Source organism: Mobula birostris, chromosome 12 (genome assembly GCF_030028105.1).
Source record: "Mobula birostris isolate sMobBir1 chromosome 12, sMobBir1.hap1, whole genome shotgun sequence".
Lineage (NCBI taxonomy): Eukaryota > Metazoa > Chordata > Chondrichthyes > Myliobatiformes > Myliobatidae > Mobula > Mobula birostris.
The window spans coordinates 55,367,005-55,470,295 of NC_092381.1; the positions used below are offsets into that span (position 1 = coordinate 55,367,005).

The following is a 103,291-nucleotide window of genomic DNA, read 5'->3' on the forward strand; positions in this document are numbered from 1 at the left end:
TGAACATGTTATTTTTACTGGAACTCAGTGGCAGTCGTCATACAATAAGAAAAATGGAAAACGATCGATTCCCCATTAAAAAAAGAGGGAAAATGTAGATTTAGGACTGTCTTATGTACAGGGTATTTTACTGAGAGGCTCCCTCATAAAGAGCTGATAATCAAGTTTGTTCAAATGATCTCCCTTAATGGTGATGGAAAGGACAGAGCCTACGGAAGTTGAGCAGGTCACTCAGTGCAACTTCAGCACTTCTGCACTGAAGTACCAAAATACATGAAAATTTGGCAGTTGTTAGTTTGTGGGAATTAATTGTAATTAGTTGAAAATACAACATAAAATAGTACAGACCTGAGCAGGCCATTTGCCCCACGATGTTGTACTGATTCATTGCGAATATTCCCTGCCTGTTTATTAGTATTACTACTGCCCCTTGTGACCTATCCCAGGCACCCAGCACCTTCTGTGTTTTAAAAAAAAAACTGATCTTTGTTGCACCTTTAAACCTCTCCTCTCTGACCTTAAAAACATGTTCTCTGCTGTTTCACATTTCAACCCTGGGGAAAAGATTCTGACTGCTTATCCCATTTATGCCTCCCATAATCTTGAAAAAACTTATCCGACCTCCCCTCAGTCTTGGACCTCTAAGGAGAACAAACCAAGTTTGTCCAAACTTTCCTGATAGCTCATACCCTCTAATCCAGTAAACATCCTCATAAACCTTTGGACCTTTTCCACAGTTTCCACGTTCCCTATAATGAGAACAACCAAAACTGTGCAGGATATGCCAAGTGTAGTCTGATTAAAATTTTATATAACTGCAGTTTGACTTCATCACCCATACCAACAAAGGCAAGCATTGTATACATCTTCCTTGGTACCTTATCCACTTGTGTAGCCACTTCCAGTGAACTATGGATCTGGACTCCAAGATCCGCGCCCCCCCAGCCTCAACAACATTAAGGAGTCTACTATTAACTGTGTACTTTCTCCTCCTACAATGCAATACCTCACACTTGCCTAGATTAAATCCATCTGCCAGTCTGTGTCCTTAATTGTAACGGATCGATATCCCACTTCAACCTCTGGTAATTTTCTACACAACTCCAAATACAAACATGCAATTTACACTAGATTCCATACATCTTTATCTTCTGAATGAAGCTACTATAAGGGACCTTGTTAAATGCCTAACTAAATAATGTAATGCCTACTGCCTTAACCTCATCAAGTTCCTTTGTTAATTCCTCAATAAAGTTTATAAAGCATGCCCTGACCGATACAAACCTTATTGTGCTTTTGCTGACTGCTGCTAAGTAGGCCATGCCTTTCCAAATGTGCATAAATCCTGTCAGTTAGTATCTTCTCCAATAGCTTCCCCACAACTAATTTGATGCTTAGTGGCCTATAATTACCTAAAATTTGCCTATTTCCCTTCTAGAAGAAAAACACAACATTTGCTACTCCCCAGCCCTCCAGGACCTCACCTGTTGCTAGAGAGGGCAAGAAAGGTCCTTGTCAAAGCCCCAGAAATTTCTTCACTCGCTTCTTTCAAAAGTATGTCATTATATGCTATCAGGACCTGGGGACTTATCCACCTTAAGGTTTTTTCAGAAGACTCAGCACTGCCTCTTCCTTAATCTCAAAATGGGCCTCAGTACCTCCTTCTACAGCTGGATTTGCACTGACTGTGATGACATCCTCATCACACTCAGTGCAAATTGGAAATAACATCTCCTCCTCACTGACGATCAACACCAGCGCACCTCAAACGTGTATGCTTAGCCCACTCCATACTCGCTCTAATATCTTCTATTTATGAGTGTTTGTTTTTTCAAATTTCTATTATTCAAACTCACAGTAAAGACTATTTCTTCATGTTTCAGATGTGGCTGTTGACGGCAAGTGGAGCTGCTGGTCTCCATGGTCTCAATGTGTAAACAGAGAAAGAAAGAGGACCCGGCAGTGTAATAATCCTCCCCCAGAAAATGGTGGCCAAATGTGTGTAGGGGACAATCAGCACATAACACCATGTTACTAAAGAAATGCCCGTCTCTTTCGGCCTGGTTTTGAACTTCAAATCTGAGTTCAAAAATTAATTCCACTGATCTATAATTTTGCATGAAGGGATATCTTAATTCAATATTAACAGAACCTGTAAAATTACATATAAAGCTGGTTAATTGTAATGGCCTTTACAAGACAGTTAAACAGAATTAGTTAATTTCTGAAAAATACTTTATACTTATACTTTATACTTTATTGTCGCCAAACAATTGATACTACAACGTACAATGATCGTAGCGATATTTGAATAATAAATGGCTTTCTTCCTCTTTCATGAATATTTATATTTCCATACACTAGCTCATTAAGCCATGATTTCAAGTGAATTCAAGTCAAGGGCTTTTGAGGTGTGTTCTCTATTCAACTGGAATATTCTGCCAAGTAACGACCATGCATTAGATAGGTATACACAGGAGCAACAGCCAGTAACATAAGAAAAAACAATAAAATTATGTAGACTTTGTGTGTGATGATGATGATCCTGTTACTACTTTGAAGAAATTTTAATAAGGCAACTTGCAGATAAATAAATGTATGGAAGCAGTTTTTTAGGCAGTTGCTTGAGACCGAGAATGACTTTTAGTTGGTACTGAGATGGCTAATGAGGCAAGTACAGGAACATCAGCTGATGTGTTTTCATCAACCTCTCAAAACACTTCAGCACTGTGGATATAAGTGCTAGTGGGCAATACTCATTGAGGCAGGTCACCATGCTGTTCTTGGGCACCAGTATAATTGAAGCCTGCTTGAAGCAGGTGGGTACCTCACACTGCTGAAGTGAGAGGTTAAATATCTCAGTGAACACACCAGCCAGCTAATCAGCACAGGTCTTTAGTGTGTGGCCAGGTACTCTGTCTGGTCCGAAAGTTTTTGTCAAATCACCTTCAGAGTCAGAGTGAGACATAACACTTGGTGGTTACGACCATTTTATTAAGTGTAACAAGAATGAAGAATGAACAAGGAAAAGTACAAAGAAGTTTTGGTCATTTCAGACTAAAGATAAACAAAATTCCAGTGATAACAATTAATTTACTAAATAGACAGATTCAAGTGGCATTTCACTTGCAAGACCATAATCTGTGCAGATTGGTAATAAAACCACTGACAATCAACACTGATGCACCTCAGTGATGTGTACTTAGCCCATGCTCTACCTCTCCATACCAATCTCTTTCTGGCTAAGTACAGTTCAAATGCCACCTTTAAATTTGCTGATGATACAACCATTGTTGGCAGAATCTCAGATGGAGATGAGAAAGCATACAGGAGCAAGCTTTACCAGCTAGTGGAGTGGTGTCGCAGCAACAACCTGGCACTCAACGTCAGTAAGACCATAGAGCTGATTGTGGACTTCAGGAAGGGTAAGAAGAGGGAACACGAACCAGTCCTCACAGAGGGATCAGAAGTGGAGAGAGAAAGCTATTTTCAAGTTCCTGGGTGTCACTATCTCTGAGGATCTAACCTGGTCCCAATGTATGCAGTCTTAAAGAAGCCAAGACAGTGGCTATGTTTCATTAGGAGTTTGAGGAGATTTGGTTTGTCACCTAAAACATTTGAAAACTACAGATGTACCATAGAGAGCATTCTGACAGGCTGCATCACCGCTTGGTATGGAGTGGAGGTGGGGGGGGGGGTGCGGGTGGCTTTTGCACAGAATCAAAAGAAGCTACAGAAAGTTGTAAAATTAGTCAGCTCCATCATGGGTTACTAGCCTCCGTAGTGTCCAAGATATTTTCAAGGAGCAGTGTCTCAGAAAAGCGGCGTCCATTACTAAGGACCTCCATCACTCAGGACATATACTCTTCTCATTGTTACTGTCAGGCAGGAGGTAGAGAAGCCCGAAGACACACACTCAGTGGTTCAGGAGCAGCTTCTTCCTCTCTGCTATATGATTTCTGAATGAATATTGAACCCATGAACACTACCTCACTTTTTTAAAATTATTTCTGTTCTTGCACTATTTTTAATGTAACTGCTTAATATACATATAATATACTTACTGTAATTCTTTTTTTTCTATACCTATTATGTATTGCATTGTACTGCTGTCACTAACTTAACAAATTTCACGACATATGCCGGAGATATTAAACCTGATTCTGATTCAAATGCAGAAAAACTGGAAAACCTCTAAAATTAGCTATTCTACAATTTCTGGAAGATTCACCGAACAATTACATGTATATTGATTTATTTATTTTATTTTATTTAGAGATATAACACAAAAGCGGCCTTTCCAGACCAACAAGCTGTCCCTCCCAACAACACACGTATTTAACCTTACTGCAATCAAAGGACAATTTACAAGCCCAATTAACCTACTAAACAATATGCCTTTGGTCTGTGGGAGGAAGCAGGAGCACCCGGAGAAAACCCATACATTAACGGGAAGAACAGATGGAACCAGAATTGAACGTGATGCTGTCAAAGCTTGGGGCGTCAGAGTTCCGTGTTCAATTCTGGCATCCTCTGTAGGAACATTTGTACATTCTTCCCGTGTGCGCATGGGTTTCCTCCAGATGCTCTGGTTTCCTCCCACAGTCCAAAGATGTACAGGTTAGTAGGTTAATTGGTCATTGTAAATTGTTCCGTGATTAGGCTAGTGCTATTAGTCTGTGAGCCAGTAGGGTTGGTCGGTACCATCTGAGGAGAATAATGATTTTTGGCAAGGTATACATCTCTAGACTTAGAAAATATGTGATAGCATTGCACCAGTGGTAGCTTTATTACTTCAAATAAGTAATCACTTTTTGTATATATTCCATATTAACATCAATACAGCAGAAAATGTTACCCCGACCCCCAAAAGGTAAAAAACCTCATTTGGAGAGATTTCTGGAATCTTATCAATGTCATGATATTTTCCATGTTGTTGTATCAGATCAAAACAATCTTAAGCTTTTGTCATAGCATATAGAATTACAGTGCAATAATTCAAATGTGGGGTTCTGCACAGCCATAACTTAGGCCCCATTTGGTTGTAAAATAAATATATTTAATCAAAGACTAATTTCCATACTTTCATAAAATATTAATAATCATAATAATTTTCCAAGTCTTGCACGTCTTCCACATCTTCATCTGAACTTTCCACACTCTCTGAGGTGGATGCCTGGTTCTCACAGTCTGCCAGTCTACACATGTCAGTACACCTAAGGCCATTTACAACACACATACATCTTGAGAGTGAACATTTTTTTGGACAGTTACAGGCCAGTGGATCCAGGATGGTATCGGGTGCTGGCTGGCCTTCCATCCAGTGCACCACTAACTGTTCAGCTTCCTCTTCTCTCTCCATCTTCCATCCTCTGCCAACAGGGCTTGGCACTTGTGGGTCCTTCTCTGAACATCTTCTCCATATACCAGCCTGGTAGTTGGCTCACTGTGCATGTTTTGTTAAGCAGTCCTTGCAATGGTGAAAGTTGATGACTTTCGATTTCACCTTTTTTGGCACAGAAAAGGTGATACCTGAGCTCATTGACCTTGGTGGTTGATGTTTTTCGGGCATACAGGAGACATGTAAATGCCTCCAGTTTGTCCATCAGTTCTGGGGAGAGGTCCCATTCCTGACCCAACTCTAAGAATGTGTCCTGAGTTTCCCTGTTGCTGGTCAGAAGTTTTAGGGCACTTGTCTTCCCTTTACCTGCAAAAGCGCCTACAGTGTCATATGCTGTATACGTGTGCAACCCGATGACAGCCCTACAAACCTCTATGTCAACAGTGGCAGCAACCTTCCTACATAGACATAGAATAGTACAGCACAGTACAGGCCCTTCGGCCCACAATGTTGTGCCAACCCTCAAACCCTGCCTCCCATATAAGCCCCCACCTTAGATTCCTCCATATACCTGTCTAGTAGTCCCTTAAATTTCACTAGTGTATCTGCCTCCACCACTGACTCAGGCAGTGCATTCCACGCACCAACCACTCTCTGAGTACAAAACCTTACTCTAATATCCCCCTTGAACTTCCCACCCCTTACCTTAAAGCCATGTCCTCTTGTATTGAGCAGTGGTGCCCTGGGGAAGAGGCGCTGGCTATCCACTCTATCTATTCCTCTTATTATCTTGTATACCTCTATCATGTCTCCTCTCATCCTCCTTCTCTCCAAAGAGTAAAGCCCTAGCTCCCTTAATCTCTGATCATAATGCATACTTTCTAAACCAGGCAGCATCCTAGTAAATCTCCTCTGTACCCTTTCCAATGCTTCCACATCCTTCCTATAGTGAGGTGACCAGAACTGGACACAATACTCCAAGTGTGGCCTAAGCAGAGTTTTATAGAGCTGCATCATTACATCGCGACTCTTAAATTCTATCCCTCGACTTATGAAAGCTAACACCCCATAAGCTTTCTTAACTACCCTATCCACCTGAGAGGCAGCTTTCAGGGATCTGTGGACATGTACCCCGAGATCCCTCTGCTCCTCCACACCGCCAAGTATCCTGACATTTACTTTGTACTCTGCCTTGGAGTTTGTCCTTCCAAAATGTACCACCTCACACTTCTCCGGGTTGAACTCCAGCTGCCACTTCTCAGCCCACTTCTGCATCCTATCAATGTCTCTCTGCAATCTTTGACAATCCTCTACACTATCTACAACCACCAACCTTTGTGTTGTCTGCAAACTTGCCAACCCACCCTTCTACCCCAACATCCAGGTCGTTAATAAAAAATCACGAAAAGTAGTGGTCCCAGAACAGATCCTTGTGGGACACCAGTAGTCACAATCCTCCAATCTGAATGTACTCCCTCCACCACCACCCTCTGCCTTCTGCAGGCAAGCCAATTCTGAATCCACCTGGCCAAACTTCCCTGGATCCCATGCCTTCTAACTTTCTGAATAAGCCTACCGTGTGGAACCTTGTCAAATGCCTTACTAAAATCCATATAGATCACATCTACTACACTACCCTCATCTATATGCCTGGTCACCTCCTCAAAGAACTCTATCAGGCTTGTTAGACACGATCTGCCCTTCACAAAGCCATGCTGACTGTCCCTGATCAAACCATGATTCTCTAAATGCCTATAGATCCTATCTCTAAGAATCTTTTCCAACAGCTTTCCCACCACAGACGTAAGGCTCACTGGTCTATAATTACCCGGACTATCCCTACTACCTTTTTTGAACAAGGGAACAACATTCGCCTCCCTTCAATCCTCCGGTACCATTCCCATGGACAATGAGGACATAAAGATCCTAGCCAGAGGCTCAGCAATCTCTTCTCTCGCCTCGTGGAGCAGCCTGGAGAATATTCCGTCAGGCCCCGGGGACTTATCTGTCCTAATGTATTTTAACAACTCCAACACCTCCTCTCCCTTAATATCAGCATGCTCCAGAACATCAACCTCACTCATATTGTCCTCACCATCATCAAGTTCCCTCTCATTGGTGAATACCGAAAAGAAGTATTCATTGTGGACCTCACTCACTTCCACAGCCTCCAGGCACAACTTCCCACCTTTATCTCTAATCGGTCCTACCTTCACTCCTGTCATCCTTTTTCTCTTCACATAATTGAAGAATGCCTTGGGGTTTTCCTTTACCCTACTCGCCAAGACCTTCTCATGCCCCCTCCTTGATCTTCTCAGCCCCTTCTTAAGCTCCTTTCTTGCTTCCCTATATTCCTCAATAGACCCATCTGATCCTTGCTTCCTAAACCTCATGTATGCTGCCTTCTTCCTCCTGACTAGATTTTCCACCTCACTTGTCACCCATGGTTCCTTCACCCTACCATTCTTTATCTTCCTCACCGGGACAAATTTATCCCTTACATCCCGCAAGAGATCTCTAAACATCAACCACATGTCCATAGTACATTTCCCTGCAAAAACATCATCCCAATTCACACCCGCAAGTTCTAGCCTTATAGCCTCATAATTTGCCTTTCCCCAATTAAAAATTTTCCTGTCCTCTTTGATTCTATCCTTTTCCATGATAATTATAAAGGCCAGGGAGTGGTGGTCACTGTCCCCTAGATGCTCACCCACTGAGAGGTCTGTGACCTGACCTGGTTCATTACCTAGTACTAGATCTAGTATGGCGTTTCCCCTGGTCGGCCTATCCACATACTGTGACAGGAATCCATCCTGGACACACTTAACAAATTCTGCCCCATCTAAACCCTTGGAACTAATCAGGTGCCAATCAATATTAGGGAAGTTAAAGTCACCCATGATAACAACCCTGTTATTTTTGCACCTTTCCAAAATCTGCCTCCCAATCTGCTCCTCCGTATCTCTGCTGCTACCAAGGGGCCTATAGAATACCCCCAGTAGAGTAACTGCTCCCTTCCTGTTCCTGACTTCCACCCATATTGACTCAAAGGAGGATCCTGCTACATTACCCACCCTTTCTGTAGCTGTAATAGTATCCCTGACCAGTAATGCCACCCCTCCTCCCCTTTTTCCACCCTCTCTATCCCTTTTAAAGCACTGAAATCCAGGAATATTGAGAATCCATTCCTGCCCTGGTGCCAGCCAAGTCTCTGTAATGGCAACTACATCATAATTCCATGTATGTATCCAAGCTCTCAGTTTATCACCTTTGTTCCTGATGCTTCTTGCATTGAGGTACACACATTTCAGCCCTTCTACCTTACTGTCTTTACACCATTTATTCTGCTTCTCCTTCCTCAAAGCCTCTCTGTATGTTAGATCTGGCTTTACTCCATTCACTTCTTTCACTGCTCTATCGCTCTGGGTCCCATCCCCCTCGCCAATTAGTTTAAACCCTCCTGAACCATGCTAGCAAACCTACCTGCAAGGATATTGCTCCCCCTCGAGTTCAGGTGCAACCCATCCAATCTGTACAGGTCCCACCTTCCCCAGAAGAGATCCCAATGATCTAAAAATCGAATACCCTGTTCCCTGCACCAACTCCTCAGCCATGCATTCAACTGCCATCTCCTCCAATTCTTACCATCTCTGTCACGTAGCACTGGCAGCAATCCTGAGAACGCCACCCTTGTGGTCCTGTTCTTCAGCCTTCTGCCTAGTTCCCGAAACTCACACTTCAGGACCTCATCCCTCTTCCTGCCTATGTCATTGGTCCCAACATGTATCACGACTTCTGGTTGCTTTCCCTCTCGTACCAGGATGTCATGCACCCAGTCAGAGACATCCCGGACCCTGACCCTGGCATGCCTACAAGCTTTGTATGGGTTCTAGTGCCACACTTCTGGAACAATGGGGCCTCAATCTTGTCACAAAATGCTAAAGACATGATAAAGACATCTGTGTCTTCTGAGCAGATCACTACAGATTGGTATCTCTTGTGGCATGGGCAGCATGGAGAAGTGGGCAGCCATCTGCTTCTTCTTGTTGACGCTGAAGAGCTGACACCTCCTCACTGTCTTGAGATGTGATTCCGTAACATTTGTCATTCACAGTTGTATACAGAATCTTCTCCTGTAGCTTTGTTCTGTACTCTGCCTTCCTCCATTCATGGACTATGCAGCGCGCGCAGCCTCTCTGGTGAAATGATATTGTATTTGTTAAATAAGGGCCGTGCACAATTCTGATTTGATGGAGACTGCCCTGAGAGCATGGAGGAACATCTGGAGTAACCTCTGAAACGCCCGGTTCGCTGCTGCTGCTACTGTGCAATCGAGAATCTCCGGAGGGAAGGCCCCAAAATCCTCGGCTTTGCCTGCTACTGGTGACCGGGGCTGGGGTCGAAGCGCTTGGCAGAGATGGTGCCTGGTGTCGGAGAGCTGGTCGGAGCTCGAAGTTTTCGGACGACTCAGAGTCGGACTGTGGTCGGGTATGGTAGGGAGAGTTTTCTTCCTTCTCCCATTAGCGTGAGATGTGGGACTTTCGAGAGACTGAACTTTTTTACAGTGCTCATGGCCTATTCATAAAGTTACGGTATTGTTTGCACTGTTGTAACTATATGTTATAAGTATGTGGTTTTTGTCAGTTTTTCAGTCTTGGTCTGTCCTTTGTTTCTGTGATATTACACCAGAGGAATATTATATCATTTCTTAATGCATGCATTACTAAATGACTATAAAAGAGGACTGCATGTCCTCATAACCTAATCTATCTATTCTAATGAGACTATTTTTGTTACTGACTTCGGTCAGGAAGCTCCTCCACTGCCTCACCATCTGTGTGCCTGTAATACCTTGCAACTCATAACCAGTTTCTTCACCCCGTAGAAATCTTTCACTATTCTTGATAGAGTTCTCCCTGTATGTGTCAAACACAACATCTATTCTGCTACTCTGACTGCCTTCCCTCAGAGCCATACCCAGCATTGTTGTGGCAACATCTCTGAAAGTAACTTGATCACCTTTTACTCTTTGGACCAAGTTCATTCCATCAACCACTGTAGCAGAGTTTCCTGGGAGTTGCTCTTCTACTGCTATATTTTTCTGCAAGGTTGTGGCTAAAGTAGCTTTATTTGTCTTTCTCAGCAATCCTTCTGGTGTGGACAGGGCTCAGGGCAATGGTCCAAGGGGATGAGAAAGGATATGCTCCATACGTAGACTGCGCCCTTGTGCCATCACTATGATGCGTCCAAACAAAGACCTGTCTCCTTTCAAGATGATCGCCCTCCCATTTGATTTCACTTCTCTCCTCTTACACATATCACTGAATGTTTTCAGCTTGTTGGTTTTCATTGTGTCATGGAATTTCTTTGCTGGTGGGTCTTCCTCTAGTCTCTCATCCTTGAAGGTTGCATAGCATTACTCACCAATCTCATATGCCTTCATCAGGTCGGAGGCAATGTCCTTGGGGGCTGCCTTTGCTGTAGAGATGTTAATGAGGTCCTGCTTCTCTGCAAATGGGTTGACCCATTCATGTATGAGGCTAACCACTGCTGAAACTGCTTCCTCATCTTTCTGGATTCTTGGCTGCTGTAGCTCCACATGACAAAGCTCTGATTTGTTGCCTTGCACCATCTCCCTTAACTGTCCCAGGAATGCACTGCGGTGCTCAGCTGTTATGTAGTAATGCTTGATAGCTCCAGCATTCAGGCTGAACCGTGATGTGCCTCCAGGAGTCTGTGTGTCTTTGTTCACTGTGGCTTCAATAGCCTGGTCCACAGGGATCTGCCCAAAGGGGTTGTTACTTGACAGCTGCACTGAGAATTGGCCGGTCTTGAAGGCCTCATACACAGAAGGATTCTTCTCTGGGAGGTTCATCATCTGAGCAAAGTAAGGGGACAGGTACCTGGCATAATTCATCTTATCATAGGCAAAGCACCATGGGATGATGGTTCTTATAGCATGGAGGTTCAACTCCCAGTCCCCCTCACGAGAGGCGCACAGAAGTCCAAGTACTACATTCTCTACCCTGTCAATGTATGATATCCAGAATGCGGATAGCTCTCCATTGTTGTGATGGAGGTGTTCCAGAAAGTCTTCCACAGGGTTAACAGCTCAGCTAAGAGTGGACTTTGCAGCAGATTGATCAACTTCTGTTGGCTCAAGTCACTGGCCATGTCGTTCACATGGTCTAAGAATGATTTGATCATCCCACACGGAACACAGAAAGCTACCACCGCTGCAATGCTGTCACATATTTTCTAGCACTAGGGGTGTATACCTTGCCAAAAATCACTATGAGAATTATTCCCCCCCCCCCCCCCGATGGAACCGGTGGCTCAAATTTGGGGTCCTGGCTCACGGACTATATGAAACCCTGCTGGCTTCCTTAGCTGCATAAATGTAGGGAATACACAATCTGGCCCAGCCAAACCCATGAGATTGAGATGGCTGTCCCACCCCAATCCCCATTTTGTGTGGATAATATGTAATTTGCTACCCTCTTACAAATTCAGTGCCAAGAAAGAACAGACAGCACACTGCATACGATTGTATTTATGAATCTTAATTTAGCTAAAGGGTTAGTAAAGAAAAAAAAGAAACATACAACAAAAGGGGCCCATTATAATTAAACAGTCAAACGTGCACAAGTTGGAGTTCAACTCTTCCAAAAGGCATTTTCACCAATCCTCAGTTGACTGCGGACCATAGCTCCATCGAATCAAGGTCTCCTACCAGGTCGAATCCTGCGATCGGTTCTCTCCAGCATCTTCCTTCTTCATCTGCTGCTGAAAAAGGACCCAGCTCACGTTCCAAAGCAGCCATTATCTCTAACCATAACCCAAACACTGCTTCTACAGAAAGACCATTACGTTAGCAGTGAAACCTTTCCCAGGGTGTTAAATAGGTGGTTTGCCGGGTGGTACAACTCAATGACTTGTTCCGCACTGTATCTCTAAATAAATAAACAAATATAAAAACTCCGATGCCCTGATCTGAAATAGCATCACGTTAACTGTAACACTGCCCTATTGTGGCACCCCACTTGAAGATTGAAATACAAGCAAGCACAGAAAAGTAAAACTACATGGAAAATACCAAAAATATAACAATTCTACACCTTAATCCAACAATTATAACAAAAAAATAATAAGCATTACCTGTGGCAATACTGTATGTTCGAAATGAATATCGGTGAGGAAGTAATATAACTGAATACTCGCAAATTTTCTAACAATGATTCAAGATTCAAGATTCAAGATTGTTCAATGTCATTTCTTGTGCACAAGTGTAAAGGGGAATGAAATAATTGTTACTCCGGATCTGATGCAGCACAAAAAAAAACACAATAGATAAAGAACATAGAAATAATAAAAAAAGAAACATAATAAATATAAATACATAAATAGCTTAAATACATAGATTGATCGTATGTCCATAAAGTGATGCTAGGCTGTAAATATGGATACTGACAGGAAATAATGAAGCAGCGGTGGAGTTAGTGGGTGGAGGTGTTGATCAGCCTTACTACTTGGGGAAAGTAACCGTTTTTGAGCCTGGTGGTCCTGGCGTGGATGCTACGTAGTCTCCCCACAATGGAAGTGGGACAAACATGATCAGGGTGGGTGGGATCCTTCGTGATGTTACTGCATTTTACAAGCCATGCTCTCTTCTCACTACTGCCGTCAGGAAGAAGGTACATGAGCCTCAGGACCTGCACGACTGGGTTCAGGAACAGTTATTACCCCTCAACCATCGGGCTCTTGAACCAGAGGAGATACCTTCACTCAACTTTACTCGCCCCATCATTGAAATGTTCCCACAGCTTATGGACTCAAGTTCAAGGACTTTTCATCTTATATTTTCAATATTTATTGCTTATTTATTTATTATCATTATAATTATTATTTATCTTTTCCTCTTTATTCTTGTATTTGCAGAGCTTGTTGTGCTTTACACATTGGTTGTTTGTCCATCCAGTTGGTTGTGATCTTTTGTTGATTCAATTGTTTTTCTTGTACTTACTGTGATTACCTACAGGAAAATGAATCTCAGGGTTGTATATGATGACATATATGTTATGTACTTTGGTAATAAATTTAATTTGGACTTTGAACTTTTCGGGCACCTTTCTGTATATATTTTCTCGAAGATGGATATGCTGGTGCTGGTGACGCATTGCACAGTTTTGACTAGAGTCTCCCTGTCCACCGCAATGCAGTTTCCATACCAAGCGGCGATGCAGTTAACAGGATGGTCTCTACTGCACATCTGTAAAATGATGTGTGTATGGATGTGCAAAGTCCTGCTCTCTCCGACCTCTTCAAAAAGTAGAGGCGTGGATGAGTTTTCTTGACAGTGTAGGATGTGCTCTGGGACCATGAAAGGCTGTGTATGATGTGCACTCCCAGGAGTCTGGAACTGCTTGCAGTTTCCTCTGCTGTGCTGACAATGTAAAGGTGGGGGTGAGTGGTGCAATTCCTCCTGAAGTTGATAACCACCTCCTTCGTCTTGTTGACATTAAGCAAGAGGTTATTATGACTTCTCCAGATGCTGGAAGTCACTGCAAAGGTCTTTGGAGTTTACTGGAGACTACTTGTTTGACAAGAAGATTAAAATTGGAAGTGGCTTGCTCCCTCCAGTTTTGCAGTGGAGGGAAAGGGTATCTGTTGGTTTGCGATATGCTTAGACTATGTGGCTTGCATTACTGAGTAGCTGCCAACATGCATAAACAGGGAGGTGCGGGTGAAAGGTTGTTAACAATGCATAATTAGGGTACAAGTCACAATGAGTGGAGATTACTGATTGGTGATGGGTTTCTTGTGAATTGATTTGTTGAGATTAAACTGCATCTGTTTGAAGATGAAGTCACCCAAGGTTATTCATGACAAACTGTTAAAATTCTTTCCTATACTGCATCCATGCCCTTGGAGAAACACTCCTGGCTTTGACCCCTGTCACTATTGTACTTGAGTAATTGGGAATAGATAGCCCATATTTTGCAGTCTTTGTCAAAGAGATGTGCCTATCCATTCATTATACTCATTTCCAATTGTCCACAGGTTTACCATGTGGAATTTTGTACTTTGATTTGTGATTATTGGTAAGCCAAAAGAACTCTGTGCCTTCTGTAGGTATCTTGGGACCTGTGTGGCAGGACAAATGATGATCTACTGCTCAAGACAATGAAGGATCTTTGTGATGTAAATTAGAGTGTTTCATTCAATGACAAAAGATATACAAAGATCTTCAATAAAAGAAGTGACAAAATCAGACCGTATCTTGAACTTCTAGCATCAGAAAAGATATTTTTAAATAATGAAGACTCATCTTGTTATTATTAATTCCGTTGTTTTAATGGGCAATTGACAATTTTTGTCAAAAGAAGGGACTGTGATGAAGGGTCTCGGCCAAAAAACATCGACTGTTTACTCTTTCCATGGATACTCCTGACCTGCAGAGTTCCTCCAGCATTTTGTGTGTGTTGAATGGACAACTTTTGGCAGTTTGTCAGAGGAAAAGTTGAGGGTAAGTCGTGCCACCTCACATTCTTCTGCCATGTGAATGATGCATCTCGCACAAGAAACTCTTAGAGTAAGGCTTTTGGAGGAGCAGGGCATCTCACAGGGCAATTTTCACGTTTCATTACACATCTGCAGAAACGGGAAGCCGCTGTCCAATTTACACTTTAATAAAGGTGAGCACCAGTAGCGTCAACCATTGTTCTTACAGTGATATCCATGCCTCTGCCTTCCATGTCATAGCTATTTTAAATTGCAACACGCTTTAATATGAATCAATTCATTCTTTGTCAGTCAGGCATGAGCTCATATGCATAAATATTTGAACATGATTACTGCATTCTGTTCTTAATAATGCAGTTCATTTCAGTTTCATAAACCACTAACACCCTCGGCCTGAATTTCATAATCAGCAATAGAGGAATGATACCAGCTGTTCATTATATTTGCACCTGCCGGAGAGTTTCTATGGCAGCTTGTACTGGGATTTACTGAGATTAAGAAACTATTTCAAGAATATTGCCTTCAAACTACTGCACAGACTAAAAGATAGGTGTAAATGGCAAAGATAAGGTGAGTCAACAGGTGCCTTGATTTCATCAAATTTCAAGTGACTGTCGCTGCTTATTTTCACATCTTTAGTCATTGGGGGGGCGGTGGCTGTGGGGATTTGAGGTGAGGGCAGTGGAGGAGTCTCCCTGGACTGGGTACAACTGCCTTTCATACCATTCCAATTCTCTCTTTTAGTAGTGTAAAGGGGAGAGGGTGAGATTGTCACCACTTGTGTAGCAAAGGAGGGAACTGGCTCGGCGGTTAAGTGAAGGGTTTAGGGTTAATCGCATATACATATTGGAATAACCAAGACCAATGTGATCCAGTTTTTAGCAAACGTCTGAATTCAGTCTGATTAATGAATCATTACTGAGATATCCAGTGTTAGAAATTCTATGGTTAGTGGAATTACATGCTAAGATGTAATGCTGAGGCTTTATAAGATATTGATCAGACTGTACATGGAGGACTGTGAGTAGTTTTTGTCCCTTTATCTAAGAAAGAATGTGCTAGCATTGGGGAGTGTTAAAAGGAGGTTCACGGGTATAATCCTGGGAATGAAAGAGTTAATGTATGAGGGGATTTGATGTCTCTGGAGTTAAGAATAGGGGTAAATCTCATTGAAACCTATTGAATATTGAAAGACCTAGATAGAGTGGATATGGAAATGATGTTTCTCATAATGGAGGAGTCAAGGACCACAGAGTACAGCCTCAGAATAGAAGTACATCTCTTTAGGACAGGTTGAGAAGGAACTTCTTTAGCCAGAAAGTGGTGAATCTGTGGAATTCATCGCTACAAATGGCTGTTTGGGTATATTTAAAGAGGAGGTTAATAAGTTCTTGTTTAGTAAGGGTACCAAAGGTTACAGGAGAAGGCAAGAATATAAGTTTGAGAGGAATATTAATCAAATAGCTGAGCAGACTTGATGGGCTGAATGGCTTAATTCTGCTCCTATGTCTTAAGGTCAATTTGAAGCTAACTCATGAAGAGTTGATTGCATTGTCTGCAATATCAACAAAAAATTATGGCATAAATATAAAAGTTGCAACCATGGATTTCCAAGAGCTGAGTGAGAAGCACAAACTGGGGGCACTGAAAAAAGAATACCTTATCCAGCAGTGACTCCCTACTCCCTGATAGCAGTGAGTCACAGAAGCTCACAACCCATATCACACCATATGATTGATGTGCCTTCAAGAGACTCCCTTTGGCATCTCCTCAGCCCCTGAACTCTTAGGTAAGGAGGAATCAAATTTTGGGGAGACTGGAAGTAGTTATCTGCCACATGCACGATGTACTCATTTTCAGAGGCTCAAGTGAGGAACATAGCAAAAGAGTGGATGCTGCCTTGGAGAAACTGAACAGGCGGGAATCTCCCTAAACAAAAATAAATTTGTGAAGTGAAGTTCTTAGCCCACCAACTGTCTTCAGAATGAGGGCAACCAGATTCAGACAAACTGGCAGGAGCTCAGAACATGAAACGACCTACAAATGTACAAGCGGTGATTGATAAGTTCGTAGCCTAAGGTAGGAGTCAATTTTAGAAGACCTAGCTCATTTATTTTTCAACATAGTCCCCTCCTACATTTACACATTTAGTCCAGCGGTCGTGGAGCATATGGATCTTGGACCTCCAGAAAGTGTCGACAGCAGGGGTGATTGATAAGTTCATGGCCTAAGGTGGAAGGATATGAGTTATACAGCTCTCGTTACATGCACATGCAGTTCAACGCTTTGAGTGATTATGCAGAAAGTTTGAAGTTAATAACATCGCCTTCTACCTTAGGCCACGAACTTATCAATCACTCCAGCTGTGAACCACTTTCTGGAGGTCCAAGATGCCGACTTCTACAAAGAAGGGATCCATATGTTCACGACCACTGGACTAAGTGTGTAAATGTAGGAGGGGACTATGTTGAAAAATAAATGTGCTAGGTTTTCTAAAATTGACTCCTTCTACCTTAGGCCACAAACTTATCAATCACCCCTCGTATATGTCAGCCTTGCCCCAGGCCCAGCATGGCATCACCAGCTGATGCAGGGCTTGCTACCGCCTGACAAGTTGGGAGACCAGGCAGCAAACTTTGAGTCTACATGCCAGTGTGTGCTAATACCTATCATATGGACAGTTATCCTTCAAAGAACCAAAACCTGCAAACCTGATGTCCTTTCAATGATGGTGCACAGTAAGGAGTTGCTCCCCGTGGCTTCGTATCAATAAGAACTCCCTGCAATTTTAATGGGAGATTTCATGATCAAAAGAGCTTCCAGTTCATCTTGTGCAAGAGATTCTGCAGATGCTGGAAATCCTGTGCAACACACACAATGCACGTTTTCTAGTTCATTTGAATGACTTTCAAAGCAGCTGATATCCTGGTATAACATGCTGTGAACCTAATATGAAATTTCGACTCTGTCCTCTAAGGTGATTCCAAGCAGAAAAAGCAAGCCCAGTAGAACCAGGTGCAACACTAAGCATGAGTGCCTTGTAAGATGAGATGTTCCGTCTTCCACAAAACTGCAGGTGTGTCCCCTCTAGCAAAATCTTATTTTCAATACTTATAAACGCAAGCATGCTGGATGCCTTCTTCTCTAGCCTGCACTTTTCCAGAGGAAGCAATATCTCATCTCACAGTGGATCTAAACTTTGCATTACACCTGGTCCAGAGTAGAAATCTTCTTGAATTTTATACTTCCTCTGAGCAACCCCATACATCGAGCCAAAGGGGAGCAAAGCTTGTGCATTCATGGAATTCAGACTTGAAAACCTTCGAATGGCTGAAGGTTTAACGGAGATGGCGAGGAAGCACCCAGGATTCAGTTATGCAGAGTATCTTGCAAAGAAGGTTCTCTAATACACACTCTACTGTGAGGGGATCCTGGAGTGCCCCTATTAACTGTTTGAAGAGAGAGAGAGAGTTATTCATCACCAATGGTTTGTTTTGAAAAGAGAGAGACGAAGATTGACGGTTGGACTGTCCCGTTAGGGCATGGGAGGTGACTTTGGATTTCTACTTTGGAGATAACACCGAGCAGCTCGAAGGTTGCTATGGTGACCGACAGCACATTATTGATGTTACCTTCAAGGACAGCTCTGCTTGTTTGCATGTTCTCACAGACAAAGGAAGGAGGGACTCTTTGAGTGACAAGTGATGCTCAGCACGGTGAGATAAATAGGAGGTCAGATGATACAGACCTCAGACACATGATCTGGACACTGAATGAGCATTGTTGTGCCCGCAGAGGAAGTGGGTTTTGGAGGATCGATCAGGTGGATCGATTCAATTGCTCTTCCAGTGAAGGAGAAGGGGTTGACTGGTGGGGAGTTGTCTACGTGTTCACCCTTGCTGGGGTGATAGCTCCACCACAGAAAACCGGTCCCCCTTGTTAAAGTCACAGTCGGTGACTGGTGAAGGATTTCGGAGGACGACGAGAAGATCGACGGCAACAGCTCATCTGAAGACTCAACTCACTCTCTCTCTTTCCATCGCTACTCAACTAAGTACCACGAACTGAATTGAAATGAACTTTACTCATTGCCGTAAGACTGTATCTTTTTACCCCTGGACTTAAAGAAGCTTGGTTTTTCATATATATATATATGTATATTCCATACTTACTTTTATCTTTTTTTTTGCAAACCTGTTTGATTTATCTTCACTTAGTTCACTGTATTGCGTAGTTACTAATAAATATTATTAGTTTATAGCAATACTAGACTCCAAAGTGTTTTTCATCTCTGCTGGTTCTTTATTCCCGTCACGGGGCTTGTGACACTACTAACAGATTTCTAACTGGATTTGTACTCTGATTATTTTGAAAGCTCTAGTGTTACCTTACCCATTTGATCAGATTGTATAAAATATATGAAACTAAAATGATTTCAAGAACTAGAACTTGAGGAAACAGCAGAATAATCTGTAACCAACAGTAAAATGAAATCATTACCTGATTACTTCATTGACAACAACTTGTACTCTGATAATTTTTAAAGCTCTAGTGTTACTTTACTCATTTGATCAGAGTGTATAAAATATTAGAAACTAAGTATATTTTAAATGTTTATTTTTGACTGAAAATAACTGTTACAGATTTTTATTTGATGCTTCATTTTCCCATTATCTATTTATGATCTGAAGATAATAGATCTGACGTTAAGAGGTCCAATAGGTATCAAAATGCTGAGTTGAATATATTGATGAATCAGCTGGCAAATGTTGCCAAAGGATTGATATGATTCCTTTGGAATGGCATATTGAGATGCCATTAATTTCCACAAATCATTTTATGAGTATTTTTCAATGAATATAAATCCCTGTTCTGTTCTCCTGTCAACTTAAATGATTCAAATTATTGGATGAAGCCTGATACTCCTTGCATTAAAAAAGGAACAGTGAACTTCAAAATAGTACCCAATTAAATCAGAGTTTGAAAACAAATAACACAGACAGCCAAAAACTGGGGACATTTTAACAGCGTTGCGCCTGTGTGTCCTTCCCAAGACACATGGCACCACCATCTTTTGGGGATGGATGGTTGCAGCTCCGTGTCCGTTTCCTCGAGCCGCTTCTGCATGCAGACCATTGAGACCAACAGTTCCAACCCCCATCTGTGGGCCCTGTGAAAATAAAGGACATCACACTAAGATATTCTTCCACTAACCTGGGCTGACATTATATTCAACTGTTACCAAAAGAGCAGTGACTGTAAGCTCATTTTCAAAATAACAGCAGAATAATTGTGTTCTGTACTCTACAAACATGAATTTGATTTGTCATAGAATGACACCTAAAATGTTATTATTTAAAATGATTTCGAGAACTAAAACTTGAGAAAGCAGCAGAATAATTTGTAACTAACTGTAGAACAAAATCAGTACCCAATTACTTCATTGACAACAACTTGACACTTAAAATTTTATATTTAACATTTTAAAAGGCCACTTTGGATGGTCTTTTTAACTGGTGCATTCAGGTGTGCCTAATATTGGTAGCCTACTGAGTTCAGAGGCAGCTGGACAAATATAAACCATAAAAGTACAATTTGTCATTCTAGTCAATTTACTTCCCCACTATGCTCAATACCAGACAGCCACTAATACAGTTACACTGAAAGCATCAAGCTGTGTTACTACAATTTCCAGTTCCAGGCCCAGATTTGCTAAAATAAAAACTTCAAAAGCAAGTAAAATCAGAATTTTTACAACTTTTTTTTACAAATACGATTTGAAGCTGCTCACTTCAAGATATTTCAGAATGTAAGTTGTTTCTCTGGTGAACAATACTACAGACATCCCACCTCTCCCGGAAGTTCAGGGAGTCTCCCGCATATTGATAGTGGCTCCCTGACGCCTGGAAATTATATACAATATCCCAGAAATAGACTTTTTTGAGAAAGAGAGGGAGAGCGAGCATCTTGATTGGTCTCTCTTCGTGCTAAGAGTGGTCCCCTTCCACCGGGCTGCAAGGAAACAATATGATTTGGCGATATGAAACGATATGAGTCATCTGCACCTTTCCGCATTCCCTGTCACGCCCACTGTTGAATTTGAACGCACACGAGGTCATTACTCGCGCGTCATCCATGTGAGCGCGGGAAGGAGATCAACTCCTCGGGCTTGCAAATGACGGCCGGCTGAAAAGTATGTTTGCCATAACATCTCTGCCGGCATTCTGGATCAAAGTCAAGGCTGAATATCCTGAGATAGCCACGGAAGCACTGAAAACGTCACTTCCATTTCCAACATATGTCTGTGAACCGGGCTTTTCTGCAATGAATGCAATGAAAACTAAATCGTGGAATGGAGTGGATATAAGGAACCCCCTTCGAGTATCGCTGTCTCCCATCACCCTTCGATGGCACCGTCTTGTTGCTGGGAAACAAGCCCAGGGCTCCCGCTGATTCAGCGATATTGGTGTGTTGCAATGATTTTATATGTTCATACGAGGAAAATACGTGCTGTGTGTTTAATATCCAAACGTTACTTAAAATGTTATGATGCTATTGACTTATAATTGACTCATCACTATATTCATGCGAGGGAAATATGCGCTGTGTGTTTACTATTAATTTCGTTAGATAAACCCTTTTAGAAGCAAAATTTTGAGTGTATTAGCCACTTATAAGTGATTTACAGTTGACTTATCACCTATATTCTGGTCGCGATTAACACCCCCCCCCCGGTCCCCCCCTCCCGTCAGCCGGTCCGCAAGAATATTGTTAATATTAAACCAGTCTGCGGTGCAAAAAAGGTTGGGGACCCCTGCTAAGTAGACCTATCAGTTTTTTTCTGTGGGCGGGCTTTACAGTCGACCTCAAAAATAATGACAGTGTTGCTCGCTGCACTGTTTGCAACAGTGACTTTTCTATTGCCCATGGTGGGTTAAAACATAAAAGACATGTTAAGGTGAGTTTAACAGGTGTCATTCGTTCATTAGCATAGCTAACGTTATTTAAACTAGCTGGCTGGCTGCTGAGGAGCTACGCTATTGATGTCCTATGTGATGAGTCCAAACTCCCTGCAGACTTGCTTAAAGTTGTAGTAGAAAAAACATTATAACACAAGTACATATTTTAATGTTGCATTTTCTGCATATACTCAACTTGGTTTAGAGATTAGAGAAAATAACTAAACAAAGTATTACATAAACCCTTGGAGGTTGACGGGGGAGGGGGGGATCGGGGGATGGGGGTGCTACCTCCCTGAAATGAGATTTTGCAGGGTGGGATGTCTGATACTATTCATGTCTTTGGCTTTGAGTGCCATTGAAGATAGCAGCAGCAAGCTCCAACCCATACATTCAATGGTGCAACACACAATGATCATATAGTGTGCTTTTAACTACAAACCACAATCTCTAGCCCTCAAAATGTTTAAAGCAAAAATTAAGTAAGCAGTACAATGCATATCAAGAAAAGATTAAATTTTTGGCAATTCCAGAAACAGAATCCAAACCAAATTTATTATCACTGACATATGTTTTGGAATTTGTGGTTTGGTGGCAGTATTTATGTATTCAATAGAAGTACGGCAGATTTTTTAAAAAAATTGTTAACTGTTACAAGAAACCTGATAACAGCATGAACAGTTTCTTACCCCTTCGATTTGTTTCTTGACATGCTGTTCCTTCAAATCCAGGTTCACATACACAGATGCACTTATTGTTTAAAAGAAATGGATTTCCATTATGATAACATGGATGGCATCTGCAGGGGTGAAATTCAGTAAAGTACTCTTCTAGTGCTCTCCTTAAATGCTGTTGCTTACTGTTAACTGACTGAAGATTACTTCTGGCCACCAACTCATAAATGGGCCTGACCTAAAGAAAACGACAAAAATTATGAGATTCAAGTTGACCCATTTGAAAACTAAGCTTCTTAATTTACTGTTGATGCAGAGGAACAGCTACGGGATTGCTTCGAGTAGGTGGACTGAGCCATGTTAAAGACTCATCTGAGGATCTGAGTGAAAACACCACGGTTGTCACGGAGTTTATAAAAATAGTTGTAGATGAGCCTGTCCACACAAAATCTTTCAGTCTTCTCCAACCAGAAGCCCTGGATGAACCATGAGATCTGCAATCTGTTGAGGGCCAGATCAGAGGGATTCAAGTCTGGTGACCAAGTTACAAGAGATCTAGGTACGATCTCCAGAAAGCCATCCCACAGGTGAAGTGGCAATTCCAGACTAAGCTTGAATCAATGAAGGATGCTTGACAGTTGTGGCAAGGTTTGAATATTATGGAGACAAAAGGGCCTCGGTTCCAGATCAGCTGAATGCCTTCTGCATTTGCATTGACCATCAATACATGGAGGAATCACCACAAAGTTCCACAGCCCCAGATGACGCTGTGATTTCAATCTCTTCAATACCTTTAACCTCTCACTTTGGCAGTTTGAAGTACCCAGCTGCTTCAAGCAGGTTTCAATTATACCTACTTGAAGCAGCTTGAAGAATGTGGTAACCTACCTCAATGTCTATGGTCCAGTAGCACTTACATGCACAGCGATGAAGTGTCTTGAAAGGTTGTGATGAATCATATCAACTTCTGCCTGAGAAATGACTTGGACCCACTCCAATTAGGTGCATACATCAGGATGCTCTTTATTAAATACAGCTCAGCATTCAATACTATCATCCCCTCAAAACTAAACAATAAACTTCAAGACCTTGGCCTTAATACCTCCTTGTGCAATTGGATCCTCAATCTCCTTACTTGCAGAGCCCAGTCAGTTCGGATTGGCAACAACATCTCCTCCACAATACAGATGCACCACAATGCTGTGTACTTAGCCTCTTGCTCTGCTCACTTTACACTTATGACTATGTGGCTAGGTATAGCTATAATGCTATATTCAAGTTTACTAATGACACCACGGTGGGAGGCCAAATCAAAGGAGGTGATCAATCAGCATATAGGAGGGAGATTGAAAATCTCACCGAGTTGTGCCATACCAACAACCTCTAATTCAAGACCAAGAGCTGATTATTGACTTCAGGAGGAGGAAACCAGGGATCCATGAGCCAGTCCTCATCGAGGGATCAGAGGAGGAGAGCAACTTTAACTTCCTCTGTATTATCATCTCAGAGGTCCTGTCCTAGGCCCAGAACAACACCACCTCTACTTCCTTAGAAGTTTGCAATGACATCTAAAACTTTAACAAACTTCTATAGATGTATGCTGGAGAGTAACATGACTGCTGCTTCATAACCCGTTATGGAAACACCATTGTCCTTGAATGGAAAACTCTGCAAAAAGTAGTGATATGACCCAGTCCATCATGGGTTAAACCCTCCTCACTACTGAGAGCATCTACATGGAGTGTTGTTGCAGGAAAGCAGCATTCATCTTCAAAGAGCCCTACCACACAGGTCATGCTCTCTTCTCACTGCTGCCATCAGGAAGAAGGTACAGGAGCCTCAGGACTCACATCATCAGGTTCAGGAACAGTTATTACCCCTCAACCATCAGACTCCTGAACCAAAGGGGATAACTTCACTCAACTTCACTCGCTCCATCATTAAAATGTTACCACAACCTATGGACACACTTTCAAGGACTCTTCACATTGTGTTCTCAATATTTATTGCTTGCTGGCTTGCTTTGTTTGTTTGTTTGTTTGTTTTGTTTGTTTATTTATTTTTTGTTTTTTTCTTTCTTTTTCTATTTGCACAGTTTGTAGTCTTTTGCACACTGCTTGTATGCCCAGTTGGTGAGATCTTTCATTGATTCTATTACAGTTATTGGATTTCTTGACTATGCCCACAAGGAAATGAATTTCAGAGTGGTGCATGGTGACAAACAATTTACTTTGAACTTTGATTTAGAAACATAGAAACATAGAAAATAGGTGCAGGAGTAGGCCATTCGGCCCTTCGAGCCTGCACCGCCATTTATTATGATCATGGCTGATCATCCAACTCAGAACACCGCCCCAGCCTTCCCTCCATACCCCCTGACCCCCGTAGCCACAAGGGCCATATCTAACTCCCTCTTAAATATAGCCAATGAACTGGCCTCAACTGTTTCCTGTGGCAGAGAATTCCACAGATTCACCACTCTCTGTGTGAAGAAGTTTTTCCTAATCTCGGTCCTAAAAGGCTTCCCCTCTATCCTCAAACTGTGACCCCTCGTTCTGGACTTCCCCAACATCGGGAACAATCTTCCTGCATCTAGCCTGTCCAATCCCTTTAGGATCTTATATGTTTCAATCAGATCCCCCCTCAATCTTCTAAATTCCAACGAGTACAAGCCCAGTTCATCCATTCTTTCTTCATATGAAAGTCCTGCCATCCCAGGAATCAATCTGGTGAACCTTCTCTGTACTCCCTCTATGGCAAGGATGTCTTTCCTCAGATTAGGGGACCAAAACTGCACACAATACTCCAGGTGCGGTCTCACCAAGGCCTTGTACAACTGCAGTAGTACCTCCCTGCTCCTGTACTCAAATCCTCTCGCTATAAATGCCAGCATACCATTCGCCTTTTTCACCGCCTGCTGTACCTGCATGCCCACTTTCAATGACTGGTGTATAATGACACCCAGGTCACGTTGCACCTCCCCTTTTCCTAATCGGCCACCATTCAGATAATAATCTGTTTTCCTATTTTTGCCACCAAAGTGGATAACTTCACATTTATCCGCATTAAATTGCATCTGCCATGAATTTGCCCACTCACCCAACCTATCCAAGTCACCCTGCATCCTCTTAGCATCCTCCTCACAGCTAACACTGCCACCCAGCTTCGTGTCATCCGCAAACTTGGAGATGCTGCATTTAATTCCCTCATCCAAGTCATTAATATATATTGTAAACAACTGGGGTCCCAGCACTGAGCCTTGCGGTACCCCACTAGTCACCGCCTGCCATTCTGAAAAGGTCCCGTTTATTCCCACTCTTTGCTTCCTGTCTGCTAACCAACTCTCCACCCACACCAATACCTTACCCCCAATACCGTGTGCTTTAAGTTTGCACACTAATCTCCTGTGTGGGACCTTGTCAAAAGCCTTCTGAAAATCCAAATATACCACATCCACTGGTTCTCCCCTATCCACTCTACTAGTTACATCCTCAAAAAATTCTATGAGATTCGTCAGAGATGATTTTCCTTTCACAAATCCATGCTGACTTTGTCCGATCATTTCACCACTTTCCAAATGTGCTGTTATCACATCCTTGATAACTGACTCCAGCAGTTTCCCCACCACCGACGTTAGGCTAACCGGTCTATAATTCCCCGGTTTCTCTCTCCCTCCTTTTTTAAAAAGGGGAGTTACATTAGCCACCCTCCAATCCTCAGGAACTAGTCCAGAATCTAACGAGTTTTGAAAAATTATCACTAATGCATCCACTATTTCTTGGGCTACTTCCTTAAGCACCCTGGGATGCAGACCATCTGGCCCTGGGGATTTATCTGCCTTCAATCCCTTCAATTTACCTAACACCACTTGCCTACTAACATGTATTTCGCTCAGTTCCTCCATCTCACCGGACCCTCTGTCCCCTACTATTTCTGGAAGATTATTTATGTCCTCCTTAGTGAAGACAGAACCAAAGTAATTATTCAATTGGTCTGCCATGTCCTTGCTCCCCATAATCAACTCACCTGTTTCTGCCTGCAGGGGACCTACATTTGTCTTTACCAGTCTTTTCCTTTTTACATACCTATAAAAGCTTTTACAGTCCGTTTTTATGTTGCCTGCCAGTTTTCTCTCATAATCTTTTTTCCCCTTCCTAATTAAGCCCTTTGTCCTCCTCTGCTGAACTCTGAATTTCTCCCAGTCCTCAGGTGAGCCACTTTCTCTGGCTAATTTGTATACTGCTTCTTTGGAATTGATACTATCCCTAATTTCTCTTGTCAGCCACGGGTGCACTACCTTCCTTGATTTATTCTTTTGCCAAACTGGGATGAACATTTGTTGCAGTTCATCCATGCAACCTTTAAATGCTTGCCATTGCATATCCACCGTCAATCCTTTAAGTGTCATTTGCCAGTCTATCTTAACTAATTCACGTCTCATACCTTCAAAGTTACCCCTCTTTAAGTTCAGAACCTTTGTTTCTGAATTAACTCTGTCACTCTCCATCTTAATGAAGAATTCCACCATATTATGGTCACTCTTACCCAAGGGGCCTCTCACGACAAGATCGCTAATTAACCCTTCCTCATTGCTCAAAACCCAGTCCAGAATAGCCTGCTCCCTAGTCGGTTCCTCGACATGTTGGTTCAAAAAACCATCCCGCATACATTCCAAGAAGTCCTCTTCCTCAGCACCTTTACCAATTTGGTTCACCCAATCTACATGTAGATTGAAGTCACCCATTATAACTGCTGTTCCTTTATTGCACACATTTCTAATTTCCTGTTTAATACCATCTCCGACCTCACTACTACTGTTAGGTGGCCTGTACACAACTCCCACCAGCGTCTTCTGCCCCTTAGTGTTACGCAGCTCTACCCATATCGATTTTGTTTAAAAATATGTTAAAAAAATTGAAAATAAGACTAGTTAGAAATGGATTTGGCTCATTTAGCCTCTATTAAAGTATTATATAAATGTAAACTTATCATAAATTTCAAACAGAATATTATCACTGTCTACATCTCTTTGAAGTTTGTTAAGCAAGTGTCTTTACAGTCTTGGTAAAGTTTATTGTATTGCAAACATTTGAAAGATCCACTGAATGACCATAGAACAATAATAATTGACAGCACCAAAACTTTCTGTCTCTGAATGGTCCTTGATAAAGGTACTTAACTGCTCTAATATCTCTGCTTTATTACTAAATTTTGTTCTTATAAATTTGTATCCACACTTTCTTTAAAAAATACACAGATCTCAAACTTAACAAATCAGAAGAAGAGGCGAGCTGTGGTGATAGGGGATTCATTAGTGAAGGGAGCAGAAAGCAGGTTCTGTGGAGGAGAATGAGATCCCTGGTTGATATGTTACCTCCCGGGTGCCAGGGATCAGGGACATCTCAGATCGAGTCCTCAGCATTCTTAAATAAGAGGGTGAGCAGCCAGAGGTCATGGTCCATTGGAATATAGAGTGATGAGGTTCTTCAAAGAGAGGTACTAATTTAAGGAGTAGGACCTCCAGGATTGTGGCCTCAGGATTGCTACTCATGCCACATGCTAGTGAGGCTAGAAATAGGAAAATCATATAGTTTAACATATGACTGAAGTAGTGGTGTAGGGGGGAAGGTTTTAGATTTTTGGATCATTGGGCTCTCTTCCAGACAAGTGGGTCCAGTCCAGAAGAGACAGTTTGCACCTAAACTAGAGGGGGACTAATAACCTAGTGGGAAGGCTTACTAGAGTTGCACAGGAGGTGGGGGGAGACACTGTAATTTAAACCTGATTTGCATTTTTACATTTGTATTTACTCAGGAGATGACAGAGTTTAAAGAAGTGAGGCAAAGCAGCAGCGATGTCACAGACCCTATACAGATTGCAGAGGAGGAGGCATTTGCTGCCTTCAGGCGAATCAGGGTGGACAGATCCCCAGGGCCTGACAAGATATTCCCTCGGACCCTGCGGAGGCAAGTGCAGAAATTGCAGGGGCCCAAGCAGAGATACTTAAAATATCCTTAGCACCAGATGAGGTACCGGAGGATTGGAGGATGTCGTCTGCAATTTAAGAAGGGCTCCAAAAACAAATGAGGAAATTATAGGCCAGTGAGCCTAACATCAGTAGTGGGAAAGTTTTTGGAAGGCATCCTAAAGGACCAGATATATGACAAACATAAACCGATTAAGGATAGTCATCACAGCTTTGTAGGTCATGTCTAACCAATTTTATAGAGTTTTTTGAGGGAGTTACAAGGAGTGTTGATGAAGGTAAGGCAGTGGATGTTCTCCACATGGACTTTAGCGAGGCATTTGACAAGGTCCCACATGGGAGGTTGGTCAAAAGGGTTCAGTTGCTTGGCATTCAAGATGAGGTAGTAAATTGAATTAGACATTAGCATTGTGGGAGAAGCCAGAGAGTGGTAGTAGGTGGTTGTCTCTCTGACTGAAAGCCTGTGACTAGTAGAGTGCCGCAGGACTCGGTGTTGGGTCCATTGTTATTCGTCACCTCTATGAACGATCTGGATGATAATGTGGTTAACTTGATCAACAAACTTGCAGATGATTCCAAGACTGTGAGTGTAGTAGACAACAAGGAAGGTGATCAGAGATTGCAGCAGGATCTGGACCAGCTAGAAAATTGGGCTGAAAAATGGGAGACCATCCTAGTGTCTCCTCTGTGGCAATAAAATCTCCTGCCTGCCACCACACCCCCCCAACACTTTTGGATTGTCCCTCTGAACCTCAGAGCCAGTCACAGTACCAGAGACCTGACTACCGCTGCTAGACTCTGAATGAACACTCCACCCCACCCCCTCAACAAAATATATCCTTGGTCCATTAATTCACTCTATTAAGAAATTTTTCCTCTCCTCTTTCCTCACTTTGAGGTAACAGTTTTAAATTAATGCCCCATCATTGCTGACTTCAAAAGCTTATTATTTATGTCTGAATTTAATGCTTTGTAAAATCTCAAGATTTGAAGGTGACTTTATAAAACCCATTTTTCTTTTTAAAGATACGGAGTCCTATTCCTTGCTGTTTGACTTAACTCAACTGTTCCCGATTTTTGTAGATGCTATTGTCCACGCACCAGTCATTTTAAGATTGGATCACAGAATTTCTATTCCCAGAGATCCTGCCCTTTATTGTGTTTCAGAATCCTGCCTCGTTTTCTCACAGAGGATCCCAGCAACATCACTGTGCTCTTGGACCCTGCGATCTTTTGAAATATTTTGAAACACACTCAGAAATTTGGACGCAGTTTGTTGTGACTGTAGATCAAAAAGCCCCCCTCACTATTCTTAAGACTCCAATGCAGTATTCCTAAATCCCAAAATTAAAATATCCATCTTCCAGTGTTTCAAAATAATGGAATGACAACTAAAGGTACTAGACCATGAGAAACAGAAGTTCCCATAACACACCCAAACCAATATTTATTTCCACAGAAGCTACAGCATATGCCTCTATTTTGACTAAAAAAGCCCCTCATTCTTGTGGTAATTCCAACTTTATACATGTCACAATATGGGAGTCTAGTCACAAGCCAAACAGTTTTTTTGTACAGAGCTTTGTCGAGAAAGTGATCGTTCACTTTGTTAGCTACCTCAGAATCAGAATCCAGTTTAATATTACTGACGTATACCATGAAATTTGTTGTTTTGCGGCAGCAGTACAATGCAATACATAACAGTAAAAATATATAAATTAAAATAAGAAATATACTGTATATTAAAACGTTAAATTAAATAAGTATTGTAGTGAAAAAAGACAGCAAAATTAAAGAAAGTAATATTGAGGTCATGTACATCGGTTCATTGTCCATTCAGAAGTCTGATGGCGGTGGGGAAGAAGCTGTTCCTGAAACGTTGAGTGTGTGTTTTCAGGCTCCGTGCCTTCTCATTGACATCAGTAATGAAAAGAAGGCATGTCTTACATGATGGAAGTCGGTAATGATGGCTTCTCCCTTTTTGAGGCATCATGTGTTGAAGATGTTCTCAGTGCTGGGGAGGCTAGTGCCCATAATGGAGCCGGCTAAGTTTATCATTTTCTGCAACTTTTCTCAATCCTGTGCAGTAGCCTTTCCATGGTACAGCTTTAGAAATTTGCAAGAGGCTCCTCACTCCTTTAGATATAGCTGCTGTTGAGCCTTCTTTGTAATTACATTAATATTTTATGCTCAGGATAGTTCTTCAGAAATGTTGACACCCAGGAACCTGAAACTTCTCACCCTTTCCACTGCTGATCCCTCAATGACGAATAGTGCGTGTTCCCTCGACTTCCCCTTCTTGAAATCCACAATCAATTCCTTGGTCTTACTAACATTAAGTACGAGGTTGTTATTGAAACACCACTCAGCCAGCTGATCTTTCTCACTCCTGTACACCTCTTCATCATCATCATAAATTCTGCCAACAATAGTTGTGTCATTGGCAAATTTACAGATGGTATTTGAGCTGGGTCCAGCCATACAGTCAGGGATGTAGAAAGAGTAGAGCAGGGGACTAAGCATGCATCCTTGAATTGCACCAGTGTTGGATGTCATCAAAGAGGAGAAGTTATTTCTGATCCATACTGATGGCGGTCTCCCAATTAGAAGTCAAGGATCCAATTGCAGAGGGAGGTACAGAGGCCCAGGTTTTGGCTGAGTAGAGTGCTAGTGAGATAACATCTGCTGTAGACCTATTATGGCAATAGGCAAATTGCAACGGGCCCAGGTCCTTGCTTAGGTAGGAGTTGATTCTGGCCATGACCAACCCCTCAATGCACCTCATCACAGTAGGTGTGAGTGCAACTGGATGATAGTCGTTGAGGCAGATTACCTTGCTCTTAGACCATTAGATAATAAGACGTATGAGCAGGATTATGCCATTCAGCCCTTTGAGTCTGTCCACCATTTGGTCATGGCTGATTCATTTCTCTCTCAACCCTGTTCTCCTGTCTTCTCCCTGTAACCTTTCACACCCTGATTTATTAAGAATCTATCAACCTCTGCCTTAAATACACTCAGTAATCTGCCTCCACAGTCACCTGTGGCAATGAATTCCTCATCTCCATTCGAAATGGACGTCCCTCTATTTTGAAGCTGTCCTTCTGATACTAAACTCCCCCACTATAGGAAACATCCTCTCCACATCTACTCTATCCAGGCCTTTCAACATTCATTGCATTTCAATGAAATCCCCTCCCTCCCACCATTCTTCTAAATTCCAGTGAGTACAGGTCCAGGGCCATCAAATGCTTCACATATGATAAACCTTTCCTTCCCAGAATCATTTCATGAACCGTCATCAAACCATCTCCAATGTCAGCACGTCCTTTCTTTGATAAGGGGCCCAAAACTGCTCATGATACTGCAAGTGAGGCCTCAGGAGTGCCTTATAATGCTTCAGCATTACATCTTTGTTTTTATATTATAATCCTCTGAAAATGAATAATAACATTGCATTTGCCTTCCTCACCATTAAATTTTAGGCAATCCAGCACAAGGACTCCCAAGTCCCTTTGCACTTCGGAGTTTTGAATTTTCTTCCTGTTTAGAAAATAGTTTCCACTTTTACTTCTTCCACCAAAGTGCACAACCATATACTTCCTGATACTGTATTTCATCCACTGCTTCTTTGTTAATTCTCCTTACAGTTTATGTCCTTGTATAGCCTCCCTGCTCTCTTGGGCATTGGATTGATTTTCACCCTTTTGAAGCAGGTGTTGATTGATATTGTCCTTGAACACTCCCACCAGATGGCTGGCACAAGGTTTCAGTGCTCTACCAAGTACATCATCAGGGCCTCATGCCTAGTATAGGTTCACCCTCTCAAAAGATGTTCTGAAATTGGTCTCCGAGACATAGATCACAGGATCATCAGATGCTGCAAGGATTTGCACAGCTGTAGCTTTATTCTCTCTTTCAAAGTGTGCATAAAAAGTGTTGAGCTCATCTTGGCGTGAAACATCACAACCATTCATGATGATAGGTTTTGCCACGTAGGAAGTAATCGCCTGTAAACCCTGCCAGAGCTGACGTACATCTGGTTACATTTCTAACTTCAATCTGAATTGTTTTTTTTTACTCTTAAAATATCCTTGCATACGTTGTAACAGGAGCTTCTTGTATAGTTCTGGGTTACTGGTCTTGAATGCCACAGGTCTAGCTGTCAGTAAACTATGAATCTCTTGGTTCATCCATGGCATTTGGTTTGGATATGTTCTCAAAGGCACACACTCATGCATACAAGATCAGAAATAATCCAGACCATAGATTAGAATTTACTTTCTGTCCCCTTAGATGCTAACTGACTTGAATGTTGAAGTCACAGAGTTAAGCAGCTTAGAGAAAGGCCCTTTGGCCCAGATTGTCCATACTACCCATCAAAATCCAACAGATAAAACATAGTCTGACATTTTCCGTAGACATTCTGAGGAGGTTGCATCAAGTACGTTGCAGTGAGCAGGCCAGTATTAAATAGTATTCACTGTGGCTTCATGTAAGGAAAAAAATCCAACTCCATTATGAAGTTTTTAGAGACGGGGCTTAATCTTATACTTGATTTTTCAAATCAGGTTGTTTAACTTGAGTCTCAACTTCAATTATTATTTCCCTTTCTCTGTCATAACCATTGTCTGGTCAGCTTTGTTAAAGGTTTTCCTATGGGTTTACTACCTTTATAAATATTTGTTTCAAGGTCATTATGACAGCTGCCTGTCTCATTGTTATAGATCAACCTTGGTTATATTTATCTTCGTTGCTGCTGGGCATGCAAAACCACCTTCTTTCTCATAGGATCTAAACAAGAGCAAGTTCTCTTAACGTGTTTCTCTGAGGAATAGTGTAAATGTAATAACTAGAATTGTGCCCTTGATCTGCCTCTCTCAAAGGCATTTCTTCATGTTCTGATTTTATTTTCAATGCTCCAGGGCTGTTTAGTGGAAAATTCTCTTCTCTTCTATTGACATCATTGTTTCAACTTTTCTCTCTTCCAGTTATCTAGAGGTGTAAGTGTTTCGGCTGCATTTAAAATAAATCCTCAGATGTGGTTCACTGATCCTCAGTACTTCAAAATGCCAACTTAACTATTCTTTTCAGTTTTTAGGCTTGGGCATGGTATATTGATTTATTTAATTGCCTGAGATTACAATTAGATATTATAATTGTCCTTAAATGCCAAATTAATTATGTGAAGTAGAACACAGATATGTACGTTGCTTCCATAACAACATTTTACCTCAAAATCAATGATTGCTGGGATATATTTCAAGGATTTACCCCAGCGTCGATACATTTTGGCATCTGGTATTTCTCCACCTAACAGTCCTGCAATTGATTTAGGGTCTCCTCCTTGTACACGTGGAATAATATCTTCTATCAATGTTCTTGAACTGCCTGAAGCTAAAATAATAATTCAAAAATTATTACCCTTTTACAGACTATATCATACATTGTACTGAATATAAGTAGCATGAAATTAATGCACCAAATGCAAATATTAATTTGAATATTATTTCAAATTAAGTCATGGAATTCTGACCATGATCAGGTAGACACTCCCTTTCACAGAGTTCAGTTTATTAGTTTTTTTCTTCCTTTGCCTTGGTCATTGTTGTACTTCAAGTTTTAAGTTCTTGAGCAAATAAATTATTGCATGATTGGAGAATAGAACAATATTCCAAATTTCAGCACTTGACATCTGGCCACATGCAATAATTGAGTCTGCACTGCAGTGTCCATTTATCTTATGTCAACAGATTGTGCTGTGTACCCTAGATTGATAAAATTGTTCGACGTGTAAGGAAATTAACAGATAAGTGCAAGCTTCTGCTGGGAAACTGAATTTTAAATGCTGTTTTGTTCTAAGTTTTCCGTGTCAGGCCCATGCTCTTGCACACCTGGTTCAGAAACCTGAAGGTCTTTAAGCTGGGGCAAATGGAAATAATTATTCTCACTATAATACTACTTAAAGTGAAGCACTTCTGACATATTTAAGGACTTAACAAGGAAGGATTCAATAATTTGAATGTAAAATAAGTTTAAGTTTCTGATCCAGATGTCAAAGAGCAGGGGCCCAACACAGAAAACTTGGGAAAAAATGCCAATAAAACTTCAGTCTTCCAGCAGAAGCATGCACTTGTAAAATATTGCCAATTGCAGAAAACATCACATTCATAATATTTGGCAATCAACAAACTATTTGAACTTCCTCAAGAGAGCCACAACCACAGTGTATGCATTTGGTGGATTAATGACAGAAAAACAATTTTGAAAGCATAATTATTATCAACAGGTATTATTAAAACATAGAGTTATAGAATCACAGAACACTACAGCAAAGAAACAGGCCTTTTGGCCCATCTAGCCCATGCCAAACTATTAATCCACTTAGTCCCATCAACCCGCACCTGGTCCATATGCCTCCCATCCACGTACCTATCCAAATTTCTCCTAAATGTTGAAATCAAGTCCATATCCACACTTCCACTGGCTGCTCATTCCACACTCTCATCACCCTCTGAGTGAAAAAGGTCCCTTTAAACATTTCACCTTTCATCCTTCACCCATGACCTCTAGTTCTAGTCTCACCCAACCTCAGTGGAAAGAGCCTGTTTGCATTTACTCTAGTGATAACCCTCATAATTTGTAAACCTCTATGAAATCTTCCCTCATACTCCTTCGCTCTAGGAATAAAGTCCTAACCTATACGTACACTGTTTTCCAGCAATTCAGATCCTCAAGTCCTGGCAAGAGCTTTGCAAATTTCTTCAGCACTCTTTCAATCTTATTGACTCCAGACTCAATAGCTTTAACATTTGTGTAACTCCATTAGTTTTACAATCACCTTTTACTGTAGGCAAGAGGAGGTAACTCTTGCAGGAAGTACTTTCTCATGGTTTTACTTTGGTGTTACTGATTCCATAGTTATTACTGTAGACATGAAGCTACCTTACAGAAATGTTGATCTCGCATCATGAATTAATTCTATGGCAAAATATACTTGAAGGAACCATTACGTAACCTAAAATAATATCTCTAAGCATTTGGTGTTATCTGTGATTCTACATTTACTAATTAGACGGTATTTCCTGACACTGGCTATATTTCCTTTGGAGGTTGAGGAGAATTGGTATGTCACCAAATACTCCAGGAAGTTTCTACAGTTGTACTGTGGAGAGCATTGTAACTGATTGCATCGCCATCTGGTATGGAGGGCGAACTGCACAGGATTGGAAAAGCTGCAGAGGGTTGCAAACTCAGCCAAGCTCCATCATGGGCATTAGCATTTCCAGTATCAAGGATATCTTCAAAAGACAATGCTCAAAAAGGTGCATGCATCATTAAAGGCGCCCATCACCCAGGACATCTCTTCTCATTGCTACCATCAAGGAGCTTGAAGACACACACTCAATGCTTTAGAAAAAGTTTCTTCTCCTCTGCCATCAAATTTCTGAAAGGACAATGAACCAAACCGAGAACACTACCTCACCTATTTTTGCTCTCTTTTTGCACTACTTCTTTAATTTAATTATATCGCCTATTGTAATTTATAGTTTATTTATTTATTGCACTGTACTGCTGACACAAAACAACAAATTTCATTACATACATCAGTGATAATAAAACTGATTCTGATTCATGTGGTGTCTCCTCTTCTATACTTCATGACTCTAAAACTATCATAACCAGAGAGAGTGCAAAGTAGGAGCTTTTCATGATAACTGCAGTAGAACTTATTGAAACCGCCACTACTTTTGTCAAAAGTTCAAATCTTAAAACCAGATTGATAACAGTGACCAGGGATAACTCAACAAGTATTTCTTGTTTCAACAGCAATTTAGTACAATATGCTCCCTAATTAAGTACAAATTCTCAATTTGTGTATTTTGCTTTGTAATTTTAATACATTTATGTATTAAATAACATAACTCCACATATATTAAAACCAGACAGCAATTATGTCTACTAAATCTAGGCTTACTTACATGCTTCATAGTTTTTTATCTTCTTACAAGCTTCAAACTTAACAGATAAAATGTCCATCACTATTCCCAGTGATCCTGAAAAACAATGTCCAACATCTTGCGCAGAAACACCTTTAAGTAAATAAGAGAACAGGTATTTAAATAGAATTTCATTCAAGTCATACTGCAAACTTATTTTCACATAGTATTCAAGAGGAAGTAAAAGTTTTAAAGAGGTCTGGAACATTTACTAAAATTATATGAAATCGTTCTTTCATATTTTACATTATACTATGCAAATACACTAGTGTATCAGGAAAGCTCTATTATAAAGTTCTCAATTTTGCTAATTTTTTGATATATCTAAATTTTGCTCCAACTCTTTGCCAATGTTTCTACCTAGCATAGTGCATTAGAAACATAGAAAACGAGTCTTCACTCAGTGACTCAAAGTAAGAATAAATAGAATAAAGAGACAAGCAGCAAAAAGAAGCTAAACTGAGACAGAGAAAGAGAGAGAGATTTTAGTGAGGGATTAAGCAAGGAGAATTAGGAAGCAGCAAGGAAGTAATTAAGAGCCAAGAAGATCTTCAGACAAATGAAAAAAAAACAGGATAGTATAATGGAAGATGAAACAAGAGAGGGGTAATAAAATGAAAGAGAGCAGTACTCTGAATAACTATTTTTTATTGATTTGCTTTCAACATACTGTTACTGGCAAGAGTATATTGATCATTCCTGATTTCTCTTGAACTGAGTGGCAGACTTATAGGGGCAATTTCCAGGGGCATCTAAAAGTGTATCATTAAGCTATGGGCTTAAATGACACTTGTACCAGATTTCCACAAAGATGGACACAAATGTTAGACCATAAGACCATAAGACAAAGGAGAAGTAGGCCATTCAGCCCATCGAGTCTGCTCCGCCTTTTTATCATGAGCTGAACCATTCTCCTATTTAGTCCCACTCCCCCGCCTTATCACAATAACCTTTGATGCCCTGGCTACTCAGATACCTATCAATCTCTGCCTTAAATACACCCAATGATGTGGCCTCCACTGCTGCCTGTGGCAACAGATTCCATAGATTCACCACCCTCTGGCTAAAAAAACTTCTTCACATTTCTGTTCTGAATGGGTGCCCTTCAATCCTTAAGTCATGCCCTCTCGTACTAGACTCCCCCATCATGGGAAACAACTTTGCCACATCCACTCTGTCCATGCCTTTTAACATTCGAAATGTTTTTATGAGGTCTCCCCTCATTCTTCTAAACTCCAAGGAACACAGTCCAAGAGCGGACAAACGTTCCTCATATGTTAACCCTCTCATTCCCGGAATCATTCTAGTGAATCTTCTCTGTACCCTCTCCAATGTCAGCACATCCTTTCTTAAATAAGGAGACCAAAACTGCCCACAGTACTCCAAGTGAGGTCTCACCAGTGCCTTATAGAGCCTTAACATCACATCCCTGCTCCTATACTCTATTCCTCTAGAAATGAATGCCAACATTGCATTCGCCTTCTTCACTACCGACTCAACCTGGAGGTTCACTTTAAGGGTATCCTGTACGAGGATTCCCAAGTCCCGTTGCATCTCAGAACTTTGAATTCTTTCTCCATTTAAATAATAGTCTGCCCGTTTATTTTTTCTGCCAAAGTGCATAACCATACACTTTCCAACATTGTATTTCATTTGCCACTTCTCTGCCCATTCTTCCAATCTATCCACGTCTCCTTGCAGACTCTCCGTTTCCTCAGCGCTACTGGCCCCTCCACCTATCTTCGTATCATCAGCAAACTTAGCCACAAAGCCATCTATTCCATAGTCCAAATCGTTGATGTACAATGTAAAAAGAAGTGGCCCCAACACTGATCCCTGTGGAACACCACTGGTAACTGGCAGCCAACCAGAATAGGATCCCTTTATTCCCACTCTCTGTTTCCTGCCAATCAGCCAACGCTTTATCCACGTATGTAACTTTCCCGTAATTCCATGGGCTCTTATCTTGTTAAGTATTCTCATGTGTGGCACCTTGTCAAAGGCCTTCTGAAAATCCAAATATACAACATCCACTGCATCTCCCTTGTCTAGCCTACTGGTAATTTCCTCAAAAAATTGTAATAGGTTTGTCAGGCAGGATTTTCCTTTAAGGAATCCATGCTGAGTTCTGCCTATCTTGTCATATGCCTCCAGGTACTCTGTAACCTCATTCTTGACAATCGACCCCAACAACTTCCCAACACCGATGTCAAGCTAACAGGTCTATAATTTCCTTTTTGCTTCCTTGCCCCCTTCTTACATAACGGAGTGACATCTGCAATCTTCCAGTCTTCTGGAACCATGCCAGAATCTATCGACTTTTGAAAGATCATCGCTAATGCCTCCGCAATCTCCACAGCTACTTCCTTCAGAACACGAGGGTGCATTCCATCTGGTCCAGGAGATTTATCTACCTTTAGCCTATTCAGCTTCCTGAGTAGCTTCTCTGTCGTAATTGTGACTGCGCACACTTCTCTTCCCTGACACCCTTGAGTGTCTGGTGTACTGCAGATGACTTCCTCAGTGAAGACTGATGCAAAATACTCGTTCAGTTCCTCTGCCATCTCCTTATCTCCCATTACAATTTCTCCAGCATCATTTTCTATCGGTCCTATATCTACTCTCACCTGTCTTTTACTCTTTATATACTTGAAAAAGCTTTTAGTATCCTCTTTGATATTATTTGCTAGCTTCCTTTCATAGTTAATCTTTTCTCTCTTAATGACCTTCTTGGTTTCCCTTTGTAAGGTTTTAAAAACTTCCCAATCCTCTGTCTTCCCACTAATTTTTGCTTCCTTGTATGTCCTCTCCTTTGCTTTAACTTTGGCTCTGACATCTCTTGTCAACTACGGTTGCATCCTTTTCCACTCGAAAATTTCTTCTTTTTTGGAATATACCTGTCTTGCACATTCCTCATTTCTCGCATAAACTCCAGCCACTGCTGCTCTGCTGTCTTTCCTGCCAGTGTCCCTTTCCAGTCAACTTTGGCCAGTTCCTCTCTCATGCCACTGTAATTTCCTTTACTCCACTGAAATACCGACACATCAGATTTCGGTTTCTCTTTTTCTAATTTCACAGTGTATTCAATCAGGTTATGATCACTGCCTCCTAAGGGTTCCTTCACCTCAATCTCTCTAATCACCTCCGGTTCATTACACAATACCCAATCCAGTACAGCCGATCCCCTAGTGAGCTCAACAACAAGCTGTTCTAAAAAGCCATCTCACAGACATTCTACAAATTCTCTCTCTTGAGATCCAGTGTTGACCTGATTTTCCCAATCTACTCGCATGTTAAAATCCCCCACAATTATCATAACACTGCGCTTCTGACAAGCCTTATCTATCTCCAGTTGTAATTTGTAGTCCACATCTCTGCAGCTGTTTGGAGGCCTATAAATAACTGCCATCAGGGTCCTTTTACCCCTGCTATTCCTTAGCTCAACCCATAAAGATTCTGCACCTTCCGATCCTATCACCTCTTTCTAATGATTTAATATCATTTCTTACCAATAAAGCCACGCCTCCCCCTCTGCCTACCTTCCTATCCTTCTGATACACCGTGTACCCTTGAACGTTCAGCTCCCAGAGACATGCATCCTTTAGCCAGGTCTTAGTGATGGCCACAATATCATACCTGCCAATCTGTAGCTGTACAACAAGATCATCCACCTTATTTCTTATGCTGCGTGCATTTAAGTACAACACCTTAAGACCAGTATTTGATACTTTTCGCTTTGATTTCACTTGCAACTTTATTGCACTGCAACTCATCCCAATGGCTACAAATTACTCACCTGCTTGTCTTTCCTGACATCTTTACTGCTCACTATCTTAGATTTACTCCTGTTTTCTGCTCTATCATTCTGGTTCCCACCCCCCTGCCAGATTAGTTTAAACCCTCCCTAACAGCTCTATTAAACTTTCCCGCCAGGATATTGGTCCCCTTCGGGTTCAGGTGTAACCTGTCCTTTTTGAACAGGTCATACTTCCCCCATGTTACTAGAATCTAAAGGGACAATGAGTGTAAGGGCACTTGATCTAAATGCCCATAGTATTCAAAAGAAGGTCAGTGAATTTGCAGTAGAAATCAGTGGAAAGGAATATGATTTAGAGGCTATTGCAGAGACGTGGTTGCTGGGTGGAGATGATTGGGAATTCAGGGTGCCATGGTAGTCTAGTGGTTAGTTCAGGGCGTCAGAAGTTCAGAGTTCAATCTCAGCAGCGTCTGTAAGGAGTCTGTATGGGTCCTCCCTGTGAAATGCATGGCACTGATTCTTCAGACTTCGGCAAAAACATGTCCCACTAAGAAAAGTGTTAATTCTGTTGAAAATGAATAACATTTTCTTATTTAAAATAAACAGGGTTGATCATCTGAGGGTCTTTTGCACAAATGCAACATTTTTTCATATCGCAAACAACAGGAATTCTGCAGATGCTGGAAATTCAAGTAACACACATCAAGGTTGCTGGTGAACGCAGCAGGCCAGGCAGCATCTCTAGGAAGAGGTACAGTCGACGTTTCAGGCCGAGACCCTTCGTCAGGACCAACTGAAGGAAGAGTGAGTAAGAGATTTGAAAGTGGGAGGGGGAGGGGAGATCCAAAATGATAGGAGAAGACAGGAGGGGGAGGGATAGAGCCAAGAGCTGGACAGGTGATTGGCAAAGGGGATATGAGAGGATCATGGGACAGGAGGCCTAGGGAGAAAGATAGGGGGGGTGGGGAACCCAGAGGATGGGCAAGGGGTATAGTCAGAGGGACAGAGGGAGAAAAAGGAGAGTGAGAGAAAGAATGTGTGTATAAAAATAAGTAACAGATGGGGTACGAGGGGGAGGTGGGACATTAACGGAAGTTAGAGAAGTCAATGTTCATGCCATCAGGTTGGAGGCTACCCAGACGGAATATAAGGTGTTGTTCCTCCAACCTGAGTGTGGCTTCATCTTTACAGTAGAGGAGGCCGTGGATAGACATGTCAGAATGGGAATGGAATGTGGAATTAAAATGTGTGGCCACTGGGAGATCCTGCTTTCTCTAGCGGACAGAGCGTAGGTGTTCAGCAAAGTGGTCTCCCAGTCTGTGTCGGGTCTCGCCAATATATAGAAGGCCACATCGGGAGCACAGGACGCAGTATATCACCCCAGCCGACTCACGGGTGAAGTGTTGCCTCACCTGGAAGGACTGTCTGGGGCCCTGAATAGTGGTAAGGGAGGAAATGTAAGGGCATGTGTAGCACTTGTTCCGCTTACAAGGATAAGTGCCAGGAGGGCACTTATTAACTTCCGCTAATGCCCCACCTCCCCCTCGTACTCCATCCGTTATTTATTTTTATAGACACATTCTTTCTCTCTCTCCTTTTTCTCCCTCTGTCCCTCTGACTATATCCCTTGCCCATCCTCTGGGTTTTCCCCCCCTCCCCCTTTTCCTTCTCCCTGGATCTCCTGTCCCATGATCCTCTCGTATCCCCTTTTGCCTATCACCTGTCCAGCTCTTGGCTCCATCCCTCCCCCTCCTGTCTTCTCCTATCATTTTGGATCTCCCCCTCCCCCTCCAACTTTCAAATCCCTTACTCACTCTTCCTTCAGTTAGTCCTGACGAAGGGTCTCAGCCTGAAATGTCGACTGCACCTCTTCCTAGAGATGCTGCCTGACCTGCTGCGTTCACCAGCAACTTTGATTTTTCCATATGTTTATTTTTAATTTTATAAATTATATGATTATGTAATAGGCCAGTACCCACAAAATCAGTTGTCCTCAGACAAAAGATTATCATTTTAATTTGATAAATAAGTGTGAAAAAATCATTTAAAATGTATAATATATATGCCAGATGAAAGAGTAGGGTGAAAAACCTCTTTAAAACTAAAAGCAGTGAATTGTCAACAATATTTACTCTTATTTTGTGGTTGCTCAAAATGTGTCCCAGGTTTTTGTCAGCACCATCAGATATTTTTTAAAAAAGCAATAAACTCAGGCAACCATATGGTCAACTATATTCCTGAGGACCCCCCCCCCCCCTTTCCACCCTCCACATTTGCTAAATGCAACAAGGTCAAACAAGCTCCTGTAAGTTCACTATTTTTTTCAATAATTTTTACATATTTATTGATGTTGCTACTGTCACAACCATGATGTGTCAACACTGTCTCTTTTGTATAGAAAGAATTATTTTAAATTATGACATAAATTTATGCATTTTAATTCGAGGCCAGAGGCAGCCAGCAACAGAGGGAAAACAAGATGGCTCCTGTATACAGCTCACGCATGTCATGTAAAAAAGTGTGTTTTTGTCACTACTGTCAAGTTTTCTTTCTGACGGTGGTGACACATGGTTTGATGCTGTTGACAAAAACATCCAAGTCATCTTCAGTGGAGGCTTGAATATAATTTATGATCACAATAAATAGTAATATGGTTTGTAATGTTTTATTAACCTCCTTATTTATAATATATATATTTTCCCCTTTATTTCTTCCACACACAGGCCTACAATATTTCCTTACTATATGTGTCCCCAGTGACTAAAACCATAAATGAATTTAGTTGCACCATTGCATAATCATTTTATAAAATTTCACCAAATTAAACATAATTAAATTCATAGTAATTTTGCACAATTTCATAGTAATTCCATTGAATTCTGACCTTCCTTTTATGTATTTTAGGAAGTTATGGCTAGGCAGCAGCTATCCGTGGAGGAACGAAGGAGAAGAAACAGGGAATAGCAAAAAAAGCAGAGAGAGAAAATATATAGTGAGCCAGGGTTAAAGGAGGAATACCTGAGAAAGGAAAAGCAAAGATGGAAGAAGAGAGTAGAGGATGGGAAGATAAAAACTATCAGTGATTTGAATGAAAGGGAAAAGAGGAGTAAGAGAAAAGCGTGGAAACGTGGACAGCAAGAGCCAAGAGAGCGTAAGAGAAACGGCCCAGAATGCCCAGGAACTCCCCCGGATAGTCTATTAGATCAGACTATGCAGAAGAGAGCTCGCAATAGGCAGTCTATAGCAGGGGAAAGGGAAAGAAAGAAAACAAGAGTAAGATACTTGAGAGATATGAAAGCTTTGAAGAATAAACTTCAAGAGATAATAAAAGGTAGGAACAAACTGAAAAAGCATTGGCGACAACAGCAAACTAGAAATATGACAGATACATCTGCTGGTGTCATTAACTGTGGAGATTGGCTTGCAGTCATTTATGACCAGAATTGGTGGTTAGCAAAGGCTGTCACTGTGGATGCTCATCACCAAGATGTTCAAGTGGAGTTTTTCCACCCTGATGGGCCCAACACGTGCTTCCATCCAAAACCGGGTTCGTACCAGTTGAAGATATTCTGGTCAAACTGATGGAGCCATCATCACCGGGTTGTGCAGGCAGGACGAGGGAGATCTACCACCAGTCTGCTTCATAGAGGAGGAGCATATTAATCGTCTACTTCCTGATAAAGCTGACTGAAAGTTTTCAAAGATTTTCAAGCCCAGAAATGGATGGATTTTTTTTTAGTTCCTGATGTTCATGCTTAAACTTTGCAGTTGTACTGTAGTTTTTATTTTGCTGTTTACTATTGTTGTTGTTATTTGCAGAAGGATAAAATGTACATGACAAATTGTTAAATAAATTTGTTAAGCGAGGAAGCATTGACTTGAGTGGTGAAAAGATTGGAATTGTTTGTTGTAATTAGGCCACTGCCACCACCGTCAGGTCTCAGTCACCACCATCAGATGGAACTTTCTTTGTTTTAAATTAATATGCTTACAATCTGTTCCCCAAAACAGTTGATTTATTAAAGTAATTGTCTCTTTAAAATTAAAAATGTGTTTATGTCCAAAATTGTTATTTTGTATATTTAATACTAATGATAAAAGTTGCATGATGTAAGAGTTCTTAAAGGAGTATGCGTGAAATGGTATAAAAAATGAACAAATGTGAATATTCAACATTTAACAGCATATATGTGTACCTATGGTGTAGACACAATGATTTAAAAGCTCTAAATCTATATAAGACTAAATAAATAGGATTAATTAGCTTTTTATTGTGTCTAACTGTGTTGACAAAAACTAAGTAATGACAGGAAAAACACGTATTTAATGAAAAAATTACAAAATTAGGTTGCACTGAAATATTGCTTGATTGCTGAGACCTTGTTCTATAAACATGTAAGTTTAGATTTCTTAACAGTTAAATTTTTTCTTTTCAAAATTAAAACCTGTTTTATCCAAATTCTGAAGAATCAGTGATGGGTTTTCTCTAAATTCTGCAGTTTACTCTCACAGTACAAAGGTGTATCGGTTAGGTTAAATGGTCACTGAAAGTGGTCCTGTGATTAGGTTAGGCTTGAATCAGGGGGTACTGGGCTAGAAGGACTGCAGAGACCTATTCCACACTGTATCTCCAAATAAATAAATAATCAAGGGTATCAGCTACTGTGCAAGAATGGGTAGGAAGTGAAGGGAGATGGGGTAGTGTTCTTAATTAAGGATGACATCAGGGCTGTAGAGAAAGATGGTGTATTGTAAGGTCTTTGGAGCAAAATGTTAAATTCATCTGGGTAGCGATTAGGAATAATGACTTGTGGGAGTTGTCTCTAGGCCAGCGAATAATAACATTACAGTTGCACAGGCAATAACCCAAGAAATATCTGATGCCTGTATAAATGGAATGGCAGTTGTCATGGGAGACTTTAACTTGCACATAGTTGGGTGAATTAAATTGGTTGAGACAGGTTGAGGAAGACTTTAGAAAATGTATTTGTGATAGATTTCTTGAACTGCATGTTAGTGCACCCATAAGGGAAAATGTTATCTCAGATACGATCTTGTGTAATGAGACAGGTAAAATTAATAACCTTGTAGGTAAAGATCTTTTTGGAAAGTGTGATCACAGTGTGACAGAATTTCTCATAGAAATGGAAGGTGCAATCATTCTAATTAAAACAAGTGTATTGTGTCTACAAAAGGGAGACTATAAAGCAATGAGGGAGGAGCTGGCTACTGTGAATTGGAAACAGGCTATATGGTGGGACAGTTGATGAAAAAAATTACAAAAGATTTTCATGATCAATAAAAGTAAAAGCAAGGACAGTAAGTGTATGCAGAATGAAGGAAATAAAAGAAGGCATCAAACTAAAAGCTCATGCATACAATGTTGCCAAGATTCGGAAAAGTTTAAAAAGCACCAAAGAACCACTAAGCAAGCAGTAAACAAAGGGAAGATAGGTTATAAAAATAAACAAGCACAAAATATTAAAGTAGATGGTAAAGGTTTTCATAATTTTCTGAAGTGGAAAAGGGTGGCTAAAGTGAACATAGATTCCTTGGAAGATGCGAAGGTGGATTTAATATTAGGTAATGTAGAGATGGCTGACGCCTTGACCAACTATTTTGTGTCTATTTTTATAGTGGTGCACACATGTAACATGCCTGAGAGATTTTATCGATGGGATGGGAAGAGACGACCTCGATACAATGGTTACTGAAGAGGTAGTAATGAGCAGAGAAATGGAACTAAAGATAGACAAGTTCTCTTGGTCCTGATGGGATGCATCCCAGGGTACTAAAAGAAATAGCAGGCACATTTGTGATAATTTACCAAACTTCTCTGGAAACACAGGGTATATGGTGGGACAGTTGAGGCCCCAGAACTTTGGAAGACAACAAATGTCATGCCACAGTTTAAAAAGGAAATAAGCAAAAGGTAAAACTATAGGCCAGTTAATTTAACAACATCACACGATTTGTACCAGCAGGCCAACCTCCAGAGCACCATATAACATCAAAAGATGTAAGCATTCTGCAGGTTGCTCGGGATTGGAAAATGGACATGAACTTGGAAAAAAAGCTTGTGTTTCCCGCCAGACATTGTGGCTACAACACTCCGGCGAGACATGGTCCTGTGGTCCACAACAGCCAAGCTGGCATATATTGTGGAATTGACAGTACCATGGGAAGATGGTGTCGAAGAAGCTTATGAGAGGAAAAAGACCAAGTACTCTGAACTGGCAACTGAAGCTGCCCAGAATGGCTGGAAGACCAAGATTTTCCCTGTAGAAATGGGATGCAGGGGATTCGTTGCTACATCTACGACCAGTCTATTGAAGAAGATGGGGGTGAGGGGTCACTCCCTCCAACAGGCAATCAAGTCCTTGTCAAATGCAGCAGAAGAAAGTAGCAATTGGATTTGGATTAAAAGGAAAGACAACAACTGGGCTGCAAGATGAAGACATTGGGTATGGAACTGAGGGGGGTGTATGTGGGACGCCAGGTAGCACCGTTGAGCCCTCTGGAGACGTCGTGGGCTTATCAATGAAACGTCAAAGAAGGAGGGTGCCCACCTGATGACCCCAATGATGTACCTACCCTCTCTCCTTGTCACCACTCCAAGCCCACTGCCAACATCGAGAGTGCCAACTTACCATAGGGATTGAAACATCAAGTCCCAGTAGATCTACTGTAGTTGGGAAGATGCTGGAATCTATCATTAAGAGAGAAATAGCAAGACACCTGGATAGAAGTAGTTCCATCAGGTAGATACAGCACGGATTCATGAAGGGCAGGTCCTGTTTGACAAATTTTTACTAGAGTCCTTTGAAGATATAATCACAGTGGATCGTGAGGAACAGCTAGACGTAATATACTTGGCATTCTTGGCCAGAAGGCATTCAATAAGGTGCCGCATGAAAGGCTTATCAATAAGATAAAGATGCATGAACTTAGGGGTAATGCGTTAGGATGGAAGGATGAATGATTAACCAGTAGAAGACAGAGAGCTGGGATGAATCGGAATCAGAATCAGGTTTAATATCACTGGCAGATGTCATCAAATTTGTTAAGTCTGTGGCAGCAATACAATGCAGTACATGATAAATAAAGGGAAAAAATCAAAATTACAATAATTATATATATGTCTATTAAAAAGTTAGTTTAAAATAAGTAGTGGAACAACTGAAATAAAGTAATGAAGTAATATTCAAGGGTTCAATGTCCATTTGGAAATTGGATGACAGAGGGGAAGAAGCTGTTCCTGAATCACTGAGTGTGTGCTTTCAATCTTCTGTACCTCCCTCCTGATGTTAACAGTGAGAAGAGGGTAATTCCCGGGTGGTGGCGGTCCTTAATGATAGATGCCGCCCGTCTGAGTTACCGCTCTTTGAATGTGTATTGGATACTCTCCACGGTACATCTATAGAAGTTTTTGAGTGTTTTGGGTGACAAACCAAATCTATTCAAACTCTTAATGAAACATAACCACTGTCTTGCCTTCTTTAAACCTGCATTAATATGTAGTGACCAAGCTAGATCCTCAGAGATATTGACACCCAGAAACTTAAAATTACTCACTCACTCCACTTCTGATCCCTCTTTGAGGATTGGTTTGTTCCCTCGTCTTACCTTTCTGAAGTCCACAAACACAAGTGCAATGTTGTTGCTACAACACCACTCAACAAGCTGGTATATCTCACTCCTGCATGCTCTTTTGTCACCATCTAAGATTCTGTCTACAATGGTTATATCATCAGCAAATTTATAGATGGTATTGAGCTATACCTAGCCACACAGTCATGGGTGTATAGAGAGTAGAGCAGTGGGCTAAGCACTCACACCTGTGGTGTACCAGTATTGATTGTCAGCAAAGGTGGAGATGTTATTTCCAACTGCACAGATTATGGTCTTCCAGTTAGGAAATCGCAAATCCAATTTTAGAGGGAGGTACAGAGGCCCAGGTTCTGTAACTTCCAATCCAGACTGTAGGAATGATGGTGTTAAATACTGAGCTATAGCCAATAAACAGCTTCCTGACATAGGTATTTATATTGTTTGTGTTCCAAGGCCATGTGGAGAGCCATTGGGATCGTGTCTGCCCTAGACTTATTGTGGTGATAAGAAAACTGCAATGGGGTCACTGTCCTTCCTGAGACAGGTGTTGTTTCTAGCCAAATAAATGGGCATTTCTCTGGTTGGCAGTCAGTGGTGAGCTGAGTGCCTCGGGGACTGGTGATGGGCCCACAACTATTCATAATAAATACTAGTCATTTGGAAGAGGGGACCAGGTGTAGTGTATCCATGTTTGTTGATGATACCAAATCAAAGTTCAAAGTCAATATGTCACCATATATGTACAACCTTGAGACACATTTTCTTGCAGACATAATCAATAAATCCAATAACCATAATAGAATCATTGAAGGACTGCACTGACAGGGTGGACAACCAATATGCAGAAGGCAACAAGCTGTGCAAAACCAAAAAGAAAGGAATGAAATAAAAAAAATAATAATGCAACAAAAATCGAGAACATAAGATGAAGAGTCATTGAAAATGAGTGGAACAGTTCAGTGATGGGGCAAGTGAAGATGAGAGCAGTTATTCTCTCCGGTTTATGAGCATGATGGCTGAGTGGTAATAACTATCCCTGGACCTGGTGTTGTGAGTCTTGAGGCTCCTGTACTTCCTGAAAAATCCACTGCATTTTGTAGGATTTTCCCTTCAAGGGCATTGGTGTGTCTATACCAGGCAGTATTGCAGCTGGTCATTATACTCTCCAGCACACATCTATAAAAGTTTTTCAAAGTTTTAGGCGTCTATTGAATCTTCACAAACTTCTAAGGAAGTGGAGGCACTGCCATGCTTTCTTTGTAATTGCATTTACATGCTGGACCCAGGACAGGTCCTCTGAAATGATAACACCTGGGAATTTAAAGTTACCGGCCTTCTCTATCTCTGTTCTGATGAGGACTGGCTCATGGATCTCAAATCTCCTTCTTCTGGTCAATAATCAACTCCTTCATCTTGCTGAATTTGAATAAAATCTATTGTTGTGGCACTACTCATCCAGATTTTCAATCTCCCTCCTATCTGTTGATTTGTCACCACCTTTTATTCGACCTATGACAGTGGTGTTGCTAGCAAACTTAAATAAGGCTTTGGAGCTACACTTAACCATGCAGTCATAAATATAAAGTGAGTAGAGCAGGGGCTAAGCACACAGCCATGTGGTGCGCCTGTGCTGATGGAGATTGCGGAGGAGATGTTGTTGCCAATCCAAGCTGAGTGAAGTCTGCAAATGAAGAAATCAAGGATCCAATTGCACAAGGAGGTATAGAGACCAAGCTCTTGAAGCTTATTGATTAGCTTTGAGAGGATGATAGTCTTAAATGCCGAGCTGTAGTCGATAAAGAACATCCTGATATATGCAACTTGGCTGTTCAGATCTTCCAGGGATGAGTGAAGAGCCAATGAAATGGCATCCGATGTGGACAAATCTGTGCAAATTCAGTGGAAAAAAAATTGTGCAGACGATGCAGACAGTTTGCAGAGAGGTATAGATAGGCTAAATGAGTGGTTAAGGGTCTGTAAGATAGAACACAACACTGGTAAATGTGAGCTCATCCACTTTGGAAGGAAATATAAAATATTAGATTAGTAATTAAATAGTGAAAGATTACAGCATCCTTACAAAAGGATTGTTTGCAAGTCATAGTCATAGTCATACTTTATTGATCCCGGGGAAAATTAGTTTTCGTTACAGTTGCACCATAAATAATAAATAGTAATGAAACCATAAATAGTTAAATAGTAATATGTAAATTATGCCAGGAAGTAAGTCCAGGACCAGCCTATTGGCTCAGGGTGTCTGACCCTCCAAGGGAGGATTTGTAAAGTTTGATGGCCACAGGCAGGAATGACTTCCTATGACGCTCAGAGCTGCATCTCGGTGGAATGAGTCTCTGGCTGAATGTACTCCTGTGCCCAACCAGTACATTATGTAGTGGATGGGAGACATTGTCCAAGATGGCATGCAACTTCGACAGCATCCTCTTTTCAGACACCACCGTCAGAGAGTCCAGTTCCATCCCCACAACATCACTGGCCATATGGATGAGTTTGTTGATTCTGTTGGTGTCTGCTACCCTCAGCCTGCTGTCCCAGCACACAACTGCAAACATGATAGCACTGGCCACCACAGACTCGTCTGGCAGATGTTAAAGGACCTCAGTCTCCTCAGGAAATAGAGGTGGCTCTGACCCTTATTGTAGACAGCCTCAGTGTTCTTTGACCAGTCCAGTTTATTGTCAATTCGTATCCCCAGGTATTTGTAATCCTCCACCATGTCCACACTGACCCCCTGGATGGAAACAGGGGTCACCGGTACCTTAGCTCTCCTCAGGTCTACCACCAGCTCCTTAGACTTTTTCACCTTAAGCTGCAGATAATTCTGCTCACACCATGTGACAAAGTTTCCTACCATAGCCCTGTACTCAGCCTCATCTCCCTTGCTGATGCATCCAACTATGGCAGAGTCATCCGAAAACTTATGAATATGACAAGACTCTGTGCAGTAGTTGAAGTCCGAGGTGTAAATGGTGAAGAGAAAGGGAGACAAGACAGTCCCCTGTGGAGCCCCAGTGCTGCTGATCACTCTGTCGGACACACAGTGTTGCAAGCACACGTACTGTGGTCTGCCAGTCAGGTAATCAAGAATCCATGACACCAGGGGAGCATCCACCTGCATCGCTGTCAGCTTCTCCCCCAGCAGAGCAGGGTGGATGGTGTTGAACGCACTGGTGAAGTCAAAAAACATGACCCTCACAGTGCTTGCTGGCTTGTCCAGGTGGGCGTAGACACGGTTCAGCAGGTAGACGATGGCATCCTCAACTCCTAGTCAGGGCTGGTAGGCGAACTGGAGGGGATCTAAGTAAACACAAAATAATCTGCAGATGCTGTTGTCAAAGGAACACTCACAATGCACTGGAGGAACTCAGCAGGTGAGTCAGCATCAGTTGAAAAGATTAATCGACGTTTCGGGCCGAAACCCTTCGTCAGGACTGAAGGAAGAACTTTGAAGAGGGTTTGAAGAATGCTGGTAGTTGAAAAAAAGTAATTTGAAAGACAAGGGGGTGGGGGAGGGGAAGCAGGGAGGTGATTGGCAGGAGAACAATGCGTAGTAGTAGGAGGCGGAACTATGAGGGAGGTGATGTGAAATAGGGATAGAGGAAGGGAGGGGGAGGGAATTACCAGAAATTGGAGAATTCTATGTTCATACCAAGGGGCTGGAGACTACCTAGACGGTATATGAGGTGTTGCCCCTCCAACCTGAGTTTAGCCCCATCATGGCAGTAGAGGAGGCCATGTATGGACATATCTGAATGGGAATGGGAAGCAGAGTTGAAGTGGGTGGCTACCGGGAGACCCTGTCTGTTGTGGCGGACGGAGTGGAGGTGCTCGACGAAGCGGTCCCCCAACCTGCGTCGGGTTTCACCGATGTAGAAGAGGCCGCACCGGGATCTAAGTGTGGCCTGACCATAGGCCAGAGCAGCTCCAGAACAAGTCTCTCCAGGGTCTTCATGATGTGGGAGGTCAATGCCACTGGTCTGTAGTCATTGAGGCCGCTGGGGCGCGGCATCTTCGGCACAGGGACGAGGCAGGACGTCTTCCACAGCACAGGAACCCTCCGGAGCCTCAGGCTCAGGTTGAATACATGGCGAAGTACTCCACATTGCTGAGGGGCACAGGCTTTGAGCACCCTGGTACTGACACCATCCGGTCCTGCAGCCTTGCTTGGGTTGAGATGTTTCAGCTGTCTTCTCACCTGTTCAGCTGTGAAGCCCACCGTGGTGGTTTCGTGTGGGGAAGGGGTATAGTCATGAGAGCAAGGTGGGGGACTGTGAGGAGGGGTAGGAGGGGAGAGTGGAATATGTGTTGGTTGGGGGCCAACAACAGATGACTCGTGGGGGATGGGCAGGGGCCACAATGTCAAATCTGTTAAAGAACAGGTTAAGTTCATTGGCCCTGTCCACACTGCTTTCAGCCCCTCTGTTGCTAGTTTGCCGGAACCCAGTGATGGTCCTCATCCCCCTCCAGACCTCTCTCATGTTGTTCTGCTGGAGTTTCCACTCAAGCTTCCTCCTATACCCGTCTTTAGCCTCCCTGATCCTGGCTTTCAGGTCCCTCTGTATTGCCCTCAGCTCCTCCCTATTTCCATCGCTAAACACCCTCTTTTTAGCATTCAGGATGTCCTTAATGTCCTTTGTTACCCATGGCTTGTTATTTGAATAACAAAGGACAGTTCTTGTCGAAACATTGCAGTCCACACAGAAGTTGATGTAATCAGTGATGCACTCTGTGAGCCCATCAATATCCTCTCCATGTGGCTCACAGAGTGCCTGCCAGTGCAAGTGCAACAAGTTATCAAGAAGTCAAATGGAAGTTTGACCTTCATTGCGAGTGAGATTGAATTTAAGAAGAGGGAGTTATGCTACAAATGTACAGGCTACTGATGAGACTATACCTGGAGTAATATGTGCAGTTCTGGTTTCTTCACTTGAGGAAAGATGTACTGGCTTTGAAGGTGGTGCAGAGGAGATGCACTGGGTTGATTCTGGAGATGGGGGGGGTTAGCCTATGAAGAGAGTCATAGGCTGAAATGAGAGGGGATGTCATAGAAACATAAACAATTATGAAAAGGATGGATAAGAGAGACAGAAAAGCTACTTCCACTGGCTTGTGAGATTAAATCTAGGAGACATCACCTCAAGATTTGGGTGAATAGATTTACAACAGAGATGAGGAGAAACTGTTTTTCCCAGACAGTAATGAATCTGTGGAATTCTCCATTCAGTGCAGCAGTAGATGATACCTCATTAAATATAATTATGACAGTTTGGTTGATTTTTGCAAAGCTGGGGTATTAAGGGTTATGAGGAACATCCAGATAAGTGGAGCAGAGCCCACGGCAAGATCAGCCATGATATTATTGAGTGGCAGAGCAGGCTCAATGGGCTCAATTTTTTATCTTCTTACATTCCTAAAGCTACCTTGCTGAATGCTGCACCAAGGTGAGATTCCAAATCTTAAATTAATGTTGTACTAGCATTATGCAATACAACCCTCCACATTGGACAGTAATAGCGTTAACATTTAGTAACTTCATTTTAAAATAATTCCATAATATTAATTTTATTTGAGCAACATAAGAATTAACAGTCACAAACCTGCTCGTTGCAATGTATACTGATTCAGCACAAGGATGAACTCAAAAACACCTCCCATGGCTCCTGAAGTGTAATAATGGGTACCATAATCGGCAATGAATTTAGAATACATCCCATAATTGTATTCATCTGGAAGTTTCATCAGGGACTGAACCATTTCTTCATTCAAAATCAAATTGTATCTCTTCATTTTGAAGTGTGCAGTTTGAACTTTAGTTCGAACACGAACAAATTTCACATCCTAAAAAAAAAGCCAATATTTTAAAATGTAAAAGCATGTAATTCTTGTCTATAAACGACTTTATTAATTATTTTGTAGTAAATATTAAACTGTATTAACATTTCAGTTGCCTAATCCAATCAGTTTCCTTTACTTATAGGACACCCTCAATGACATTGAAAATATAACAGTAAACCTGCTCACTCACAAAGAAAAAGGAAAATCCTAGCACTTCCAGGAAGCACGAGACCATCTCAGGAACTAGTTGTTCATCACTACAAGCAGTAGAGTCTGCAGTATGTTCCCAAAAAGATGTAAGGACACCAACACAATCTCGCAGATGGTGGGTTTTGAAATCTTGGAGAACAATAGTACAAACTTACGTATTTAGATCTGGGCTGCATCATGCAAGCCCATCATTGTGAAGAATAAGACCATAAGACCAGAAAATATAGTAGCAGAATTAGGCCAATTGGTCCATCAAGTCTACTCTGTCATTTCTTCATGGCTGATCCAATTTTCCTCTCAGCCCCAAATTCCTGCCTTCTCCCTGTATCCCTTCATTCTCTGACCAGTCAAGGATCTATCAACCTCTGCTTTAAATATATATAAAGACTTGGCCTCTACAGCAGCCTGTGGCAAAGAATTCTACAGATTCACCACACGCTAGCTAAAGAAATTCTTCCTTATCTACTTTCGAAATAGATGCCCCTCTATTCTGAGGCCGTGTCTTCTGGTCTGAGACTCTCCCACCACAGGAAACATCCTCTCCACATCCACTGTATCAAGGCCTTTCACCATTCCATAAATTTCAATGAGGTCACTCCTCATTCTGAATTCTAGTGATTCTTGCAAGATCATTACTAATGCTTCCACAATCCTTCAACCACCTGTTTCAAATCCCTGGGATGTACACCATCAGGTCCAGATGACTTATCTGCCTTCAGACCTTTCAGCTTCCCAAGAGCCTTCTCTCTCTGGTTATGGCAACCTCAAACACTTCATGACCCCTGACACCTGCAACTTCCACCATACTGCTAGCGTCTTTGATGGTGAAGAGTGATGTAAAATAATTAATCCGTTCATCCGCCATTTTGTTGCCCCATTACAATCTCTCCAGCATCATTTTCCAGCAGTTTGATATCCACTCTCGCCTCTCTTTTACAATTTATGTATCTGCAGAAGCTTTTGGTGTCCGCTTTAACTTTATTGGCTAGCTTACTATCATATTTTATCTTTACCTTAATGACTTTTTTTAGTTTCCTTCTGGTGGTATTTTAAAACTTCAGAATCCTCTAACTTCCTACTAATTTTTGCTCTATTACATGCACTCTCCTTGGCTTTTATGTTGGCTTTGACTTGTTAGCCATGTCATCTTTCCTTTAGAATACTTCTTCCTCTTTAGGATGTATATATCCTGTGCCTTCTGGATTGCTTCCAAAAATTCCAGCCGTTGCTGCTCTGTCATCATCCCTGCCGGTGTTCTTTTTCAATCAATTCTGGCCAACTCCTCTATCAAGACTCTGTAATACCCTTTAATCCACTGTAATACTGATACATCTGACTTTAGTTTCTCCATTATAAATAATTTTCCATAAAGCCATAAGATATAGGAGCAGAAGTAGGCCAATCAGCCTATCAAGTCTGCACCGCTATTCAATCATGGGCTGATCCAACTCTTCCAGTCATCCCCACCCCCCTGCCTTCTCCTCATACACGTTGATGCCCTGGCTGATCATCAACCTATCTATCTCTGCCTTAAATACACCCAATGACTTGACCTCCACAGCTGCTTGTGGCAACAAATTCCACAGATTTACCAGCCCTGACTGAAGTAATTTCTCCACATCTCTGTTCTAAATGGATGTCCTTCAATCCTGAAGTTCTGCCCCCTCCCCTACCATGGGAAATAACTTTGCCATATCTAATCTGTTCAGGCATTTTAACATTCAGAATGCTTCTATGAGATCCCCCCTCATTCCCCTGAACTCCAGGGAATACAACCCAAGAGCAGCCAGACGTTCCTGATATGGTAACCCTTTTATTCCTCGAATCATTCTCGTGAAACTTCTCCAAACCCTCTCCAATGTCAGTATATCCTTTCTAAAATAAGGAGCCCAAAACTGCACACAATACTCCAAGTGTGGTCTCATGAGTGCCTTATAGAGCCTCAACATCACATCCCTGCTCTCATATTCTATACCTCTAGAAATGAATGCCAACATTGCATTCACCTTCTTCACAACCGATTCAACCTGGAGGTTAACCCTTCAGGGTATCTTGCACAAGGTTATTCCCACTCTCTGTTTTCTGCCAACCAGCCAATGCTCCACCTATGTAATTCCACCTTGTGTGTGGCACCCTGTCAAAGGCCTTCTGAAAATCCAAGTACACCACGTCTACTGCATCTTCTTTGTCTACTCTGCTTGTAATTTCCTCAAAGAATTGCAGTGGGGTTGTCAGGCAGGATTTTCCTTTCAGAAAATCATGCTGGCTTTGGCCTATCTTTTCACGTGCCTCCAGGTACTCCGTAATCTCATTCCTAACAATTGATTCCAACAACTTCCCAACCACTGATGTCAGGCTGACAGGTCTATAGTTTCCTTTCTGCTGCCCCCCACCCTTCTTAAATAGCGGAGTTACAGTTGCAATTTTCCGATCATCCGGTACAATGCCAGAATCTATTGATTCTTGAAAGATCATTATTAATGCCTCAGCAATCTGTCAGGCTACTCCCTTCAGAACCCAAGGGTGCATTCCATCAAGTCCAGGAGACTTATCCACCCTCAGACCATTAAGCTTCCTGAGCACCTTGTTAGTTGTAATTTTCTCTGCACAGGCTTCACTTCCCTGAAAACTCTTGAATGTCTGGTATACTGCAGACATCTTCCACTGTGAAGAATGATGCAAAATACGCATTCAGTTCCTCTGCTGCCTCTGCACCTTTTACTACAATACCTCCAGCGTCATTTTGTATTCGTCCTATATCTACCCTCGACTCTCTTTTACCCTTTGTATACTTAAAAAAGCTTTTAGTATTATCTTTGATATTAGTCGCTAGCTTCCTTTCATAATTCATCTTTTCCTTCCTATAATGACCTTCTTAGTTTCCTTCTGCAAGTTTTTTAAAAGCTTCCCAACCCTCTATCTTCCCACTAGCTCTGGCTTCTTTGTATGCCCTCTCTTTTGCTTTTACTTTTACTTTACAAATTATTTATAACTAATTTCAAAGAATCTGAAATTATTCATTATAGATATAGTCTGTGTGCAACTGATAATAGTAGATAGTTTATTTCAGCTGCATTTCTCACAAAGTCATGGGGTACATATTTTACATAAATGTACATGCACTGTGCATTGCTTTTTAACTTAATGATCAGGGTACTCTGTGCCTTATTTTAACTGCTTATAATTCCACAAGACCAGCTGCAGTTTATATGGAGACTATCTTATGATCCTTTTGCTTAATTTTGTTTCCTTTTACCTTAAACAAATAATATAAATTTTTCCGATGAAATTCAATTTGTAAATGTAATATAGAAGAAAACTATAACAAATGCACAGCAGAAAATTTTTTATTCCAATCGAGAGTTTTTTCTGTCTTAAGAAAATATAGAAAATGCTTTAACCATTTTATATCTTCCTAAATCATTTCATCTTGAATAGATTGAAGATATTATCTGCAATTTACTCACCTTCCCAACTAAAGAGGTCAGATTTCTAACAAAATTGTGGTAGGCACTAAACCCAATAGAACCTTTCACTACAGAAATTTTCAAGCTGAATCCCAGTTCAAATGACATCACCCTCCTCATTGCTGTCAGTAAACTGTGAACATCACTGTAAACTTCCACTGTAAATCCAGAATCAGCAAGTGCCTAAAAATAAAACAGGAAAAAAATAGAAGTGTTAAAGATAATAAGTAGATGAAATTTTACGAACTTAACATTTGAGTCTGTGACTCATGTTTGTTGGCCATCCATCTTAAATGTGCAGTTAAAATAAAGTAGACAACAAAACCGAGGTCTAATAACAGTAATGTAATGACAAAGTTGTAAGCCTCCAACAGAATCTGCTTTTTAGGCACTGACAATGCAGTTTATGTTTTATATTGTGCTTACTTCTGTGCAGTCTCATGGTAGACATAAAATTCCATGTCTCCTTACGTATGACCTACCAAGGTGAAACACTTCAAATTTGCCTGGGTTAAACTCCATCTGCCATTTCTCCACCCATTTATACAAATGTTCTAAATCCCACCATATTCTTTAAAAGTCATCTAAGTTATCCACAATACCACCAATCTTTGTAATATCTGCAAACTTACTAACCCATCCATTTACATTTTAATCCAGTTCAGTTCTATGCATCTCAATCAGCGAAAGTCCCAGTACAGGTCCCCATGGAACACCGCTAATCACAGATCTCCAGCTAAAATAAACCCCTTCAACCACTACATTCTGTCTTCCATGGACAAGCCAGTTCTGAATTGAAACGGCCGATTCACCATTGATCCTGTGCATCTTAGTCTTTTGAATGAGCCTCCCATGAGGAAACTTGTCAAACACTCTACTAAAATCCATTATGACAACATCTACAGCTCTTCCTCATCAATCACTCTTGTCACCTCATCAAAAAATTCAATCAAGTTAGTAGGACATGACTTGCCCCACACAAATGTATTATTAATCATTAATGTATTACAGATTCCTACTTGCTCCATATTATAACAGACTGGATAGAATCGAAGCACATTGGATCAGATTGCGGTTTTTAACTCCGCAAAGTATGTTCTGCTGCACTGTGGACACCTAAGTGAGCTGCTTTACAACTCACTGCAGGTTGCTTAAGTACAGTATATAGAGCATTAGGTAATTCTCCACCATTTACTGTCTGCTTGGATTCTTCAATGGCAAGTGATGCTATTTAGTGCAAGAAGGCTACAAAATAAAACTCTGTTATAAAAACTAAGATACCCTCTTCTCATGACAATCATTATCACCAAAATAGTTAATACCAATTAGTGGAGAGGGCCAGATGGTGGAAAGAATTCCCAAACATCTTCATGCAGGTCCATTGCATTGATTATAAGCTGTGAATGAATGACTCCCTGATTCAATGACCTGTGACATCTCAATTAAAGAAAGACCTTTGAAGAAGATACCATATTTTTTGATTAAAGGTTGCTTCAGAGTAGAACCAGTGCAGGAAATTCTGGTGTAAATGTGTGATTTTCAAACTTCGTCAAACTTTTGAACTGTTCTCCAGTACAATATGGCAAATAGTACACTATAATGTTGTATACGAGGATTTATTTTAGATGTGAAGCAATGAGGAAGAAGGGAAAGAATCCTGGTCTCAGTAAAGCTTCTGCCTGATCTCCAACACAAGAGGTTAGGCAGGAAACTTGATATGTGATTTAATCCTTCAGCTTACAAGCTTCACATAAATCAATATTACCTGAAAGTATTTGTCAGATGCCCAATGGTAAATGTGATTTTAATCTAACAGCTGCTGCAGCAACTTGGTACAAAAATGTCATGCTGAAAATTCAATTAATAGACTTCAAGAATCAAAATGCAAGAGCTCAGCTGGTCAAGCAGCTTTAATGTTTTGGGTTGAGACTGTTTATCACATTTACGTGATGCAGGACTTTGATCTGAACCATCAAACTTTCCTTTGTCTCCAATGATGCACTGCAGCCAGCTGAGTTTTTCCAACTACTTTTTCTTGGCTCCGATAAACTCTCCTATAAACTCTTATATCTCAATAACAATATGCCGCCATCTCCCTAAATTTAATGATGGCAATGCAGAGATACACTCCATCTCCCTAAGTGAATGATTTTCTAACAAAGTATAATTGAACCAAGTCAGCATAAGAATGAATATTGAAAAAGGTTCAATCATTGACTGGTAGCAATGGTATGCTAACTCTAGTTTGGAAGATCAACACATGACCGTAATGATGGACCAAAACATTTATTAATGGTGTCTAATTATAACTACTAATACCACTTTGGAGCAACAGTTTTTGCCAATTAACTGCACTCAGAAAACACATTTGTTCCTCGATTACACGTTATTTACTTGTGCATAAGAAAACAACGTGACCTCTGTCACCACACTGCTTTGAAGTTTGAAGAAAAAAATTCCATTTTTATACAGAATTGTACAGAACAGTACAAAAAATACAGGATATAGACACTGACAAATTGATAACCATGTGTATGTTCAATTCCTTTGTTTACATGATCAGTCACCAAACATATTACAATAATACCAGCATTAATAGTCAATAGAATCTACCCATTAAAGATCAATGATACTTCAGAATTAGTAAAGTAACTAACCAAAAGGAAGTGTCATCCTAGAATTGTTTGTTTGCATCCTTATCTTCTCAAGGTTTGCCAAATGGCTCCAGTCCCTTCTGTAAAGAGAAGTTATGTTCTTCAAAGACCTCCCTTGCCTGAGCTGACTGCTCACTATCTGTAACAAACCCTTACCTGAACATTATGCTAACCCTTACCTTGCTTTCATTTGTTTCATATTTCATAACCTATTGAGAAAGGGTTTGAATTGCAAATTGGATTTAGTGCTTACCTCAATTCTATATAGGAATACGTTGTATGGTATGCGGAAGTATTTCTCATCATCATTATAGTAGAGACGTTCGCATTCACTATCATATCGCAGGTCCCTCCAATCCCCATTGTACACATACTCGCAATATCCATTGTATCCAGAGTCCAAAACCGGGCTTCCAATTTCAGTTGTTAAGATGTTATAGCTTTAAACAAAAACAACATGTGGAAATAAATCCAGTGCTTACTGTGCAAATAACCACAAGGTTCTGATATGAGACTTTGTTGGTAATGCTAAAAATTCTTTCATTAGTTATAATTTTATGCCAGTGAGATCTAAGTCAAAGAAGTTTTACGTTATGTGAGATTCCTGCAGCAAAGATTCAACTGAGGGATAATTCAGAATATCAAAGAACTAATGCAATGCAAATAGGTAATGATAACCAGAGTGTGACAGAAGGAGATATCATATTATAAGGTAGAAATGCACCATCAAACTGAGTTGGAATAGTGAGAGATGGTTAAAAAAGGCATAACTAAAGACTCATTATTTGAATGTAATATACACTTGTAATAAGATGAATCAATAGAAGTAAATGAGTATGATCTAGCTGCAATTACAGAGGCATAGATGCAAAAATGACAAAGAATAGAATCTTTTAATCAACACAAAAGATTCTTTCAATGCTGGAATTCTTAGCCAACACACACTAAGTACGAAGGAACTCAGCAGGTCAGGCAGAACCTATGGAGAGGAATAAACAGTTAGCATTTTAGGCAGAGACACCTCATCAGGACTGGAAAGGAAGGGGGAATAAGCCAGAATAAGAAGGTGGAGGAAAGTGAAAGAGTACAAGCTGGCAGGTAATAGGTGAAACCAGGTGAGGTAGGTGGGTGTATGGGGGGCTGAAGTAAGAAACTGGGAGGTGATAAGTGAAAGAGGTAAAGTACAGAAAAAAAAAGGAATCTCATAAGTGAGGACAGAGGACCATGGAAGAAAGGGAAGGAAGAGGGGCACCAAAGGGAGGTGATGGCATGGGAGGAGAAGGGGTGACAGGGGAAACAAAGTGGGAATTGAAAAAAGAGAAAAGCAGGGAGGGGAGAACTTAGATCAATGTTTATGTCATCAAGTTGGAGGCTACCCTAACAGAATATGAGCTCTTGCACTCCAACCTAAGTGTGAATATCAGGATAGTTGAGGAGGCCATAGACAAACATGTCAGAATGTGAATGGGATATCAAATTGAAATGGGTAGTCACTGGAAAATCTCTGAGGGCATATGGGGTGATGGTGCTCAACAAAGCAGTTTCCCAATCTACACTGGGTCTCACCTTTGCAGAGGAGGCCATACTGGGAACACTGCATATAGTAGATGACCCCGGAAGACTCGCAGGTGAAGTATTGCCTTACCTGGAAGGACTGCTGAGGCCCTGAATGCTGATGAGGGAAGAGGTGTAGATGCGGCACTTGTTACACCTGCTGCGACATGTGCCAGGAGGGAGATCAATAGAGAGGGATGAGTGGACAAGGGAGTTACGTAGAGAGCAATCCTTGTGGAAAGTTAAGGGTTTGGGGGAGGTGGAGAAGGAAAGATGTGTGGTAGGATCCCGTTGTAGATGGTAAAAGTTACAAATAATGACGTGCTAGATACTGAGGCTTGACTGGTGGAAGGTAAGGACAAGGGGAATCCTAAGTGGAGGGTAAGGACAGACGGATGAGGTGAGGGCAAATGTGCAGGAAGTGAAGGAAATGCAGGTGAGGGCAATATCAATGGTGGTTGAAAGGAAACCTCACTCTTTGAAGAAGGAGGACATCTCAGATGTTCTAGAATGGAAAACCTCATCCTGAGAACAGATGTAGTGGTGACAGAGGAATTGAGACATGAACAGCACTTTTACAACTGCCAGGGTGGGAAGAGTCAAGATAGCTGTGAGAGTCAGTAGGTTTATAAAATATATCAGTAGGTAGCCTAAAATCAGAAAAGGAGACAGAGAGATTGAGAAAGGGGAGAGAGGTGTCAGAGATGAACTAATTAAACTTGAGGGCAGAGTGGAAGATGGAGGAAAACTTGATGAGTTTGATGAGCTCAGCATGGGTGTAAAAAGCAGTAACATTGTAATGTCAATGTGGTGTAGAAAGTGTTGGGGAGCGTTGCTAGGTTAGGTTGGGAACATGGGCTGTTCCACAAAGCAGATAACAAGGCAGGCATAGCTGGGGTGCATGCAGGTACGCGTGGCTATACCTTGGCTTTGGAGGAATTGGGAGGAGCCGAAAGAGCAAAAGCCAAAAGAATTGAAACTTATTATTCCAGTTCACTCATTATTTTAGAAGGATAGGCAAATATATGTGATCCATGTTGATGACCTGGATGAAGGGGCTGTGTGTACCATACCTAAGGTTAGCAAGCTGTGAGGAGGACACAAGGAGACAGCAAAGAACTTTGAAAATGTGTGTGTTATGTAGAATAGCTTTGTATGAGTTAGAACATAACAAGGCAAAGAAGTAATTTATAAGAGTTATCTACAGACCTCCTACAGTGATTATAGGGTAAGAATGACTCAAGAATTAATGGTGCTTGTAAGAAAGATACCGTAACAATTGTGAGCAACATTCATTTTCATATAGATTGGACAAATTATATGGGCAAAGGGAGCCATGAAAACAAATTCATAGAGCAAGTTCCAGAGAATTTCTTTGAAGAATCTATCATGGAGCCGGTGAAGAAACAGCTATTTGTTTAGATCAGCGTGTGTTTAATGAGGTAGAATTAAATAATAATCACATGATGAAGGATCCCTTGAGAAAGTGTGATCATAACATGATAAAAATTCAGACTCAGCTTGAGAATGAGAAATTTATGTCTGAAATTGTAATTATATTATAAACAAATAAATGACACTCGTACAGTGAGATTAAACATCTACAGGCATGGTCATGAGATGCATTAATTGCACATTGCAGGAGGCAAGGGGTAGCAGCTTCTCTTTGCTCGCTAGCACTTCTGTCATTTGAGGGGATGGATGTGTTGGAACTCTGAGAGGAAACTATCTCACTCATCTGCATTGCTTGAACCTTGAGCAGGATCTGAGCAATATTTAAGTGAAGAGAAGGTAAGTTACTAAGAAGGGCTGCTAATTCTGCCTTCAAGTTTCAGTCAAACTGATTCTCCAGCTTGTCAAATCCCGCTCCATCTCATTCTTGTAAGCTGGAGCCCAAGGTATAAATCATCCCAGTTGCAATCTTTCTGAACGAACATTTTTTTAGGGCTGTTCCCTGAGGGCCCTTTTAATAAGTTCCTGTAAAGTTGATAGAAGTTGCAAGAAGTGTTGCTCTTGATTTGTCAGAGAACCATTTGGCTTTTAAATTAATTTTAAATTGAAATAAAAATTATTTTTTCTTGCGGCTGCTGGATAGCACATGTCTGCGGACTCCAAGTATATCCCACAAGCCAATTTATATAATTTGCAATCAATGTTCATACAGGGTTAATTTTCAGCACAAAAAAAGTCATTAGCTCTAATTAGGAAACCTGCAGGGATAGCTAGTGTGAGAAAATGACTGTTTGTGAGGCTAGTTGGAGATACTCATATCTGGAACCCATGAAGCGTCTCTGCTTGCCTCGTATTGATAGACTATCGGTATTGAGCATCACCCAAACCAAAATTGCTCTCATTAAAGATTAATTATTAACTATGGTATTATACCTTTGGCTAGCTCATTACATTTTGCTATAATGTCGATCTGTCAGCTGGAAAGCACCATACAACATCCAGGTCTGGCATAATAAAAGCATGTGACCTTTGGAACAGAACATAGAGTCTGTAGGCCAAGAGGCAAACTAAAGAATAAAGCCCATCCGAATCGAGGCAGGAATCATTGCTGTGACTTACCCATTCATAATTACTTGTAAACCAGGCACTGAAAACAACCCACTGCAGAAAGTTTGTATTTCATTGGGATCAGCAGCCCCGCAGACTTCTTCATCCGAAGCATCTTCACAGTCTCTCTCACCATTGCATTGTAAACGTCTTTTAATGCAACGACCTGTATAATGTTTGACATGAATTCAATGTTACATTAATTTCTTTTTTTAAAATTTATTAAGATATAGCACAGAATAGGCCCATCCAGCCCTTCAAGCCACGCCACCCAGCAGCCCCGGATTCACCCTAACCTAATGACAGGACAATTTGTAATGACCAATTAGCCTACCAACTGGTACATCTTCCGACTGTGCGAGGAAACTGGAGGAAACCCACATGGTCACAGGAAGAACATATAAGCTCCTTACAGACAGCAACAGGAATTATGAAATTAGTAGCTGCTGTAATTCTGACAACTTTCAGTGATGCTATCTTTCTTCATATTCGACTCAAAGTTAAGATTATTCTGCACTGTATTCTCCCAGCTAAGCTTTTCTTCCAGCCATAAAACAGTTCAGATTTATCTCTCATGAATTAAATTCCTAATATGAAAATTATCCTAAAATTGGAGAAAACAGAATTTGTTCTGTGAGACACAAAAGCCACCATGCCTTTTTAAATTATTGAATTTTATTCCCTCAAGATGATATGCCTATAGAAGTGAAAAGATTACTGGTAATGAGTAAAACAGCAGGTGTTTGGATGTCTGGATTCCCCAAACTCATGCAATATCCAGAACTTGTTGTGGTACTGAATGTAGTAAATTTCTATTCTATAAAAATTCTATTCTATTCTTACTTCAGTGGTTAGTAAGTTGATGGAAAAGATCCTGAAAGGCAGGATTTATGAACATTTGGAGAGGCATAATATGATTAGGAATAGTCAGCATGTCTTTGTCAAAGGCAGGTCATGCCTTACAAGCCTGATTGAATTTTTTGAGGATGTGACTAAACATATTGATGAAGGTAGAGCCGTAGATGTAGTATATAGATCTTATGTAGATCTATAGATAGTATGTAGATTTTAGCAAGCCATTTGATAAGGTACCCCATATAAGGCTTATTGAGAAAGTAAGGAGGCATGGTATCCAAGGGGACATTGCTTTGTGGATCCAGACTGGCTTGCCCACAGAAGGTAAAAAAGTGGTTGTAGATGGGTTATATTCTGCATGGAGGTCAGTGACCAGTGGTATGCCTCAGGAATCTGTTCTGGGAGCCGTACTCTTCGTGATTTTTGTAAGTGACCTGGATGAGAAAGTGGAGGGATCGGTTAGTAAATTTCCTGATGACACAAAGGTTGGGGTTTTGTGGATAGTGTGGAGGGCTGTCGGAGGTTACAGCAGGACATTGATAGGATGCAAAACTGGGCTGAGAAGTGGCAGATGGAGTCAACCCAGTTAAGTGTGAGGTGGTTCATTTTGGTAGGTCAAATATGATGGCAGAATATGGCATTAATGGTAAGACCCTTGGTAGTGTGGAGGATCAGAGAGATCTTGGAGTCCATAGGACACTCAAAGCTGCTGCACAGGTTGATTCTGTGGTTAAGAAGGCCTACTGTGCATTGGCCTTCATCAACCGTAGGATTGAATTTAAGAGCTGAGAGATAATGTTATAGTTATATAGAACCCTGGTCAGACACCACTTAGGGGGCTGTGCTCAGTTCTTGTCACCTCACTACAGGAAGGATGTGGAAACTATAGAAAGGGTGCAGAGGAGATTTACAAGGATGTTGCCTGGATAGTGAATAGGTTAAGTGAACTTGGCCTTTTCTCCTTGGAGCAACAGAGGATGAGAGGTGACTTGATAGAGGTGTGTAAAATGATGAGAGGCATTGATCGTGTGAATAGTCAGAGGTTTTCTTCCCAGGGCTGAAATGGCTATCATGAGAGGACACAGGTTTAAGCTGCTTGGAAGTAGGTACATAGGAGATGTCAGGGGTAAGTTTTATCGCAGAGAGTGGTGAGTGCGTGGAATGGGCTGCCGGCGGCGGTGGTGGAGGTGGATACGATAGGGTCTTTTAAGAGACTTCTGGATAGATACATAGAACTTAGAAAAATAGAGGGCGATGGATAACCCTATGTAATTCCTAAAGTAAGTACATGTTCGGCACAGCATTGTGGGCCGAAGGGCCTGTATTGTGCTGTACATTTTCTATGTTTTCTAAAAAGATCAGATATTGATGATATTTGCATCTTTAATTATTTTTCAAGAAAAACTTTGGAAAGGAGGGAAGAAATACAAAAATACTAACGCAGCATGCTGTCCAAGAACTCAATTAGTAATCTTCTCAGGAAAGAGATAGATGATTTATTAGTTAGATGTCAATATTCTTTTCTTTAATTATAATTTATAGAGTTACTTGCCTAAACTGCATTGAAACTGATCACTACAGGTATTAGTTGATACACATTGCTTCGAAGTCTGGCAGGTAACTTCTTCCCAAAGAGATCCAATGCACTGGCTGCCACCAAATATGGCCGGCCTCTGCAGATGCCTAAATCTGGACTTTATCATAAAGCAGATATGTTAGTTTCCAGCCCTGGACATGCAAAGAGGATACACATTTGAAAGCAATAAATTTTACTTTAAAAACATTATACTGATGCCAAACTTAGAATTGTTTTGTGCACCATTTAAATACAGGCAGATTACAATTCTAACTATCATTTTATATATGTATATATCATTACAGGTATACACATACTGTATATTCACCCATGCATCTCAAATGCACCATCTTATTGATCATTTTCTAGTCTCTAGTGTGGTTTGATCATGCTATAGAAGTGTGAATTAATTCTTGCAAAAGAAAACTGAAATTCTAATTTTCTTCGACTAAATGACTAAACTTCCTGCACTCCATGGATTCTTACAGTCCAAATACTCCATCTAAATGTCAGCTTTGCCCAGCCAGAATTTCTCATTTTCAAATCAGTAACTTGTGGTTTCAAGAGCCACAGTGGAACTAAGGGCAGAAGCTATACCATCACAACCATACAGTATTAAAGGTTTTCTACTTTGGAAGAACTATAATGTTGTGAATTTAATATTTCAGTTATACAGTATTTGAGTAATATTGTAAATATTGTTTGATTAAGAACTGTGCTTGTTTAATTAAATCATATATTTTAAAGTACATAAATGTCATATACCATCATACCACCACGTTATATGTGCGAGTCTCATTTAAAGTAAAAACGTTATAAAGACCCATTCCCTCGGGGTCCCATCTTTTACTTGCAGTTCGTTTTTATGTTTTGGAGTTACTAAGCATAACAGTGGTGACCAGTAAGTTTTAAGTGAACCTGAAATGACTACCAACCTGTTGAAGCACAATAAGAAGCTCAGGATTTTTTAAAAAAGCACAGCGAGAAATGGTCGAGTTAAAAAAAAAGCACAGCACCTGTTCTTTGGAAGGGACAGATATGGTAGAGTTATGAAAAAGGATGAAAACGGACAAATTCACAGGTTCATAAAGAGTGAGTACCAGGAGACAATAATCAGAAATTTTTTAAAAATGCAGAAATGGCTAGCAACATTGGAAAGATTGATACATTCGATTGCAGAAGAGATAACTAGATTTTGTATACCGAGCAAATTGATCAGTATTTTAAAGCAAACAAAAAAGCCAATGAGAAACAAGTACCCCAAACAGTAGTGAGAATGTGGTCTACAAGTTACAATGGGAGATAGAAAATGCATGCCAAAAGGGCAACATTACATTAGTCTTGGGGCATTTCAATATACTGTTAGATAGAGAAAATCAGGTTGGTGTGGGATTCCAAGAGGGGGAGTTTTCAGAATGCCTATGAGATGGCTTTTTAGACCAGCTCATGGTTGAACCCACTAGCTATTCTGGATTGGGTGTTGTGCAGTGAACCAAAATTGACTAGAGAGCTTAAGGTAAAAGAACCCTTGGGGAAAGTGATCATAATATGATCACATTCACTTTGAAATTTTAGAAGGAGAAGCTAAAGTCAGATGTATCAGTATTACTAAGGAGTAATGGAAATTATAGAGGCATGAGAGAGGAATTGACCAGAATCGATTAGAAAAGAACACTGGTAGGGATGATGGCAGAGCAGCAATGGCTGGAATTTCTGGAAGCAATTCGGAAGGCACAGGATATATACATCCCAACAAGGAAAAAGTATTATAAAGGCAAGATCACACAACCAGGTTAACAAGGGAAGTCTTTTATGTAAAGTATAAAATTGTGGTGAAAGTGGATATTGGACTACCCATAAATGATGCTGGAGAGGTAGTAATGGGGGACAAGGAAATGGTGGATGAACTGAATAAGTATTTTTCATCAGTCTTCACTGCAGAAGACACTGGCAGTATGTCAAAGTTCCAGGAGACAGGGGTCATGAAGAATATGAAGTTACCATTACTAGAGAGAATGCTCATGGGAAACTAAAAGGTCTGAAAGTAGATAAGTCACCTGAACCAGATGGCATACACCCCAGGGTTGTGAAAGGGGTGGCTAAAGAGGTTGTAAAGGCATTAGCAATGATCTTTCAAGAATCACTAGATTCTGGAATGGTTCAGGAAGACGGAAAAATTACAAATGTAGCCCCCCTGGCCAGCCTCAGGGTCGCTCAGCTCGCTGTTGTCTGGGGAAGCAGCCTCGGCCCTGCCAAACTGGGTAATAGTTTGTGTGGATGCTGTGTGATGTACCCCACCCCGCCCAAATAACAGACAATACACCAGATACATTTAAATGATTTACAGATTATAGATATTACTGGAACTATATAATTGATAGAAGATAAAATATAAAAGAAAAATAAAAGGCGCCACACTTATCAAAGTTCAATCTCTTCGTGCACAAAAGACGTTGGAGCTCAGGACCCTTCTTGTTCACCCTGCGACCCCTCAGACCGCCTCGACCGGCTGCCTGGGACCAACAACGGTGGTCGACCAGACGCTCCACACGAATCTGTCTCCATCTCCCCTCCTCGCCAAATGCCCCACTCCGGGTCCAACCCCGTTAGCAGACTCACAACACCTGGTCCATCCTCTGTCTCTCTCTCCCGCCTTCTGTCCCAAAACCCCGCGCATACAAATCTTCCAGATACACCAAAATCATAACAACTATCCCAATTGGTTAATAGCACCCTGCTCTCTGTACTAACCCAAGCAAATGTCTAGCTACAGACTTTCTCAGCATTTAACATAACAAAGGAGCATTCCCCAGTATAACGTAACAAAGAAGCCATTTTAATTAGTTTACGCAATAAAAGATGAAACCCCCTTACACAAATGTCACTCCACTCTTCAAGAAGGAAGAGAGGCAGAAAAAAGGAAATTATAGGCCAATTAGTCTGACCTTAGTGGCTGGGAAGATGTTGGAGTCGATTGTTTAGGATGCGGTTTTGGGGTACTTGGAAGCAAATGATAATATACGCCACAAAATAATCTGCAGATGCTGGGGTCAAAGCAACACTCACAACATGCTGGAGGAACTCAGCAGGTCGGGCAGCATCCGTGGAAACGATCAGTCAACGTTTCAGGTCAGAACCCTTCGTCAGGACTGTAGGGGGAAGGGGCAGAGACCCTATAAAGAAGGTGGGGGGAGGGTGGGAAGGAGAAGGCTGGTAGGTTCCAGGTGAAAAACCAGTAAGGGGAAAGATAAAGGGGTCGGGGAGGGGAAGCAAGGAGGTGATAGGCAGGAAAGGTGAAGAAGGAATAGGGGAAAACACAACGGGTAGTAGAAGGAGGTGGAACCATGAGGGAGGTGATAGGCAGCTGGGGGAGGGGACAGAGTGAAATAGAGATAGGGGAAGGGAGGGGGACGGAATTACCAGAAGTTGGAGAATTCTATGTTCATACCAGGGGGCTGGAGACTACCAAGACGGTATATGAGGTGTTGCTCCTCCAACCTGAGCTTAACCTCATCATGGCAGTAGAGCAGGCCATGTATGGACATATCTGACTAGGAATGGGAAGCAGAGTTGAAGTGGGTGGCTACTGGGAGATCCTGTTTGTTGTAGCGGATGGAGCGGAGGTGCTCGACGAAGCGGTCACCCAATCTGCGTCAGGTTTCACCGACGTAGAGGAGGCTGCACCGTGAGCACCGGATGCAATAGATGACCGCAACAGCTCGCAAGTGAAGTGTTGCCTCACCTGGAAGGACTGTTTGGGGCCCTGAATAGTGCCAAGAGAGGACAGGTGTAGCACTTACGCTTACAGGAATAAGTGCCAGGTGGGAGATCCGTGGGGAGGGATGCGTGGATCAGGGAGTCGCAGAGAGACTGATTCCTGCGGAAAGCGGAGGGCGTGAAGAGGGAAAGATGTGCTTAGTGGTGGGGTCCTGTTGAAGGTGGCAGAAGCTGCGGAGGATAATGTTCTGGATCCGGAGGTTGGTGGGGTGGTAGGTGAGGACAAGGGGAACTCTGTCCCTGTTGTGGTGGCGGGAAGATGGGGTGAGGGCCGAAGTGCGGGAAATGGAGGAGATGCGGGTGAGGGCATCATTGATAATGGCAGAAGGGAAACCACAATCCTTAAAGAAAGAGGACATTTGAGATGTCCTGGAATGGAAAGCCTCATCCTGGGAGCAGATGCAGCGGAGATGGAGGAACTGGGAATAGGGAATGGCATTTTTGCATGTGGCGGGGTGAGAAGAGGTATAGTCGAGGTAGTTATGAGAGTCAGTGGGTTTGTAGAAGATATCAGTGGACAGTCTGTCTCCAGAGATGGAGACCGAGAGATCGAGAAAGGGGGGAGAAGTGTCTGAAACAGACCAAGTGAATTTGAGGGCTGGGTGGAAGTTTGAAGTAAAGTCGATGAAATTGATGAGCTCAGCATGGGGGCAGGAAGCAGCACCAATGTAGTCGTCAATGTACTGAAGGAAAAGTTGGGGAGCAGTACCAGAATAGGTTTGGAGCACAGACTGTTCCACATAACCAACGAAGAGGCAGGCGTTGCTGGGTCCCATGCGAGTTCCCATAGCTACACCCTTAGACTGAAAAAAGTGGGAAGAACCAAAAGAGAAGTTATTGAGTGTGAGAACCAGTTCTGCCAACTGGAGGAGGTAGTGGTGGTGGGGAACTGGTGAGGTCTATTGTCCGAAAGTAGCGGAGGGATTTGAGGCCTTCTTGATGGGGAATGGAGGTGTATAAGGATGGCACATCAATAGTGAAAACGAAGTGGTTGGGACCAGGGAACTGGAAGTCTCCACCCCTCCCTGCTTTCCGCAGGAATCGGACCCTCCGCGACTCCCTGATCCACACGTTCCTCCCCATGGATCTCCCACCCGGCATTTATCCCTATAAGTGTAAGTGCTACACCTGTCCCTACACCTCCTCTCTTGCTACTATTCAGGGCCCCAAACAGTCCTTCCAGGTGAGGCAACACTTCACTTGTGAGTCTGTTGAGGTCATCTATTGCATCCAGTGCTCCTGGTGTGGCCTCCTCTATATCGGTGAAACCCGACGCAGATTGGGGGACCACTTCGTCGAGCACCTCCACTCCATCTGCCACAACAAACAGGATCTCCCGGTAGCCACCCACTTCAACTCTGCTTCCCACTCCCATTCGGATATGTCCATACATGGCCTCCTCTACTGCCATGATGAGGCTAAACTCAGGTTGGAGGAGCAACACCTCATATACCATCTAGGTAGTCTCCAGCCCCTTGGTATGGACATAGAATTCTCCAACTTTCGGTAATTCCTTCTCCCTCCCTTCCCCAAACTCTATTTCACTCTTCCCCCTCCCCGAGCTGCCTATCACCTCCCTCATGGTTCCACCTCCTTCTACTACCCGTTGTGTTTTCCCCTATTCCTTCTTCACCTTTCCTGCCTATCACCTCCTTGCTTCCCCTCCCCGACCCCTTTATCTTTCCCCTTACTGGTTTTTCACCTGGAACCTACCAGCCTTCTCCTTCCCACCCTCCCCCCCACCTCCTTTATAAGGTCCCTGCCCCTTCCCTCTTCAGTCCTGACGAAGGGTTCTGACCTGAAACGTTGACTGATCATTTCCACGGATGCTGCCCGACCTGCTGAGTTCCTGCAGCATGTTGTGAGTGTTGCTGATAATATACGCCCTAGTCAGCAAGTTTTCTTCAAGGGAAAATCTTGTCTGACAAACCTGTTGGAATCCTTTGAGGAAATAACTAGCAGAATAGACAAAGGAGATTCAGTTGATGTTGTGTATTTGAATTTTCTGAAGGCCTTTGAAAAGATACCACACATAAGGCTGCTTAACAAGCTTCAAATCCATGGTATTACAGGAAAGATTCTAGCATGGATAAAGTAGTGGTGGATTGGCAGGAGGCAAAGAATAGGAATAAATGGAACCATTTTAGTTGGCTGCTGGAGACTGGTGGTATTCCACAGGGTTCTGGGTCGGGACTAATTCTTTGTATGTTATATGTCAATGATTTGGATGATGGAATTGATGGCCTTGTTGCAAAGTTTTCAGACAATACAAGATAGGACAGGTGGTTTTGAGAAATAGAGAGGCCACAGAAGGACCTAGACAGATTAGGAGAGTGGGCAAAGAAGTGGCAGATGGATTACAGCATCGGGAAGTGTATGGTCATGCACTTCGGTACAAGATATGAAAGGGTTGACTAGTTTCAAAATGGAGAGAAAACACAAAAATCTGAGGTACAAAGGGATTTGGGAGTCCTTGTGCAGGATTTCTTAAAGGTTAATTTGCAGATTGAGTCTGTGGTGAGGAAGGCAAATGCAACGTTAACACTCATTTCAAGAGGACTAGAATATTAAAGCAAAGACGTAATGTTGAGACTTTATAAAGAACTGGTGGTCCTCACTTGGAGTATTGTGAGCAGGTTTGGGCCTCTTATCTTAGAAAGGCTGTGCTGAAACTGGAAACAAAAATGATTCCAGGATTAAATGCTTGTTATATGAAGACCATTTGATGCCTTTGGGCCTGCATTCACTGGAATTCAGAAGAATGAGTGATGACCTCGGGGAGACCTATCGAATGGTGGAAGGCCTTGATTGAATGGATGTGGAGAGGACGTTTTCTGTGGTGGGAGTGTCTAAGGCCAGAGGACACACCCTCAAAATAGAGGGGAGTCCTTTTAGATGGAGATGAGGAGGAATTTCTATAGCCGGAGAGTAGTGAATCTATGGAGTTCATTGCTACAAGCAGCTGTGGAGGCCAAATCTTTATGTACATATAAGACAGAGGTTGATAGATTATTTATTGGTCAGGGCATGAAGTGATATAGGGGGAAGGCAGGAGATTAGGGCTGAGAGGAAAATTGGATCAGCCATGATGAAATGGTGGAGCAGACTCAATGGGCCAAGTAGCCTAATTCTGCTCCGATATCTTATGGTCTTATTGTAAAGGAAGTTGTGATGTCAGACAAATTATGATCCATAATGCCCAGAGAAGCTTGCTATGCATTGTTTGGAATACCATCACGTCCAGAAGAAATGTGTCCAGAGTCAACTCCACAGGCATCAGAACCACTTCTTGCAGTCCCGGAGTCAACTCCTACAACCACCACAGAGGACGCCCCAGAACCTGAGATTGTTTCACAGCCACAAGTCTCAGCTGCCAAGCAGAGTGACCTCCACCCCCTGTCAAGAAAGATGTTATCCCACAAGAGTAAGAAATTCTGCACTGCAATTAAATCTTTGGACCTCAATAGGACAGTTTAAAATTTACTGTGCTGTGGATTTCTGTGTAATAGTTGCATTATATAGGATAGTATATATGTATATAGTTGAGATGAATTCTCTTTTAAGTTGGAGTTTAAAGCTGAGCATGGAGGTGTGTTGTGTAGTTAGTGTTTCAGAAATATTTGAGTGGTATTGCAAATATATTGTTTGATTAAACATTCTTACTTTGCTTAAGTAATTCATTCCAGGTTGTCTGTAAAAGTATGTAAATGGCATATGTCACCAATTCACCATGTCATATGTGCATGTCTCATTTAAAGTAAAAACAATATTAAGACCTATTCTCCTGGGCTCCCATCTTTTTCTTTCAATTAGTTTTTATGTTTTGGAGTTACAAAACATAAAATGTGACATTACTCAAATAGATGTAAATAAAATCCCCTAACACTAGTTTAAAAAGAGGAGAGTTGCCCCAGAATTTTAGCCAATCTTCTTCTACTGCTAACACCAACAAAAAAAGTAATTGAATTAATAAATTATTCCTTAATACTTTGCAGAATTTTGCCATGCACTAATTAAATTCTACATTATATTGTATAAGCAACAATACAGACAATGTTCAAAAGGAATCGTTTAATTAAAAATGCACCCAAAAGTTTAAAGGATTTGGAAATTACAAAATAAATTTTATTAATTTCTTTTTGCCTTTAGTGCTGAACTTTCTTCCAAAAAATATTGTTCCATTGTGTAACTGTATTTTACAAGTCTCATATTATTAATTCCACTATTCACAAGGTCTGAACATTGCTCTATCACATCTTACTTGTTCTGGCACCTCAGAATTTATAAACCCCTGCATTGCAAGAAAGTTTTTGTCCACTTATGTTCATGCATGAATTATCATTTTGGTTGAAAATAGTGCTTTGAATGTGATGACATTTAGGCTTTTGGCTCTCCATATATGTATCTTCATTTGAGACGCACACAAAATGCTGAAGGAACTCAGCAGGCCAGGCAGCATCTATGGGAAAAAGTGCAGTCGATATTTCAGGCCAATACCCTTCATCAGGACTGGAGAAAAGAGAGATGAGGAGTCAGTTAGAAGGTGGGGCAGAGGAGGGAAAACACAAGGTGATAGGTGAAACTGGGAGGGAGAAGGTTGAAGTAAAGATTTGGGAAGTTTATCAGTGAAAGAGATACAGGGCTAGAGAAGGGGTCCCAAATAAAGTCAGCGTTATTAGACCCTGAATTTTTTTGTGTTCCTAAATTTGGTATTTGTACGTAAATTCTTCTGAGGGGTTGCAAATGTTGTCATTCACATATGAAGTCTGGAATTTCCATCATTTTGTCTATAGTTTTGAAAACTTTATTCAGACCAGATCTGTCATTTAACAGGGTTCTTGATGGCTCCTGCATTTGTCTCTTTACATTGAATTAAGGAAGTTTAAGGTAAATTTATTATCAATGTACATATATGTCACCATATAATACCATATATCTTGTGGGTATTCAAAGCAAATACAAACAAACACAATAGAAAAGGAAATTCTTGTATACTTGGTACCATTTTTTTGAATGCAACATATTGAGTTATTGGCTTTTTGGTTTGAATTGAAGGCGCATATTATGGTCTGGCTCAAGCTACACAATACATTGTAAAACACTATGTTATCACTCAAGATTGCCAGATTCTTGCCATGTAGACAATTATCATTAGACACTGATCTGGTACCGACCTGACAAAAATGGACTCTGTTAATCCAATAAGTGCATTGTCCAAAGTGGGTACAGGAATCTGGAGGAAATCAGCAAATTAGGCAGCGTATATGGACAGGAATAAACAGTAAATCTTTTGGACCAAGATCCTTCATCAGGATTTCCAGCATCTGCAGAAGCTCTTGTATTTATGTAGTAGATGAGCATTATGAGGTAGAGAATGTGATTCAGGGAGATTTCACACGGTTATACGAAAGGACAAACAATCCAGGAGTTTAGATTCTCCATTGGGGTATGACCAATTTTACTGGAATTTATAAAAGTTGATATGAAGATAAATCAATCTGAGCAATGACACATTTAAAGAGATTCAAGTTTAATTAGATATACTTTCAGAAACAATAAAGGTAAAAGAGCCGGATCTAGGGCCCCCAGATGATAAAATACATGGAGGGTAAGAAAAAGGAAGCCCAGGTGAAACACAGAGTGATTAATGCAACAGGATGCTGAGAAGGGTGCAGCAAATGTTGGGGTGAGCTAAATGGGAAACAGAAAAAAAAAGTCAGTGCATGCCAAAGTAATGCAGCATTAAGGAATTCTCCAATCGACCGTAACTCCAGGTTTTTTTTAAATGGGAGAAGAGATAAATCAAGTAATGATAAACCAGTTGGTTTAATTTCTGCACTTGGAGCAGGAAATTACAGATATGGGAAATGTAAAACAAAGAAAGACAGAATTGGAATCACTCAGCAGTTTGAGCAGCACCAACAGAGAAATAAAATCATCAGAACTCGGAAAAGAGAGAAAACAGGCGTGTTTTAGGCTGCACAGAATTGGAAAATTGGATAGAAGAAAGGAACAGTCTGTTTAGGGTGAAGACCAAAGTAATCCACGTAACAACAAGTTTAACAAACTGATAGGTAGAGACAGAAGAGGGGAAACATATTAAATAAAACAGAAAGCTGCACCACACCTGTGTATAGAGGGGGAAATGGGAGTGACCTACAATATCACTTTGGGATAAGGACCACAGATTAAAACAGAAAATAGAAAAGGCATGTCAAAAGGGCAATGTTATGATAGTCATGGGAGATTTTAACATGCAGGCTCGATTGGGAAAATCAGGTTGGTAATGTATCTCAAAAGATTATATTTATTGAATGCCTATGTGATGGCTTTTTAGAGTAGTTTCTCATTGAGCCTACTAGGGGATCAGCTATACTGGATTTGGTGTTATGTAATAAACTGGAAGTGAACAGTGAGCTTAAGGTAAAAGAACCCTTAGGAGGCACTGATTACAATATGATTGAGTTTAACTTGAAATTTGATAGGAAGAAAGTAAAGTCTGACATAGCAGTACTGCAGTGCAGTAAAGGAAATTACAGTGGTATGAGAGAGGAGTTGGCCAAAGTAAATTGGAAGGAGATGCTAGCAGGGATGACAGCAGAGTAGCAATGGCTTGAATTGCTGGGAAAAATGAGAAAGGTGCAGGATAGATATATTCCAACAACAAAGAAATACTCAAATGGCAAAATAGCACAACCATGGCTGACAAGGGAAGTCAAGACTAAGGTAAAAGCAAAAGAGAGGGCATTAATCAAAGCAAAAATTAGCAAGAAGACAAAGGATAGGGAAGCTTTGAAACACCTACAAAGAGCAACTAAAATAATCATTAGGAGGGAGAAGATGAAATATGAAAGCAAGCTAGCAAACAATATCAAAGTGGATAGTAAAAGCATTTTCAAATATGTAAAAAATAAAAGAGACGTGAGAGTTGCTATAGGACTGCTAGAAAATGAGGCCAAAGAAATAATAAAGGAGGACAAGGAGATGGCAGATGAACTAAATGAGTATTTTGTATCAGTCTTCACTGTGGAAGACGCTAGCAGTGTGAAAGCTGTTGAAAGGTTTGAGTGAAGAGAAGTGAGTGCAGTTAGTATTACAAGGGACAAGGTGCACAAAAAGCTGAAAGTTCATCTTGTCCGGGTACATAAGTCACCCGGACAAGATGAATCGCACCATAGGGTTCGGAAAGAGATAGTGGTAGAGATTGTGGAGGAATTAGTAACAATCTTTCAAAAATCTTTGGACTCTGGCCTGATGCCAGAGGACTGGAAAATTGCAACTGTCACTCCACTCTGTAAGAAAGAAGGAAGGCAGCAGAAAGGAAGTTACAGACAGGTTAGCCTGATCCTCATTGGTTTGGAAGATGTCGGAGTCAATTGTTAAGGGTTAGATTATGGAGTACTTGGTGATTCAGGACAAGATAGAACAATGTCAGCATGGTTTTCTTAAGGGAAAATCTTGCTTGATAAACCTGTTGGAACTCCTTGTGGAGATTACAAGTAGGATAGATAAAGGGAATGCAGTGGATGTTGTATAGTTGGACTTTCAGAAGGCTTTTGACAAGGTTCCACACAAAAGGCTGCTTACCAATTTAAGAGCCCATGGTATTACAGAAAAGTTACTGGCATGGTTAGAGTATTGGCTGATTGGTAAGAGACAATGAGTAGGAATAAAAGGATCCTTTTCTGGTTGGCTGCCAGTGAATAGTGGTTTTCTGCAGGGGTGGGGTTGGGACCACTTCTTTTAATGCTATATATCAATGATCTAGATGATGGAATAGATGGCTTTATTGCCAATTTTGCAGATAATACAAAGATTGGTGGAGGGGTAGGTAGTGTTGAGGAAACGGTTAGGCTGCAGAGTTACTTAGAGAGATTAGGAGAATGGGGAAGAAAGTGGACATTAAATACAAAGCTGGAAAATGCATGGTCATGAACTTTGGTAGTAGAAATACATGTGCAGACTACTTTCTAAGCTGGGAGAAAATCCAGGAATCTAAGATGCAGAGGGACCTGGGAGTCCTTGTGCAGGACACCCTGAAAGTTAACTTGCAGGTTGAGTCGGTGGTGAGGAAGTCAAGTGACATGTTAACATTCACTTCAAGAGATCTAGAATGCAAGAACAGGGATGCAATGATGAGGCTTTATAAGGCATTGGTGAGACCTCACCTTGAGCATTGTGAACAGTTTGGTGCTCCTCATCTAGGAAAAGATGTGCTGGCATTGTAGAGGGTTCAGAGGACGTTCACAAGAATGATTCTGTGAATGAAAGGGTTATCATATGAGGAAAATTTGATGACTCTGGGTCTGTATTCACTGGAATTCAGAGGGATGAGGAGTTTTCTCATTGAAACCTTCAGAATGCTGAAAGGCCTAGACAGAGTAGATGTGGAAAGGATGTTTCCCATGGTGGTAGAGTGTAGGACAAAAGGGCTCGGCCTCAGGATAGAGGGGTGTCCATTTATAACAGAGATGCAGAGAAGTTTCTTTAGCCAGAGGGTGGTGAATTTGTGGATGTGGTTACCACAGGCAGCTGTGGAGGCCAGGTTCTTAGGTGTATTTAAGGCAGAGCTTGATAGGTCCTTGATTGGATATGCCATCACAGGCTATGGGAAGAAGGCCAGGGAGTGGGGCTCTGAGGGGTAAAATGATGAACCATGATTGACTGGTAGAGCAGACTCGATGAGCCAAAAGGCCTAATTCTGTTCCTATGTCTTATATTCTTATTCAGTCCTGAGCCTACAGTGTGGCAACACTGAAGATGAGGTATTCCTCAGGCTTACATTAGGCATCAGTGGTACGATGTGGAAGGACTAAGGCACAGAGGTCATAACCGAAATGGTGCAGTGCATTAAAGTGACAGGAGGCCTGTTACTCAAAGTCACTCTTGTGGTGTGAATGGAGAGAGCTTTTTGTAAAGCAGTCACCAAAATTTGCGTCCTTTTTGAATAGAAATAAGGAGGAATTTCTTTAGCCAAAGAGTGGTGAATCTGTGGAATTCGTTGCCACCAGTGGTTGTGGAGGCCAAGCCACTGGGTACATCTAAGGCAGATGTTGATAAATTTTTGATTAGTCAGGACATGAAACAATACGGGAAGAAGGCAGGAGATTGGGGCTAAGAAGGAAAATAGATCAACCCTGGTGAAATGGAGAAGTGGACTCCATGGGGCCAAATAGCCTAATTCTGCACCTATATCTTTTGGTCTTAGGTCTTATGATTTGTTACTCAGATACCAGTTGAAAGAAAAACATAGCAGCCAGGGAATAATATGTCTACTTTGTTTTTCTTCAGTGAGGCATGTACATACGTTATATACGTACACACACAGTATACTACATAATACAACCACAGTACTATATATACACCCAGAGCATAGTAAATTTTATATTGTCCCACTGAGTCCTAAATATGTAATTGTTGTGAAGGATTTCTTACTCTTATGGGATACTGTCTTTCCTGACAAGGTGGGGTGGTGGGGCCCTCTGTTTGGCAGGTGAAATTTGTGGCTGTGAAACAATCTCAGCTTCTGGGGCCTCCTCTATGGTGGTTGTAGGAGTTGACTCTGGGACAGCAAGAAGTGGTTCTCACAGCTCTGGACAGTTTCTTCTCTAACAGTTGACCCTGACATCCTCAACTGGTTGATGTGTCACCTCCAGATGACATTAATCTCCTCTGTGTAAGAAAGAGATCCAGTTCTGTCCTTAATCTTTTCAAATATGCACATTTGATCCCCTCTGTAATTCCCTAAACCTGTTATTCTTGTTTTTTATTCTTACATGAACATACAAACTCTATGCTCTCAAAATTTTGCTTTTGAATGCCTCCTACTTACTAAGTATATCTTTGCCAGTCCCAATGCACACTTGTAGATCATTTCTGATACCACCAAAACTAACCTTTTTCCAACTTAGAATCTCAATCCAAGTACCTGACCTATTGGTTTCCATAATTACTTGAAACTAATGGCATTATGATCACAAGACATAAAGTGTTACCCTACACAAACTTCTGTTACCTGCCCAGTTATAACATGTCTACTTAGTTTTACTTCAGTGAGCCACGCACGTATGACATATACATACAGTATGCACACATAGTCCCTAACAGGAGATTGAGTTTTGTAATTTCTCTAATTGGAAATTCTATTTACTGACTAAGGAAACTTTCCTGAACACATCTGACAAATCCTTTCCCATCCAGCCATTTTACAGTATGAGAGTCCCTGTCAATATGTGGAAGTTAAAATCATCTACTATCACAGACTTGTGCTTCTTGCAACATGCAATCTCTTTACAAGTTTGCTCCTCTAAATCATGCTGACTATTGGATGGTCTATAAAATAATCCTATTAACATTCTTATTCCTCAATTCTACCCATGAAGCCTCACTAGACATGATCTCCAGTCTGACCTGTCTCTGCACTGCCATGACATTTTCCCTGACGAGTAATGCCACCCTTTAATTCCTCTCACTTTGTCATGTAAAAACAACAGACCCCAGAATATTGAACTGCTTCTCCTGCCCAAGTCTCACTAAAGGCCACAATGTCATAATTCCACATGTTGATCCATGCCCAATGCTCATCTGCCTTTCCTACAATACTCCCTGCATTGAAAACATGCAATTCGGGCATTAGTCTCACCATGTTTACCTTTTCAATTCCTGATTTGTATGTAGGCTTATCAACATCCTTTCTATAACCTTTCCACTATCTGCTCTAGCACTCTGGTTCCCATTCCCCGTCAACTCTAGTTTAAACACCCCATGAAGCCCTTGCCAACCTTTCTGCTAGGATATTAGATCACTCCAGTTCAGGTGCAAACCACCCCTTCTGTACTGGTCTCACCTTCCCTGGAAAGGAGCCCAGTGATCCAAAAATCTGAATCCCTCCTTCCTACACTATCTCCTTAGCCACGTGTTAAACAGTATGAGTTCTCCACTTCATGGCACAGCAATCTTGCGATTATAACCTTGGAGCTCCTGTCCTTCAACTTGGCACCTAACTTACTGAACTCATTTTGTAGAACCTCGTCAGCCCTCATCCCCTAACCAACGAATCCCCAATCACTACTGCTCACCTCTTCACCCTCCCACCCCCCCCACCTTCTCATCTGAGCCTCTGAGCAAGATTCAGTGCCAGACTCCTAACTACTATGGATTTCCTTTGCTAGGTCATCCTCCCCAACAGTATCCAAAGCAGTATACCTGTTATTGAGGGGAATGGTCACAGGGGTACTCGGCACTGGCTGCCTATCCCCTGTCGCCCTCTTGGCAGTTACCTGTGTCCTGCAGCTTGGGTGTAACTACCTTCCTGTATGTCCTTCTTTCAACCCCACAGTGCCCCAAAAGATCTGTTAGAAGATGCAACTGGATGCACTTCTTGCAGGTGTACTCATCAGGGGCACTGGAGGGCTCCCTACTTTCCCACATCCCACAAGGGGAGTATTCCACTGTCCTGTCTGGCATCCCCACTAATCTATATGAATAATAAGAAAGAGAGAAAGAATAAGTAACAAAAAAAAACTACCTATGGCCTACGCCTCTCCTCACCAAAGCCTCAATGGACCAAAGCCTCAACTCCCCACTCTAATACTGGCCACAGCCTAACTTTTTATTGGATCTTGCCAAGTGCCTACTTATTCACAATCCAATGTCTCCTTGGGAACTATGGCACTCAAATTGTGCTGACTGCCCCCATTCACTTCTTTTAAACTCCCTCACCCTCTATTCAATCCAATGTCTCCTCAGGAACTGCGGAGCTGAAATGTGCTGACTGCCCCCTGCTCACTCCTTTTAAACTCTCCCTCTGTCTCTCTCTCAACCCAATGCAATGTCTCTTTGGAAACTGTGGTGTGCAACATGTGCCAACTGCCCATGCTCACTTTTTTAAAACTCTCCCTCCCTCTTCGCAATCCAGTGTCTTCTCGGGAACTGTGGCGCACAGATGAGTGATGGTAATACATTGCATGATGCTAGTGGTACCATCTTCAGGAGAAGAGAATTGAAGACATGATGTTGTCCTTGAAGAGGTGTGTGAGTTCATTAAATTTTCACAGCTCTACATCTATGTCCCAGTGCCACTCCTGGTACTGACCAACTACAAGAGACATCTCCTGCAGAACTTGAATGTCGTTCTGGTGTGTTCAGGATCTAAATTACTGACTATGGCTTCTGCCGCTATTCTTGAAAAAAAAAGGGATGCCCACTATGTGCCCTGCACTGTGCTGGTTCGGCTTTCCTTAGCCACTAGAAACACTTCCAGTTTATATTAAGAGCTTCACATTGGGAGAAGTTAGCTTGTTCGATTGGTATGAAGAACTCCTGAAGTTGCACCCATACCATGGATACATACTAACTGGATGAATATCACTGTTGCCACTGGCTTGATGTTAAAAATTATAATATTGAGAAAGAAAGAACCATGAGCTAGGATGCTATAATTATATCCTGTACCAGGTCAGGCTGGTGTATCTAGGTTAATCATTCATTCTGATTCTAATGCCTAGTTTCTAGGCTAAAATAGCCTAGTTTCTCTCCACCAGAGTATTTTAATGCATCTTTCAATGTCAAACAGTTGTTCTCATTCATTTCTTGCAGATTCCCAGTCAGAAAGATATGTCCAGTTCCACTTACAGACTGGAATTTTCTAGCTCCTCTATCATCTTGGAAAATTATCTTCCCTTGAAGAATGTATTGGAATCTGCTAAGCTCAACCCTCTCTGTCTTTCCTTGTTAAGAAAGTCTCCTGGGAGCATGGGTTTGTTTGGGATTAACTTCAGCCTGAAACGTTCAGGTAGGTTTATGGTACAAGGAGCATCCATGGAGTGAAAGGCATCGTGAACCTTTCAGGTTGAGACCCTGCATTAGGAGTGAAAGTGCAAAGAGGATATAGCCAATGCAAAGAGGTGATGGGGAGGGGTGAGGCAACCGGGAAGTGATAGGTTGATTGAGGTGAGGAGGTTTTGCTGGGCAGATGTAGTCAGAAATTGGGGAGGCTGGGAGGTGATAAGTGAAGATAACAGAGGGCTATACATAATGGAATATCACTGTTATGCAGCATTCTGGAGTTATGGAAATATAGCCTAGATTACTTCAAGCAAGAACCAGTCTTCAGTTTTTATTGTAAATTTCAGACAGACAGCAAACTGAAGTTTAAAGCCCACAGACTAAGAGATACGGTTTGCAAAATGGTGACCATGACACACTTGAATATGCATGAGCCAAATGTTAAGACAATGGGGTTGTGTTAATTGGCCTGCAACAAACCAGGTGACATGGGCTAAGTTACTTGCACCATTGTGACTTGAATTCATGCTGGCAGACTAGACTGATGTTGTCACTTAGCATATCAAACATGGTCATGGATTTTGTTAATCAGTAGATTTTTAGGTGTACTCAGGATATTTCTGTACTCAGAGACAGCCCTGACAACATTAACTTAGGGTGTTTGGCTCTCTGTCATCAAAAGCTTTTGGAATATCTATGCTAATTATTTTCTCCCAACAAAGGCGTTTGAACTCTCAGAGGTGTCTTATCAATTATAATGTGCTTCCAATGTAAATATGTACCTCAAAGAACCATTTGTCAACCCAAAGTATTGAAATAAACAATATTATTGTAACTATTGAAATTGTATTGAATCATCTACTCCTAACTTTGATCTCATAGGTATAAAAATGTGATGTACTTTTGTTTTTTTTTTGAGCCACATATTCTCCATGAGAATAATTGCTTCTTGCGATGAATAAAGACTTTAATATACCAGCTTTAGTGTCTCTCTGTTGACTTTGATCACAGTTGCAACATTCGGGAGCTTGTCCAGGATACGTTCATGACCGACAGTGTGGAAGAGAGGGGAGGGGTGAGGCAGCTGGGAAGTGATAGGTTGATTAAGGTGAGCAGGGTTTGATTGGCAGATGTAGTCAGAAATTGGGGGAGGAAGAGGTGAAGGAAGTGACTGAGGCTGGGTGGTGATAAATGAAAATAACAGAGGACTGCGGATAACAGAATACCAGCTACGCATTCAAGTCCACTGCCTCTTCCTCTTCCCTGTCATTCTATGTTGCCCAGTATCCCTTCCTTATCCCACTCACCACCTTTGTTTCTTATCTGGTTCCATAATGTGCAGCCTACTGTCGTCTCCACCCATCGCATCCCAACCTCTGTCACTGTCTCTACCCCTCCCTTTCCCACCTTGCTCTATCCTTCACTAACTTCCATTAATCCTTCCTCCCGCTTGCCAAATCCACCTCCCTTCTCCCCCTCACCTCTGTATACTGGCTATCTCCTCTTAGACACTCAGTCCTCTTTCAGACTTCTGGCCCAAAACATTCATTTTCTCTTTTCCTCCACAGATACTGCCTAACCCACTGACTTCCACCTGCAGCTTGTTTTTTTTTAAACCTCTACTAATCCGTATTCTTTGTTAAGTGTCAATCAACAGGGAGTTTGCAGATTTCTATTGGTATCCTCGCATTGAAATCACTGGTTGGTACATAAAATGCTATGTATATACCAAAAAAGCATTCTGAACTATTTACAATCAGAATTCTCTATTTCTTTCTTTAAAACCTGCATCAATTTCTTATAGAAACATGGTATTGTAATAAGAACATCAAAATTTTTGTTGCACACTACTGCACAAAATGACAGGTGTTAATAGTTTCAGCTATAAGCCAGTTCAAATATGTAAATTATAGATCTCATTTAACACGTTATCTGTCCGTGAAGATATTCATGTGAATTTTACCTGACAAGAGATAACATTTGTAAAAGGTAGCTGAATAAATACATTTGTTGGCAGATGCAAGCCATGTTGAAATCATATGTGTTTCCTAGGATTTATGAAACCAGTTCAGAAAGAACAATATTGACTTCAAATTTCCTGTTGCCCTTTATTACTGTCTAGAATTATTGCTTTATATTTAATTTTAACTGATTCTTCCCTAGATCCTTCAAAATTGGAATTTTATATCTCCTCCAATCTTCTGAAATATATGGAGATATTTTAAAATTTACTTTGTGTCAAAAAATCTATTACATACATTTTCTTTTACTCTTGGCAGTATTGACTGTGTCCTACACTACAGACTTGGATTTTGATTTAATTTTTTTCAGTACAATAACATATAAGGGTTCCTATGGTTCAGTCTAATTATCAATCATAATCAAGGGGTATCAGAAATTATATTCATAAATATAAAATGCTCTGTTCTTCCTCCCCATTTCAATGAACATGAATAAAGTCAGTATATCACAAATTTTGAAATAAAAGATACTTTAATTACATAAATGAAAAGTAAATCTGATATTACTTGGAATATGGTGATATTACAGCAATATAGACTATATCTTTAGTAATTGATATGAAATATAGCACACTTATTTATTGAATATGCTTGGATTGTTGAATAGAATCAGAAAAAAAGTATTTGGTGAGAGGAACAGATGTTTTATGACACATTAAATGTTGAAGTTGTTCTTCTCTGTATAGGATATGTTGTGAAATGAGTTGGATATTGGAATAGGAGGTCAAATACGGGTGCAGTCTTGATTACCGACTGATGGGACCTCACGCAAGACCTCAGTTGGGATCTCCAGTAGTTCTTAGCAACAACATTAAGAACTTTAATTTATATAACACCTGCTGTAAAGAGCCACAAGATTTTACACAAGATCATAGTTTAACAACTTTGACAACAAGGCACATACTTCAATATTATGACTTGTAGCCAAAAACTACTTCAATCTGAATGTGACTAAGGTCAATCTTAAAGGAGGTAAGAGAGGAAGAGAAGTTGGGAAGATTGGGAAGGGAGTTCCAAAGCTGGGGCAAAAGCTGAGCCTTTTGCACATATTCAATTTTTGAATTGCCCCAGCTCTGAAAATCCCTTCCTGCACTACCCAGTTTCTGTAGCTCTCTTACCTCCTTTAAGATAGCCTTCAGTCACAATTGAGTATGTGCAAGAGGTTCAAACACTGAAAAAGCGCAAGAGGCAAAGATCTCAGGATGTTGTAGGTTCATAAACAACTGCAAGGGCGGAGAGGGAAAAGGCATGGAAGGATTTGAAAACATGGACAATAATTTTAAATTCACAGCATTACCGAACAGAACTGATGATATATGAATTGGGATATGGGCAGTGGATTTTTGCATGGGGTACAGTGGGTGAAAGCTGGCAGGCTATTCTCGCGACTAATAGAATAGTTAGAGTTACCAAAGCCAAGTTTCAGCCTCAGGCTTTCAGAGTCAAGTAGACGCATACCTGCCTTCGTGGCAGAAATGCTGTTTGGGTTGAAAACTGTCAGAATCAAGAAAGATGCCAGTGCAGTAATAACTAGCTTGTCATTAGACAATGGACAGAGGCATGGAAACTGTAGTTGGTAGCAATGAATCACCACAAAGTTACTCATAATTTAGGACATTGTTATTAGATTAACAACATCACTTAAAAGACTGTAAAACTTCTTAAATGGAAATGAGAAATTACTGCAAGGTAGCAGAAACTACTTCTTTCATTTAGGACTAGTTGACAGAGCAGCGTAGAGGCAGTCCAGTAGTTTATGTGATTCTATGAAATATAACCAGGGAGGTTATGATAGTGAAATTGAGACTTCGAAATGTGTTTAATATGGTAAATTGTATAAAGAAAAGTCTTTTAATATCCTCTTTCAGATTACTGTTTGACCTGCTATATATAGTAGTTCCATCATTTACTCTTTAAATTTTAACTTCTGTAACAAATATTTTTGTTTCAACATTGATTATTCCAGTAACTAAAAGTTAACTTTTTCTGTGTAATCTTACCTTTTTTGCTTCACAAGGAAAACATTCAGTCCATGCAGCCCACTGACCAAGTTGACAATCAAGTGGAACTAAGCTTCGGATGTTTCGAACAAAGTGATTAGAAAAGGAATATAATGATCTGAGTAAAGTAAAGAAATGTGTTCATTATGGACAAATTATTCTTTCTGCTTTAAAAAAAAAGCTATTTATCTGTTTTTGATATTAGTCATTAGGAAAATTATAACATTCTATGTTCTTGAGTTTTTTGCAAGGGATTTATATATTAAAAGTTCCTTCAACAGATCATTAGCAAGGTCAACGGTAGTACACCTGGTGCCTTCAGGCCATTAATATAGATTAGAAATAGTTAAAGCCCTGACAATGATCCCTGTAATTTCACCATGAATTGTCCCAAGCCCAGCTGCAAAAGAGGAGTGTTGGGTATGGAACTAGTAACCACATCCCGTAAAATCCCAGTGCTACAGAAACAACAACAGCAGCTCCAAAGGTCTCAACCCTGGGAGACAAAGGATACTCCAAGAAGATGAGCTACACCTGGAGACAAATTGAAAGACTGGCCCAGGACAGAAGACTCTGATGATCTACCGTCAGCGTCCTATGCCCCAGTAGGGGTGGTGGTCTTACGTAAGTAACAATCCCTATAATATCTCACTAATTACTGACTGCCAATCCAAGAAGGATTGGGATCCATTCAGTCTGACTCAACTATCCAAGCTTTCTACCATTGTCACATCTAGCCTACAATGTGTGCCATCTACAAGATACACAGTAGTACTAATTTTCTTCAACAGTATCTTCTAAATCCACAGCCTCTACTATGAGCACAAAGGTGGGAAATGCATAATTTGATAATATAAAATAATGCCAATTATTTGACATCTTGAAGACACACATAAAATAATACCATAATTTTTAGGTATCCACTAAGTCCCAGATGTTTTTGCAGCACACATAAAAGTTGCTGGTGAATGCAGCAGGCCAGGCAGCATCTGTAGGAAGAGGTGCAGTCGACGTTTCAGGCCGAGACCCTTCGTCAGGACTAACTGAAGGAAGAGTGAGTAAGGGATTTGAAAGTTGGAGGGGGAGGGGGAGATCCAAAATCATTTTCAAATCCCTTACTCACTCTTCCTTCAGTTAGTCCTGACGAAGGGTCTCAGCCTGAAATGTCGACTGCACCTCTTTCTAGAGATGCTGCCTGGCCTGCTGCGTTCACCAACAACTTTTATGTGTGTTGCTTAAATTTCCAGCATCTGCAGAATTCCTGTTGTTTGCGCCCAGATGTTTTTCATTGTTTCTGGATGAAAATCCTGCAACTCCACACCAATGTCATTCTAGGATTACCCTTAACCCAAAGACTCTAGATGATGAAGAAGGCAGCTAACTGGCATATTTTAATTTTGTGTATTCATTTAGAGATACAGCACACAGCAGGCCTTTCCAGCCCAATGATCCGTGCTGCCCAGCAACCGACAGGCCTTTCCTGCCCAGTGAGCTGTACCACCCAGCAATTGACAAGCCTCTCCTGCCCAATGAGCTGTGCTGCTCAGCAACCGACAGGCCTTTCCTGCCCAGTGAGCTGTACCACCCAGCAATTGACAAGCCTCTCCTGCCCAATGAGCCGTGCTGCCTGGCAACCGACAGGCCTCTCCTGCCCAATGAGCCGTGCTGCCCAGCAACCAACAGGCCTTTCCTGCACAATGAGCCGTGCTGCCCAGCAACCAACAGGCCTCTCCTGCCCAATGAGCCATGCTGCCCAGCAACCGACTTGCCTTTCCAGCCTAATGAGCCATGCTGCCCAGCAATCCACAGGCCTTTCCAGCCTAATGAGCCATACCACCCAGCAACCCACAGGCCTTTCCTGCCCAATGAGCCATGCTGCCCGGTAACCCACAGGCCTTTGCAGCCCAATAAGCCATGCCACCTAGCAACCCACAGACCTTTCCAGCCCAATGAGCCATGCTGCCCAGCAACCCACAGACCTCTCCTGCCCAATGAGCCATGTTGCCCAGCAACCCACAGGGCCTTTCCTGCCCAATGAGCCATGCCACCCAGCAACCCACTTAGCCCAATCACAGGACAATTTTACAATGACCAACTAACCTACAAATCGGTGCATCTTTGGACTGTGTGTGGAAACAGGAGCACCAGGAGGAAACCACATGATTATGGGGAGAACGTACAAACTCCTTACAGACAGCGTCAGCAATGAACACTGAACTCCAATGCCCGAGCTGTGATGTCATTAAACTACCCACTAGGGTACCGCGGTACTCCAAGAGCCAAGGACAATTAAGGTAAAGTTGAAGTGTTGGCCTTACCAGTAATGCCCACATCTTTGGAATGACAGGAATGAAATAGAAGTTTCAGGGACAAACTGCTGGAATCACAGTAGGGATTAAGAGGGCATGGTGAGGGAGGCTAGGGCTAGAAAAATAAGAGCAGGACCACTGTAGGATGGGAGATCAGTCTGAGGCAGGATTAAACCTTTGCAGAACTTTGGTGTACTTTGTAAAAGTATGAGAGAAATGGATCAGATCCAGTTAAGCAGATGAGCACCAGCTAACACATGTACAAGTGAAAGAACCAGTCAAAAGTTATTTTAGACAAACTATGGAAATAGGATTTAAGAAATGAAAGAAAAGAAAACATGCCAATTATCTTTTCGTTCCTGGAGATTCATGGAATTTTTGTTTAATTTGGGAAGAGGGGAGCAGGAGATGATGGTTCATGCTTTCATTCAGCTAGATCCCTCAGTACAAGGCAGCTGCGCTACGATATTGGACATGCCGTGAAGAAGGGAGTCATGCTCCTTCAGTGAACAATAACTCACTGCATGCATGGAAACAATATCTCAGCTGGAAGAAAATTGTATACAATATGGATTAGAGGGAGGAAAAATGCAAGTGATATTTTACCATACTAACATACCTGTTTACATATATCTACATATATTTCATTAAAACTTATCAGGTGTCTTGTTAGGGTAGGTCAGCCAGTGGTGTAGTGGCACCTGCACCAGATTTTGAGGCAAGTGGTCTCGAGTTCGAATCCGTCCGGCTCCTCGCACACTTTCCATCTGTGTTGGGTTGAGCGCCAAACTAGCAACTCATTAAAAAAAACACAGCCAGATGCTAAAGAGGGTGGTGAGAATGCGAACGTGCTGCCAGCGGGGAAGTATTGGATGTGGGACTGATCTCCACATTTAAGAGAAATTTGAATAAGTACATGGACGGGAGGGCTGCGGAGGTCTGTGGTTCAGGTGCAGGTCAATGGGACAAGACAGATTAATAGTTCGGCATGAACTAGATGGGCCAAAGTTTCTGCCTCTGTAGTGCTGTATGACCTTATGAGTGTAAATGGGGCAGCACACCCCTCATGATTTAAGTTCCTGTTTCCTCAGCTGCAAGGAAATTTGATACAATATGCATTAGAGGGGAAAAAAAGCAAGTGATCTTTTACCATATGAACACACCTATTTACACTCAATCTTTGCTGGATCACAATCAAATATTCATTGTAATTTAGTGTATGTTGCATGGCAACCTTTCATCTTTTTAATCTTTCAATCTTTATAAATAAACCATAAATAGCAAAACAATACTTCAAACCACTCTGTACCATCGAAGAGATAAAACACAAACCTGTTGTTGATCAGATTCAAATCGACAAATTGAGTAAAAAGCAATAAGCATGCAAAAGATGAGAGACAACTCATAAGCAAATGCATTCTTTGGGCTAAATAAAACTTTATAAAATAAGAAAAGTTACAGCCTATATCAATCCACTAGTTTCTAGCAGCAAGAATGCTAGATGTTGCAATTTTCCAAACAGGTGGTAGTGTTGCAAGATTGGGGATGGCTGAACAGCTCGGGTGGGGGTGGGCAGGGGGTATCAGGGGATGTGATGATGACATTGTCTTAGATAAACTGAGGAAAACTGAACAAGCAGCTTTTCTCAATGAATGATTAACAGCAATGTAAATTGTCCATTCTAAGTTTGACATGAATATTTGTTTGATCTTGTAATCCTCCACTTAAACTTTTCAAAAGTTAATAAAGTTAATAATTAGACTAGAACATTTAAGATTGTTGTCTCCCCTGAAATCAATTCCAAAATGACATTAGTCTTTGAGTATTTTCCAGAAAATATAGATTATGTTTAACTCATTACACCTAATCATATTTCCATTAAGTTATTGCAATTGGAATGACTTTGCAATTTGTCTGCTATGTACATCAAAGAATTAATGCAATCTGCTGCATATTTGTCAGGTAATCCGAAAGCCTCTTCAGTTCCAAGTGGGAGGACATTGAAGGAAATTGAGCAGACTATTAGTATGAGAAAGCTAAGGCCCACTAAGGGTAATTTTCACCTTCATTTGTTCGATGAATTGTCAGTGTAGATGAATCTCAAAAAAATTGAAAATTTGTAGGATTCTCTAACATACAATGGATCACCTCCAACACCAAGCATTGAAGGAACATCATTTTCAGTGATTACAGAAGGCTGAATGTCTTCTGATGTAATTTTATTCAATCAACTTGTTGGTTATACAATTTGTTTGATTCCTTTGATCAACTCCAACACATACAACTTAGGCTTTCCTTGAACTTCTCAGAAGGCCATTTGTGTTTTTGCAATAAAAATATTGTGTGTCTTCATACTAAGAATACGTTTCTTGAGAAATTCATTGGCACCCACAGAGATGCAGTAAATGGTCATATTGTGGTGAGTTACCAACCATGTTGTCCGTCGGCCTGCTGCATGAACTTTTGGTCACGCTCAAGATCCCAAGCTGCTAATGAAGCCGAATGGGTCTACACATTTCCCACAGGGTGCTATACTATTGCAGGAAAAATATATATCAGCAGGCCAAATTGTGGGGAGAGAGGTTCAGCATTTGGGATCAGGTTATGATCAGGACCTGGCAGAAAAAAATAGTTATGATTAGGATCTGGGCAGTGACAGGGTTCAGTATATTTTGTTCTGGTTGGGGAGGTAAAATACAGCACTGCATGTAAGTACATGAGATCTCAGACTGTGCCTGGGATTGGGAGGTGCCTTGCATTGGTGCTTTTGCACTGAGAGCAGCAGGTTAAGAGCTGAGAGTAGTAAGAACTTTGGAACTCCTGCGCCCTAGAGGTCAACAAGTATTGTGGATTGGGTTCTGAGATGTGAGTGGAATCATGATCAACTAACTGGGGACAGGAAGAGTCAAGAGACTGGTGGTTGTGACCATTGGCCAAGGATGGTGAGCTATGATGGGTGGGCAGGGTTAGGTAGAACAGATTGATACGGACCTAAAGGAGTCATAATCGGAACATCGGCATATGTCATGACATTTGTTGTCTTTGCAGCAGCAGTACAATGTAATATATAATAATAGAGAAAAAACTGTGAATTACAGTAAGTATATATATAAAATATATATTCAACTAGCTGATATATCTCACTTCTGTACACCCTCTCGTTACCATCTGAAATTCTGACATCAATAGTTGTGTCGTCTGCAAATTTATAGATGGCTTTTGAGCTGTGCTGAGACACACAGTCATGGGTGTAGAGAGAGAAAAGCAGTGGGCTAAGCACACACCCCTGAGGTGCGCCAGCGCTGATTCAAAAGATAACCAAATCAAGGGGATCTACCTGACTTGTATTCCCAATGCAGGTTGGGACCTGCGCAGGGAGACCCACTTAAAATTGCACTGTTGAAGGGACAGAAGCTTTATGAAAACCCATCTGTTTTCTCAGCATCCAATACCTGATGAGTGTCAGAACCACAGCAACACCATAAGGGAGCATTATGTAGGTAATATCATCATTAAGTAGACAGCCGATTTGAAAACCTGCCATCTGTGTACTTATGATCAGCAGTCAGAGGTGTCAAGAATGGCTCAATTTTGACTGCTAATCATGATCTGAATAGCGCACTTTGACCCAGCAGTCAATGGATTCACATGATCCTTTGGAGAAAAATTCAGTTTCGTGCGTGTAATGTAATGAAAAAGAAGAGCAATGCATCTGTATTTTTGAGCATTGAAAAAGGGCCTCATCTGTGTCATCTGGTGTGATCAGTAAACCTGGGAATGTTCTAGAAGGAGGCAAACAATTGGTGGGTGGGTGTCTGCTCCCTTTCTGTTACTTGCAGACTCACTTTACTTTTGGGAGTCTTTCAGATCAAAGCAGATAAACCTTCAGCAGCTACAGTTTTCAGACATGCACTAGAAAAGCAAACACTGTCACTCTTTTCTTTTCCAAAACTTTTCAAAAGGCTTCATGTCTTTTATGTATAAATTTGAATAATAGAGCACAGTCATGCTCAGTATAATTGTCAGTTTTTGCGACCAAATAATGTGTATCTGACTATAGCTTTAAAATCATTTTTAAACATACATGCATTTAATAATGTTGAAATATTAATTCAACCTTTGATTTATATTATCCTCAAAGAGCAAAGGTGGTAACAGCCAGACTGCTACATATTACGCCTGAAGTAAGCTGTTGCTCAGGTATGGCAACAATGAATATGTTGCTCACTGATACCAGAGTGCCCCCTCTTGACAGATGAAGAGAATAAAACACTTGGATGTTTTAAACTGTATTGAATCAGGCTAATTTAACCCAATGGGCCCATTTCACCATTTACCCTCTATGACTAAAAAGCCCTAATGAGGTGAGCTCACATTTTTCATCTGTTTTTCCTTGCGCTATTTAAGAAGCCTACCTCATTAAAAAAGCCAATTCTGGGTCACTCCTTCTACTGTCCCCAGATCAGTGACTGCCTTCATCTGATTACACACTAAGATGGTGTGTAAAGGCATAAAACAAGTGCAGCTTGATATTATTGACCCAAATGAAAAAAAGTATGAACAAAAGGTTTATCATTTACAGTATTTCCAGTCATCTATATCCTTACAAAAATGGTGATATGATATGGAAAGCTGCACATCAGCTTTCTTTCTGGGTAAAGAGTCCTGCAACATTAATTAGCTCTTGATACTGCGAGAGTCCAACAGATAGCATGAGTAGTAATGATATGATCTGCCAGAGACATAATCCTGAATGACACTGCCGACATCTGCTGCCGCTGGGCCCTCGCCCAGAAGACTGTCTGTACATCTCCAGATAGACTTTATACAGTTACCTCAATGTACGGGTTGTGATAATGCATGGCTAAAAGTTTATCCAACTCAGAGAAATGGTGCTGAAACTGCTGGTAATTTTTATTATGAGAATGTATTCCCAGGTTTGGGATTCCTGAGAAAATCTCAAGTGATAACGGTCTACACTCACAAAAACATGCAAAACACAAATATTCAACGTTATCATTTCACCTGCCCTTACTGTTCTAGTCTTATGGGGCAGCTGAAAGACAGAATGGGACCTTGAAATGCAGGTTAGCTTAATTGCACAACAGGACGGAGTTAAAGTGGCCAGGGGGGCTTCGACAGGCTGTCATGACAATGTGCTGCACTCCAAATGACGTGACAGGTCTACCTTCACATGAGATAGTTTTGGGACTTCCATGTACTTGCTAGTTGCCTTTTAATTAAACAGATGAACATCCTTACTACTGAAAGCTGCATTATTGTATAGCACTAATATAAGCTCTTAAAGGTTTCTATCAACAAGTAATTAAATCCAAGAAGATTGTGCTGTGTGCAGAGTGCTATGCATACCAGCTGGGAGATTGGATACTGCTGACAGCCTGCCAACAAAAGAACAGCCTAGATCCCCGCTGGGGAGGTCTTTTCCAAGTGTAGCTGACCACATACAATATTCACCTTAAATGTCCAACGAAAGTCGATGTTGGTACACACCTCATGCGTTAAGCCAGCAGTGCTACTAGACCAGGGCCAGAACAACCTTGTTGATAAAGGACTGAAGGGCTAAACTCTTGATCTTTGCTTTTTGCCACTTTAAGTAACCAATATGTGGAGCTGACACTGAAGGACTATGGAAACCTACTGTTTCTGGACTGTAGTATTCCTGTTCTGGGAGCCTGCCAGACTGGCTCATGAAAGCATTAACATGCCCTCAGCACTGCTGGAGAAATTAGCTAATGATACAACCTTATTGCTACATGATATGAGCCAGGCCATCAATGACATTACTGCTGAAATGCTGGCAATCAATACTGTGGCCCTTCAAAATCAACTAGCACTAGACTTTCTGTTGTCTAAGAGAGGTGGTACTTGTGCCATTACTAGCCAGGAGTGTTGCACGTACATCCCTGATATCAACAGCCAACTGTCCATGATGAAACTGTCACTAAGTTTCAGAGACTTGACTCTATTGAAATTCAGTAAGATTTACGTTGTCCTCTACAGGAGGGAGTGTAGAAGTTGTGGTAATGCAAGGATCAAAGACAACATCCAGGCAAGGATGTCTGTGGTCATATTTTATCAAACACAGACAAGGGGGAACTTTGAAGAGAGACTGCTGCAGACAACGTTGCTTACTACAGAGAGATAGGTGCGATCGACTGTGGCAGTGTGTCATCAGCCTAACAGAACATAGACATAAGAAATTCTGCAGACACTGGAAATCCAGAGCAACACATGGAAAATGATGCAAGAACTCAGCAAGTCAGGCAGCATCCATGGAAATGAACAAACAGACAAACAGTCGACGTTTTGGGCCAAGACTCTTCTTCAGGACTGCTTCCCTTTACACGTTAGGAGCTGTTACCACCTCCATGCAAAACACAAATATTCTAAGTTACGTTTGCTTGTATTAGTCTATATCCCTGCTACCAACTGCCAATTCTTTTGGTTATAATAATAAGTGTAGGGCTCTCAGTGTACTAGATGGACTATTAACTATTGATCGCTTATTACCAAAATGACTTCTCTGAAGTGTTATATTAAAATGGCTTCTCATAATGTTAGCTGCTGAGCAAGGGGTTCTCTGTAACCGCAATGTTTGGGTTATACAGTGTGATAATGGAAATTGTATTCATTTGTTAGCCAATGGAAGTCATGTTCTGCTATCTTGTATATGTGTGCTGAGTTGAGGAGTGCGGGCTTTTTCAGGAGGCGAGCAGAGAGAACGGACATGTGAGGAATGGACAGCGGTTCCAGGGCAGTGGACACCGGACCTCGGGGGTTCGGAGGGTGGCCAGAGTCTCGGAAGGACGTTGTGGATGGAATCGGAGCCATGAGCTCCAACGTATTAAAATGTTATGTGTGACTCACACCTTAACCGCACCAAAGCGATTGCACTGTTTGGCGGGGAAGATGGCTATTCAGCCTAAGCAACAGGGGGTCAGTGGGGCAAAGACCGTTACATAAGACCAACTTTCCTGTACAAGTTAGCATTGTTATTTCAAACTGCTGAATATTTGTCAAATCTCCTAACCTAAAAGATGACAATTGTGATTGCCATTTGGAAATAGTTAAGCTTGCATGACTTGCTGTTGCTGGTGCTATGGAAATCATAGCCAATACAGAATCATGGAGTAGCTAATGACCAATTTCTAGTAAATATATAGGTATGACCTTCATACCAGGTTAAGCACAAAATGTTCCAATAGGCCTCACTTTCCATTATGAAATCTTCCCCAGAGATTATTCCTTCAGTAGTCACGAGTGGTCAAGGTGTTCATCAACTCTTATGAGGACATATTCTTGACGCTTTGCTAATCCACCTGTTAGATACAAGCTATGGACTCTGCCATGTTAATGAAAGAATTGCTGCATTTGATAAAGCGGATAAGATTTTGCAGCAACAAGCAGCAGGACATGAACAACCAGATCTGCAGCAACCCCACTCCATCTCTCTAACCCAAACCAAGAATTAGGTTTGCACCAGGAATGCCTTGTGACTCAATGTTCCTGCATGCACCATCATGCAAGATGGCGGCAAGCTGCAGACTCCATCAAGGTCAAGGTTCAGACAGTTGTTTTTTTTCACTTTTTAGGCTTGTAGGGATGATTTTGAGGAGCAGAGAAGGGAGTTAGGGTTTAGGGACAGGGATGTGGAGGAGTTAGAGTACAGGCTAGAGTCTAAGCCACTGCTCCACTCTCAAAGGACAGCGATGTGGACGTGTTCGAATGTCAAACAGGCAGAGCGGCGAGAGCATTTCGGGTCCTGTCATTGGTGAGACAAGAGCCTGAAGCCTGGAGTTCGAGTCCTAATCCAGGGAGGTCATCATCGGTGAGTCCAGGATTGACACTGAAGATTGAAGTCTGAAGGGCAATCAGAAGTCCATTAGTCAAGGCCCAATGGCTTGGGTCCTGAGTCTACTGAGGAAGTTAAAGGCCTAATGTCTGTGTATCTATGAGTCTACTAGAGGCTGGAGGCCAAAGGAGACACCTGCCCTGGGTTTAGAGTACTGTGTGTATATGTGTGAGTGGGCGGAATGCTGTTTGTTTTGCTGTTGTTGCTTTGCAACCTAGTATATTCTCTTTTCTTGGTTTCTGTATTGTTCTGCCAAGTAATATTCACTAAGTTCTTGCCCATTTAACCTTTTATTTTATTTAGTTTTGATTCTCTTTCTCCACTTAGATCTTTTATTGTGATTTTGAATATTCCTTTCACCTTCTCAGGAGTGTCAGGGGTACTTAGTGTAGCTTAAATGGCCATTGTGTGTTCTTCATGCTGAACATTAGAGTCCTGGGAGACCCAGAGTCTCCAAGGGAACAACACCTGCATGAGGTGCATCCAGATGTGGCTCCTTGAAGACCATGTTAGGGATCTGGAGTAGCAGCTGGATGATCTTTGGCTTGTACAGGAAAGTGAGGAGATCATCGATCGAAGTAGTCACCCCTAAGTTGCGGGAGGTGAGTAGCTGGGTGACTGTCAGCAGGAGGAATGGGACAGTGAATAGGCAGTTAGATCAGAGCACCCCTATGGCCATTCCTCTCAAAAATAAGTATATTGTACCGTTTTGGATACTGTATGGGGATGGCCTTCCAGGGGAATGCCATGGAGACCAGATTACTGCCACTGAGCATGGGTCCGTGGTGCAGAAGGGAAAAAGGGAGAAGAGGGGAGTGGTAGTGATAGGGGACTCAATAGTCAGAGAAACAGACAGGAGATTCTGTGGTCATGAACGGGACACCCAGATAGTATGTTGCCTTCCAGGTGTCAGGGTAAGGGATGTCTCAGATTGCATCCACAGCATTTTGGAGGGGAAGGGAGAGTATTGGTACCGATGACATAGGAAGGAAAAGCAAAGAGATCCTGAAGAGAGAATTTAGAGAGCCAGGCAGAAAGCTGACAAGCAGGGCCTCCAGGGTAGTAATTTTTGGATTGCTAACTGTGCCACGTGCCAGTGAGGGTAGAAGCAGGATGATGTGGCAGATAAATGCATGGCCACGAAGCTGGTGCAGGGGATAGGGGTTCAGGTTCTTCGATCATTGGATTATCTTCTGGGGGAGGTATGACCTGTACAAAAGGGACAGGTTGCACCTGAACCCAAAGGGCTCGAATATTCTTGTGGGCAGATTTGTTAGAGCTGTTGGGGAGTGTTTGAACTAATTTGGCAGGGGGGTGGAAATCAAAGTGAAGGGACTCAGAATGGGAAGATAGTAAAAAAGCAAAGATAGTGTGCAGTCAGACTGCCCGGAAGGGCAGGCAGACAACAGGATAAAACTACAGCCAGCGGGGTGAGTATCAGTGCATTAGGGATGCAGAATCAAAAAGGGTAGCAAATACACTGTCACTCAATGCACAGAATATTGAATTGAATTGAATGATCCTTATTGTCATTATACATAGGTACAATGAAACTCTGTTTGGCTTCCTCTCAGGCAATTCAATAAAGCAGTAAATAAAAACAAGACAGTAATAGAAAAACAGTATTAAATAGATAAGTAGCAGAAAATAAGTTGCAGCGCACCAGAATATCACAGTAATGCACAAAGTGCCGTTAGTGCAAGTACTTGAGTCCTTGTGCATGTGTGTGCTCACAGTTTCAGTCATTGTTCTGTGGGAGTGGCGTGATAGAGGCCACAGCTCTGGGATAGAAGCTGTTCCTCAGTCTACTTGTTCTGGCTTTTAGTGTCCTGAACCTTTTGCTGGACTGCAGTGGGTCAAACAGGGAGTGGCCGGGGTGTGTGGTGTCTCTGGTTATTAAGAAATAAGGTGGATAACCATCTTGCACTTTTACAGGTTGCTGTGACCATCACGGAATTGTGGCTGAAGGATGTTTGTAGTTGGGGACTGAATGTCCAAGGTTACACATTGTATCAGAGGGATAGGAAGGTAGGCAGAGGGGGTGGTATGGCTCTGCTGGTAAAGAATGGCATCAAATCACTAGGAAGATGTGACATAGAATCGGAATCCTTGTGGGTTGAGTTAAGAAACTGCAAGGTTAAAGGACCCTGATGACAATTATATATAGGCCTGCAAACAGCAGCTGGGATGTGGACTACAGATTACAACAGGAAATAGAAAAGGCGTGTCAAAAGGGCAATGTTATAATCATCATGGGAGAAGTTAACTTGCAGATAGATTGGGAAAATTATGTTGGTAATGGATCTCAAGAGAGTGAATTTGTTGAAAGCCTATGAGATGGCCTTTTAGAGCAGTTTGTCATTAAGCCTACTAGGGGATCAGCTATACTGGATTTGGTGTTATGTAATAAACTGGAAGTGAATAGCAAGCTTACGGTAAAAGAACCATTAGGTACCGATTACAATATGATTGAGTTCAACTTGAAATTTGATAGGGAGAAAGTAAAGTTTGACATAGCAGTAGTTCAGTGAAATACAGGAAATTGCAATGGTATGAGAGAGGAGTTGGCCAAAATCAGCCAAAATCAAAGAAATACTCAAATGGCAAAATAGTACAACCGTGGCTGACAAGGGAAGTCAAAGCTAATGTAAAGGCAAAAGAGAGGGCTGACAACAAAACAAAAATTAGTGGGAAGACAGAGGATTGAGAAGCTTTTTTTAAAAACCCTACAGGGAACAATAAAAGAATCACTAGGAGGGAAAAGATGAAATATGAAAGCAAGCTAGCAAACAATAGCAAAGTGGATAGTAAAAGCTTTTTGAAGTATGTAAAAAATAAAAGAGAGATGAAAGTGAATATAGGAGTGCTAGAAAATAAGGCTGGAGAAATAATAACAGGAGCCAATCAGATGGCAGATAAATTAACTGAGTATTTTGTATCAGTCAGACACTAGCAGTGTGCCAGATGTTGAAGGGTGCGAGGAAAGAGAAGTGAGTACAGTTACCTTTACAAGGGAGAAGGTGCTAAAAAAGCTGAAAGACCTAAAGGAAACATGAGTCGCCTGGACCAGATGAACTACACCCTAGGGTTCTGAAAGAGGTAGTGTAGAGATTGTGGAAGCATTAGTAATGAATTTTCAAATATCATTAGACTCTGGCATGGTGCCAGAGGAATAGAAAATTGCAAATGTCACTCCACTCTTTAAGAAAGGAGAGAGGCATCAGAAAGGAAATTATAGACAGTTAGCCTGACCTCAATGGTTGGGAAAATATTGGAGTCAATTCTTAAGGATGAAGTTATGGAGTACTTGGTGTCACAGGACAAGATAGGACAAAGTCAGCATGGTTTCCTTAAGGGAAAATCATGCCTGACATACTTGTTGGAATTCTTTGAGAAGATTACACGTAGAATAGATAAAGGGGATGCAGTGGATGTTATATATTTGGATTTTCAGAAGGCCTTTTACAAGGTGTCACACATGAGGCTGTTTACTAGGTTAAGAACCCATGATATTACAGGAAATTTACTAACATGGCTAGACCATTGGCTAATAGGTAGGAGGCAGTGAGTGGAAATAAAAGAATCCTTTTCTGGTTGGCTGCCAGTGACTAGTGGTATTCCGCAGGGGTTGGTGTTGGGATCGTTTCTTTTTATGCTGTCTATCAATGATTTAGATGGTGGAATAGTTGGCTTTGTTGCCAGTTTTGCAGGTGATATGAAGATTGTTGGAGGGCAGGTAGTGTTGAAGAAACAGGTAGGCTGTGGAAGGACTTAGACAGCTTTGGAGAATGGGCAAGAATGTGGCAAATTAAATACAATGTCAGAAAGTACATGGCCATGCACTTTGGTAGAAGAAATAAATATGCAGACTATTTTCTAAATGGGGAGCAATTCCAAAAACTGAGATGCAAGGGGATTTGGGAGTCCTTGTGCAGATTACACTGAAGGTCAGCTTGGAGGTTGAATTGGTGGTGACGAAGACAAATGCAATGTTAGCATTCATTTCAAGAGGTTTTGAATACAAGAGCAGGGATGTGATGCTGAGGCTTTATAATGTACTGTTGAGGCCTCACCTTGAGTGTTGTGAACAGTTTTAGACTCTTCATCTAAGGAAAGATGTGTTGGCATTGGAGAGGGTTCAGAGGAGGTCCACAAGAAATATTCCGGGTATGAAAGGGTTATCATATGAGGAACATTTGATGACTCTGGACCTGTATTCGGGGGAACTCAGAAGAATGAGGGGAGATCTCATTGAAACTTTTTGAATGGTGAAAGGCCTCGACAGATTAGATGCGGAAAGGATTATTCTCATGGTGGGGGAGTCTACGACAAGACGGCACAGCCTCAGGATAGAAGTGTGTTCATTTAAAACAGAGATGCGGAGAAATTTCTTTCGCCGGAGGGTGGTGAATTTGTGGAATCTGTTACCACAGGCAGCTGTGGAGCCAGGTCGTTGGGCGTATTTAAGGCAGAGATTGATAGGTTCTTGATTGGGCATGGCATCAAAGGTTACAAGGAGAAGGCCAGGGAATGGATCTGAGGAGGGGAAGAAAGGATCAGCCGTGATTGAATTGCAGAGCGGACTCGATGGGCCAAATGGCCTCTTCTGCTCCTATGTCTTATGGTCTTATGGTATTCTCCATAATAGAATAACTTAAACATTTAATTTTGAACAACATTGGCATTTGTGTTATAAAGACAGAAACTTTTTGTATCTTGTAACGGAACTAAACACCTGAAAGAAATGTAAAAAGAAATAGAATGTGCATTGCTGCTGATGGGATGCCCCTGTACTGATTGTCAGCAAGGAGAAGATGTTATTTCTGATCCGCACTAAGTATGGTCTTCTGGTAAGGAATTCAGTTGCAGAGGGAGGTACAGAGGCCCAGGTTTTGAAGCTTGTTGATTAGTACTAAGGGTATGATGGTGTTGAACGCTGACCTGTAATGAACAAACAGCAGCCTGATGTAGGTATTGCTGTTATCCAGCTAGTCCAAGGCTGAGTGGAGAGCAAATGAGATTGCATCTGCTGTAGACCTATTGTAGTGGTACGCAAATTGCAGCAGGTCCAGGTCCTTGCTTAGACAGGAGTTGATTCTGGCCATGACCAACCTCTCAAAGCACTTTATCATGGTCGATATGAGTACTACCAGGCAATAGTCGTTGAGATAGCTCACCCTGTTCTTCTTAGGCACTGGTATGATTGAAGCCCTTTGTAAGCAGGTGGGAAACTCTGACTGCAGCAATGAAGGATTGAAGCTGTCCTTGAACACTCCCAACAGTTGGTTGGCACAGATTTTCGGTACCCTACCAGTGCACCATTGAAGCCTGATGCTTTGCAAAGGTTTATACCCCTGTAAGATGTTCTAATGTTGGCCTCTGAGACAGAAATCAGAAGGTCACCAGATGCTGCAGGGATTTGCACAGATGTAGTTCTATTGTCCCTTGCAAAGCATGCATTAAAAGTGTTGAGCTCATCTCAGAGTGAAGCATCCTAGTCATTCATGATGTTGGGTTTTGCTTTGTAGGAAGTAATGGCCTGCAAACCCTGCCAGAGCTGATGTACATCTGATTCCATCTCTAACCGCAATCAGAATTTTTTTCTCTTAAAATAGCCTTCCGGCGGTCATACTTGAACTTCTTGTATAGTTCTGGATCACCAGTCTTGAATGCCTCAGACCTAGCCCTCAGCAGACTACAAATCTCCTGGTTCATTCGCAGTCTTTGGTTTGGGTATGTCTGGTTTGTTTTCGAAGGCACACGCTCATCCACATGGGTCTTGGTGGAGTCGGTGACAACAGTGGCATATTCATTCTGATATGAAGATGAATCCCTGAATATTGTCCAGTCCACCAACTCAAAGCAATTTTGTAAGCACTCCTCTGCCTCTTATGACCTTGGACCAGCTGTGGTCCTCAGTCTTTGCCTCTAGGCTGGGAGTAGA

General features: G+C 41.5%; 2 protein-coding genes across 2 annotated transcripts in view; one reads left to right on the top strand and one right to left on the bottom strand.

The window, feature by feature from the left end:
- The window catches only part of dab1a (DAB adaptor protein 1a), a 383,120-nt gene extending 380,787 nt beyond the window's left edge, over nucleotides 1–2,333 (top strand). Inside the window, exon 28 of the mRNA XM_072274548.1 lies at nucleotides 1,884–2,333. Coding sequence (XP_072130649.1) covers nucleotides 1,884–2,038 — 155 coding nt within the window. The 3' untranslated portion in view covers nucleotides 2,039–2,333. The remainder of the gene's footprint in view (nucleotides 1–1,883) is intronic.
- A 17,126-nt stretch (nucleotides 2,334–19,459) lies between these two features.
- c8a (complement component 8, alpha polypeptide) lies at nucleotides 19,460–90,892 on the bottom strand. Its single transcript, XM_072274680.1, has 11 exons — nucleotides 90,807–90,892; nucleotides 87,166–87,283; nucleotides 66,558–66,699; nucleotides 64,163–64,316; nucleotides 60,291–60,477; nucleotides 57,384–57,566; nucleotides 53,469–53,709; nucleotides 36,468–36,578; nucleotides 33,719–33,882; nucleotides 22,515–22,737; nucleotides 19,460–20,036 (listed from the first exon to the last, which is right to left on the bottom strand). Exons 1-11 carry the CDS (start codon nucleotides 90,890–90,892, stop codon nucleotides 19,888–19,890), a joined length of 1,758 nt encoding a protein of 585 aa, XP_072130781.1. The 3' UTR covers nucleotides 19,460–19,887.
- Nucleotides 90,893–103,291: the final 12,399 nt, after the last annotated feature.

Excerpts from the sequence above, each read along its gene's own strand:
- c8a (XM_072274680.1), bottom strand. The coding sequence starts at position 90,892 with ATGCATTTGCTTATGAGTTGTCTCTCATCTTTTGCATGCTTATTGCTT. Across the intron at positions 53,710-57,383 it reads TGACCTCTTTAGTTGGGAAG|GATGTGAAATTTGTTCGTGT; the intron begins GTGAGTAAATTG and ends CTTTTTTTTTAG. Across the intron at positions 33,883-36,467 it reads GATAAAAAACTATGAAGCAT|CTTCAGGCAGTTCAAGAACA; the intron begins GTAAGTAAGCCT and ends TTATTATTTTAG.